Source organism: Lissotriton helveticus, chromosome 8, assembly GCF_964261635.1.
Source record: "Lissotriton helveticus chromosome 8, aLisHel1.1, whole genome shotgun sequence".
Taxonomy (NCBI): domain Eukaryota; kingdom Metazoa; phylum Chordata; class Amphibia; order Caudata; family Salamandridae; genus Lissotriton; species Lissotriton helveticus.
In genome coordinates, this window is record NC_136069.1 from 908,042,406 (window position 1) to 908,186,584 (window position 144,179).

Below are 144,179 nucleotides of genomic sequence, written 5' to 3' on the forward strand. Positions count from 1 at the left end.
GAGGGGGACAAGCAGTCGACCACAACATAGACCGGTACAGCTGCATCCTCCTCCGCGCTCCTTGGGTCAGCTAGTCAGCGCAGGTCTCCAGCGGTACGGAGCAGGGGTACCGCAGCCACCCGCCACCGCTGAGCAGCAAAAAAATCAGCTGCCCCCCACAGCAGTACCAAAAAAAGGTTGCACCGCCTTTCACTGAGGGTGTCCTACCTCGAGCAGGAGCTGCTCAACACCAAAACCCTGCTCGAGACCCTCCGCAAGGAGCATGCCGACCTGGCCCGAAAAGTCAACAGCAGCCAGCAGTAGGAGGAGACTGTCCCTTGCCCCTTTTTTAAAGACTTCTGGGGGGTTGGAATTAGGAGTTGGGTTTTCTACTTTTTTGGACTTCGTTTTCACGGACATTCGTTGGGGTTCGGGAGGGGGGGTGGGTTGGGTCTTGCGGGAGATTATTTATGTTAGGGATATAAATATACTTTAAACTTTATCTTAGCATACATGTTTTTTACTGCTTTTGAGGCTGGTGAGTGGGGGGGGTTAACAGTAAGTTTGTTTTCCTGAAACTTAAGTGGCATCTTGATTCAAGTTGTGTAAGTAATTGCCCAAATGTTTTCAAAACTAAGTGCCTGTCACAGAGTAAGTAAATTCAATAGTCCTAGGACCGTCAGTCTCTCGTCTCTCCTAATACTCCATTATACTACCTCCCCCCCCAAAGGCTTATCTTACCTGTAATTTGTGTTTGGAAATAGGGCTAGGCACAGGGCTGGCTGCACGGGAAATGGCGATTAAGGTTGGCAATCCTGGGCGGATGAAATGTCATCATTGCAGTGGTACTAGTGGTGTTACACATTGGCAGTTGCAGCATCTGAAAAAAAAGAAAATGAAACCTTGTTTGTCCTTACCGTAGCATTAGAACGGTACGATAGAGAATATAGCAGGTGACAGTACACTAGAACAGTGCCACAATGTAGCCTAACAAATGGTAAAGTATTGAAAGTATAACTACTACTTGCGTTGATTTTCTTTGACATTGGCTACTACTACAAGAAATAGTACTGAAGGTGAAGGACACAGCAGCGTAATCATTTGCCACGCCTAGGAGGAGGATGTTCTTGATGAGCAACCAAGTTGATGGCGCACATGAAAATCTGCTTTCATTTGCCAATAGTCATGGGTCTGTGTCAAGCTGAGTAAGATATATCCTCGGATTCCTTCACCAGCCTGTTGCTATGACCTTATACTCCCCAGCAAGTGTGTGGAATTATTGCTGTCATTTAGTCACACATCAATCAAAACCACACAGCCCGGGGGAAGAGGGTTAGGGTTTGGAAAATGGATGGGAATGGGGGTTTTTGGGAAAGTTTTGTTGAGAGAAGAAAAAAAAGCACAGCATGTACAAACAATAATTGAAGATAAACAAATCTTTGGGTACAAAGCTATCCATAAATCTTTTAAGTGACATAAAGGAAGTGCATGCACTACTGCATGCATGGTTACTGAAAAGTAAGTAGTACTTTAGACAACCGTGAATGAAAGAATGCAACAGTACAGGGCTGCAGTAATTATGCGTTTTCACTTGCCTATCTCTGCACTCAGAGTAACACTTCGTACATTAAATTAGGTTTGAAAAATAGCAGAAGTAAAACCCTTACAATGGCTGAAGGGATGAATTTAGAAGCAGAGATCAAAGAAATGCAGAGTCACACTCATAGAAGTTCACAGCAATAACATTACTTAAAAGATAATTAGAAAAGAATGGATACTGTATCTGTATATTGTTGTAGTTGTCCTGTTGAATTTGGGAAGTTGCATGCATCCAACCATTCCTCTTATTAGCGGGACTCCTCCATTCCATCTGACGCTCCGTCCATCAATGTTGGTGACCAGAAGACACCCTGTCCACTGCCTGCCTGGCGGATGCTGAATTGCGGCTCGCTAATGTGAAGCCTGACTTCATCCTTTTTTTCCCATTGCACAGGCTGAAACCCGGCCTGTAATTATTGATGGAAAAGCAGGAAGTTATATTAGAACACCACTGACAAATAAATATAAGGTATGTACGCTGTGTAGTGCAAAAAGTCACACTTTGAGTTTCCTAATAGACAGTACAATATTTTTGAAAGTGCGTACTCTGTCTGAGTCGCCTTTTGAAGGCTAAATAAGTATGGGTGAATTAATTTAGCGGATCTTTCCCCTCAAGCTAGGTGTACTGTAAACTGTTTTAGAACAAAATTAGACCTTCCCAGCAGTGCTCCCAGACCCTTACTAAACCCAGTCGCAAAAATGTAGAAGACCCCCAATCAGATCTCAAAAACGTGCGATACTGCTACCTGTCAGAGGCCTAGTAGAAAATGGTGACCAAACGTACTTTGAAAGTAAAGTAGGCCCAAATCCCCCCTTACCCACCATGGATTGCATTCAAACCACTTGCAAGCAAGCAAAAGTATCCATACCCAGCATTGATCCAAGACTCGCAAACCCCCCCACAAACAGCCCCCCGAAAACAGTAGAGTGCGCGAAATCACAGAAAATGCAAAAACTTTTTCCCCAGGGATTGTCTGCAAAACACTTTCTTTCGGGTATAAGACCTTCCCAGCAATGGCCCCAGAACTGTCAACCCGGGCGAAAACAAGTGTAACACCCCCAACAAGCCAAAAGGCAAAACCCGGGAAAAGCCACACTTAGAAAACTTTGGGCCTACCTGGAATTCAGGCCAAATGCGCTCTGCAGCTAGGCCCTAACTCCCCTTTTCCACCATGGATTTCCTGTAAAACAAATGCAATCAACATTAGAATGTGCCAACAGTGCTCACAGACCACAATCCACCCCCAACAACCTAAAAGCCCCAAAAACAGCACCCCAAAGACAGGCAAGTGATCAAAAGCGCAAAAACTTTTTCTGCTCCGATTTTCTCCAAACCACTTTTAGCCGGTATTACACCTTCCAAGCAAGGCCCCCAGACCCGTGAACCCGGGCAAAAACAAGTTTCACCCCCCCAAAAAGCCAAAAAGCAAAACCGGGAAAAGCCACACTTAGGAAACTGTGGGCCTACCTGGAATGCAGTCCAAATGAGCTCTGCTGCTAGGCCCTAACTCCCCTTTTCCATCATGTATTTCCTGTAAAACAAATGCAATCAACATTAGAATGTGCCAGCAGTGCTCACAGAGCCCAAAACCCACCCCCAACAACCTAAAAGGCCCCCAAACAGCACCTCAAAGACAGGCAAGTGATCAAAAGCGCAAAAACTTTTTCTGCTCTGATTTTCTCCAAACCACTTTTAGCCGGTATTAGACCTTCACAGCAATGCCCCAGACCCGTCAACTCACCCGCAAAGAAGTAGAACACCCCCACAAGTGCAGAGTCTTTCTTCATTGGGCGTAATCCAGCCATCTGCTTTGAGGGAAATAGGAGTCTGGAGGAGGAGGATAGAGGAGCATGTTCTTGTGAACTTGTGAACCTGAGGAATGCAGACTGCGGCACCTTCAAATCAATAAGAAAATAAGTGAAGACAGTTCTGCTGATGGACTTGTTTTCGTGATTAGGTGATTAAAGTTTTCTATTATATAGATTTTGCAAAACAAAGAAAGACAGACACACAGGAATAAAAGTGAATAAGGACGAAAAAGAAAGTTAGTGATTCATTGACTCATTTTCAGGGCTCGGTGTCAGGGAAGGAGAGCTCGTCCTCAAACTCTGCTAATTCAGACGGGAGTAGGTCAGTTAACAGGGAAGAACTTCCCTCATCTAAGTTGGTGTCCTCCTCGTCTTCTTCCTGCGTGCATTCTCGTATTTTGTAATCTGGTGGTATGAAGTGCTGATTCATCTTGATCATTGTTAACCTCTCCACATTTTTGGGCGAGAGGCGGGTCCTTTTGGAAGTTACAATGCCACCAGCAGCACTGAAAACACGTTCAGAAGACACGCTTGCGAGTGGGCAAGACAAGTAATTCATAGCCAGGTTGGTGATCTCTGGCCACACATCTCTTTTCCCATGCCAATACGCCAATGGGTCATGAGGAACATGGACCTCTGTTGAGTCATTCAGATAGGCCTGCACCATCAACTCATGGTTCTCCAGGGTTCCTCCACTTTGCTTACTTTTTTCTGGGACCATTTGAGAAGCAAACCCAAGCTGGGTTAGCCAATCCTCTTCTTCACACAATATTACTGTTGTGTCTGGTGCAGATGATACGGTTGCTGGTGTCGTTAACGGCTGAGAGGGAAAATCACTCACTTCTGCCACAACCACAGATGCAGAAGTGGATTTTTCTGACTGCGGATGGCCTGCTGATGTACTGCCTTTTCCTTCAATTTCCTGCCGTTCTCTTTCAAACCGAGTGGCTGACACAGCTAGCCAATGTTTGTACTTTGTAACATCTGCGTCATCAAAAGGAAAGAATACTCTGCCTGCCACTGCCTTTTTGTACTGTGGATCCAGAATAGTAGCAGAAATGTAATGCTGTTCTGTGTGGATCATTTCAAGACGATCATCGCGAAGTAGGTGCTGTAATAACTTCTCCGCCAACTCAAATGCTTCTTCCTTTCCATCTTTTTCAAACGTAGAAGACACCGCCTTCAGTTGGTGTTCAAGCATGCGCAACAATGGGATAGCTTTTCCCAAATTACAGTCCTCCCTGCTGACTGCACGCGTGAAGACCTCAAAAGGACAAAGCATGTCTGTCAGGCTTTTAACTAGCTCCCATTGCACCACCTGTATCCTCATATCTATCGTAGGTGTACCCAGTTTAAAGAAATACTGATCGACTACCGCATACTGCTCATACAGACGCTCAAGCATGTAGAAGGTTGAGTTCCAACGTGCTGCCACCTGCTGGATGAATGCTTTCACTGGCACTTTACGTTCATGTTGCAGGCACCTCAGCTGCTTCCGGGCCTTAAAAGAATGGTTGAAATGTGTGCACATTCTTCGGCAGGTGGTCAGTAACTCGGAGACTGGACTTTCTTCACCCAGGTTTATACAGTGCGCCAAACACGGCACTCTGAAATAGTTACCCTTATCCATGGCCTTAACTACATTGGCGCCATTATCCATGGAAACATAACCAATCATGCGTTTTCATGGGGACAGCCATTCAAAGACCTTTGTGTTAAACTCATGCAAAATGTTTTCTCCTGTATAAGTTTTCTCCATGGCAAACATGGCTATTGTTGCATGTTTCCGAGCAGCTTTATAAACTTTGTCCGTGTCAACACCTGCGTTTAGCTTTGCTTTAACCCCTGAAAAAGAGACCCAGTGTGCAGTGATGCACATGTAATCAGTGGCTGCGCAACTGGTCCACATGTCTGTTGTCAGATGTATAGTGTGAACAGCACTCTTCTGCAAAGCTGCCCCAATCACCTCCAGCTCATCTTCATGTAGTGCTGGAACCGCAACTCTGGCAAAAAAGAACCGGCTAGGAACCTTCCATTTAGGGCAGAGCGTTGCCACCATTTCAAGAAAACCCATCCCTTCCACAAAAGAAAAAGGGAGAAGGTCCAGCGCTAGCATTTTAGCCAGCTTAGTGTTATACAGACGCGCCGTTGGGTGGTTGAGTTCAAATGGCGCATCTGAAAGCAACATGCTTCTAATGGTGGGCTGGACCATTTTACGGGATGATGATGAATTGTTCGACCCAGTTAGGCTCAGTGATGATGAACTTTTTTGCATTGGTGTCTCACTCTCTTCCACACTCTTAGTTTGGCTCATATATCTTACAGGGGGTGTGCTGCTGACAGGGGTACTGGGTGTAACTGAAGAAATGTTTGACGCTTCTTCCTCCTCGTCATCAGCAGATGAAACATCAACATATACAATTTGTTGACTTGCAATTCGGGCTGCCTTGATCTCCCTTACGTGCGCATACCATTTGACAATGTGCTGTCTCTCAAGATGACCTCTCTGGACTCCGGTACCATAGTTGGTACCAAGCTTACCTCGACTAACTCGAACCTTACAAATGGTACAAATGGCTATGTTTTCCCTTGTTGGGCTAACCCTAAAGAAGTCCCAAACTGCGGACTTCAAATGTCTGTGGGGGCGGAGGAGGCGATACTGGGAATGCTGCTGATGCCAGATGAAGTGGAGGTTGTGTGTGGCTGAAATTTAGTACGTTGTGCACTTAGAGCACCACTAATTGAGGAAATGGAGGTCGAGGTGGATGGAGATCCCTTCTGGCGAGAAAATATGGAAGCTGTAGGTGGTGGTGTACTAGTTAACTGCATTGGTGGTGGTCCCATTGACACGTCGCCAACATCACGCTCAGCAGCATTTCGAGATAGGGTATAAATGTCTGTTTGCTGCATGCCTGCTGAGGCTGGAGTGACGTCTATGATGACTGCGTCGTCGTCGTGAGAGTCTTCATCAGCCGGAGTATACGCCACGTCTTGTTCAGCGTCATCATCACACTCCATAACTATGAGACTTTCGGGGACCTTCCTTTTACGCTTAGCTACCTTTGTCAGATCATGGTGTGCCTCACTCTCAGACAGGCCTGTTGGTTCCCAATTTTCATCCATATCATCAGAAGGAAGGGGGCTTGAAGAAGATATAGACACCACCCTTGATCTTTTCCTTTTTAGGGATCTGGAAGACAATGAATCATCAGGAGGAGTGGCTTCCTCATATGATACCTCGGCTTGAATGTCGATTTCCTGATGTGCCCCTACTTCGGGAGGAACAACTATTGTGGGCACTTGTGCCGCTCCATGCACCTCTGCTTGCGCCGCCTCTCCTTTCACATGTACTTGGGCTTGTACTTGCACATGTGGTTGTTGTTGCGGCTGTGGTTGTTGAACACTCGTCAGATGAGTTACAACAACCTGTGTTGATTGAGGGATGCTGCTACTTTCTTGCGATGAGCCAACATCACTGGTCAATGGTGATTGAACAACTATACTAGCTGCCTCTGCAGCACTCAAGGGCTTGGACCTAAGTTGGCGTGGTGGTGTTGGCACTGAGCCCAATGGAGCAGAGGTACTGCTTCCATCTTGGTCCCCAGCAGACCCCGCTGCTGCTGCAGGCGTACTTTTTTTTCTCCAAATAATGTGGCGGTCATCACACCAGTCTCCTTGGTAAGTGGCGCCACTTGCTTCTACTGCTCCTTACTGGCAACTTTCTTGCGAGAGGAGCTACGAGCAACTTTTTTTGGGGCCATCTTCTTCAGATGTCAGAATAGCAGGCCGCAGTTGCACAAGTTGCAGAGTTGTCTGTGGCCACACGTGACGTTGTGCTGCACACACCGCAGCAGGACTTCTTCCTGGCACTGATGAGGAACGATGAGGCTGATGATTCGTCTTTCTGCACCTAAAAGCAAACGAAGCCAGAGGAACATCAGTTAAATAAATGTTGCATATGTAGCGCTTCAATTAATAGTTTGCAAGTAAGCATTGTTATTATACCCACCCCCCAAAATGGAAAGACCAATAAAATGCACCACTGACAGAGTACCCCTGGGCCCTGGGCATAATGGATGAAAGTATGGCAGACTGGGTACAGGCCTATGACACAACAAAGCACACTGCCTGGCTTCAAAATGGCCCCTAGACCCCCACCCACATGGCCAGGCCCTGCCTGGACCAGGCCTCAAAATGGCCCCCACCCACATGGCCATGCCCCATCAACACCCCAAAAAATCGAAAAACACACAAAAATCACCACAATCCAATGCCATCCATGCCCTCAATGATGTTTACATTCAAGACACCCCACAGAAAGACTAGGCCCATGCACCACTGAGTGAGTACCCCTGGGCAAAAGGCCCCAACAACAGCCAAAAAATCGAAAAACACATAAAAATCACCACAATCCAATGCCATCCATGCCCTCCATGATGTTCACATTAAAGAGACCCCACAGAAAGACTAGGCCCATGCACCACTGAGTACCCCTGGGCATAATGGATGAAAACAAGGCACATTGGATGCAGTCCTATGGCACAAAGCACACTGCCTGGATTCAAAATGGCCCCCTGACCCCCACCACATGGCCAGGCCCTGCTGGTACCAGTCCTCAAAATGGCCTCCACCCACATAGCCATGCCCCATCAACACCCCAAAAAAATCGAAAAACACACAAAAATCACCACAATCCAATGCCACCCATGCCCTCAATGATGTTTACATTCAAGACACCCCACAGAAAGACTAGGCCCAAGCACCACTGAGTGAGTACCCCTGGGCAAAAGGCCCCAACAACAGCCAAAAAATCAAAAAACACATAAAAATCACCACAATCCAATGCCATCCATGCCCTCCATAATGTGTACATTAAAGAGACCCCACAGAAAGACTAGGCCCATGCACCACTGAGTACCCCTGGGCAAAATGGATGAAAGCAAGGCACATTGGATGCAGGCCTATGGCACAAAGTACACTGCCTGGATTCAAAATGGCCCCTTGACCCCCACCACATGGCCAGGCCCTGCCTGTACCAGTCCTCAAAATGGCCCCCACCCACATGGCCATGCCCCATCAACACCCCAAAATATTGATAAACACACAAAAATCACCACAATCCAATGCCATCCATGCCCTCCATGATGTTTACATTCAAGATACCCCACAGAAAGACTAGGCCCAAGCACCACTGAGTGAGTACCCCTGGGCAAAAGGCCCCAACAACAGCCAAAAAATCGAAAAACACATAAAAATCACCACAATCCAATGCCATCCATGCCCTCCATGATGTTTACATTAACGAGACCCCACAGAAAGACTCAGTCCATGCACCACTGAGTACCCCTGGGCAAAAGGCCCCAACAACAGCCAAAAAATCGAAAAACACACAAAAATCACCACAATCCAATGCCATCCATGCCCTAAATGATGTTGAAATTCAATAAAACAGTTGCATCATGCATCCATAACTAACCCTGGTCCTACTGGATACTGTGGCTACCCACAATATATTTTATTTAATGTTCTGAAAAAGTTCCACAATTATAGTTTTCCAACTTTACCCGTCTCCGGTTGACTTTTTCGAGCAGCGCCGAACCACTAGAGAACGAATTGTACTACAAATTCCAGCTAAGACGTCTGGCTGTTCAACTCACATAGCACAGCGTTTTTCAATACGTCATTACCCAGATTCATTCCCTGGCTTTATTATCTTTATTCACATACGAAGCTCTGAAGCATTTTCAGGGGGTATTTTCACCAACAATGATTAGTTTGGTCCTGATGATGGTCTACATGACGGCAGCATCATAGACCGAAACGTCGACATCTACATCATCTCCATCAACGTTGCTTATGCACGAGCATACAACCATCGCTAATTAATTTTGTTGGTTGTCTGTCTTATTCTTTAGGAGCTTGATGTTTAGTATTGAACTGAAGTGTTTATGTTGTTTATACCTCTGTTCTTTACTTTTTTGCACAAAATTCGTTGGTTCATATGTCTCCCCATATGTCTACTTGTAAAGTTTATTACCAAAATCCATAAACCTCTTATGAATATAATTTTCCTTGTTCCGTGTATCTTCTTCCTTCCAGTGATTTATTCCATTGTTATAATTTTCTTTGATATGTGATATTCTTTTGATACACTGGAGTGCGATTATCCTAATACGACTCCAAACTGAGCAAATCTGGTCCTAGAATCAAGTCCCTTGTAGCACCTTTTGACTTGAATTACCTTGCGCCCAAGCCTACAAGGGTAAATTGGGTTTCCCCTGTTTCCATTACAATTATAGTTGCAGCAACTGTAATGCCCCAAACAAACAACATCAACTTACTTGTGAAATTTCTAATCCAAAAGTGATCCAAAGAACGTCAAAAAGGCCTCAAATCCAAATATCCAGCAGCATCCACAAAAAGTAATCCTTCCAGGTCAAGATCCAAATCAAAGTGACCAGGACATGAACAAAGCACTGGGAGGAGCCTGCTGGACAGGAACAGGGAGTTGGAGACTGTGAGGCACTTCCTTCCTCCCACCCCCCCCCCCCCAAAATGGACTCCTTGCAAAAAAAAGTGCAGGCAAATGTCAACCTGAGGAGTTATTCTGATAAAAATCATCATTTTCAGAAGGTTTATGCTGCCTGCTGGTGGATTTCTTGTGCAGAATTGCAAATTTTGCTATTTCGCAAACGCGAGATTGTCGCTGCCTGCCGCATCTACGTGTTCGCAAGTGTTTACTCGCGTTGACAAGCTCTCGCTGTGCAAGGTGGCAAGCCGTGATGACGTAATCGCGGTCGACAAACTCCCGCGGGATCCCGCAGCAAGATCCAAAATGGCGCAGCACACGCAAACATGGAGAAAAACAACTCTTCAAACGCTGAATGACGGTAAGTGAACGCCGCGCGCCGCAATATTGTATTTGTCAAGCGCGACCCCAAGCAAAAAAATCCGCTTTGTGCGAATTTGTGAATTTTCGACAAATTCGCGAGAGTTCGCGGATTGCGAATTTGCCGAAAATCCGCGAATTCCGCGAGCAGAACGGATTTTACGCCCATGCTTAAAAATTACGGACAAGTTCACTAAAATTTGAACGGCATGTCTGCCATTCTGGAACTCACAAAGGAAGGTGCCGCTTTGTGATCGGATTCAAGATCACTTCGAAATTAAGTTCTAGTCTTCAACCCATAGATGGAAAAATAGATGAGTTGAACCAAAAAATGGACCACATGTTTGCAAAACTGGAGAAACAAAACAGTAGAATAGAGGAGGTTGAGCAGAGGGTCTCCACCACTGAGGGCGGTCTTAGCAAGGTCTCTGGCAAAGCCTTAAATATGGAGAAAGTATTGGCGCTCATATAGGCAAAGAATGAGGACTTAGAGGCTAGGTCTAGGAGGAACAACCTTAGAATTACTGGCCTCCCTGAGTCGACCAAAACAGGCAAAATGGAAATTTATGTAGAAACATTGATCAGAGACATCTTTGGCATAGAGCACTTATCTCTGATACTGATCGTTGAGTGTGCACACCGCTTCTTGGCTCCAAACCTGTCCCTGGTGCGATGCCACGCCCCATCATTGCCAGATTCCTAAATTATAGGGACTGAGATGCCATATTGCGAATGTCAAGAGAAAAAGGCACAATTGAATTTCAGGGGAACACACTTGCATTCTTCCCAGACTTTACGGTTGCAGTGCAGGCAGCGTGCAGGGAATTCGATACAGTGAAGAAACTACTGCAATCAGAGGGCATTCCAAACGCCATGCTGTAGCCGGCCCGTCTGAGAATCAGCCAGGAGTGGGACTTTAAAATCTTCACCAACTCAAAGGCAGCACTTGAGCATGCTAAAAAACAGAAAAGGAGAAGGCGTGAACCCTTCAGCGACCCAGAAGAAGTGAACTAGCAGCGTTTGTGCTTTAGGCCTGATATGCGCTGTGACCAATACTTATAAGAGGGCATAGGTTTGGATGGTTGAAAAATGTGTAGGTTTTTCCCGCTGCAGCTCTGAGATGTTTGATTGCAAGTGGAATGAAAAAACTAGCTAGATGTTTCAAAACGGACCAATAAGTTTGTGATATTATTGCATTGTAGTAGATCTGATCAGCCACCTCCTACTTCTGTGGGAGGCTAGTAGCCCTCTGGTGCTCCCCTCATGGGATTACCCCATATGACTCCATTGTTTTTCTATGTTCAGGAGGGGTTGTTTACTCTAAATAGGGCTGGCTTTAGCAAGTTGAGGGCGCTGAAGTGGGTGGGTGGATGGGTGGGTGGTAAGGGGACGGGGCGCTTGGAACTGTGCAAAGGCATAGCCTCAGAAACAGTGCAGCTCACTTACTTTGAAGGGCCTTTACCATGTAAACGTTGTCATGATTTACAGCAAGTATGGGTAGTAATATGAAATTCCTTTCCTGGAATGTCAGTGGCTTAAATAGCCCCAAGAAAATTCGCTCAGTTTTAGCTTATCTGGACAGGTTTGACGTCCAGGTTGCTTACCTACATGAAACCCACCTAACTATGGGGCCCATTAGGATCGCGGACGGACTTGAGTCCGTCCGCGACCCCTGAGGAGGAGGGAACGTCCGCATGGGCTGCGGCGTTCCCTCCGAGCAGATTAGGATGTGACCGCCAGGGTGGCGGTCACATCCTTTATCTTTAACATTGCGGCGGGTGCAGCTTCAAGCTGCACCCGCCACAAGGTTAAAAATGCATGCATCGCATTTGCATGCACAAAGCGGCAGGCACCGCGCAGTGCCTGCTGCTTTGTGTACGCAAATGCAGGGGGTACCATAGGTACCCTCCATGTGCACCCCCCACCTCCCTTCACCCAGGGGGCCCACAACGGGCCCCCGAAGTGAAAGTCCGTATGCCTTTACACGGCGGAAATGCCGCCGTGGAAAGGCATAGGACCACCAACATCCTAATATGCCTGGTGGTGTCTGATAGACACCGCCAGACATGTTAGAGCTTTTCCGCCGCGGTCGGAAGGCGACCGCGGCGGAAAAGCTGCGGACGGTCTTCCTGACCAACCAGCCATCCTAATCTGGCGGGGGGGGGGGTCTTTGAAGGCTCCGCTGCAGTTTTTCCGCATCCGCCGCGCCGGCGGACACTTCCGCTGGCCCAGAGGATGCGGAAAAACCGCAATCCTAATCGGCCCCTAAGATTTCGGAGAAGAATGTGGGAGCATTCTGGGCTGGGGTGTGTGTAGTTGCATCCTACTCTTCCTACTCAAGGGGCGTTATGGTTCTTGTAAAGAAAAGTGTGCCATTTACTACGATCAGCTCAGAGACGGATGAGAAGGGCAGGATAGCGATTAACCTGGGCAAAATAGGAGGTGCAATAGTACTGTTGGTAAACATATACGGCCCCAATCTAGATGACCCTGCATTTTTCACTGACGTTTGGTGTCAAATCTCAATGTATCCTCTTGTGGAAATATTGTGGGGGGGATTTTAACATCTGTTTAGATATGCACATGGATAGGTCGGACTGTGCAGTAGCAAGAGGCAAGCAGGCATCAGACACACTGCTAGGATTGATGGAAGCAGGGGGCATTCGGGATATATGGAGACTGCAACATCCAGGGTCACGGGAAAGCACCTTTATTTCCTCAGTGCATGGTTAATGGTCCAGATTGGACTATTGACTTGCGACCGAGATGTCATGCACTAGGGCAGGTCATGTAGGTCACTTGGCCAAAATGCTTTCGGATCATTCCCTAGTGCTCCTTGAGCTACAAATCCCAGACTGTGCACGACCACCATTTATGTGGAGGTTACAGCAGGCTTCCCTTGCAGACCCTGTCTTTAAGAGCACTATAGGAAATGCGTTAAGAAACTACTTCATAGAAAATGAGGGCTCAGTAGACAGTGCTGGGCTGTTATGGGATTCAAAGTTATAATAAGGGGAGAATGCATAAGTGCACAGGCAGGTGTCTTGAAGGACTTAAGGCGCAGAATCAGCAAGCTGGCAACGGAGATCTCCGCGTTGGAATGGGAGTACAAGCAGAACCCTGAATCAGAAATACTTGCCAAAATAAGGGGCCTTTTGACTGAGCACAACCAAACAGTAGATCAGGAATTGGTGCACAGATCTAGACAAAGCATAGCGAGGTATTATGGAGAGGGATGCAGGCCCAGCCGTTCATTGGCCCTGAAGATAGCTATGCCAAGGTGCTAGGAAAACACCACTGAAATGCTAGACAGGGATGGGATGGCGCAACACACTACACCAGAGATTGGCAGGATGGCGCTAGACTTTTACGCTGCACTGTATGGCGACAAGGCACATGTGTCTGAAGCTGATATATGTGCATACCTAGACAATGTCGCACTTGAGTGGCTCTCAGAAGGCCAAAGGGAGTACCTTAAGCAACCCTTTGACGTTGAAGATGTAAAAATTGCCATAATGTCCCTCCCCACATGTGAACCAGCGGGCCTTGATGGACTTCCGAACGAGTTCTATAAGGCAGATATAGAAGAACTGGCGTCTCGAATTTTGGATGTTTTACGGAAGTGTACGAGACTGGGAGACTGCCTCTTCCCTTAAGGAAGCCCTTATTGTTACGTAGCTGAAACCTGATAAGGTGGCAAACAGGAGTGAATCATATAGACCGATCTCCCTCATTAATATACACGCCAAGATTTTAGCAAAAATGATCGCCAATAGACTACAGCCTTTGGTACCCAAATGAATCCTCCCAGATCAGTCAGAGTTTATGCCCAAGAGATCAACAACACACAACCTGCGTACTATCTTTGCAGCGTTGCACTACTTCGAGACGGATTTTCAGGCAGCGGCTGTGCTGCTTGATGCAGCAAAGGCATTTGACTCCCTGCGGTAGCAGTATATGTTTGCTGTTTTACTTCGAATGGGTATGCCACAGTTTTTCCTTAAATGGGTCAAATTACTCTATACTGAACTGGAGGCCCGAGTGCGAGTGAACGGCTGGGTCTCAAATGCATTCTCGATTAGGAGAGGCACAAGGCAGGGATTCCCCTTCTTGCCGATGCTCTTTTCACTTGCACTGGAGCCCTTAGCTTGTAAAATGTGTCAAAAACATGCTCATGCAGCGTTGCGCTTCCGGAAGAGACCTCTTGGGGTCTCGCTCTACGCAGATGATATGATGCTCTATGTACGTGAACCTACCAAAAACTCCTAGCATCACTGAGGGAATATGTGAAATTTGAGAGATATTCCGGATTAGGTATAAATTGGGAGAATTCAACAGTCTTTCTGCTGACGGCCCAAACCAAAGAGATCGAGCTGGATTTCCTCCTGTCGGTGTCTACTGACCCAGTGAAATATTTAGAGATATGGCTGCATAGAGACCCTGATACGGTTCTCTCCATGAATTATGGCTGGGTCATTACCCAAATCACTGAGCAAAAAGCACAATGGGCTAAGCTGCCTCTTTCGCTGGCGGACAGGATCGCAGTCACAAAACTGACAATATTGCCCAAACTCCTCTATTTGTTTGTGAATATCCCCATCAGGCTCATATTGCACTATTCAATACGCTTCAGACGGCTCTACTGACCCTTGTGTGGGGCAGTAAGAAACCGAGATGCAGCTGGCACTTGCTTACGCAGCCATTTGATCTGGGAGGATTTGAATCCCCTGACATGCAACTATACTATCGATGCGCCCAGGCACAATTTGTACACTATTGGTACTTCCCGCAGCGGTTCCTGTCACATGTTGCGATTGAAGCAGATACTGTGCACCCGATCCCCCTGGTGGCGGCGGCACTGTCAGGAGGGGGGGGAGCCTCGAGATCAGAGATCAATTCTGTCAAATGCACTGCTTGGGCATGGACGACTATGGCTAAGCGGCACAAGTGGATTACTTATATGCCCCGACGCTACTGATTGCTACGCATCTGGATATTATTGCGACCCAAGAACAAGCAGGTTTGAGGGCACTAAGGGCTGCAGGAGTCATGCAGCTGGGGGACCTTTATAAGAATGGCCAGTTCCGGTGACTTCCAGACTTGCAGACCGGACGTGACCATAGCATATTTATGGGATCTACATATATTAGGGTGCGGCAAGCGATCAGATCCATATTTCCTGACTTTCCTGCAGAACTGAAAACATTGACAGCGCTGCAGGCGGTGCTGGCTGGGAAAGACAGTAGGGGTCTGGTAACAAAATTGTACAACACGTCTATGAGAGAGACTAAAATGATTGAGCCCCCTTCATTTATCAAATGGAATGCGTGATAGAGTCCCAAATGTCACTGGAGCAATGGCAGTTCTGCTGCGAACTAACTGGCAGACTGACAGCAAACAGCAATATCTGCATTATTCATTTCAAATACCTGCATCAGCTGTATTACACACCATGCCAATTGCGGAAGTTTGGCTTGCGGGATAATGCGAGATGTATGAGATGTGGGCAGGATGATGCGGACTTTATGCATCTTGCATGGAGCTACTCTAAAATATATGCGTTTTGGAATCAAGTTACAAGATTGCTAACTGAGGTTGTGTTAGAAAAAGTAGCACGTATTCCTGAAGTGTGTCTGCTGGGGACGGTTAAGAAGCTTAAACTGTGCAACAGGCGAATTGTTGCTGTCTCAACCCTGTTCGTCAAGCAGGCAGTGGCTCAATGCTGGGGTGCTAGAGCTACTCCAACTGTTAAAAAGTTGGTCCGAGATTTAATTTACTGTAGGGAGCAGCTGGTGGTATATGCAGAAGAATTGCCTAAGACTTCTAGGCCGGCAGACTTCTGGGCTCCATTGACAATGTACCTACTTAGGAACCCTAACTTGCAGCAGGTATAATGCATAACTGCAACGTTGCTGTATAAGCCTGTTTTTACTTGTGTAAGGTGCGAAAATCATGGCGTGTAAGCTGCTATGTGTGGGAGGGTGGGGGGTGGTGTTGCAGTTATGTTTGATGTTGTACTTCTAAGAAATGGAAATGCTTGTATTAATGTACAGATGCTAAATATCTGGAAGGGTTTACTTGTGGAACCATACACTCATGTGTTGCAAGCTGGTCAATAAAAAAAAATAAAAAAATGAAACCTTAGTTCTCACCTTAAATCAAAAATGCTCTCAGCCTAGTGATAAATATGTAATAGGTAATTAACAAGATAGAAGGATCCAGCGGGGAGCAGCAAAGTCCAATAGGGACTACAACTCTCCTGGTCCAACCCATTGACGCTCACAATGAGTTAAATGAGGTGTAGGTTTGCGCACCGACAGATCGGGTAACAGCTGATGGTTCTGTCTGGACCATCTTGCACTGGTTGGTCCTAATTGGATGTTGGTTGATTGACTATAGACCTGACTACTGTGCCTTCATGGTTCAGGTAGTTTTGCCCAAGGGATTCAAATTGACCCAGTCCTGGCTCAGTCCTGGTTCCCAACGACTGGGGGGAGACCAGGTGACTGATTTGGTAACCCGAAAAAGAATGACGTGATCATTGTGTGTACGAAGAGAGTTGGGGGAAGGTAGACAGTGGGATTTGTAGTCCGGAACTGCATGGTGAGATGCAGTCGATACAGTATGAATTTAATTACTGTGCAGCATGTATTCTTGGACTTGTGGGGTTCAGCAGTTATTTTACCCTATGACAATGTTTTTCGACGTCTGAGGACAATAGTGCATAATTTGTGTTTTGCTTACAGATGCTTGCAGTAAAAATAGTGCAGAGATGTACCTCCAGTTAGTTTCAGATTGAGAATATGGAATTGTCAAACTTGTCTGCTAAATTGAGGTGTACTGTGAGGCGCTATCTGTTGCACTAAGATAGTGTGGTTCCCAAAATCCGGACCCTGTGGTTTTCCCGATATCGAGGTCCAATACCCGTGTCACAAAATCTCAACGTACCAAGACGATTTTGGTGTCTACGAACCGATAATGATTAGGACATCATTCCTATGTATTTGCGTTACAATCGAGGGTTGCCAACACCCCTAAATCACAGTTTCCGTCCCATCCCTTAAACTCCATTTTGTGAACGGCATCCATCTTGCATCTTGCCCTCATGATAAGTCAATTAAAGGTCGAGCTTGATCCAAATAGACACGTCCACCTTTCGTGACTTTCCCCTGACCTGTCCCAACTGACTCCACTGTCTTCGGCCAATCCTGTTTAGGCAGCTCCTCGCCCAGTGGCCGAATACGATAGCATCTACGCATAACATTCCACGAACCATTCACTACATACAGCCCATGTTTCCTTCAAACACGCACCTGTCCCCGTATCTTGTTTATGGCCCTTTTTATGGCTGGGTTGTATCTTCCTTTATTGGTGGTTCATCTATATCTGATGGGAGTTCCCGGTCCAACTGGGTAATCTATCAGCAAACTGGACATCTAAAATATGGGCTTGCTTACATGACTTCGCTCTTTGTATTGTTGTAGAAATATGTGTGTTGCCATACCATAAAACTCAAGAATTCTTGCTTGAAGCCATATATTTGATATATAAGGAGACGGCTGGTTCTGTAAAAACGAACAGTCTCCCAAGAACCTACTCTCTGTGTGGTGTACTTCTGGGACACGTGTTACTTGGTAGCTACCAATAAAACTTGATCTTTGACTGCGACTAGAAGACTACGTGTTTCTGTGGTCCGGAACAAGGGAACTCAGAGGTCTTCGGGTGTTATCCCCTGACACCAGCGGGTTCCTAAAAACCCGTTACCTCAGTTGGCGCCCAACATGGGGCGATATCAAGCGGTGACGGTCCAAGCCAGATGTTCGTGAGGAGCTTCGTGTGAAAATTCCGGAGGACGGCCAGCCACTTCAGCGACCCCTGTATGTCGACGTGGTTCCGAAGGTCTTTGCTGCGAGGTTCCCCGCGTCCCGACGGCTACGAAGGACTGCTGCCCTGACTATCGCCTTGTTTTGGACCCAGTGATCCTTGGTAGAGCGAAACGATAGACGAGTCTTCTAGCGACGTCATCGATCTTCAAATACTTCAGTTAAGTATAAGTGGAGCGTCTCCTAGTCCTTAGTTTGTTCTTAGTTTTTGGTATCCTTGAGATACGACTTGATTTGGAACTTGCAAGCCCCAAAGCCGAAGGACTCGTGTATTCACGAGAAATATCGTAACAGATAATCCTTTGAAGTTTGAAGCTAGACTAGTGAGCGAAGATGCCTGGTTTTAGCAAACTTGGAAACTTGTTTTGTCTTGGTTGTAGTAAGGACTCCCGATTGGAGGATTCCTGTCCGGTCCCTCCAATTGGAACTCCAACGTATGAGCTCTATGTAAAGCACGGCGTAGGTCCTATAACATATAACGAAGTATGGATAAAATACACCCGCAAGGATGGTGTTTTAAAATGGCCCCAATATGGTAGTTTCGACCAAGAAATATTAGATAACTTAGAGGTCAAATTGTTCAAGAAGAAAGCCCGGCCGGCGATGTTTGACTCTTTCCGCTTATGGCGCAAGGAAGCCAAACAGAAAGAAATAAGATTAGCAAAAAAGAATAAAAGAGGTATGTCAATGGTGCAAGCTGCCGTTGCATACAGAGATAACGAGGAAGAGCAGGAGAGCGAACAGATGCTTAGGAGCAAGAAACTAGCGATAGATAAATGTTACCCGATGTTGCCAAATAAGGGACAAGGTCAAAAGGAAGGATCCGAGAAGGATCCATTAATGTCCCACCTATTAAATTCTCCGCCACCATATGCACAAAATGCCACAGCACCTCCGCAACCTTTAGTTGCACCTTTGGTAGCTGTAATACAGGCTCCTTTACCGCACTCACCGGCTACTCTTCAGCTGGCTCCTGTTTCTTTGGCACAGCCTCCTCAAGGCTCACCGATCACATCTATTTCTCCTACCGTCCCTTCTAAAATTTCGCCTAGCGCACCTTCTAGTCTCTCTGATACTCGTTCTACGAACATTTCTGTTTCTGCTTTGCGTGACTCTGTTCTACTACCAGCTATTCCTCCACTTTCACCTTCCGTCTGGCATAAAATGGCCAGCATTGTTACTAACTTTCCTTCACCACTTTTTCGGTCGCCTAAAACGACCCCTAACACGGAACGAAGACAATTACGAAGCCAAATGCCTGATTATCAAGAAAGGGAAACATTGAATAAGTTAGCACGAAATTGGGCTATGGATACAGCGAGATATGATGTAGAGTCTGTCATGAACGTTTTCCGTCAATGGGATGAACCAACGCAAAGATACGTCTTTGAGCAGATGTGTGTTTTCCTGTGTGAGGATTTGGAAGATAATGGTCAGAAGAGCAACCTGCAGGAGTTGTGTAGGTTACGATTTAAATTTGGGGAGGGTATGATAGTTGGTCCCGACGTTGAAAGAGCAGTAGAGATATTATTATCACATCGAAGTACAGGTGGTAATTCTGGGTCATCCTCTGACAGTGGTACGTATAGTAGGAAAAGAGCGAGACAGTACCCTATGAGAGAGGTTCCTCCGGTTTGGAGGGAAGGTGATGCAAACGCCGTTCCACCGGTTCTGCCTCATTTCCAGCGTGTATGGGTACATGTCCCCTGGAAAAGATCAGAAGTTTTAGCGCTCAAGCAGACACTACCCGATCCCCGTAAAAACCCGACTGGGTATTATAAGGAGTTGTCCCAAACTGCAAGCTCATGTATAATGAATCTAGCGGATATAGACATGTTGTTTGGGAACATTGTTCCACATCCTTTATGGAGTAAGATACGTCATACGGATCATGACCAAGAATTAGGTGACTCATGGGCAAACATTGCGACTACAGATGCTAGACAAGTCGGTGGTTTCAAGCCTGAGCCGTTGATAGCTGAACTTCCTGGTAGAATTATTGCATACATGAAGACAATTATGCCTGAAGTACGTGTAAACTGGGACAAGCTATCCGCGTGCAAGCAGAAGAAAGACGAGAATGTGTCTGACTTCTTCACGAGATTTGAGGAAACCTTCACTGACCATAGTGGTCAGGATATGGCTACCGAGGGTGGCCAAAGACTGTTTGTAGACAAGTTTGTACACAATTTGCTTCCTGAATTGTGTGCTAAACTAAAAGACTCAGAAAGTGCTTGGGCTGTCTCTACGTCAGCGCAGATTCTAGCAACAGCCCAGTACTATGAAAATAGGCGTAAAGACGAATTAGACAAGGCAGACAAAAAGACGAAAGATTTGAAAACTAAAGTTCTTCTCCAACAGGCCTATCAGCCTCGTATGGCTAGCCAGCCTAATTATCAACAGAACCAGCAGTACTCTAGAGACGCGCAAGGAAACGAGCTTTCTCATCAGCGTCCTACGTATGGCCCGAATCAATGTGCGTATTGCAAAGAAGAGGGTCATTTTAGGAATAATTGTCCGGCTCTTGCATGACGTTTAAACGGTGCACAAGGTGTAAGGGGAAGAGGTGTTCAGCATGCCTCTAGAGGTAGAGGCCGTGGAAATTTCACTCAGAATATAACTTCTTTTCCACCTCAGAAATCCATGAATAGCTTTGATCAACAGGGTAATTCATCGTCCAAGTCAGCTCAGTACTATGCTGACGACTATTACACCGAACACGACAATGAGGGTAACGATCGCTAGGACAGCCACGGACAAAGAGAGGGAGTTGTTTCAGTTCCAGTAGATCAGGATGGACCTTATGTCGAGGTAATTACCTCAGGAGTGTCAGAGCCATTTCTGCTGGATACTGGTGCTACAAAAAGTTCTATTATGCACTCAAAACTTCCTGGCGCACCTTTGTCTGGCGAAATGAATGTCTCAGTAGGCTTCTCTGGCGCCCCTGTTAGAAACCCGATCTCTAGTCCAGTTTCCCTTTTTGTTGGCCCCTGTGAATTAGAAGCACCCCTCATTCTTACAACAGGTTGCGGTGAAAATTTGTTAGGATTGGATTTGCTAAAGAGGTTGTACGCGACTTTGTACTGTTCTCCCTCGGGAGTACAGCTTACTTTAGGGAAAAAAGTCATTTCTCCAATGTACTTGTCAAAAGAAGGTATCCCAACCGAATTGTCATCACTTCCAGATATACTATGGGCTAATGGTTGCAACGATGTAGGTCGTTTAGAGATAGCACCGTATGTCATAACTTTGAAAGCAAACGTCAGATTGCCACGTATTCCCCAATACAAAATTTCTAACGACTGCGAACAGGCATTGTTAACGATCGTTTATGATTTGATCGATAAAGATGTTATCGAGGAAACAACAGGAAACATTTGTAACAGTCCAGTTTTACCGGTCTTGAAACGTACTGATCCTTCACAGCCCCCTGTGTATAGGTTTGTGATTGACCTCCGAGAAGTAAATAAGGTAGTTATACCGCAGTTTCCAGTCGTCCCCGACATTACTGCTTTATTGACAATGGTTCCAGCTTCAGCAGCTTGGTTCTCGGTGATTGACCTAAAGAACGCTTTCTTCAGCATCCCGATCGCCGAAGAGAGTAGAGACCTTTTCGGCTTCAATTTAGGAGGACGAAGCTTCCGCTTCAAATGCGCTCCTCAAGGCTACTGCGAAAGTCCATCAATATTCAGTCAGGCTCTGAAAACACAACTAGACACAATTGTACTGCCAGATGGGTCAACATTGATTCAGTACGTAGACGATCTACTGATCGCTGCAGACACTGAAGAGATTTGCAAGGAAGCTACGTTGTGGCTATTACGTCACCTATGTGACATGAAGCACAAAGTCTCCCTTTCAAAACTGCAATTTTGTCGACAAGAAGTAACCTACCTAGGTCACATCTTATCGAAGGAGGGAAGGAGACTGACACCAGAAAGAATACAGGCAATCACAGAACTAAGTGCCCCAAGGACACAGAGAGGTGTTCGAGCTTTTTTGGGCATTACATCGTACTGTAGACAATGGATACCGAATTTCTCACTACTAGCCAAACCATTACTGTCACTACTCCGCAAAGACACGCCTAAACCTATGCCTTGGTCTGAAGATTGTCAGACGAGTTTCCGCGAGTTGCGCAATGCATTGTGTTCGGCTCCTGTGTTGGGAAACCCCAACTACAGTAAGCCTTTTACATTGTATGTCCACTAAAAAGAAGGTTGTGCGTTATCAGTCTTAATGCAACTCTTTGGGGACAAACAGCGCCCATGCGCGTATTTTTCGGCAACTCTGGATCCAGTGGCTAAGGCACTGCCAAGTTGTCTAAGAGCAACAGCCGCAGCAGCTGTCTGCATTCGACAGTCTGCTGGATTAGTCATGAATAACACTTTGATCGTTATGGTTCCGCATGCAGTAGACATTTTGCTAAATAGGACAAAGACACAACACCTTACTAGCGCTCGACTATCCAGTTACGAACTTACCCTGCTAGCAAGTCACATCCATATAAAGAGGTGTGATACACTCAATCCCGCTACGTTATTACCCATCCCGACAGAAACAGACAAGATTGACAAGCATGACTGCTGTTTCAGGACAGAGGAAGAGACAAAAGGGAGAGTAGACTTACAGGACACTCCCCTTCCCGAATGCAATGATACTCTATGGGTTGATGGTTCATGTTTCAAGTTGCCGAATGGTGATACGACTACAGCATATGCCGTAACGACGTTACACACCATTGTAGAGACTGCACGCATTCCCCACAGTTCTGCACAAGCTGCAGAGTTGATAGCGCTTACTAGAGCATGTGTGCTGGCGAAAGGAAAGCAAGTGAATGTGTACACTATCAGCCAATATGCCTTTGGCGTGGCTCACAGTTTTGGGAGATTATGGCGTGAACGTGGGTTCCTTACGTCCCATGGTGCAAAGATACAACATGGCCAGCTAGTCAATGAGCTCCTTGAGTCACTCACCTTGCCCCTACAAGTCGCCATTATAAAATGTAGTGCACACAGAAAGATTCAGGATGATGTTGGCCGCGGAAATGCATTTGCAGATGAGGTTGCGAAAGGAACTGCAAGGAACACAATGAGTCGGATGTATGTCATGGGTCCCGCTAGATGGATTGCTGATGTAGGAATGTGTGAGGACACCATTGAAAGCGTAAAATCAATACAAGCCGAGGCCACTGAGAACGAGATGAACGAATGGAGAGAAAGCACAGGTAGATTGGATGCGAATGGTTGTTGGGTCGAACTATCGGAACACCAGCGATGGTTACTACCTAATGCATACGTACTTGCAGTGGTAACGATGGCTCACGGAATGGCACACATCAATTCGAGAGGAATATGTAAACTATTGGCCCCAGTATGGCAGAATAGCAATATCCCAAAGTACGCAGAAAACGTGGTCAGAAAGTGTATGGTATGTTTGAAGTACAATCCCGGTAGGGGAACGCCAACTCCAGCTGGTCATTTTGCGCCTCCAACGTACCCGTTCGAGGTTTTGCAGCTAGATTTCATCCACATGGAGAGGTGCAACAACCTGAAATACGTTCTCGTTGTTGTTTGCGCCTTTTCAAGGTGGGTGGAAGCGTACCCCCTTAAGGACAACCCCGCCTTATCGACTGCCAAAGCCCTTGTCAAAGAGTTCTTCCCTAGATTCGGTATGCCTAGAATTGTCTGGAGTGATAACGGAAGTGAATTCGTAGGATGCGTGATGAAGAGAGTGTGTGAGTGTCTAGGCATACACCAAAAATTCCACGCTGCAAATCACCCCCAATCAGCTGGATTAGTAGAGTGCTACAATGGCACTCTAAAACTCAAACTAGCCAAAATCCAAGCCAGTACAGGTCTTAAATGGCCTGATGCCTTGCCTCTAGCACTTTTGTCAACCAGGACGACTGTCCACTCCAGGTTAGGACTTAGCCCCCATGAAATCGTGTTTGGCCGCCCAGCCAACGTCTGGGGCGTGCCAAGACCCAAGAAACTGAGCGAGATAGAGCACCCCGTACTGCTTGACTATTTGTGCGAATTGACAACTAAATTGCGTGTTTTACACCAACAGGTTCACAGTTCTTCTCCACCAGCCTCTGACGATCCAGGTCACCTCATCGAACCCGGTTCGTGGGTTTTGTTGCCGAATTTTCAGCGCACCAACAACGGACAACCGAGGTGGACCGGACCGCACCTGGTACTACTTTCAACAAGATCTGCTGTTCGGGTTGAAGGCAAGAAAAACTGGGTACATGGGACCCTCTGCAAACGGGTCCCTCTACCCCTTCCATACGACCGGTGGGTCAACAAAGGACTTGCTGACTCTGAGACAGAATCCGCACCTCGCTTCATCCCTTTCAGCGATGCCCGTTTGAAAGAAACTAGTACCGAAAAGGAGAGTGATCATATTTTGCAAGGACTTGTGTCACCATCTATGCAATTGGAGACTACTGAACCTGAAACGCTGTTTGAAGATCACACCGTACCTGGGAAACGACGATACAACCTGCGGTCTAAACAAAAGAACTAATAAAGTGTGATCTAATGTAATTTCCTTTTCCCCCTAAGAACTATTTTTGAATTTTCAGCTCTCTCGTCCCAAGGGAACTAGCTCATTTTTGATTTTTCGAACCGCCATCCGGTTCTGCTGCTAGGGTCGCGGTTGAAGTCTGGGGAGTGCAACTGGGAAGTTCTAGGTCCACGGTTCTGATTGGTCCACGGGAGTTACCCCGGACTGAGCAGAGCGCGCTCCCTGGGAGAATCAATCAACCACCGCGGGCAGCAACTAGAGGATGGAGTTTCCAAGGGTAGAGAGACCTGTCAGACTCACGAACTTTGAAAAACAATTATGCACGATACTGTCCAGAAGAAGATTCCTGATATTATGTGTTTTAATGTTATGTAGCACACTTGTGTTTTTTACTAGTTATATGCTATTCGTATTTAAAGTTACCTTTTCGAATGACACCCAGACACCACCTCCTCCCACTATTTCTCCACACTACTTTCACCCTTTACCTGAACACGAGTCTGCCCGAAGACTCGAATTTGTAAACAACTCTTTCATCCAGCTTCTACACCAACACCAGTCCATAATGAACACGTCAAACTGTTGGATATGCGGACTTATGCCACACACAACCGATAAGGGGATCCCATACTTCATTTTGCCCTTTAGCTACTATGGTTCTCTGTGGGCTTTCCAGACCCTGTTCTTATTCGCCCTAGAACCATACCCGACCCGTTCCGCTGCGAGCGATTCCAGTAACAAGGCGCTAATCGCAGGGATAAGGAACATGAGTAGGGATATCGACACCTATCTGACAATGCCCAAGGATGAACTGAGTCCCTACTCCCGTTGGAATGTGACCAAACATGGGGTTTACCTGGTCAAGAGCCAGGCAGCACAGAAATCTCGCCCAGTTTGGATAGTTCCCCACCGAGGTCACTTATGCTTACAGGGTATTGGTAGGAACCCCACAGCACAGTTAGGAAAGATCATTTGCACGGAAACATATGTATTTGCTTCCCGAACTTCCCCGATACTCTTGGCAGCTAAAGGCACGTATTTCGTTTGCCACGACCAAGCCTACACGTGGTTGCCCCCTGATTTCTCAGGTACATGTTTTATTTCATTTCTGCTGCCTCCTACCTACACGGCCCGAGCAGATTACCACCGGACAAGGACAGCTAGAGGTGTCGTGAGTAAAGACGACACCGCGGGTCAGGAATTCGCTGACTTCGCAAAGGGTTTTCTGCCATTTTGGGGGCCTATGGTGAACAGCAGGAATATTCGCCAGTTAGCGAGGGTAGTTGAATCCGCCGTGACTACAACGGCCGGAGCACTTGGCAATTTGACAACAGAGCTTCAGTCGGATCGACTTATGACCCTTCAGAACCGAATTGCCTTAGACATTGTACTCGCCGATCGTGGTGGTGTGTGTAGAGTCATCCAATCCAGTTGCTGCATTTTCATCCCTGATAACGCACCAACAGTATACCAGGCCATCTCCAAACTACACGAAATATCTGGTTCCCTTCACATTGAGAAAGGGGATTGGTCCCTGCTGGGGTGGTTCTGGGAACTGATCACTGCCTGGGGATGGAAAACTTTGATTTTCATTGGGATGATCTTGGCACTTCTGTTCATGTTTTGCTTGTGTATACAGTGTGCTCCTGCACTATGTGGCCTCTGTGCTACCTCTGTGTACGGAAGCCTGTGTCACAGGACGAGCTGAGTAACAGAATGATGCTCCAGCAACATCTCCACGAATTTCTTCATACCGATTTGGACTCAGATTAGCATGAGTTATTGCCTTATATGAGGGCAAAAGGAGGGTCTGTGGTTCCCAAAATCCGGACCCTGTGGTTTTCCCGATATCGAGGTCCAATACCCGTGTCACAAAATCTCAACGTACCAAGACGATTTTGGTGTCTACGAACCGATAATGATTAGGACATCATTCCTATGTATTTGCGTTACAATCGAGGGTTGCCAACACCCCTAAATCACAGTTTCCGTCCCATCCCTTAAACTCCATTTTGTGAACGGCATCCATCTTGCATCTTGCCCTCATGATAAGTCAATTAAAGGTCGAACTTGATCCAAATAGACACGTCCACCTTTCGTGACTTTCCCCTGACCTGTCCCAACTGACTCCACTGTCTTCGGCCAATCCTGTTTAGGCAGCTCCTCGCCCAGTGGCCGAATACGATAGCATCTACGCATAACATTCCACGAACCATTCACTACATACAGCCCATGTTTCCTTCAAACACGCACCTGTACCCGTATCTTGTTTATGGCCCTTTTTATGGCTGGGTTGTACCTTCCTTTATTGGTGGTTCATCTATATCTGATGGGAGTTCCCGGTCCAACTGGGTAATCTATCAGCAAACTGGACATCTAAAATATGGGCTTGCTTACATGACTTCGCTCTTTGTATTGTTGTAGAAATATGTGTGTTGCCATACCATAAAACTCAAGAATTCTTGCTTGAAGCCATATATTTGATATATAAGGAGACGGCTGGTTCTGTAAAAACGAACAGTCTCCCAAGAACCTACTCTCTGTGTGGTGTACTTCTGGGACACGTGTTACTTGGTAGCTACCAATAAAACTTGATCTTTGACTGCGACTAGAAGACTACGTGTTTCTGTGGTCCGGAACAAGGGAACTCAGAGGTCTTCGGGTGTTATCCCCTGACACCAGCGGGTTCCTAAAAACCCGTTACCTCAATAGGGCCATAATTCTCCGGTTGTATAATTGCACCAAACGGAGTTGGCACCTGTTCATTCCATAGTGCACAGGAGTGAATGCACCAGTCACAGCAAGCTTCTGCGGGTCAAAAGTCTGCCGCCGCATGAAAGTGGGTAACGTTCTCTCTATTCTAGAAACATATTTGTTTAGAGGAGGCAGGCAATGGTAATAATAAGAAGTATAGAGAGAGTCTAAGGGGGGTTGGCAGTATACGATTGCTTATGTCATAGAGTACTGATGAACGCTGTGAGCCATGGTGAGATTGGTTGACCTTTGACTGAGACTTGCTGGTATTGGGGGATGAACTGTGAGCTTGGCATGAGAGAGAAGGAAGGGAGTTTGAAAGTGAAGTAAGGAGTGATTGTTGATCCTGACAAAATTGGGAATCCCTTTCAAAAACACAGAAGAATTCAAATAAGGAAGATAAATTGTCACCCGAAAGAACACTAGCTAGAAAGATGGCAGCAAAGAAAGGGTTACACATATGCATGGTTCAATTACAGTGCAAAAGATGGGGAATTACGATTTTCTTTAAGTGGAACATTTCATATACCTGGTGTTCAAAGCCTAATAAGGAGAATGTACGACTTAAAAGTCCCAGATTAGGCCCTCACAAGTCGAGGACCTACATCTTTGGGAACAGGTGGTAAACAAGCAAAAGAGAAATAAGTTTCCACTGAAGTCCCTAATAAGGCATAATCCTGGATCAGCGCACAGGACTATAAGAGCCAGAAGTGTGGCGGGAGGAGGTGATTGAGACAGCTGAAACTTACACTTTCATAGAGAATGAGGACATAGAGGGTGAAAAGCCCAATACCCCCAAAAAACCTCAAAGATGGTGCTGAGGCAGAAAGTGAGGAGCAGGATGCCTTCATAGAGGGGCTCCTAAACATATGGTGACCTCCATATCATGTAGCACCCACAACCACAGCCCAGACACCAGTAGAAAATAAATCTACTTCTGTGCCCTCACTGGAGGCTAGCGCACCCACAAGTTACACTGAGACTACCATCACAATCATCGCTCCAACGTCTACTCTACTGCTTCAATTAAGTCTCAAATCCTGCTAGTATAGGTACCGCTGCCACCCTGAAGATTACTAGCACACCTCAAATTTACCAACATCCAAGCTTTCCCACATACACAGTGGATACATCCGGTATATTAGGCTTCAAACTGAGACAAATTTTAGGAACCCCTTGTCACGCGAAAAAGAACGACATCCATAACTCAAGAGGTCGCTGCATAGCCAACCGGACAAACCCCACAGAAACCAAATATAACTCAATTGAAGATTGTGTTTGAGGAGATCGTGAAGGTTAATGTGGGATTGTATTTTTTACAACAATGAGAACGAACTGCTTTATATGAGCAAATAGGCTGCAAGAGTAGTATGAGAGGCTTATGCAAGGATGGAAAAGGTGGCTGATGAACATGGGTCTGACCTGGCACAAAGGAAACATCTGTGGAAGAATATCCAGAGAATGATGAATGGCAAAGATTTGAGATCATTGAAGCAAAAGGGACTGACAATGCACACCAGGGAACTGATTGAGTGCATCTGGGAATGGAGTAATGAAGAAAAATTCAGGGAACTGTGGTCCAAGAAGGAATGGTCAGAAGCAAAACAGAAAAAAGGAGACCCCAGAGGAAAGTAAGAGAGATACCTCAGGGGAAGTATTGAAAGAGTACTCTCTGATGAATTACAAGAAGAAGCATACATGCATGTCCCTTGCTCCCGAACAGACCTCTTCCACTTCACTCACACTCTCTCGAAGATTAAGGAAAAACCTAACAAATGGTCCACCCAAATAGATCAGACAGTGACCATCTAAAAGGTTTATGGGCGGATTTGAATTTGCTTTTCAAGGTGTCACTCCCACAAGTTCTGGGGGGGCGGAATGCAAGGGAGCTGTAGACTAGCCAACACAAGAGCACCCTGGAGTAGCAAACACACATGCCCCATCATTCTTCCCTTCAAGACCAAGTATGAAGCAGTTACTGTCCACCTTAAAATCAAGCTACCCCAAAGGTAAATTAATCGTCCAAAGATCTTCCAAATGTCTCAAGAGCCCAAAGAATCAGTACCTGCTTATTTCAAGAGATTAATGCAGGTGTATACACAGCACTGTGAACAATCCCCTTGGAGACAACATGGGGGGATTTCTTGCTTCCTTTCTGTATGGGCTACATCCAGATTTTAGCACACAGATAATACAGGGTGCCCTCTGCTTACTAAGCAAGCCCCTAGACGAAATACTGCAGTGTGCGAACTATTACAGCGATACAATAAATGCCAAGCAGAGGGGACTGAAAGAGAAGTTCATGGTTGGACAGGCAAGTTGGTACAGACTGCAGGCGTGAGGGGCAAAAACATGCCTGGTTCATGACTAGACTTCGATTTAAGTATGAGATTAAACATGCAGGTATTTGTTATGCCCTTTAGAGGGAATGCTCAAGAATGGGAAGAGAATGAGTTGGTGTACCTAGAGCCAGGATAAGCACGCTGAAGAAAGCTACAAGCCAATCACATTTGCACTAAGGTTAGCCATTGGAATCGGAAGTGTTGATACAATCCCAACCAGGTAATGATTGATGCTTGAGTACCCAACTCCATGACGCAAGCAGAACTTCCCTCTACAATGAGACCTCCAGTGATAAACCTGAAAACCCAAATGCCAGGATGTCCATACAGATGCAAGAAGCGAACCTTCACTTCCAACCCAGTGTCAGAGCTAAGCAGAATCCATTTTTAACGCAAGCTTCCCTATTTCTTATCATGTTTGGAAACTCTGTGGTTTCTGAACTGGCTCAATGATGGTGCCTGAGGGGCGGGGAAAGGAGTGCATGCTTTTCACAGTCCTGAAGTGGATCAGAGTAGCCCTTAAGTGGAAGGTGAAGTCAATGGACATCCCATATCTTTCGTTATAGATACTAAAGCCACTCATTTGACCATTACAACAGTTGAGTTCCCAAACCTACTCCACTCAGGGAAAAAAGCCCAAGTTGTTAGAATCTTGAATCAGCAGTGTACTCATCAGATTTCAGCCCCAGTCCCCATAAAAATAGGGACCACCAAAGAGCGTCACCAATTCATTATATGTGGTTCAAATCCTGTAAAGCTATTAGGAAGAGATCTACTCTGTAAACATAACTGTGTGATATATTGCACACCAGATGGAGAAGAGCTGGAGACCAGTGCAGCAAATGCTGAGTTTAAACTGCATGCACTAGAGGCTCTAGTTAGCCTATACCCTGTATATAGCAATGAAGATTTACGCTTGGATCTAAAAGAGTCAGTTATTGAAGAGTATTAGGATTTCACAGCAAAGGAGATTGGATTAGTTAAAGGTGCTAAACCCCCAACTCTGTCCTAATGCAGTTTACCTTCAATATCATCCTACAAATTGACCCCCGAACCATTTCAGGAATTACGCCCATCATTAAGAAAATGACAGAACAGGGAATTCTAAGTAGGTCATCAAGAGACATGCAATTCTACTATTATTGCCTTGCAAAAATCAAATAAAAAGTGGAGGATAGTGCAGGATCTAAGGAAAATCAACCAAATTGTTATTCCATGCTGTCCCGTGGTACTGAACCCTGCCGTAATCCTATTCCAAATTGCCCAGAAGCTGCGTGGTTCATGGTCATTAACTTAATCCAGACATTCTATTCCATTCTATCACAAGAGAGAGCTCTCCTTTGTTCATTTCCTCCCCAGGGGATTCACGTGGTGGGCGACGGAGCTCCTGGAATCTCTTATGTTATAAAAAAGTATTCTCAGCCACTAGTACCGCCAGTGATGTACTACATCATTGGGTCCTCAGCCACTACACCTAATATGAGTGGGTGGGCTCGACACAATTTCAAAGCATAGCTCCTATTATTGCGGGATCTAAATTAAAATTGCATGCAGGTTTCTTCAATTCCAGTTAGGATAATAGTTTATTATAGATACCTTTGCCAAGGTTAAAAACACTTATGAGAGGATTTTGGTAGAGTATATTATGGCCGAAACACCTAAGATCGACATGTTTCAGCCTTTTCAACTGCCCGGAAAGGTCAATAGGCTTCCTTCAGGACTGAGTTTCCTCTAGAGCTCTAGATTCTGAGAGATGACTTATCACTACTGGAATGTATTATAGTTTGTGACAATCTTACCTGGAGAATAGCATGCATATAAGTACAAACTATTACACAGGAATTGCTTTATTTTTATACTGCCCATACATAGTTCATGGCTTCTTAGGGCCTCGGGCGTAGGCAAACTCTGTAGTCAAACATTCATGAAGAGTTCTGGCCAGACTCCACCAATCGCCTCATGGAGCATTTTTATGTTGTGCACGACTCCATTTAGCCTTCGGGGTAGGCGAATTCTGTACTCAAACATTCGTCAAGCGTTCCGGCCAAATTCAGCCAATCGCCGTGTGGCAGAATTTTTTGTTGCGCACAGCTCCAATAGGTAAGTTGACGAGCAAGATTCATCATTTACACTGACAGCATGAATATGGCACTGACATGACTTCAGCCAGTTGTGGTCTTTAGAGGGGATTTTTTACTTTTGCTGGCTCCCCTATCAAGAATAGTTTGTATGTCCTGAATTTATTGTTTGCTCTTCAGCTGCTAAGGGAAATAGCTATAGTGAAATGTTCTGCACACAAGAGTGGTACAGACTTTGTCACGAGAGGCAACCAGTATGTGGATGAGATTGCTCAATACTGCGCTCTTGAGTGCAGCATATTCCACATGGATGAGCCATTCAGTGCTGAGGGAGAGAAGATTTCAAACATGCTCTTGAACACTGTACAAACATTTAATGAATTGAGGGAAGTACAACATGAGGCTCCAGAAATAGAAAAGGAGAAATGGGAAAGGGCATGATGTGTGAAGGATGCTAGTGACAACTGGGTATCTAGTGATGGAATACTTGTCGTACCTGACTCTATGTTACTAACCATGGTAAGACACATGCGTGGTCCAACACATGTGGGACGATATGGGATGGTGAAGACCTGCAGGCATCACTGGTATAACCCACTGAAAATTTCTGCCATTGTTGCACGGTTTGTAAAAAAAAAAAACATGGGCAAGAAAGTTGCGGCGACAATGAGCCACAAAAGAAAGTCAGATGTCCCCTTCAATTGTCTCTATATTGACTTTGTGGAGATGGTCTGATGTAACCAATTAAGGTACATATTGATTATCGTCTGTCTATTTTCTCATTGAGTTGAAGCATATCCCACCAGGAGACGTGGCAATCTGACTGTTGCCAACTACTGATGCAGGAATTGATACCACGATTTGGCATGCTAAGCTATCACGAATAAGATCAAGGGAGTCACTTAAAAAATGAAATGATGCAGTCGTTCTGTGTGATGCTAGGGATCAAACAAAGATTTCACTGTAGTTCAAGATCAGGAGCATCAGGTGTGGTAGAAAGGGTCAAAGGCACGATCAAGGCAAAATTGGCCAAAGCCCGTGCCTTCAACATCCCTCAAATGGCCCTATGCAGTTCCCTTGGTAAAAATGAGCATTCTAAGCACTTCATGCAAGAGAACAGGATTGTCTCCTCAGGAGGTGCAGATGGGAAGAGACATGAGAATTTCTTCTCTCCAGCTGCTGTTCTTGTGAGCATCACAGAGGATCTGGTTCTTCAGTACTGCAAAGAGAGGGTTGATGTGGTGCGTTCTATATCTCACCAGTTTGGCTTTGCAACTCCATCTGTGTGAGAAGCTCAGTTCTATGATTTGAGCCCTGGTTACTTGATTAACGTAATGAAACACGTTTGCAAGTCATGACTCTGAGAATACTGGAGAGGCCCTTACCAGGTTATCTTAACAACTAACACCACTTTGAGGTGTGCCAGATTGCTGCACTGGATACATGCCTCCCATGCCAAGAGGGTGAGACGAGCAGAGTAAAAAGCAAAGCCAATATCCACTTACTCCCCATGTTCACCCACAAATTAGGTTTCTGAGGTGTCTGGAAAGGAAGAGAAGGGCCAGTCTGATATGCCCCAGCCTTTCATAGTTGAGCATCAACAGCCACTGCAGCACACCAATCATACATATTCCTCTGTTGCAGCTAATGCAGGAGACTCCAGACTGAGATTACACATTCACATAGAGAGCAAGCACTCGTGGAAAGCAGAGACAATCCTGCCTGGGACAAGTGTTCCAGATCAGACAGCGGAGTTGACAAGGAAATTTCTATATCAAAAAATGATACGCCTTTACTGAGCCAGAAATGACAAGTACCTCAAGGAAACAAGTGCAACCTCATGAAGAATTGCAAAGGACTAACACTAGTTTGAAGAGGCTGTTGACAAAGGTTAAAAGACCAACAAATATTAGGGCAGTAAGTAAGGTACAGGTACTAGAAAGTCCTGAACTCCAAAGCATCAATGTCGAGGACCTAGAGTCAGCTACCGCTAAAAGCCAAAAAGGGAGATAAAAGCAAATCACAAGCATTCAGGTCCCAACTGGACATACTTCTTAAAGGTTGACATTGAATCTGATGACTGACTAATATTAACAAGCCTACATGAGTCAAGACTTTAAGACCTGGGGGAGGGGTGTTGCATCTCATTGGTGGAGCTGCCAATTCTCCCACGACAAATAATTCCTATCAGAGGAATGCAGGCATACATCAGGCTCTTCTGAATGCTGCAATAGTTTATTTCAAACAGCTCACAACATGCTTCACCCAACAACTTTGTCTTGCTCACAATATATAATTTATATACAAATACATATATATGGTGTGTGTGTTTGTGCTTGTATAAGCTGAAAAGGCAATACAGAGAGCACTCAGACACTGATGCACCTGCTCACAGACCCATTGAGACACTCACTCACAGTCCCACGGCTGCCCCTCCCCTTTTGATTATAAATATATTAAGGTCATGCCCTGGGGGAATGAGGTCCCCAGGGCCGAAATTGGCCAAGGGATGGGGGCCGCATGGCCCCACACCTCTGTGTTAATGATAGAAGAAAACCAAGCAGAAAAGGCAAAAGCAAGGTCAGAAAAAGGAGCACAAAGGGCAAAACTGAAGGCAGACAAAAGAGCAGTAAAGCCAAAACAGAGGGTAGAAAAAGGAAGAGAAAAAAGCAAAATGGGGAGCAGAAAAAGGAGCAGAAAATGCAAAACAGAAGGCAAAAAAAGCAAGTAGGAAAGGCAAAACAGCGCAGAAGAGAGCCAAACAGAGGGCAGAAATACATGCAGGAAATGCAAAACAGAGGCAGAAAAACAAGTAGGAAAGGTAAAACAGAGGCAGGAAAACAATCAGAAAATGCAAAACAGAGCACACTTAGACACTCATACAACCACTCACAGACCCACTTAAAGAATCACGTACCCACTCACAGACCTACTGAGACACTTATACACTCACTCGCAGACCCATTAATAGACCTACGGCCCTCCTCCTCTTTTGATTGTAAATATATTAAGGCCGGCCCCTTTGGGAATGGGGTCCCCATGGCCGAAATTGGCCTGGAGAGGGGGGCCTGCAACACCCCCTCCCCTGTGCAGAGGAGGGAAGAAGGAAGAGTAGAAAAGGCAAAAGGAAGGGTAGAAAAAGAGCTGAAAGGGCAAAACAGAAGACAGAAAAAGAGCAGGAAATGCAAAACAGAGGGTAGAAAAACGAGCAAAAAAAGGCAAAACTGATGGCAAAAAAAACAAATGCAAAACAGAGTAGAAGAGGGCAAAACAGATGGCAGAAATACGAGCAGGAAAGGCAAAACAGAGGTGGAAAAATAAGCAAGAAAGGTAAAACAGAGAGCAGAAAAAAAGCAGGAAAGGCAAAACAGAGTACTCAGACACTCATGCACACTCACAGACCCACTCAGAGAATTACGCACCTACTGACAGACCCACTGAGACACTCACTCAGACACATGCATCCAGTCACAGACCTTCTCAGAAATTCTTGTACCTACTCACAGACCCACATAGACACTCATGCATCCACTCACAGTCCGACTTACACTCATGCACCCACTCACAGACCCACTCAGACTCATGCACCCACTCACAGACCCACTGAGAGACTCATGCACTCACTCACGGATCCACTCAGAGACTCATGCACTCATTCACAGACCTACTGAGAGACTCATGCCCTCACTCACAGACCCATTCAGAGGCTCATGCACTCATTCACAGACCTACTAAGAGACTCATGCACCCTCTCCCAGACCCACTTAGACACTCACACATCCCCTAACAGACCCACTCAGACTCATGCACCCACTTGCAGATCCCACTCAGAGACTCACACACCCACTGACAGACCCACTCAAAGACTCATACACTCAATCACAGACTCACTCAGACCCACTCACACACCCAAACAGAGACTTATGCACTCACTCACAGACCCACTCAGAGACTCATGCACTCATTCACAGACCCACTGAGGCTCATGCACTCAAGGACCAACTCAGAGGATCATGCACCTACTCCCAGGCCCTCTCAGACACTCACACACCCACTCAGAGACCCACTTAGACACTCACACATCCACTCACAGACCCACACAGACACTTGTGCACCTACTCAGACACCCACTATGACAGGAACTCAGACACTCATGCACCTACTCACAGACTGACTCAGATACTCACGCACCCACTCACATACCCAGTGAGACACTTACGTAGCCACTCACAGACCCACTCAGACACCCACTGACAGACCCACTCAGACACTCTCACACCCACTCACAGACCTACTGAGATACACATGCACTCACTCACACACTCACTGTCAAAGGGTGCTGGTTGCAGTTAGGATACAAAATATAAAAAACCTTATAAATTCACTGAAAAAACAAAGGTTACAGGGATGTTATAGGCTCAGATTTCCCTCATACAGAACCATAGACATTCAGCAGTTATAGTTACCTGAGCTAACTATATCTTACCCCCACAATACATTGCTTATGACCTCATATATTACATCACTCATTACATGGACAGTGCCACCACTGATGACATCATTCACAGAACCACTCGCACACCCACTCATACCCCTATATAACCTCTCATACACCCACTCACACACCCACTCACATGCCCATTCACAGATCCATGCAAGTACTCACACAACCTCTCACTCATCCATAAAGTCACTCACACACCCACTCAATCACCCATACAGCCTCTCAACACATCCACTCACTCACCCATACAAGTACACACACACCCACACAAATGCTTACATACCTATTCACACATCCATACAGGCACTTATACAACTGCTCACTCACCCAACAGCCAATCACATAAATACTTACTCTCCAATACAGCCACTCACACACCAACTCACATAACCAAACACCCACTCAATCAGCCACTCACTGACCCATACAGCCGCTTACAAACCCAGTCAGTCACTCATACAGCCATTCAGACACCCACTCACTAACCCATCCAGTCAGTCACACACCCACTTACCAACCCATAGAGCCACTGACACAACCGCTCATTCACCCATACAGCCACTAAGAAATGGAAGCAAGCTATAGTACTCCCTTTACAGAAAAAACCTTCAGCGGATCCATTGTTGTTAGAAAATTTACATCCTATCTCGTTGCTATCATTCTTCATTCTATTAATTTGAATGATCTGTTTCACGCCTCACAATCTGGTTTCAGAGCCTCCCACTCCACAGAGTCAGCCCTACTCCTTGCAACAGAAACCCTAAGGAAATATGCTGATGCAGGACAGCCTACTGTGCTGCTCCTACTGGACCTTAGTGCAGCATTTGCTACAGTATCTCATGACCTACTCCTCAATAGATTAAGTAACTGCTTTACGCTGGATGACCTCCTTCCTCACATCTTTGAGTTTTCAAGTTACTCATCACCCGTACATTTCAAAGAGGATCTCGCTTCTGCAGGGAGTCCCACAGGACTTGATATTAAGCCCCAGTCTCTTTAATCACTATATAGGCCCCCTTGCAGTATTAATGGAAAAATACAGTTTAACAGTTGTATCATACGCCAATGATACGCAACTTATTGTCACCCTATCTCAGGACTTGGCAAAGGCTGCAAATCAGTTCTCTCTATGCACCTTATGGGTATCTAACTACTGCTCAAAACTAAATGGCAACACAACTGAAATAATGATAGTTGGGAAAGCCCCTTCCATATGGTCATCAGCATGGTGGCCTGAGGCTCTGGGGCAAATTCCTGCACCGAAAGCATAAGTAAAAAATCTTGGGATTTGGCTGGATTCCAAACTAACGTTTGAAAGCCAAATCAGGAAGGTTGCAGGGAAATGTTTCGGGACTCCTAAAGTCCTGAAGAAACTCTTAGATCTATTACCAATTGCTGCCAGAAAAACTATTGTTCATGCCTTGGTTACTTTCCTGATAGATTATAATATCCCATATATGGGAGCATCAAAAAAAGGTCTAACAAAGATTCAATATATTCAAAATACGGCTGCACACCTAGACCTGAACATTCCTAAAAGGGCATCTGCCACAATGGACCTGGCTACCCTCCACTGGCTCCCTGTGGAGAAAAGGATCACTTTTAAGGTCATGTGCTACTGTCACAGAATTCTATGGAAAAAAGGTCCGAAATACCTTTGCTTCATGATAACCTCTTGCACACCGGCACTTCATTTAAGATCTAAAGGAACTTCCTTGGTCACAGTGCCAAGAATTCAAAAAGTCAGGATGGGAGCTTGATCTTTTGGATACCTTGCAGCCAAGAGCTGGAATACTTTGCCAGTGACTTTGAGAACTGAACCTTGCAAAACTACTTTTCGCAGGGGATTAAAGACTTGGGTGTTCCCATCTTCAAACTAGTACACTTACAGCCTTTTATGTTCTGGGTACTTATAGCTAGCATAGCTGCTCACCTTCTCTGCTTAGAAGTCCATAGTAGTGAAGGGACACACTGGTATTGTAACCATGTGCTTTATAAATTAAAAAAACTAAAACTGACACACCCACTCACTCACCAATACAGCCACTCTCGTAGTAACTCACTCAACCATAAAGCTACTCACACACCCACTTATACAGCTACTCACACACCCATACACCCACTCAGACACGCACTCACACACGGATACATACAGTCACATAGCCACTCACATAATATATGTAGAAGTAGTATCACTCATTAGAAGTGCACCTAGTATACTAATTTATCTTTTGTAGTAGGTCAGTATATATGTTTAACCATCAAAAACTCTTACAAAATACTTAAACTCCCTAAATGATGGCATCAGTATTGTCATTTGAGATGTCATCAGTGATGCCACTGGCCATGTCATGAGTGATATAATATTAGAGGTCATAAACAGTGCATTGCGGAGCAATAATTTATAGTTAGATCAGATAACTATAACTGTTGAATTTCCATGGTTTTATGTGAATGAAATCTGAGCCTAACTATAACTTCCCTGTAACCCTTGTTTTTTCCAGTGAATTTTTAAGTTTTTTAAAAGTTCTATTTCCTAACTATACCATATATACACACAAATATATATGATATATATGTGTATGTATATGTATATATTTTTTAACATTGAAATCATTTTATGTATTTAATATTATTTCCTATATGGAGTGTTATTTTAAACCCCTGCCTCAGTTATTTTCTATGGGACCGTGGTGCAGTACAAGTGAGTGCCCATGAACGGTGTGTGACATATTTTAAAGCTGGGCTGAAGTACATGCACAACTATTCTCTCACCATTAGGTAACTAGTAACTTCAGAAATATAGTTTGTTAATAGCAATGGGCTTACTTGTTCGCGGGCAGATGTTTTTAGTAGCCTGTCCCTTCCTAAGCTTCTACTTACTTTTCCCTAAAACCATCCTATTTTGTAGTAGGAATGAAAACAATTCCAGTCACTCCCCCTTGTCACTCCTTGTGACTAAAACTGGACCTCATCTTTGTAGACTCAAAGTCTGCATTTGACCTCGTCCCACGAGGAAAGTTGTGGGCGTTCCTTAAAAACAAAGGGGTTCCTCATAACCTTCTGGATGTTTTAGTTTTCCTTCACAAGAATACATATGCCTTAGTTAGATGCGGAAGAAGTGGGGAACTCACCGAATGTATACCCATTCAAAATAGAGTGTGCCAGGGATGCGTCCTTGCCCCAACCCCTTACTCTCTATATCTAAATGATGTGGCGCTTTACTTAGAGGACTCTCAAAGTGATGCTCCTCGATCAGCTGGTTGCAAGATTCCCCTTTTGTTATTCCCTGATGATACCCTTTTGATATCAAAGACCCTGAGTGGCAGTGAATGTCTGGTGGACACATTTGCGGCTTTTTCCAACGAGGGAGGGTTAGTAATTAATCATTCCAAGACATAGTTTATGGTCATCAGCACGCATGAGTCTTTCAGGGGTTCGATAACGCTGGAAAACCCATTTACCTGGGTAGCAAGCTAACTAAATCAATCTCTTGGTTGTCCCAGTTCGAAAAAAGTAGTTTGAATCTCATCCAGGGCACTGCTGCCATTTTAAAAGTGCATCAGACTTCCCAAGCAAGGCAGATATCTCCTGTCTTGAAGGTAAATAGAGCCAAGGATGAGGACGGTACATTGTATGGGGCTGCAGTATGGAGCACTACTGACTTGGACCCTCTGGGGGTGCCTGAGAATTGTTTTTAAGAGCCTTAACCAGCCTCCCCAAAATACCCCATTGATTTCACTTAGACAAGACTTGGCCCTTGAGCCCATGACTCATAAGGGCCTTCTTAGACCACTCCTGTTTTGGCGACGCTCAAATACTCCCCAGCCCTGGCTCCTTTCAGCACATAGTTCCTCATGGCATGGCCTGAAAAATTAAATGAGTCTTTAATATTAAAAATGTGTTACCTAGTCTTGGTATAGTTGAATTTTGGCCATCTTATCCTACCATAAAACATCTCTATAAGGCCACTCTCAAGAAAGCTTTCTGGGAGTATATGTATGTTGTTGAAATTAGCAGTGTTTCAGAGAGGTCTCTTGTTGATAACTTTCTAGATTTTAAGATTGATATGGCTTTTGAGCCTTTCTTAGACTATATAACTTCGACAGCTTCTAGGAGTACTTGTCTTAAATGTAGATATGGTATTCTTCCACTACTGTCGCTTCAAGCTAAATGGAATTCCCAATGCCCCTGGAACCCTGAACCTCCTGAGGCGAAAAGCCGGGAGATAGAGACTTTTGCTTTTAACCTTTGTGTGTAACTTTTGATATTTTCTGTTTTTAAAAAAAACATTCCTCACCTGGCTGCACAGGACTCGCCCCTGTAATTCCTCCGCTCAGCTGCCCTGCGCTGACAGCGGGTCTCTCCTAACAAACACGGCGCCATTGCCGGCGTGCGACTAGGCCACGCCCCCTTGGAGGCCACGCCCCCTTCCGAGCAGATACATAAGCTGATTCACAAGCGCTGCCTGCCAGAACCCTGAACCTCCTGAGGCGAAAAGCCGGGAGATAGAGACTTTTGCTTTTAAACTTTGTGTGTAACTTTTGATATTTTCTGTTTTAAAAAAAAAACATTCCTCACCTGGCTGCACAGGACTCGCCCCTGTAATTCCACCGCTCAGCTGCCCTGCGCTGACAGCGGGTCTCTCCTAACAAACACGGCGCCATTGCCGGCGTGTGACTAGGCCACGCCCCCTTGGAGGCCACGCCCCCTTCCGAGCAGGTACATAAGCTGATTCACAAGCGCTGCCGGCCAGAACCCTGAACCTCCTGAGGCGAAAAGCCGGGAGATAGAGACTTTTGCTTTTAACCTTTGTGTGTAACTTTTGATATTTTCTGTTTTAAAAAAAAAACATTCCTCACCTGGCTGCACAGGACTCGCCCCTGTAATTCCACCGCTCAGCTGCCCTGCGCTGACAGCGGATCTCTCCTAACAAACACGGCGCCATTGCCGGCGTGCGACTAGGCCACGCCGCCTTGGAGGCCACGCCCCCTTCCGAGCAGGTACATAAGCTGATTCACAAGCGCTGCCTGCCAGAACCCTGAACCTCCTGAGGCGAAAAGCCGGGAGATAGAGACTTTTGCTTTTAACCTTTGTGTGTAACTTTTGATATTTTCTGTTTTAAAAAAAAAACATTCCTCACCTGGCTGCACAGGACTCGCCCCTGTAATTCCACCGCTCAGCTGCCCTGCGCTGACAGCGGGTCTCTCCTAACAAACACGGCGCCATTGCTGGCGTGCGACTAGGCCACGCCCCCTTGGAGGCCAAGCCCCCTTCCGAGCAGGTACATACGCTGATTCACAAGCGCTGCCTGCCAGAACCCTGAACCTCCTGAGGCGAAAAGCCGGGAGATAGAGACTTTTGCTTTTAACCTTTGTGTGTAACTTTTGATATTTTCTGTTTTTAAAAAAAACATTCCTCACATGGCTGCACAGGACTCGCCCCTGTAATTCCACCGCTCAGCTGCCCTGCGCTGACAGCGGGTCTCTCCTAACAAACACGGCGCCATTGCCGGCGTGCGACTAGGCCACGCCCCCTTGGAGGCCACGCCCCCCACCTACATACAATTATGTGTCACTTCCGTACGCGCAGCGGACGGGCGCAGCGGGCGGGCGCAGCAGGCGTGCCGTTTGCGCGCCAAAGGCGCGCCTAAGGCAAGCCCGTCTGCGCCCGTCCGCGCCTGGCCCGTGCCTAGGGCCAGTCCCCTTGCCCGTCCGGCTATCATTGACCGCACGTGCTGGACCAAATCCCAACTTCTCTTCCTAAAACCCACTACCTGCCCGGCCACTACACGATTTAGTCCTGATCACTTGGAAGATGCCTCTTTCAACTGCCCTCGATGTAATTTCACGCTCCTGCCTTGGAGCCGTCGCCCCTCTCCCTGCCCTAACCTGCCTATCCGCCAGTCCCTCCCCCTGACGCTGAAAGCTGGCCTGGTTAACTGCCGGTCTTTGCCCCGCCATACCAACGAGATTTGGATGTCAATTATCTCCGACGCTTGGGACATCTTATTCCTTACCGAGTCGTGGCTCACAGATTCTTCCACCCCTGATATCCACCTTGACACCCCGCCAGGTTACACCTTAAAGGGCATCAATCGTGCAGGGGGTAAATCAGGAGGCGGTCTAGCCATCATCCTCAAATCCCATCTTAATTTGTCTACTACCAAACTAACAAACATTGGGATGATTGAAGCTATGTACTTCACTGTCTCGGACACCGCGGCAGTTATACTGGCGGATACATTAGTATACAACCCTCCTACCGCCTCCACTCTCTCACTAACTGCGCTTACCCACCAGTTGGCTGACCTCTCCCTCAAACACCAATACTTTTTGGCGCTAGGAGACTTCAACCTCCCTGTGGACAATCCTTTCTGCTCGAAAGCGAACAATCTGTTAGAAACTATGCAGAGTCTAAACCTACTACAATTAGTCAAAGGCCCTACACACACAGCTGGACATACCCTTGATCTAATCTTTGCTAACTTCTCTAACATCACAGTCTTCCCTTCTCTCCCTCTCACCTGGTCTGACCATTTTCTTATCCCTTTCAACCTTGCGCTAAGCTCGAAACCCGCCCTCGCGGCCCCCAGGAAAGAGCCGGGGAGAAAATGGCATAAAGTCACCTCTGCCACCTTTGACCCAGTATTCCATTTTCAACCGGACCCTCATTCCAGTGACATTGATGGAAATGTCTCCAGACTTAATTCTGCATTGTTCCAGGCCATCGACTCCATTGCCCCCCTTAAATCCATCTCCTCCGTCAGATCCCGCCCTTCTGCCCCTTGGTTCTCTACCACCCTCCGTGAGGAAAAAAGCAGATGCAAAACACTTGAACGCAAGTGGCGACAGAACTACGACCCTGAAGCCAAAGTTATTTACAAAACCGCGCTAAAAAAAATTCTTAAACAAAAAAAAACAACTATGAGAGACTACTTCTCATTACAAATTGCCAACGCCAAAAACTCCTCAAAAATCCTTTTCAATATTGTCAAAGATTTCATTAACCCCCCCGCTAGGGCCATGCAGAACTCCTCTAGCCAGGCACTATGCGATGGACTCTCTGACTTTTTCCTTGAAAAAATAAATAAACTACGTGCCTCATTCCCTACTGTGGTATCCCCACCGTTTCCCCATATAAGGGCCCCGGAAGCCGCCTCCCTTAAGTCCTATAACGAACTGACTCTTGAGATCGCACTCAGGCTATTCACCCAATGCAGATCTGGTGCCCCCTCCGACCCTATCCCTGCCAAAATCATGGGTGATCTGGCCCCCTCACTGGCCAGCTCCTTTCTCTCCATCTGGAATGCCTCCCTCCATCATGGCATCTTCCCAACTACGTGGAAGGAAGCACTGGTGGTCCCCATCTTGAAAAAGCCCGATGCCGACCCTACTAAATTCACTAACTACCGTCCCATTTCCCTCCTCCCCAAACCCGCAAAAATCCTGGAGAAAGCAGTGCAACTGCAACTAACAGATTATTTGGAGGAGAACTCTCTGTTGCACGATTCTCAGTCCGGATTTAGAGCGGGCTTCAGCACTGAGACGGCTCTATTGGAAGTGGCTGAGACTATTCGTGAGTGTGTAGACAGGGGCGAGGAGGCCATGCTGGTCCTCCTCGACCTATCCGCCGCTTTTGATACGGTCTCCCACAAAATCCTTCTAAACCGTCTCAAGCAGGTCGGAATCGGCGGCATCGCTCTTACCTGGATTGAATCCTTCCTCACTGGCAGAAGTCAGAGGGTGATGCTTGGGCCTTTTAAATCAGAGGGTAAACCCCTGCTGTGCGGTGTTCCGCAGGGTTCTGCCCTCAGCCCTCTGTTTTTTAACGTCTATCTTGCACCCTTGGCTGCCGTGGTGGAGTCTTGTGGAGTCAGAGTGGTCTCGTACGCTGATGACACTCAGTTGATATTCTCCTTCACAGACCACTCGGACTCCACGTTTGCCAACTTCCGCCAATGCCTAGACAACATCAGTGTCTGGATGACTAACAATCACCTAAGACTTAATTCTGATAAAACAGAAGTTCTGTTTTTTAACCAGAAAAACACTATTCCCCCTTCCCTATGGTGGCCCACAGCACTTGATCCTGCACCCACCCCTGTCCATTCAGTACGCAACCTGGGTTACCAGTTCGACGACTCACTTTCATGCAAAGCACAAGTCAATAAGGTCACCTCTGCCTGCTTCATGAAGCTGCGCATGATTAAGAAGATCCTTCCCTACCTCCCCTTGGATGCCCGCCGTACAGTCACTCAGGCCCTCATCACCTCTCACCTGGACTATGCGAACAGCCTTTACGCTGGCGCTCCTCAATATCTGATCGATCGGCTCCAGATCGTTCAGAACGCGGCGGCTAGACTGATCGGAAACATCCCCTACCGTCAGTCAGTTGCCGCCTATCGCAAAGAGCTCCACTGGCTTCCTATTGCAAGCCGCATCCAATTCAAAATCCTCACCCTCGCCTTCCGAGCTATCAACGGCCTTGGTCCTAGCTACCTTAAAAAGCGAGTGTCAATATCTCATTCCGTTAGATCACTGAGATCTAACAACTTACGCCTCATGACTTCTCCTCGCTTTCGACGCGCCAGAATGGGGGGCAGAGGGTTCAGCGTAATCACTGCTAAACTGTGGAACTGCCTCCCAACCGACCTCAGGTTCTGCCCGTCCGAATCCATCTTCCGTGCTAGATTAAAAACCTGGCTGTTCTCCGGACTGTGATCCCTATCTTGCGGACTACCTTTTTCCCCCCTTTCTCCCTTGAGGCTCTGGTTCTAGCGCCGGGACACCCCTTCGGGGGTAGCTGCGCGCTGTATAAACTACATAAATAAATAAATAAATAAATAAATAAATGCTGTTTGAGTACTATATGTCCAGCATGTCAGTAGGCTGGGGATTCCCTGGCACATTTTGTTTTCTTCAGTTCTTTCTATGCACACCCCAGAAAAGTCTGGATTATTCCTGTATGTAAACAACTGGGTTGAAGACAGCATCGGGACGCCTTACGGCTCCTGTGCACGGAGTCAAAATAGATGATTGTCTGTGCAGTGTCTAAATCCCTTAATTGGAGCTGGTTTATTAGATCTAAAGCAATGGCCTGAATCTTCTCCCACAAAATTGTGAAGTGTTTAAAGCTTTGATTTTAATTAGATAGTGCTGAAGACTGCTTATACGTTTCATTAAGTTATTGCTTTTTATTGCTCCACTGATTACATGGACTGTATATTTATCAAGGGTCTCTCTTTCTCTTCTGATACAGGGTTAGTCTGTTTTGTGATAATTTATGACTTGGAAACAGGGCCCTCTTTTTACCTTAGCTCTGAGATGCAGTAGTTTTAGTTTATCACTTCAGATATTCTCTCATATAGCTGAATCCGTCATTTGTGATGTGGCTGGATGGCAAAGTAGTTTATGTGCTATTATTGTATTTCCATCTCTATTAATTGCATATATATTTATTTATGTGTCTTGTACTTTTATGTTTGACAAAATACTGAATAAAGTATTTGATGATGATGATTCAAAGTAGGCCTATGAGTGCATAGTGTGGGAAACAAACCATACCTCAAAGATTGGACATCCCAAAATTTACCTCAATTGGTTCTTTCACAGTTACCTGATCGGAAACGATGTTAAGTTCAGAAAGAAATTATTAGGGAAGATAAATCAATAACATACAATATATAGAGGCAGTAAGGATAAACAAGGAATATGCAATCTCTATCAATTAGGTAAAGTTATACATAAAATAGAAACTAAAGAAAACAAGATAGGTCTATTAAAAAAGTCAAAACATCAAAGGCATTCAATATCGTGCGATATAGAGTGAAAATAAGTAACAATACATGAAATATTATAGCAGTTAAAAATATAGATCAAACTGTGTAGTAACATGAAGGAAGTCACGGAAACGATGTTAAACCTTGTCACGAGTCAATGTGTCACGGCATTAAGGCACCATCTCAAACATCAATTAACAGAGTAAAAACAATTCTTTAAAGTTCAGAAACTATTCTAAGTCTCAATGGGAAGAAAATCATGTTAAAAAATCGGGCGCCATCCTTTGCAGCACATGAGAGCTCAAGAAAATCTCTGTCTCACCCCCAATACACTATTTTTGTATAGTAAATTACGAAAGCAGTTTAATTATCATGGTTGAGCAAAAGACTAATTTCTTTAGCAAACAGAACACAAGAATAATGCACATAATTTATTACCTTAACACATAAGCACCATCCTATTTCTGAAAAAATGTATACAACACCCAGTATACTAATCTCATCTGGAGATGATTGAACACATATGAAACATTTAGACTATAAGAGTTTCTCCCACTGAATGGACCCAGTGAAGAAATTGAATGAGATAGACACTTGTTGCAAGCTCACATTCGCACTATAGCAAGTTCAACACTAGCAAGGCAACTACTGCAGTGGAAATTACCATTATGTCATCATATTACTGTGTGCTGCGAAGCTTGTGGGAAGAGGGTGTGTGCAGGGAAGCAGGAATGAGTGACAGAGATGGCATTCATCTGATTCAAACTGAATATTTACACAGAGATGAGGCTTAACGAAGGTACATTAATAACTTCACATCTAAACATCGTATGTAATTTGTTTCAATTGCAACTATATGAACCCAGTCTTTATATCCAGGATCATATGTAAAATTGCATACTGTACATCATTATTAGAGCACAAAAATATCAACTTAAAACAATCCCACAGTGATCTCAGCACAGAAGAAGATATGAGAGTCAGAGCTCTCGACCTGCAAATTAATGAATAGCATTTCAGAAGACACAAGTAGTCCTACTGTTGTAATATTTCATGTACCACAAAATGCAGCTGGTGAATAGATCCAAAGTAATTGAAGAACAACTCATTCTTAAACCAATAAATAATATTACATTCTTAGTCGCCTGTTTCATAGTGTAATGGGATATGTCATCTCACCACTATTTATTTTTTGTAATTGAAACTGTTGCATCAAGAGTGAGGCACTGAGCATTGCATTTGGGATGCAAGTTATGGTTTGCATGGTTGTTTTGCAAGTGATGGGTTGTGATTCCCACCATAATGAGCTAGTTTAGGTGATTTCTATTTCATAACCATAACTGCAATTTAATTGTGTTTTTACGCAAGCTTTTTTAGGTTTCCTTTTTGACTATAAGCATGTTAAAGAGACAAAAAAATGTCTAATTTATCTGATACCTGTTTCATGGTGGGAACAGCTATGCAGATGAATAGGTCTTCCGAGAAAAAGTGCTTACCAGACTTTGCATCCAAGTTCACATTCAACCAATAAGATACTGACCATCTCCGAAGTCACCCTCCAGGGTGATGACTATGACTTTTTTCCAAGAGGGCCAGGAGAATGCTGGGGGAAGGGAGGGGGAAAGAAACCCCACACAATCTACTCTAAACCGATACAAAACACTTTTCGGTTGGAAATTAATATATTGATCCCATGGATCAGTCCCAGTCTAAAGTGGTGCAGCGAAACATTGCCCCAAGGTGCCCAGGCACCACATCCACTCTTCTTATTCCACTTGATACTCAGCCCCATGGTTCTGCTCATATTCTGCTTTCAGTCTTTCCAGGTGCCAGTGTGAAGCTTCTGCCTTGAGTGATATCAGTTTCTTCTTACTCCTTTGCGACTCCTGACATCCATAGTCTGGAGATAACAAAAGGCATTATCCCTCTAGTTGTAATTTTCCTCACTTGTGAAACATCTCTCTTTGTGTAGGGTTTATCAGTCCAGCAATCACAGTGCCTCTCAGTGGAGGGTAGAACTCGCCTCTCTTGTTTGGGTGGCCGAAGAACTTGAAAATTGTATCATAGCAGCACATATCTGGTGGTAGAACACCTGCATCATGAAAACTGTGTATCATTGTGTGAACAGATGTGCATTATGTTTGACATGTGTATCCAAGGATTCAGAGAGGGGGATTAGGACTGTGCACACCAAAAGGTGTATCAATGGTCAAGTTGTAGCGATTCAGACACAAGCTGCCCTTAAGGCATTTATAATGTGCTCTATCCAATTTTCTTTTTGTATTAAGAACCACACAACATAGGCTTTGAATTCACACTGGTCGGCTCTCTGACTGGCTGTAATCCCAACAATCTGCAGAACCCCCTCCCCCCAGTAGAGAAGTATAATTGTAAGATACAAGAGTGCACTTTGAAAGCATTGAAATGGCCTCTAATAAGGGGTGGAAGAACCAGTCATTCGAGTTTTGCTTCTTATGCCCACTATCCATAACACGGCACTCAAAAAGGAGAGTAAGGGATCCAGTTTGCCTGTTTTGAGAAACATATCAAGGAATCCATACACACTGAAGTACCAATCACTAGAAAAATGAGAGAAGACCTATTTCAAGTTTTGTTAGACAACCTAGAAAGATCATGGGAAGATGTGAAGCAGGAGCTGTAGAAAGTGAAGATGGATCGAAATGATTCAAGGAATATAGTGTTTGCTCAGAAAGAATGAGAGGGTGTGAAAGAAGAACATTAATTCTTACAGCAAGAAACCCTTACATGGCAGGAATGGAATGTCATTTCGTAGAGCTATTTTGAGGATCCTGAGAAGTTGTCTAAGTATAACAACAGAAGGATTAGTGGCATTCTCAGGGGAGCAAATGTTTAAATCACTGCTCCAACCAAACAAAAATCTAATTTTATAATATTGAACAGAACTTATTGAACAGCGAATTTTCCCTCCCAAAACATTAGGCCACCAGACATGCTGGCCATTTTGATGCATTTTTTTCTCAAAAAAGAAAAATCAAAAAAGCAGCACAGAAGTAAAGTGGCTACTTCAAAGGGCATCCATTTCTCACTTTTCAAGACCTCTTGTCAGTGACTGTTTTGCCCAGTAATTGACTTTCAATGGACCCACAACACTTACCTCAGATGTGCTCCTCCTTTCTGCCTAATCTTCGAGTTGCAAGGTCACCAATAACGGATGAAATCCTGGTCAGAGGAGAAAAACATCCGGCAGATGGCAGAAGATTCCCAGGAAACAATTGAAAAGGTAAGAGGATCCTCTCCAAATCAGCATTAGAAATCACACCAAGAATATATATAGGAAATATCAAGGGCCTTCTCTAAGAAGAGTGGAGCTGTTAACTAATAATAGTGGATATGAACAGGGAACAGACGGTGGTCAAAAAACAATTGCACATTGTATTCACACATGTAGAGGATGATTATCGAAGCTTCTATCCTGGCCTGATTGGACTATTGTAATGTGCTACTCTTCGGAATTTCTTGTGCTGTTACCTGTGCCTCCTTGCCGCGATACTCCGGCTCTGTTGCAATCTTTGGTGGAGCCTTTCATTTTCTCTGTCCACTGCGCTACATCACGCGGCCCCCGCTTCGCAGGTGCCGCTCGTCCCCTGATTGGTGAAGGGTCGTGGACACTGCTGCATATCGTGTTGTGGACTTTGTGCTCAAGCTGATAGCTAACCATCACCAGCCTAAGGCGGGACTGCAAGGTCCAGGCTCCTGTGCGTGGCGCTGATCGCCTGCAGCTGCTCCTCTTCCGCCCCTCCCTTGGATTATAAACTTGGTGGAAATCGTTGCACTGGTGAATTTCTTGTGCTGTTACCTGTGCCTCCTTGCCGCGATACTCCGGCTCTGTTGCAATCTTTGGTGGAGCCTTTCATTTTCTCTGTCCACTGCGCTACATCTCGCGGCCCCCGCTTCGCGGGAGCCGCTCGTCCCCTGATTGGTGAGGGGTCGTGGACACTGCTGCATATCGTGTTGTGGACTTTGTGCTCAAGCTGACAGCTAACCATCACCAGCCTAAGGCGGGACTGCGAGGTCCAGGCTCCTGTGCGCGGCGCTGATCACCCGCAGCTGCTCCTCTTCCTGCCCCTCCCTTGGATTATAAACTTGGTGGAAATCGTTGCACTGGTGAATTTCTTGTGCTGTTACCTGTGCCTCCTTGCCGCGATACTCCGGCTCTGTTGCAATCTTTGGTGGAGCCTTTCATTTTCTCTGTCCACTGCGCTACATCTCGCGGCCCCCGCTTCGCGGGGGCCGCTCGTCCCCTGATTGGTGAGGGGTCTTGGACACTGCTGCATATCATGTTGTGGACTTTGTGCTCAAGCTGACAGCTAACCATCACCAGCCTAAGGCGGGACTGCGAGGTCCAGGCTCCTGTGCGCGGCGCTGATCGCCCGCAGCTGCTCCTCTTCCCGCCCCTCCCTTCAGCTCAGACTATTAAATTAGTGGTTATTACTCACGCATAGTGGGACACGGGCGGGACGAGGGCCGGACGAAGCCCGGGCAACGGGCGGGCCCTCTGAGGCCCTCAGAGGCTGAAAAGGCTGAAAAGGCTGGTGCTGGGTTTATTCTGTTTAATTTTTAAGTATACTCTTATATCAATACTCTTTCACCGTATTTATTTTAAAATTTGTATGTTGGTCTGCCTATGGTATTACAGTTATTGATTATTGACTGTTTTTTCCCATAAAATCCTCTCTTTGGGACTACAAGCCACTTTTTCTGATAAACTAAAATACGCTATGACTACTAAGAAATTGAGGTCTGGGAGACTTTTGGTAGGCAGGTCTTGTTCCAAAACTAAATCTAATCCATTACGAAACAAGGATGGCCAGGCTTCTCTATTAAAGGGGAAATCTCAGTTATTCAGCCAATGGGAAAGGGGCAAGGATAAAGTCCTTACAGGGGGGCCTATGTTAATTGATAATCTAAAGGTTGGAGACGATGAGGATCAACTCTCAGAAAATAAGTATAATAAACTTCCTATTGCTGTGACTATGGGGGAAGAGAAGGCTGGCCCCCCCTTAGAAGGGTTAGGGAGTGTGTTTGTACCATCTAAAATCTGTACTCCATCTCCGCTAATTGTTGACATCACAAATCAACTTGGTCTTTTGCCCCCTCATGGATATTCTGCACCTAGTCATAAAACAGTAGATGTTATGGTACATAACCAAATGCCTAACTCTGGCGATTCCCCAATTCCCTTAAAAGATGCTTCTGGCACCTCATCGCAGGGGGCAGCGCAAAATATTGATTCCCTTTTTCCTGATATAGACATGGATCTCTGTAAAAGGTATATAGAGGATGAAATTGGTAGGACGTTAGATCCAATAAAGACCCCGGCAGTATCTGCTCCAACAGGGCTTTTATTATATAGCAGTACGCCTTCTAACAATTGCCATCTCATCTTGTCCCAGTCAAATATTTCTTAGAGTCCGCAGCTTAATATATCTAATATTGATCTTAATAGGTCTGCTAGGCATGATAAACCTGTTTCCGACACATTGCTATCTCTTGAGCACTTGCTCTCCTCTATTCTTACTCTTTTAGAAAAATTTGTTGGCGTTTCCGATTGTGTTTTGGAAACCGTGACCCAAATATTGAAGGTTCTTCTGAATAGTAAGCGGGGGAAGGATCTTAGTTCTTATTTGGCGACTGCCCAATCTGGGTCTGACGCTCTGAAAGTTACGTCGGAAGAGAATGAGATTGTTGACTCGGACCAAATCGGCCTAGTGGAGAATCTTTTATCTACAGATAAAAAGAAGGTAGTAGTATCTCAGAAGAATTCTCCTATAATTCTTCTGAAAGCTCCTAGAACTAATTGTGTTGCGGAACTCGAATTAGAAATTGAATCTATGGCTGACCTGGGAAAAGGAACAGGTCAAGATTTATTCCCTATTTTTAATCCTTTGGTAAAAGATGGAAAAGACGAGGTACCGGCGTCATCCGATAAGGGAAAGATAGGGAATTCAAAAAAGAATGGTGGGAAAAGGAGGAAACCGTCACGCAGATTTGCGAAAAAGAGGCGGAGGAAAATTATTTTTGAAGACCAACAGAATATTACAGTTAATAATACTCATGAGGACATTCGGGAGGATAAATCTCCTCATGAGACGCATGTCTTACTAGATAAGGAAGTTGCATCCCCACGCCTCCAAAATGCCTTTCCTTCTACTCCTCCTCAGTCCACATTAGGTTCTATTTGTCCAGCACTTGGGGGGTTTGCTAATATCGTTCCCTCTGTGGAGTTGATGAAACCTGTTGGCCAAGTGTTGACCGTTCTTAACCCTCTCGCAGAGTCATTTCCTGTCCTTGCGGGAGGGGAAATGGACGCAATAAGGCCAACTGAGTTAACTGAGGAGGAAAATATCGATACTCTTATCTTAGATTTGTTTCCGCTGTTTGATTCTGATTTTATTTTAAATAGATCCATGCTTCTTAAATGTTTTCAGGAGATGGAAAGCTTGAAATTGTTGCAATCAAATCATATAGACTTAGTAAAAATTTTGAAAACTGACTTTGGGACTTTTACTAGAGTAAGACTTTACTCAAAAGTTATTGTTAATCTCATTCTTCAAAAATCTGAAAGCTTTCAGTGTAGAGGGATTGATGTTATGCCTTTCTTGGTAAAACCTCAATCTGATAGATTAATTGGCAAGCCTTTGTCTTCACAGGCAGCCGTTGGAAATAAGTTCTATCCCTCTGAATTTGAAGACCTAAAAATCAGTATTGCTAAAAATGTGCGGCATGTGACGTATTTAAATCCCCCTCACTCCTATTCTCAAAGTGTTGTAGCAGAGGAGTGGCGTCAATGGAATTGGTTGCCTGGCGTCCTCTCGAGTAAACCTACCAATAATTCCCAGCCTCAACCTTACTTTTAACAAAGATCTCAGGATCTTATCCTGGAATGCTGCAGGAATAGGAAATAGCCCTGAAAAATTACAATTCCTACTCACATTAGAGGTTAGTGTAATATGTCTCCAAGAAACTTGGTGCGTTGAGAAATTACCCGTGGGAAAGGATTATTTCGCTTTGGAAGGTAGAGCTACTCCTTCAAGGAGAGGTCATGCGAAGGGGGGAATAGCATGCCTCTTGTCTACTAAGATAAAATGGAATTTTACCCATTTTTTAGATTCTAGTAACCTTTTTCAGGCAGTTACGTTGTTTAACTGTGTCAACTCTGAAAGCAAACCTATTGTTCTGATAAACGTTTATATCCCTCCGGATGCCTGTATAATGAAACTTTAAAAAGGGTTTTTTCTTACAGTAAGAAAATTTTGGATAACGATTTCCCCCCCATATAATTTTATTAGGGGATTTTAACTGTAAAATCTCTAAGTCTAGTTTGGAGATTTTGCGAAATAAACATAAATAGGAATCTTTACAGATTCCCCAAACCCTGTTTCCTGGGAATATTAAGACAACTAAGAGAGGGAAAATGCTTCTTGAAGAACTGTTTGAAATTGATGGAATCATTGTAAATGGAAGGCTTTCCTCCGATACTCCAGCAAATTTTACGCATAAGTCTAATAACAGCGATTCAATTTTAGATTACGTGGTGGTAGATATTTCCTCCTTTTCCATTCTGAAAGACCTTATGGTCACTCATACAGCTTATAGTGACCATGAAATAATAACACTCTCCATAGATGTAAATCCACCTCCCACGGATCACTGGTCCTTGGACAGTAAGCTGATCAGCCTTGGAGTTCAAACCGGAAGATGTTTTTGGAATATTAAGGCAATTAGGGCATTGAGAGCCTCCTAGAGGTCACAGTGAACAATCTGACCAATTGGAAGGGTTCTGAGTCAATATGCTTTGCTGATTTTTTGAGCAAGGGGTTATTGGTTGCAAAAAAAACTTTAAAAAAAGAACAAACTAAAAAACTTCCTAGTTCCCTTCGGTTGCTTAATTTAGAAATAAATAAACTTGTAAGGGAACAGTATTTTGAGTCATTGTCCTTTAAGATATCATAGATTGCCTTTATTAAAAAGGAGGAGGAGAAGGGTGAAAATCAAATTAAAAAAGGAAAGTGAGGACATAGTATGGATTAAACTGCGGGAGGCTGCCTTTAATGGCCAAGCTAGATTATTCTGGTCGCTCATCGGGGAAGGTTGTGGTGTAAAATCTAGATCCTTACCAGTCCCGATTGAAGAACGCATTTGGGTAGATTACATCTTGAATTTGTATGCCGGAAATGGAATGGTAGTCGTTCGCGATAGAACGAAAGAGAATAATTCCGGCCTTGACCCGCCTTCCGAAAGGGTTATTGAATTGGCTATTAAAGGTATGCGTTCCTCGGGAGCTATGGGCCCGGACGAGCTACCTATTTCTGTTTTAAAACAAAATAGTGTCCTCTGTAGTAAGATTCTCTTCCCTGTGTTTAAGTTTTGTTTTTTGCACAAAATAATTCTTCCCTCCGGGAAGGGGAGCATACTGGTCCCCCTGTTTAAGAAGGGAGACAGAAATGCTCCTCAAAATTACTGTCAAATTGCCCTCTTGGACGCTATTGGCAAAGTTTTTGCTAAATGCCTTTTGCAGTTGATTAATGATTGGGTAGTGGAGAATAATATATTGTCCCTCGAGCAGACGGGGTTTCGGCAAAGGCATGGCACCATGGACAATTTGACCGCTCTGCAAGTTTTATCAGAGAAATACATCAGGATCCGGGGAGGGAGAATTTATGCTGCCTTTATAGACTTCTCCACAGCGTTTGACAAAGTTGATCGTCCTCTGCTGTGGAGAAAACTATCGGCCCTTGGCATGCCAGCTGAGCTCTTGGACTTGGTCCTGGAGCTTCATTCCGATACATGGTGTAGAGTGCTCTTGGGAGGGGAAAGAGGCCTCTCTCAAGCTATCCCGTCCGTCAATGGGTTGAAACAAGGCTGCCTGTTGGCCCCACTACTATTTTCCTTATATCTATCAGATCTTCCCCAGACCTTATCGTCAAGTGATGGTATTGCCCCAGTACTGGGGGGCAAACCAATTGTATGTCTGTTATACGCAGATGATATATTAATTTTAGACTTGACGCCTAGTGGTTTGAATAATCGCCTGCAAGCACTCCATGGATTTGCAGAGACACACCATTTGAGGATAAATGTGTCTAAGAGCAAAGTTATGTGTATTGTAGGAAGGCAAAAGCCAAAATATGGGAGTTTCTCCTGGAATATAGGGGGTCACAGGTTAGAAGTGGTTCAATCCTATGTTTTCCTGGGGAAAATAATTTCCAGTACGTTAAGTGACAAGGCCCATATAGCAAACAATATTCGGAAGGCAATGGCTCATGGGAAGGGTTTAAACACCCTTTATAGATCTACTGGCCAGAGATATTTTGCTTATCTGTTGGAGGTCTTTAGAGCTTAAGTCCCGGCCTCCCTACTATATGGTATTGAACTACTCGAAATGGGGAACTGGGGTTTTCTGAACACCACGGAAGGAAAAATCTTACGGAATTTGTGCACGGTTAATACCGCTTGTAGTATAGCAGCTCTTAGACTGGAATTTGGCCTACGTATTGCCTGGGTCCAGGGCCTTGCTGGGGTAGTACGGTGGGTTTCCAGTCTGGCAAAGGGAGAACCGGGAACTTTAAGATATTTGATTCAAAAAGAACTTCATGGAACTCTAAAAGAGTACTCCTTAATTAGAAAGAATTTTAGATTAGCAGCTGATCTCTTGAAATTAGATGAATCAACTCTTTTTTCTTTATCGGCATACCAGTTAAAATCCACCCTAAAACTGGCTTCATGGAAACTAAGTTTTGTAATGGATAGGGAGGCTCTCATTGCAAAGAGAGGTCCCCTACCAGTCATTAATTCCTGTCAAATTAGGACTATCCAACCTTATGGGGTACGTCGTTTTCTGTTCCTTTTGAGGCAGGACCTACTCCCTTTAAATAATCTATTGTCAAGATGGTATGGCTCATCAGTAATGTGCAATTTTTGTAATAACCCAAATCAGGATGTTAAGCATGTATTATTTGTATGTCCGGCTCTAAAACAACATCGTCATAATGGTTGAGACCTATTTGTTTAAGACTAAGTATCTTGTCTGCCCCTGCTTTCTTAGATGCTATTTGTAATCCGCCTAAAGAGAGGTTTTGTTGTAAAATCTTTAACTTTTTATAAAAGTTTTGTAGATATATATTAGTTGGTTCTCTCAAAATGCTCATTTGTTATAATTGTATAAATTCTATTGTTTGGTGTTTTTATGTGGACCTTTGTTATGAGTTCCAAAACATAAATAAATAAAAACTTGAAAACTTGCTACTCTTCGGGTCCAATAAGTCTGTGATAATTAGACTGCAGCGTGTCCAGAATACTACGGCACGGGCTATTTTTGCCCTCCCCAAATACTGTCATGTCTGCAACCTCCTTTATTGCTTGCATTAGTTACCCCTTGAACAAAGAGTTTGTTTTAAAGCGCTATGTATCTCACATAAGATTCTCACAGTCATCAGCCCAGGAATCCTGAGTGATCTGTGCTCTCACTATGTACCCACACAAGCGTTGCACTCTGCAGATTTGTCTCTTGCTAGAATTCTACGAATACGGAGAGCTAGGTCTAGTGGTAGATCTTTAGAAGGCTGGTTAAGACCTGGATTTTCCTTCAATGTTAATTTCTCTGCTTGCCACCTTACTCCGGGCTCTGCGTTAGCGATGGGATGCCTCGTTGCTGGGCAGCCATGCGCTATATAAATATTTTTAACTCAGCACTTCTAAAGCATCCAGAGTGTAGGCAAAAGACAGAAAGTGAAACCCCCGCCCACCTAGGGCCTCCATTGTTGATTTAAGCTAGAAATGGTATTTGATATGAACAGGAGCAGTGGTAGTAAGGAGAGTAGGCAAGTGGCAAGGTAGAATGTTTGGTAGGTCACAAGTATTTCCGGAAGGTTGTTTAAATTCAGTTTTGAAGGGAGTGGGGGGAGTTAGGGCTTTTTATTTGGTGGTTGTATGTGAGGCATCTGTTTCGGGTGTGATAGCCTTGTATTAACAGAAAGACAGAAGGGAGGAAGATAAAGGCAATTTTGATGTCCAATGTGGCACAATGGACCTTAATGGACAACTAGCTAGCTGAGGCTCATTCTAACAATGGTAGGCTAATGCCTCTCATTGAACATCCATGGGTTAGAGATTAATTGGTACTCAAAGCCATCAAACAAGTTTGTGGGAATGTAATATTGATTGGCAAGGTAAAAACGGGGGAATCTGTGAAGAAGGACTCTACCGTGGCTCTGCAAGGTTTACACCTCACTGCCATTACCCAGTGCTGTCACCATTCCACTTGATTCTCAGCCCCAAGAGCATCCAGGAACGCAGTTTTAGGACAAACAGAATTTAAGAACAAGCTTTACAGTGGTACAGAGATCAATAAACATTTACTACATCAAAGAAAAGTTTGTAAAGAAAGAGTATTAGATGGTTCACAATTCTAGATACTCAAAGTGTTACACTCAGATCCAAAATTCAAAAATAGCCTCAGAGGGAAAGGTTATCCTTTGATCATTTCACTAAGTGGTTTGAGTTTATATTCAATCATAGAGATGAATCAACGTCCATGGTTCATGATCCGACACGTATAAAGCACTTGCAGTTTTCCCATGAGGAGTGCTGTTTAATTTAAATGACTCATACGTATTCTGTGGCCTGTTCGGTCAACAGGAAGTTAACTTCAAGTGGTTCCTCAAAAGACCGAGATTACAACCAAGCAGCATGTGTTTCGCGGGATGATGAAACAGAACACGAAAAGAGAGAAGTAAAGAAAAACAACTCTGTTTTGTACATAGGGTCTAAACTAACAACATCAAATAGCAAGTTAAATACAAATATCTTAAAGTAGCGCTAAATCATGTCAATAAATCTCAGGATTTAGTGATATTCAATTCATGCATCTGATGTTTAGATCTAGTGGTTACTACATTTTATAATCACAAAAGCAGAGACATGAACAGATCCTACAAAAGTAAGTTAGACGCTAATAAAGATGTTTATCATGTAGAGTAATAATGTCGGATACTGTGTTACTGGCTGAGGAGGGGGAAACCCTACATAAGCAATAACCTCAATCTTGCCAGGTGAAATACAAGCAAAGCCCAAATTAACCTATGCTCAACCATCTGTTATCTTGGCACAGAGCAGTCAGGCTTAACTTAGAGACAATGTATAATGTATTTATGCAGCACTTCAAACAGTAATAAGGTGAAAACATAACACAATAAAAATTCCACACCAATTTATAAAAATAAAGTAAATGTAATAAATTGTTTGAAATCAAAATGACAAAAATCCAATTAGTAGAACAGAAAATATGCAATTTTAAACATTTAAGTATAAATACTGTCTATCAACACAAACAAAGCGCCAACTGTGGGTATCTAGTCGCATCAGACTGGGACATAGTGATAAATCCAGGCTGACCGCAATGGCATAGAGTCCAGCTATAAAGACCAGGGTAGGCCCATTGAACAACGTACTGTAAAGCCGGGTTGTGGAGCAGTGTCATATCCAGCGTGGAGGATGAGTCATGTAGCTGTGGTTCTGATGGGTTACAGGCTGTAATGAAGGGCCTGCATGGAGGATGCACCATGCAGTGGCAATTCCAGGGAGCTGTGTGGCTGCGATGCGAGGTCCTGAGGCATGTTGCAGTGGCGGTTCCAAAGAGCTGAGGTGTCCTGTTTCTGGGATGCGTCACGCAACAGCGGTTCCGATGCAGAAATGGAAGGCAATGCATCACCCTGCATTGGTTCTGCTTGGGCCATATCTGGCTTGAAGAGTAACTTCAGACTCACTTCCAAGGGTCCAGGATAGGGGTGGCACCAATTGGGGCATGACTCACAGCACGTAGTGTCCAGGTGCTGGGCAAGGGTGGTGGAGCATTTTTTGTCCCAGTGGCTCTGATCAGGAGGCCAGCCAATAAGCTCTTGGAGTCACTCTGGTGGTCTTGGGCTCAAGATTGAGGCCCGGTCCTTTTCACTCAGGCAGCAGAGCAGCAAGGCAGCAGAGTAGAAGTCCTTCTTGCAGCAAAGTAGTCCTTCTGAGTATTCCACAGGTGCAGAGGTGCACTGAAGAGTTGGGCCTGAGGGTGTAATATTTATACCTGGTGCAAGTTTTGAAGTAGGAGGTTTCCACCCCTAAAGGTGATTGGAATATCCTGCCTCTATGCCCTGGTCCCAGCTTAACCCTTTGTGAGTGTGCTCTGGTAGAGTCTTTGTGATATGCAAGTGTGGGAGGCAGGGACTTATCTTCCGGGGGGGGGGGGTGTTTGAGGTGTAACACCCCCTAATAAATATATTCTGTATTTGGGTCCAGTTGCTTTCAGTCAGGTATGGTGAGGTGGCTGTCGAATTTGACCTAGGCTTTTTACATGCACACACAGACAAAAGCATACACACACACTTAATCCTCTCTGTTTTAAATTTCTTAAACTGTTTGGTATTTTACAACATAATGTCTTTTAAATAATCCTAACAATCCGCACTGCTATCCCTTCCCACTGCCCCTTAAATCTCCTCATGCTCAGCTTCTCAAATAAGGTATTTTACTATGATATGCCAGTGTGATTCTTGGAAAATGTGAAACTCACACCCTCCAATCTTACGGAGCAAAATACGCCCCTAGTGGTAGGTGACACCTCTGCCAATCAAGTCAGAGATGGCCCATCCTGCCAACACCAGTTCCCCCTTTGCCTCACTGTCTGGGAGCAATGCACAAAGGCCAGCTGCCAGCTACACCTAGTCATGTGACCCAGGATACATGCTGCAGACACCAAATGGTTAGGACAAGAAATTGTAAACTTTCTAAAAGGGGCATTTTCAGAATCGCGACAGAAAATCCAACTTTACCATTAAAGAGTGTTTTAAATTACAATCTTTAGGCACCAAACTCGACAATCCCATGTGCTCCCAATTGAAGGTTATCTATTATTAAATGTAATAAGGAAACATAATGTTTTCCTTTGGGAGAGGTAGGCCTTGCAGTAGTGAAAAATAAATGTAAGAGTTTTTTACTAACAGGACATTTGAAACTTAAAAGTACTTATCCAATGGTTTAGGTATTACCCTGGGGTGAAGTGACTTATGTGTATTAAAAAGGAAGGTTTAGGCCTTGCAAAAAGTTTGTTTTGCCAGGTCGAAACAACAATTTTAAACTGCATGCACAGGCTGCAATAAACGACCTGAGACATGTTTAAAAAGCTACTTAAATGGGTGTCACAATAACTGCTGTGTAATAATGTACAGTCCCTGGGTACATATAGTACCACTACACTAGGGACTTACAAGTAAATGAAAGGTGCCAATTGGATGTAAGCCAACATTCCCATGCTTAAAGGAGAGAGCACAAGCACTTTAGCACTGGTTAGCAGTGGTACCGTGTGCAGAGTACTGATGTACGCAAAAACGAAATCAGCAAAAACAGGATAATGAAAGGGAAAAAATTGGGGGGAAATCACACCAAGGATGTTGGGTCCAACAAATTGGAAATAGTTTCAACAAAGATATATAAGCCGTTAACAATTACTGTTTGAAACGTATTTCACTCAAAATATGCACTCTGGTATTACACCCCCGACCGCCTCCACTCGATGGACCCCCGACAAAGTGCTGACTGCTGGAGGGGTTGTGGACAACGGGGCACACTGGTACATCTCCTGTGGGACTGTGTGCAGCTGCATGACTACAGGACACAGGTCATTGAGGAAATAGATAAACACTTCGAGACTCAGCTCCCACGCTTCCCAAGCTATATCCTCTTGGCCCTTCCCAACCCTCTCACTTATCCTCTCTGCTCCCAGTGTGGTTGCCAGATTGCGATCACATTGGGCTCTGCCATGAAAAACATTCTACTTGACTGGCAGACTACACGCGCTCCCACATTCACTGGCTGGCTACAACGCCTTGGCAGGTCCTGGGGATGGAAAAGATCACTCTTACACTGGCTGGGAAGGGCTCCACCTTTGTGGATCTCTGGCAACCATTTTTCGCCCTCCTTAACTCTGAGTTTAGGGAACTCACCTGTCCACGATATCTCCACTTATTGCGTATAACAACGCCGCCGGAAGGGGTATCTCAGGGAACCACACGGACTGTGGAGCAGTAAGCCTATATTACTTGTGGATGGTTAACTCATGGTCAGTGGCCGGGGTGGGGGGTGGGGGGAGAGGGTAGGGTTATTTTTCCACTATTTCTTTTGCCCATTAGCAGTAATAATACGTTTGGTATCCTTCATGAACAGCAATGTACCATTACATGACTTGACTAACGCTGGTAATCATATGTGAATCTTATTGTTGGCCTTTCCTACAAAATGCAAATAAAAAAGATTTAAACCTAAAATATGCACTCCTCTATTTGAATTTGATCCATAATTCAAGAAATGGGAAACATCCTTTACAACGCAACTTTTACCACGCAGTGCCTTTACGACGCAACTTTTACAACGCAAACCATTACAACGCATTGCGCTGGGGGGCGCTCTAGGATAGGGAATAGGTTTAATTTACTATCCAACACCTTCCCTACTATCCACGGGGACTGGAGTTGGAATAGTAAATTAAACTATTCACTATCCAGCGCCCCAAAGCACTATGTGTTGTAAAGGTATTCGTTGTAAATACCGCGTTGTAAAGGCATGCGATGTAAAAGCATGCGTTGTAATGTCATACATCCTCAAGAAATAGACGTTGCTCATATGATTAATGTAAGATCACAGAAAGTTGAAAATTTAACATCATCAAGAAAGATCATGTACCTGATAAGAAATGAGGCGCTAGGGATTCCAATGCAATGCTATTAGTCCTCAAATTCAAAAATAGGGAAATGGTTGTCTACAAAAAAAAAGAATTTTGATTGAATACGTGATAGTAAATATTTAGAAGTTGATGGTTAGAACGAGAATAGTTTTTGAGGGCCATCAGCTACCAACCTTCAGTTACAATGTTTGCAGTCCCATTGAGTTTTGATTTTACGCAGCATTATTTTCATTGCCTCAGTAATAAAACCACTCCATGATAAGAGAATAAACACAAAAGAGGCAAAAGAGTATGGACCTGATTCACAAAGGTAAACTTTCACTTTTCTGTAAGTTTATGTTTTTTTTGTGTATTTACAAACTACGATTTGATAGTAAGTTTACATCTATGGAGCATCCTCAGTCGGGGTGGAGAACTCCGCACAAAAAAAAGATAGGCGTTTTATGCGCGGAGTACTCCGCCCGACTTCAGAGTCACAGAAGCTGTAAGCTTACTGTTAAATTGTAGTTTGGGAATACCAAAAAAACTAAACTTTGACAAATGTTTAAGTTTTCCTTTGTGAATCAGGCCCTATATGTATAAAGCTAAATATGGTGGCTGTGGTTATAGACCACATAACTCTGTATGATGAGAAATGATAGTGCAAGAGGCTGAAGGCATCAATAGGAAGCATCCAGTACTTAATTTTAACAGAATCAATAAAGAGACTAACTATTCATGATTACCACAGGTATATTGAGAAAAGAAAAAGTGGCCTCTCATGCACTGAACATAGTATCAGGAGGGGAAAATTAATAAACAATGTCATAAGGAAATTAATTTTGAAGGACTACCTCAAGTGTAATCTTTCCATGATATGGGTCTATGGGTGCAGTGGGACTTTTGATTCGAAAAAGGGTGTTCCTCAAGGGTGCATCTTGGTTCTTTTTTATTCATTATGTATATAAACCGACTGGAGGGCGCGTTAACAAATATTGGTACAAATTTTCCTACGGTCGGCGGAAGACTCATACCAGTTCTTGTCTATGCCAATGATGTTGTTTTATTCGCCCGCACAACCAAGAGTTTGCAACTCCATTTAAATTATTTTATTGCTTTTATTAATAGTTTGGACCTCTCTACTAATTTTAAACAATCCTGGCTGTCCTAAGAATACAAAATCATGCAGCTTTTTTGCACAGGGCAAGGATTTATCAAGGGTGGAGAACTTTTCATATTTAGGACTGTTACTGAATGCAGGTCTTAGTTGGACATCACTTATAAAGAAGAATGGAAGAACTTTGAAAAGGACCATCTCTGGGTTATATGATTTTGCCAAAGGTATTGGGCATAAGCCCCCAAAGCTTATGCTGGATATATATAAAGCCAAATGTTTGCCGATGGATACTTTTTGCTGTGAGATTTGGGGGCACGCATCAATAGATTCCCTTCAGGTGATTGAAAATATGTTTATGAGGAACGTGATGGTCGTGGGACAGGGCACACCCCAGAAATAATCCATGAGGAATTTGGTAGGCTTTTTTTTTATCTCTTAATTTATTAATCTTTGCCCACTTCTATTGTGGTGCTCTGTTTTGTATAAGGAGGATCGACATTTAAACTAACTCATTTTACAGGATTGACTGTCACTAGATTAAGCAGCCCAGATTCCATGGCTTCAATCCATCAAAAAGTATTTTATTGAACTGGTGTTTCTTTGAGCCCCTGTGTATTGTGAAAAATGATCTTTGTGGGTTAAGCAGCCTTTCTCTCAAAGGGTGGCAGCTGGACGGGAGAATTTCACCTTGGCCAAGAAGATGTACCTTGGATATGTCCAGGTGAAAACGGGTTATGGGGTTGGAGCCTTATCTCCAAATGGATGGGAAACACCTGTACAATGAAGGTGTTTCCACGCGGTGCAATCGCAACGCGACTTTTTTACATCCCGGCCAGCTTTACAACCCATGCTTTCATAACGCATGCTACAATGGCGCAGTGACATTTACATCGCAAGCGATGACAACGCGGGCACGGCGGCTCATCTATCTGCATAATCGGAATCCGTGACAACGCGGGCACGGCGGCTAAGGCAGCTCACCTATCTGCATAATCGGAATTGGAATAAAGTGCTAAAAGCTAGGGAAATATAATATATATGTAATAAATGTTTTATGCCGCATTGCAATATGAAAATATAATATATATATATATAACAAATGTTCCTTGTTGGGGATGAATTATTAACAGTTAAAAGAAATAGTAGGCAACGTTGCCCTAAAGTCCAGTTTTTGGGCGCATTGCAATATGTTCAAGAACCCAGGAAGGCCATGGGTGGATGCATGATGGATGGATGGATGGGTGTATGGATGGATGGATGGCGACAATTGGTGATGGATGCATGATGGATGGGTGGATGGATGGATGACCAAAATTGTGGATAGATGCATGATGGGTGGTGCATGATGGATGGGTGGATGGATAGGTGGATGGATGCATGGATGGGTGGGTGGATGGCGACAATTGGTGAGGGATGCATGATGGATGGGTGGGTGGATGCTTTGTTGACCAAAATTGTGGATGGATGCATGATGGGTGATGCATGATGGATGGGTGGATGGATGGGTGGATGGATGCATGGATGACCCAAATTGTGGATGGATGGATGCATGATGGGTGGATGGGTGATGGATGGGTGGATGGGTGGATGGATGGATGTGTGGATGGATGGGTGGGTGGATGGCGACAATTGGTGATGGATGCATGATGGATGGGTGGATGGATGCATGGATGACCAAAATTGTGGTTGGATGCATGATGGGTGATGCATGATGGATGGGTGGATGGATGGATGGATGCATGGATGACCCAAATTGTGGATGGATGGATGCATGATGGATGCATGATGGGTGGATGGGTGATGGATGGGTGGATGGATGGATGAATGGATGGATGGATGGATGGGTGGATGGCGACAATTGGTGATGGATGCATGATGGATGGGTGGATGGATGCATGGATGACCAAAACTGTGGATGGATGCATGATGGGTGATGCATGATGGATGGGTGGATGGATGGGTGGATGGATACATGGATGACCCAAATTGTGGATGGATGGATGCATGATGGATCCATGATGGGTGGATGGGTGATGGATGGGTGAATGGATGCATGGATGGGTGGGTGGATGGCAACAATTGGTGATGGATGCATGATGGATGGGTGGATGGATGCATCGAATGACTAAAATTGCGGATGGATGCATGGATGACCCAAATTGTGGATGGATGGATGCATGATGGGTGGATGGGTGGATGGGTGATGGATGGGTGGATGGATGGATGGATGGATGCATCGATGGGTGGATGGATGGATGAATCGATGGGTGGGTGGATGGCAACAATTGGTGATGGATGCATGATGGATTGGTGGATGGATGCATGGATGACTCAAATTGTGGATGGATGAATGCATGATGGGTGATGGATGGGTGGATGGGTGGATGGATGGATGCATGGATGGGTGGGTGGATGGCGACAATTGGTGATCGGTGCATGATGGATGGGTGGATGGATGCATGGATAACCAAAATTGTGGATGGATGCATGATGGGTGATGCATGATGGATGGGTGGATGGATGGGTGGATGGATGCATGGATGACCCAAATTGTGGATGGATGGATGCATGATGGATGCATGATGGGTGGATGGGTGATGGATGGGTGGATGGGTGGATGGATGGATGGATGGATGGGTGGGTGGATGGTGACAATTTGTGATGGATGCATGATGGATGGTTGGATGGATGGGTGGATGGATGGATGACCAAAATTGTGGATGGATGTATGATGGGTGGTGCATGATGGATGGGTGGATGGATGCATGAATGACCAAATTTGTGGATGGATGGATGCATGATGGATGCATGATGGGTGGATAGTTGATGGATGGGTGGGTGCCGAGCATTCAGCCCAAGTATTTGCAGAGACTGTGTATATCCTCACTGCTCCCAGTGCTTGCTTCATGTGATGTACTTCATTCAGCCCCTAAGTCTGGGGTAGGTATCTTAACAGGGCTAACTAAGCCTTGCACATTTTCCAGCTTCTGAATTAGAGTGTCTCTCAGTCTGGCAACTGTAAAGTGTAATATTTATATTACTATCATGCAGCAAAATTCTGGTAGGAAGTACTAGATCGATGCAGTTATTATCATATGTCATGGAAGTGCTTTTGTAAAGACAGAACACATATACCTTTAAACAGAACATTCCTTTTTGTGTCTCCTTGAAGCCTGTGCCATAAAATGCTATGGGGCTTGCATCCACGGTGCTATAAGTGGACTTCACAGGTAGGCGATATTACTCAATTTACTGTAGCGTTTCAATTCTTTTGTCCTCTGTGTGCAACTCCGGGCTCTGAAGCTACCCTAGTATAACAAGCAATGCTTTAGAAAACCCTAAAGAAGGAAAGAGGCGAGATGCCTAAGAGGCGAAATAGGCACTTTACATTACCACACCCACCAATGTTGTACCTTGTTAGTCATGCTTATAAAGGAGAGCTTTCTTGGAAGTAGGATTGCATGAAATGGATGCATGATAAAAACGCGTTGTTATGGCGTGCGATTTCGTGGTCTGCGAAGTGATGTACTGCCCAATAGCAATCAACGCATTGGCGTAGTTACAACGTTCGATGTGAAAGGTGATGAGGTAATGTACTTTGCGAGGTAAAATACGTGTGGTAAACGCACGCGATGAAATGGTGCGCAATGTGCCGTCATATATCCCAAATGGATACACGCAAAGTCTTTTGACATTTCTAAGGTTTAAGATTTTTCATCAGCTTTTACTCCATAAGGGGATTTGGTTTACACAATCTAACTTGCTTTTTTGTACATGTGATAATGTCTCCATTTGTACCTCTATGCGCATGGTACTTACATGTCCCAGGTGTTCTGCCCTTTAGTATACATCTTTAACGTCTCTTCTGATTGCTGGATGATTCAAACAGGTTAATCTGGTTTATCTTTACCTTCAGCTTTTAGATGCACCCAATATTTGCTTCAAGGTTGATCATTTTTTGCTTGGGGTTTTACGTGGTTGTTAATATTGGGTTGGTCTGCCTTTATTTTCGAGACTGAATTGTAAACCTTGTGTTTTTAATGATATTCAATTTTTTAATAAGGCTGGTTTGTCTTATACTAAATCCATCATGTAGATGAATCATGGCAATATATTCATGTTGCTTTACTATTTGGTGCCATTTTTATGATGTAAATTGCATGATTTTTACCAAAAATCAAATACAAGTTTTATTAATTAATTGATTGATTCCTCCATGAGTTTTTAGGGAGCATTAAGATAAACGTAAAAATAATCCAGCAAACTCCTTTGGTTGATGATGAATTTTTATATTAAACCAGAAATCCAAATTATGTCACACTGGTTAACAGAGTCATGAGCTAAAATGTTTTGTGTTGAAAGCGTAACAATAAAAATGTTCAACACAAAAGAAACAATGGAAATGTTCTGTATACCATATTAGCATTTATCGTGTTTAAAATGTGATTGAACCAACAGACATGTATTGTTGGCTGTCCACTCAAATGTATATCGACAACCATATTAATTAAAAGAAGTAGCTTATCTAAAATATTCAGTAAAGAAAAGAAATGTTAAGCTTGAGGGGACATAAAGCTTAGGCGTGATTGAGGCAACAGCAGAGTACTATGTGCCTGGCTAACAGACCAAAGAAGCCATTACAAAAACAAAGCTTACCTCTAATTCAAGACTGTCAGCAAAAAAAATATGCACTGGCAATGCAAATAGGTCTCATCAATGCCCGAGCTATTGGCCTTATGTGAATGTCTGTTAGTCTGAAAGTCACTGAACAGAGCACTATGATGCAGCCAATGCATGCCACATCATAACGTTTTTATTGTGTGTGGTGAGGGGCGGGTTCATGCTATGGAAAACTGCAAAGACAATAAGAATGAAAGCAGCATCAGCGAGGGAAGTCATGAGGGGATGGGTCAAGCAGAAAGGCAGGAGGCCTGTTTACAGAAATTCTTGACTGGTGGAAGAATACAGTAAATAGTGTTTGGACAAGGGAAGGGATGAGCTTAAACTGGACAGTCTAAAACAAATAAAGCCAGCAAACAGAAAGCAAGTAAATGTGAGCTATAAACCACAAAGTGAATGGTAAGCAATCGGTAGAATGTATTTCTAGGGAAGCTTTCCGAAGGTCCCCAAGATGTAATTAGCAAAGGAGACAGCTGCGCTATCTCGTAGGCCTTGGTCTAAAAACAAATAGAGACTCTGGGGTAATAGTTGAGTGGGCTGGAAGAAATGGTAAAGATAGGCCACACATAATATGTGGGGTGTTATTGTAGGCTGTAAATGCATTTTTTTACCTCAGTGGGGTAGTCAAGTAGAGATTACATATTCTGAGAATTTAATTTACTCAAATGAATAAAGTACAGAGTAGAACAAAAATGATCCACGCTTCCTGGGTAGAAGGTCGCATGGCATCTGTAGAGTGTGGAAAGTCTAAAATGCTTAGACAAAATGTTAGCCGTGGTGTTGCCTTCTTGTTTAGGAAGAGATAAAGCCAAGACGAGTTCCTCCAAAAGACCCACTAAAGCTCAACTTATTATTACAAATTCATGCAGCGACAATAAACAAAATGACTTGTTATGAATGTACTGTGTTAAAATAGTTTTGGCGCAGCTTGCCTTTCTTTGTCACTGTGTCAATAATTGAGATTGCAAGAGAGACTTGCCAGATACCGATTGCAGCAGCAGTGGACTGATAAAACATTATATTCCAGTAGGGGAGCAATTATTTAGAATGCATAGCAGCCAGTAGCATTCGAACAAAAATGCTACACAGAAGTAAGAGTAACACCTAAGAGTAAGAGTGCATATCTCACTGAGTAACAGGGTAACAGGGTGATGTGGTTACATCAACCACAGCAATTATGCAATGTCTGTTCGAGGGTGTAACGAGGGTGTAAGCTCTACATCTCATCCTGAAAAGCAAGGTATTACATGGATATGCAACATTTCTCTATTTTGTAGCTTCAATATGTTGCTATGATATACAATCAAGTATCATGTGCATATCTTGCTGGAGGAAGCTACTTGGTGACATCAGGGAACAATTTTCTGCAACTCCACCACTCTGACATCTGGAGGAACAAGTTTCAATTGTATGACACATCAAGAGACCACATTCATTGAATTCTTACAAGTTCACATGTTTTCATTATTTTATGGTGCAGAGGAGCAGCAGCTTGCCCCACCCCAGAGGCTGCAAGACGGTTCGTGTAGGGTGAACTCTGATGCCCAACCAGGTGCCTGCTAGCCCACTTCACATTTGTCACACCTAGTATGAGCACATCCAGAAGCCCAGCCCTGGTCCTTCTTACTCGTTCTCCCCCTCCCATGGCTCAATTGTGATGCAGAAACAGCAGCACTGTTGTTTGTTTGTTCCCCTAAAATGTACACGCGGGGTTCCTCATGATCTTTTGGATGTTTTGGTTTTCCTACACAAGAATACATATGCCTTAGTTAGATGGGGAAGGAGTGGGGAACTCACCGAATGGATACCCATTCAAAATAGAGTGTGCCAGGGATGCGTCCTTGCCCCAACCCCCTACTCTCTATATCTAAATGATGTGGCGCTTTACTTAGAGGACTCTCAAAGTGATGCTCCTCGATCAGCTGGTTGCAAGATTCCCCTTTTGTTATTCCCTGATGATACCCTTTTGATATCAAAGACCCTGAGTGGCAGTGAATGTCTGGTGGACATGTTTGCGGCTTTTTGCAGCGAGGGAAGGCCACTCTCAAGAAAGCTTTCTGGGAGTATATGTATGTTGTTGAAATTAGCAGTGTTTCAGAGAGGTCTCTTGTTGATAACTTTCTAGATTTTAAGACTGATATGGGTTTTGAGCCTTTCTTAGACTATATAACTTTGACAGCTGCTAGGATTACTTGTCTTAAATTTAGATATGGTATTCTTCCACTACTGTCGCTTCAAGCGAACTGGAATTTCCAATGCTGTTTGAGTACTATATGTCCAGCATGTCAGCAGGCTGAGGATTACCTGGCACATTTTGTGTTCTTGAGTTCTTTCTATGCACACCCCAGAAAAGTCTGGATTATTCCTGTATGTAAGCAGGGCTGGAGACAGCATCAGAACGCTTTACGGCTCCTATGCAAGAAGTCAAAACAGATGATTGTCTGTGCAGTGTCTATATACCTTCATTGGAGCTGGTGTATTAGATCTAAAGCTTAAAGCTTTGATTTTAATTAGATACTACTGAAGACTGCTTAAAAGTTTCATTAAGATATTGCTTTTTATTGTTCCACTGATTACTTAGACTGTATATTTATCAAGGGTCTCTCTCTCTCTCTCTCTCTCTCTCTCTCTCTCTCTCTCTCTCTCTCTCTCTCTCTCTCTCTCTTCTGGTACAGGGTTAGTCTGTTTTGTGATAATTTATGACTTTAGGTACATTTGTAAACAGGGCCCTCTATTACCTTAGCTCTGAGATGCAGTAGTTTTAGTTTATCATTTCAGATATTCGCTCATATAGCTGAATCTGTTATTTGTGATGTGGCTGGATGGCAAAGTTGTTTATGTGCTATTATTGTATTTCCATCTCTATTAATTGCATATATATTTATTTATGTGTCTTGTACTTTTATGTTTGACAAAATACTGAATAAAGTATTTGATGATGATGATTCAAAGTAGGCCTATGAGTGCAGAGTGTGGGAAACAAACCATACCTCAAAGATTGGACATCCCAAAATTTACCTCAATTGGTTCTTCCACAGTTACTGGATCGGAAACGATGTTAAACCTTGTCACGAGTCAATGTGTCACAGCATTAAGGCACCATCTCAAACATCAATTAACAGAGTAAAAACAATTCTTTAAAAATCAGAAACTATTCTAAGGCTCAATGGGAAGAAAATCATGTTAAAAAATCGGGCGCCATGCTTTGCAGCAGATGAGAGCTCAAGAAAATCTCTGTCTCACCCCCAAAATACGGGGGTCTTGTACACAATTTGTGCATAGTAAATTACGAAAGCAGTTTAATTATCATGGTTGAGCAAAAGTCTAATTTCTTTAGCAAACAGAACACAAGAATAAGGCACATCATTTATTACCTTAACACGTAAGCACCATCCTATTTCTGAAAAAAAGTATTCAACACCCTGTATACTAATGTCATCTGGAGATGATTGAACAAATATGACACATTTAGACTATAAGAGTTTCCCCAGTGAATGGACCCAGTGTAGAAATTGAATGAGATAGACACTTGTTGCAAGCTCACATTCGCACTATAGCAAGTTCAACACTAGCAAGGCAACTACTGCAGTAGAAAGTACCATTATGACATCATCTTACTGTGTGATGTGAAGCTTGTGGTGAGAGGGTGTGTGCGGGGAAACAGGAATGAGTCACAGAGATGACATTCATCTGATTCAAAATGAATAGTTAAGAAGAGATGAGGCTTAACGAAAAGACATTAATAACCACCTCTATACATCATATGTAATTTGTTTAAATTGCAACTATATGAACTCAGTCTTTATGTGCAAGATCATATGTAAAATTGCATGCTATACATCATTATTAGAGCACAAAAATATCAACTTAAAACAATCCCACAGTGATCTCAGCACAGAAAAAGATATGAGAGTCAGAGCTCTCGACCTGCAAATTAATAAATAGCATTTCAGAAGACACAAGTAGTCCTACTGTAGTAATATTTCATGTACCACAAAATGCAGTTGGTGAATAGATCCAAAGTAATTGAAGAACAACTCATTCTTAAACCAATAAATAATATTACATTCTTAGTCGCCTGTTTTATAGTGTAATGGGATATGTCATCTCACCACTATTTATTTTTTGTAATTGAATCTGTTGCATAGAGAGTGAGGCACTGAGCATTGGATTTGGGAAGCAAGTTATGGTTTGCATGGTTGTTATGCAAGTGATGGGTTGTGATTCCCACCATAATGAGCTAGTTTAGGTAATTTCTAATTCATAACCATAACTGCAATTTAATTGTGTTTTTACGCAAGCTTTTTTTAGGTTTCCTTTTTGACTATAAGCATGTTAAAGAGACAAAAAAATGTCTAATTTATCTGATACCTGTTTCAAGGTGGGAACAGCTATGCACATGAATAGGTACTTCCTAAGAAAAGTGTTTACCAGACTTTGCATCCAAGTTCACATTCAATCAATAAGATACTGACCATCTCCGAAGTCACCCTCCAAGGTGATGACTATGGCTTTTTTCCAAGAGGACAAAACAAAAATTCAGGAAGGTCTAAGGGAAAATTTTAAAGACCAGCAAGGTGTAATTCCCCTAAAACTACTAATCAATCACGAAACACCTCAGGTCTAGGACAGAGATCAAGAAGAGAGAGGCAGATCTTTTGTGAGTGATTTAAGTGTGGACAGAAATATTCCCAAGTGTATATATACTTTGTTTTTCTGTTTTAGGTCCCCGGTAATGATTTCCACTCCTACCAAGCTGGATAATACCGGTGGAGTATATGTTATGTTTCATGTGATTTTTCACAGTATATATATTGTTTTCACATTGTTTGTAGCAGCAGCAGTATTAGTTTTGCTTGGTCCTGAGGAATGCCCCGATACTAGTAGATCTCACGAGGGCAGAAACATGTCGACCTATCACCGTGTTTGACAGCTTGAGAATCACAAGTGTCTACACACTGCTTTTTAAGTATGACAAGGGCACTCTGAGAATAAAATTAGTATAGATTTCCGTTAGTCATTTTTAAGACACCTTTTTGTATTATTATTTTGCGCTGCACTTTTTTGTTCTTATAACCCTCTTCACGTAACATTCAGATATGTCTGTGGCTTTGAGAGTGTTACATGCAGAGTCATCAGCCATCCTTTAGGCTATCCCGGTGAAATGTCCAGACTGGGTTGCCGTACAAGGGAAGACCGGACCCAAATGATGATAAGTCACTCACTGTGAATGATGGGTTTTGGCAGGAGAGGTATTCTTCTCTGATCTAGGAGGCTGTAGGCTTAGCGTTACACTTGCTTTGTCTTTCACTCTTCTCACTTCTTGATCTCTGTCCTAGACCCGAGGTGTTTCGTGATTTATTTATTCCAAGAGGACAAGGAGAATGCTGGGGGAAGGGAGGGGGAAAGAAATCCCACACAATCTACTCTAAACAGATACAAAACACTTTTCGGTTGGAAATTAATATATTGATCCCATGGATCAGTCCCAGTCTAAAGTGGTGCAGCGAAACATTGCGCCAAGGTGCTCAGGCACCACATCCACTCTTCTTATTCCACTTGATACTCAGCCCCATGGTTCTGCTCATATTCTGCTTCAGTCTTTCCATGTGCCAGTGTGAAGCTTCTGTCTTGAGTGATATCAGCTTCTTCCCACTCCTTTGCGACACCTGACATCTCCTCATGGTTAATCAGCCATAGCCTGGAGATATCAAAAGGCATTATCCCTCTAATTGTAATTTTCCTCACTTGTAAAACATCTCTCTTTGTATAGGGTTTATCAGTCCAGCAATCACAGTGCCTCTCAGTGGAGGGTAGAACTCGCCTCTCTTGTTTTGGTGGCTATAGAACTTGAAAATGGTATCATAGCAGCACATATCTGGTGGTAGAACACCTGCATCATGAAAACTGTGTATCATTGTGTGAACAGATGTGCATTATGTTGGACATGGGTATCCAAGGATGCAGAGAGGGGGATTAGGACTGTGCACACCAAAAGGTGTATCAATGGTCAAGTTGTAGCGAATCAGACACTAGCTGCCCTTAAGGCATTTATAATGTGCTCTATCCAATTTTCTTTTTGTATTAAGAACCACACAACATAGGCTTTGAATTCACACTGGGAGGCTCTATGACTGGCTGTAGTCCCAACAATCTGCAGAACCCCCCCCCCCCAGTAGAGAAGTATAATTGTAAGATACAAGAGTGCACTTTGAAAGCATTGAAATGGCCTCTAATAAGGGGTGGAAGAACCAGTCATTCAAGTTTTGCTTCTTATGCCCACTATCCATAACACGACACTCCAAAAGGAGAGTAAGGGATCCAGTTTGCCTGTTTTGAGAAACATATCAAGGAATCCATAAACACTTAAGTACCAATCACTAGAAAAATCAGAGAAGACCTATTTCAAGTTTTGGTAGACAACCTGGAAAGATCATGGGAAGATGTGAAGCAGGAGCTGTAGAAAGTGAAGAAGGATCGAAATTATTTAAGGAATATAGATTTTGCTCAGAAAGAATGAGAGGGTGTGAAAGAAGAACATTAATTCTTACAGCAAGAAACCCTTACATGGCAGGAATGGAATGTCATTTCGTAGAGCTATGTTGAGGATCCTGAGAAGTTATCTAAGTATAACAAAGGAAGGATTAGTGGCATTCTCAGGAGAGCAAATGTTTAAATCACTGATCCAACTAAACAAAAATCAAATTTTATAATATTGAACAGAACTTATTGAACAGCGAATTTTCCCTCCCAAAACATCAGGCCACCTGACATGCTGGCCATTTTGATGCACTTTTTCCTAAAAAAGGAAAAATCAAAAAAGCAGCACAGCAGAAAAGTGACTACTTCAAAGATCATCCATTTCTCACTTTTCAAGACCTCTTGTCAGTGACTGTTTTGCCCAGTAATTGACTTTCAATGGACCCACAACACTGACCTCAGATGTGGTCCTCCCTTCTGCCTAATCTTCGAGGTGCAAGGTCACCAATAACGGATGAAATCCTAGTCAGAGGAGAAAACGATCCGGCAGATGGCAGAAGATTCCCTGGAAACAATCGAAAAGGTAAGAGGATCCTCTCCAAATCAGCATTAGAAATCACACCAAGAATATATATAGGAAATATCAAGGGCATTCTCTAAGAAGAGTGGAGCTGTTAACTAATAATAGTGGATATAAACAGGGAACAGACGGTGGTCAACAAACAATTGCAGATTGTATTCACACGTGTAGAGGATGATCATCCAAGCTTCTATCCTGGCCTGATTGGACTATTGTAATGTGCTACTCTTCGGGTCCAATAATTCTGTGATAATTAGACTGCAGCGTGTCTAGAAAGCTACGGCACGGGCTATTTTTGCCCTCCCCAAATACTGTGATGCCTCCAACCTCCTCTATTGCTTGCATTAGTTACCCCTTGAACAAAGAGTTTGTTTTAAAGCGCTATGTATCACGCATAAGATTCTCACAGTCATCAACCCAGGAATCCTGAGTGATCTGTGCTGTCACTATATACCCACACAAGCGTTGCACTCTGCAGATTTGTCTCTCGCTAGAATTCTACAAATACGGAGAGCTAGATCTGGTGGTAGATCTTTAGAAGGCTGGTTAAGACCTGGCTTTTCCCCCAATGGTAATTTCTCTGCTTGCCACCTCACTCCGGGCTCTGCTTTAGCGATTGGACACCTCGTTGCTGGGCAGCCATGCGCTATATAAATATTTTTAACTCAACACTTCTAAAGCATCCAGAGTGTAGGAGAAAGACAGAAAGTGAAACCCCCACCCACCTAGGGCCTCCATTGTTGATTTGAGCTAGAAATGGTCTTTGATATGAACAGGAGCAGGGGTAGTAAGGAGAGTAGGCAAGTGCCAAGGTAGAATGTTTGGTAGGTCACAAGTATTTCCGGAAGGTTCTTTAAATTCAGTTTTGAAGGGGAGCGGGGGGAGTTGGGGCTTTTTATTTGGTGGTTGTATGTGAGGAATCTGTTTCGGGTGTGATAGCCTCATATTAACAGAAAGACAGAAGGGAGGAAGAAAAGGCAATTTTGATGTCCAATGTGGCACAATGGACCTCAATGGACAACTAGCTAGCCGAGGCTTATACTAACAATGGTAGGCTAATGCCTCTCATTGAACATCCATGGGTTAGAGATTAATTGGTACTCAGTGGGTGCCGCTCGAAGTTGGGAGCAAGCTGTTCTGACCCCTATTGACCAGGACTACACCCACTGAGGAGGCTGCGGGGCTTTGGCAGGCGGAATCTCACCACCGGCGCACCAGCGGGACTGCGAGTCCCAGGAATTCAAGCGGCTCCTAACACGCCGCACCTGGTGGCTCTTCCCGGCTGGCCGCGCCTCCTGCCTGGGAGGCTAAAACCGCAACTCGCGGCCCCCGCTCCGCGGGAGCCGCTCGAAGTTGGGAGCAAGCTGTTCTGACCCCTATTGACCAGGACTACACCCACTGAGGAGGCTGCGGGGCTTTGGCAGGCGGAATCTCACCACCGGCGCACCAGCGGGACTGCGAGTCCCAGGAATCCAAGCGGCTCCTAACACGCCGCACCTGGTGGCTCTTCCCGGCTGGCCACGCCTCCATAGACTTTTGGCTATAGAACCACGCCCCTAGACGCGCAACGCGGGACGCGCGCGGGCGGGCGCCGGGCTAAGCCCGGGCAAAGGGCGGGCCGTTTTAGGCCGTTAGAGGCCGGAAGAGACCGGACCGGGCCATCCCTCTGACTCCTGGCCTCTTCCGATACCTGCCCTTGCTTTGCTAAGTTTGCCCTTCCTGCTTGAATCCCCTCCATGGCTTTCAGAGGATCCCGGAGTAAGTCTGCCCAACAGCATGCTAACACTCTTGAAAATTTCTTCCCCAAGGCTAGCGCTGCGGCCAAGAAAAGTTCCACAGTGCCAGATACACTGCTTGAGGCGAATACCGAAAATCTGTCTCAGGAAATCCTGGTTTCTCCGTTAAATGATGCCAGTACTCCAATAATCCTCCATAACACCCATCTATCACTACTGGATAGCATTGATGAGACAATTGAGTCAGTGCTCCAACAACTGAGGACCCCGACAACTCAACCAAGGGACAGTCAGCCCTTGTGTCCTTCCGGGGTAGTGGAAACCACTCCGTATGTGAACTGTGTGGAATCAATTGAGTCAATGGAGGAGGGCCAGGCCTTACTGGCAGCAGACTCTGTAGGTCGTGGAAGGTCTCACCCACCGAAAAGGAAAAGGTCAAGAGAGATAACAGGGTCAAAAAGGGCTAAAGTGGATACGATTACTCCAATACTGGATGCCAGCACGGACATGTCGGCATCTTCTGATAGTATTGGTTTGGGCTTTGAGTCTGACCAACCAGATTCACCTCATGTCACAGCTGAACCAGGGTGCTTGGGGCCATTCATATTTGGAGGGCCCCCACCCAACCCTTCAGATGCTCTAATTAGTTCACTTACGGTCATTTTTAAGAACTTGTTGGAACCGTTATCTATAAAATTAGACTCTATAGACGCGAGACTCACAGCTATAGAAAATGCGCATATGCGAAACACTTCTGGTGGGGGGTTGGGTGCAAGCGTACAGCTGGCTCCTCGAGAATCTGGGGGGAATGGTCCTCTTACTGTTGAAACATGCACACAGGCCCAGACTGGGGTACTACATAGCACTACAGTCAACCATGCCCCCCCACTTCCTCCTTCACAAACCCGTAGGCCCCCTATCCCCGCACCAAGAAGATCTAAGCCACCAGTAGCACCTGAACCAAGGAGTGTGGGGCGCGACACTAATGTACTTTCTGGTCACACTACCAGTCCTAATACCAGGCGTAGGGTGGTTAATCTGCCCCCGGAGGCAGTGCCCTATACGGCAATAATGGTGGGAGTTCCTGAGCTCACTGGTGGCACCAGAGAGCCACAGGACTCACTTCGTAATAAGGTAATTAGTTGGCTCAATATTAACAGACCCCTCCCCCCCAATATCAAAGGAGATGTTCTAATGGTTAGAAGGATTCCATGGATTGGAGTCACTCCCAAGAATAGGGCTGGGGACTGTGTTATAATTAGCTTTAAAAGCCCACTAGTTGCTCCCTACATCTGCAACTGGCTGGCAAGGTCGGATAAGTCCAATATAGATCTAGTGCCCCTCTCAGATTTCTATCCACATGTGACCAACTTACCCATGGGGAGGGAGCAGAGCTGGACTAGAGTGGGCTTCGCAATTGACGGCTCACGGTACAGACCCAAGTATAACTCAATCCCCGCTCTTGGTAACTTTGTTCACCAGAACAGATTTTCTTGCCTGGACCATGTAGATTGGCCACAATGGGGAGCTATACCAAAACACTCTGTAAAATCTCCCCATGCGGTCTCAGTTAGAGGGGCGGACTTTCCCCACCCTGCAGCTGAGGTAAAGACCCAGGCTCTTCCCAATGAGGGGGGGATCTCTGAGGGATGTACCCAAGTGCAAGTACAGGAACCATTCTACTCAAGCTCTGTCCCCATATCGCAACAGGAGGAGCGTGCTGTACTATCCATCTTGCAGCCCACCACACCCGGGTTGGGCGATTTGGCAATGCACATATGCGATACTGTGCCCGCACTAAGCGAAGTTTCCCTCCAACCCCAAGGCTTAGCACTAAGTGAAGTCTCCCCGCAACCCCGAGGCTCAGGGCTGGTTATTCTGTCATGGAACGTGGCGGGCATTATGAATAAGGTGGGTACTCCGGAGTGGGAGACCCTGGTCGATGGGAGCGACATTCTTCTCCTACAGGAGACGTGGGCAAGGGAACCGCATGTTATGAGGGGGTACGATATTTATGAAATCCCGGCAAAGTGGAATGGCAGGGGGAGACCTTCGGGCGGTTTGGCAATCTGGGTGGCGAGCCACATTGGGTGTCAGGTGGAAAGTATGGATACTCTCTCCCAGGACATCCAGTGTGTTCTCCTCAACTGGCCTGGTAAAGGGTCCTGGGCAATTGTAAATGTCTACTCTCGACCAGTTGCTGTGGGCAATGAATCTTCCACCTTAGTCGAACTCTCATCCTTTCTAGGTCAACTACCAGCTGACCTGAAATTAGTGATGGGAGGGGACTTCAATTGCCACTTTGAACCACTCGAGGGTCTAATGGAGGGACCATTCACAGCTGAGGATGATTATTGGGGAGTTCCCCCCTCCTCCTCACCTCACCCCAAAGCATGGTCCCCGTTGGCAATACAACTCACCTCCCTCACTTTGAACTTCGCACTGAGGGCGTGTAATGGGCGCACTCCCTCCGATACTCCATCGGTGTGCATATTTAATAGAAAGGGGCACGAGTCCAGGCTGGATTATATTTTTATTGATATATCCTTATGGCCTAAAGTGCAAGACTTCAAAGTGGTATCAAGAACAGAGAGCGATCATAATTCTCTTTTCTTGGAAATTCAGCACCCAACCTCCGTTGTAGGGCTGGCAACCATTGATGCCGGAGGTGACCAGGGGGACATACTCCTCACTACAAGTAGGCGACGGGTGAAATGGGGGAAGCTGGTCAATAATGAAAATGCCATGAATAAGTTATATGGTATAGCACTCCCCATGTTTCAGGAGGTGGATGCTCTCATTAGTCAACCCAGAGTCTCTGACTACAATGAGAGACTTTCCGGCATCCATCAGACTTTGGTCAGGGACCTTGCAGATGTTTTCAACCCGGTGGTGCCCTTAAGAAGGAAAGTTACCCGTATTGCGACTTGGTACACTCCTACCTGTAGGAAAATCAAATCCGATCTACTTTCAGCCATCAAAGAAGGTAGTGATAGGGAGAGGGTTACAACCCTGAGGAGGGAGTACAAGTCAGCAGTGGCCAGCGCTAGGGCTGAGTGGGATTGGAACCACTGGCAGGAACTGTTTGAAGCCCTGAAGTGCAGAGACTCTAGGAAGTTCTGGGCTCTGGTTAATAACGGTACAGGGGTGCTCACGTCTGCTGTAGAGCCTAATATTGCCCCCTCTGTTTGGGAGGCCCACTTCGGAGCATTATACCATGCAACCACACTATGGCCCGATGGGTTGGCGGCGGAGTTTCCCTGTCCCTCAGATTCGACCCTGGAGTTTTCTCTAGGTGAGGTGAAGACAGCACTGAAGTGTCTGGCCTTGGGGAAGGCACCGGGGTTGGACAAGCTACCCGGTGATCTGTTTAGGCACCATCCCGATATCTGGGCCCCGTACCTTCTCATTTTATTTAACGCTATACTAGGAGGTATGGTGGTTCCTCCCTCTTGGTTAGGGGCCGAAATTGTGCCAATCCACAAGAAAGGCTCCCCTCTGAACCCAATAAATTATAGGCCAATCAGCCTTATAGACGTCCCCCAAAAGCTCTTTGCGCGTCTTATTTTGAACCATTTATTAGACTGGGTAGAGGACAATGACATCCTGAGTCCTCTGCAGGCTGGCTTCAGGAAGAACACGTCGACCATGGACCAGATCTTCCGCCTCGTCCTCCTTTACTGGAAGACCGTGATCATCGAGGGGGGAAGACTGTACATGGTCTTCGTGGACCTGAGGTCAGCCTTTGACCTAGTCCCGCGCAGAAAGCTGTGGGAGGTGCTGGAAAAGCTAGGAGTTCCCCCCCAGCTACTTAACATTTTAGTCAGGCTGCATGAGAACAACTATGCGCAGGTCAGGTGTGGGAAAGATGGCAAATTGTCATCTAGGTTCCCCGTTTCTCGAGGGGTGAGGCAGGGTTGTGTCCTGGCACCAACCCTGTTTTGTTTGTACATCAACCATGTCATCTCCCACCTGGAAAATGTCAATAACAACGACGCCCCTTGCCTGGCAGGAAGGAGGGTACCGGCAATTATGTTTGCCGACGATACCCTCCTTCTTTCCAAATCCCCCATGGGGATTCAGAGGATCCTGGATGGATTTGGACTTTTCTGTGCTCAGCACGGGTTGGAGATAAACACAGAGAAGACAAAGTACATGATTTTTAATCCACCCACTAAAACAAGGCCTAATCCTACCCTGGGGACGGTCAGCCTCGAGAGGGTGTCCACCTTCATATATCTGGGGGTAACATTACAGGAACACTTATCTTGGGACCACCAGATAGCACGCTCAAGGGTAAAACTGTCTCAACTGACCGGTGCAATTCTGAAGGTGGCCAATTCTTCGTCCTTTAAGCCTGTGAGCCCGGCCCTCGAAACCTACAGGTCCCAGGCCAAGGCAGCGGCCATTTATGGCAGTGAACTTTGGGGGCATAAAGCGGCGAAGGACTTGTCTACAGTTGAAAACAGTTTTTTAAGGTGCTTATTGGCTCTTCCACGTGCAACGCCACTTTTGCCCTTGAGAATGGACCTGGGGCTCCCCCCTATTGCAGAGGAGCTTGTGTCCAAACCAGTGAAGTTCTGGCACAGGCTCTGGTCTACGAATGAACTGCACCATTATAGGGAGGACCTTACCCACGTCATGAGCCTTAATTGTGGTGGAAAAATTCCTTGGCTTGTCTCTGTGAAAAACGAACTGATTGCAATGAATCTCCGTGACCTTTGGGAGGACCCAGCGCGAGGCTGCCAAGCAATCTCGCGCAAAGCCCTGTCAAAAATTTTTAAGGACAGGTCTCTTGCACTTTTGGTAAACGCTCAACACAGTGGCACTCTTACTTTGCGATTTTTAGAATCCAAAAATTCATACACTTTTGAACCTTTTATGGATCTTATTTTTCCCATCCTGGCGAGAAAACTCTTTGTCCAATGGAGGCTTGGCACACTGCCTACTAAAACTTTCACATCCAAGTGGTCTAACACGGCTGATAAATCTTGTCCCTGCTGTAAAACCCACTTGGAAGACGACCTTCACATCTTGTTTGTGTGCCTCGCCTACCAAAGGCCCAGGAAACGCTGGATAGCACCACTTTGTAAAAACCTAGGGTTTAGAGAGTATGCACAGGCATACAGGATTCTGAAAACCAGTACCTTGGGTCACATTGTGTTTGCCGTCTCGAAATTTCTTATGGCTATATGGTTGATCAGGAAAAAAATATCTGCTGAACCCTCTTGAACTTTTAGTGTCTTAATTATTCCCACGCCGGGATGGAGTATTTTATAATATGTATTTCTCTTAAATATAATGTGTATTTTATTGTATGTGTTGTTTTTTACTGTCTCTTTTATGGTCTATATGACCGAAATAAAGAATTTTTGGATTGGATTGGTACTCAAAGCCATCAAACAATTTGGTGGGAATGTAATATTGATTGGCAAGGTAAAAAGGGAGAATCTGTGAAGAAGGACTCTACCGTGGCTCTGCAAGGTTTAAACCTCACTGTCATTACCCAATGCTGTCACCATTCCACTTGATTCTCAGCCCCAAGTGCATCCAGGAACGCAGTTTTAGGACAAACAGAATTTAAGAACAAGCTTTAAAGTGGTACAAAGATCAATAAACATTTATTACATCAAAGAAAAGTTTGTAAACAAAGAGTATTAGATGGTTCACAATTCTAGATACTCAAAGTGTTACACTCAGATCCAAAATTCAAAAATAGCCCCAGAGGGAAAGGTTATCCTTTGATCATTTCACAAAGTGGTTTGAGTTTATATTCAATCATAGAGATGAATCAAAGTCCATGGCTCATGATCCGACACTTATAAAGCACTTGCAGTCTTCCCATGAGAAGTGCTGTTTAATTTAAATGACTCATACGTATTCTGTGGCCTGTTCGGTCAACAGGAAGTTAACTACAAGTGATTCCTCAAAAGACTGAGATTACAACCAAGCAGCATGTATTTCGAGGGATGATGAAACAGAACATGAAAACAGAGAAGTAAAGAAAAACAACTCTGTTTTGTACATAGGGTCTAAACCAACAACATCAGATAGCAAGTTAAATACAAACATCTTACAGTAGCGCTAAATCATGTCAATAAATCTCAGGATTTAGTGATATTCAATTCATGCATCTGATGTTTAGATCTAGTGGTTACTACATTGTATAATCACAAAAGCAGAGACATGAACATATGCTACAAAAGTAAGTTAGATGCTAATAAAGATGTTTATCATGTAGAGTAATAATATAGGATACTGTGTTACTGGCTGAGAAGGGGGAAACCCTACATAAGCAATAACCACAATTCTTGCCAGGGTGAAATACAAGCAAACCCTAAATTAACCTATGTTCAACCATCTGTTATCTTGGCACAAAGCAGTCAGGCTTAACTTAGAGACAATGTATAATGTATTTATGCAGCACTTCAGACAGTAATAAGGTGAAAACGTAACACAATAAAAATTCCACACCAATTTATAAAAATAAAGTAAATGTAATAAATTGGTTGAAATCAAAATGACAATAATCCAATTAGTAGAACAGAAAATATGCAATTTTAAACATTTAAGTATAAATAGTGTCTATCAACACAAACAAAGCGCCAACTGTCGCTTCAGACTGGGACAAAGTGATAAATCCAGGTTGACCGCAATGGCATACAGTCCAGATATAAAGACCAAGCCCATTGAACAACGTACCGTAAAACCGGGTTGTGGAGCAGTGTGATATCCAGCATGGAGGATGAGACATGTAGCTGTGGTTCTGATGGGTTACAGGCTGTAATGTGAGGGCCTGCGTGGAGGATGCACCATGCAGTGGCAATTCCAGGGAGCTGTGTGGCTGCGATGCGAGGTCCTGTGTCAAGGAGGCATGTTGCAGTGGCGGTTCCAAAGAGCTGAGTTGTCCTGTTTCGGGGATGCGTAACGCATCAGTGGTTCCGTTGCAGAAATGGAAGGCAGTGCATCACCCAGCATTGGTTCTGCTTGGACCATATCTGGCTTGAAGAGTACCTTCTGACTCACTTCCAAGGGTCCAGGATAGGGGTGGCACTAATTGGGGCATGACTCACAGCACGTAGTGTCCAGGTGCTGGGCAAGGGTGGTGGAGCCTTTTTTGTCCCAGAGGCTCTGATCAGGAGGCCAGCCAATAAGCTCTTGGAGTCACTCTGGTGGTCTTGGGCTCAAGATGGAGGCCCGGTCCTTTTCACCCAGGCAGCAGAGCAGCAAGGCAGCAGAGTAGAAGTCCTTCTTGCAGCAAAGTAGTCCTTCTGAGCATTCCACATGTGCAGAGGTGCACTGAAGAGTTGGGTCTGAGGGTGTAATATTTATACCTGGTGCCAGTTTTGAAGTAGGAGGTTTCCACCCCTAAAGGTAATTGGAATATCCTGCCTCTCTGCCCTGGTCCCAGCTTAACCCTTTGCGAGTGTGCTCTGGTAGAGTCTTTGTGATATGCAAGTGTAGGAGGCAGGGAAGTATCTTCCGGGGGGGGGGGGGGGGTTTGAGGTGTAACACCCCCCTAATAAATATATTCTGTATTTGGGTCCAGTTGCTTTCAGTCAGGTATGGTGAGGTGGCTGTGGAATTTGACCTAGGCTTTTTACATGCACACACAGAAAAAAGCATACAGACACACTCAATCCTCTCCGTTTTAAATTTCTTAAACTGTTTGGTATTTTACAACATAATGTCTTTTAAGTAATCCTAACAATCCGCACTGCTATCACTTCCCACTGCCCCTTAAGCCTCCTCATGCTCAGCTTCACAAATAAGGTATTTTACTATGATATGCCAGTGTGATTTTTGGGAAATATGAAACTCAAACCCTCCAATCTTACTGAGCAAAATACGCCCCTGGTTGTAGGTGACAACTCCGCCAATCAAGTCAGAGATGGCCCATCCTGCCAACACCAGTTCCCCCTTTGTCTCACTGTCTGGGAGCAATGCACAAAGGCCAGCTGCCAGCTACACCTAGTCCTGTGACCCAGGATACATGCTACAGACACCAAATGGTTAGGACAAGAAAATGTAAACTTTCTAAAAGGGGCATTTTCAGAACTGCGACATGAAATCCAACTTTACCATTAAAGAGTGTTTTAAATTACAATCTTTAGGCACCAAACTCGACAATCCCATGTGCTCCCAATTGAAGGTTATCTCTTATTAAATGTAATAAGGGAACCCAATGTTATCCTTTGGGAGAGGTAGGCCTTGCAGTAGTGAAAAATAAATGTAAGAGTTTTTTACTACCAGGACATGTAAAACTTAAAAGTACTTATCCAACGGTTTAGGTACTACCCTAGGGGTGACGTGGATTGTGTGTATTAAAAACGAAGGTTTAGGCCTGGCAAAAAGTTAATTTTGCCAGGTCGAAACGACAATTTTAAACTGCATACACAGGCTGCAATAGACGACCTGAGACATGCTTAAAAAGCTACTTAAATGGGTGGCACAAGAACTGCTGTGTAATAATGTACAGTCCCTGGGTACATATAGTACCACTGTACTAGGGACTTACAAGTAAATGAAAGGTGCAATTGGATGTAAGCCAACATTCCCATGCTTAAAGGAGAGAGCACAAGCACTTTAGCACTGGTTAGCAGTGGTACCGTGTGCAGAGTACTGAAGTACGCAAAAACAAAATCAGCAAAAACAGGAGAATGAAAGGTAAAAAATTGGGGGGAAATCACACCAAGGATGTCAGGTCCTACAAATTGGAAATAGTTTCAACAAAGATATATATATTTGTTTAAATATTTTTATTAGTGCTGCAACATTACACCAACATTTACTGTATTTGTTACATAGTATCCATATCACATTACCGGCCATACGCATATATATTTGTATTGTATACATTTCATTGCAGCTTTTCTATTTTTCGTAGTTCCCTTATAACTCAAGATCCCCCCTCCCTCAACTTCCCTAGCACTTTTAAGGTTGTACATACGTGTTGCATTGTACCTTGTTCGCAGTACCCAATTCAGTAATATTTGCTATACCTCCTGCTAACGTTACTCCCATCCCAGTATTGACTGTCTCAATGGTATCGACTTCTGCACCCTTCCATGTGCGTCCGGTAGAGATACGTGCGGGCAGGTTGGTTTTAGGGAAATGGTAAACACAATAGAGACTGTTCCCAGAATAAGACCAAGTCATAAAGAGTGAGGTGCCCAGTAATTGTTGGGCATCTCACAAAAAGTGAAAGACTGGCATCACACTCCACCCGGAGTCATGCTTCATCATCTGCCAGTCCTCGCCCTCCAAAAACCACGTTTGGTGGAGGGCGGGCATTCACCTGGAGACAGGGATGCACTTCTAAGTGAGTGGGGCCGCAGTGGGAAACGTGATTTAAAAAGCCATCACAGTGCACCCATGAATCCTTTATTCAACGGGAGACTGTGTGGATTTAAAATAAGGTCTGCGGTGAATAAGGACACTATTATCCCATCACCGCTGTGAGGTTTTTAAGAGGTGGTCAACATGTTTCTGCCAATTTGTCCTTATGGGTACATGGCATTCGTCAGGACCAAGTACAATAGGGGCTCCAATCTTACCAAACGTTTTGGCAGTGCCACTCCGTGGGAATGATCACTATCATTTTTCCACTAGGTGGGTCCATGGACCTGGATGTGATATCCTTAAAGAGGGTTGACTTGCCCCATGGGAGGGGGAGCGGTTTCCTCAGGAAGTCCCTGTGATTACACTGAGTCAATGGTTAGTGCTGCTCCCGTAGATTCACCTACAGTGTCGTGACGGGGAGGCGGAGAGACGCACACTGTAGGTGAATCTACGGGAGCAGTACTAACCATTGACTCAGTGTAATCACAGGGACTTCCTGAGGAAACCGCTCCCCCCTCCCATGGGGCAAGTCAACCCTCTTTAAGGATATCACATACAGGTCCATGGACCCACCTTGTGGAAAAATGATAGTGATCATTCCCATGGAGTGGCACTGCCAAAACGTTTGGTAAGATTGGAGCCCCTATTGTACTTGGTCCTGACGAATGCCATGTACCCATAAGGACAAATTGGCAGAAACATGTTGACCACCTCTTAAAAACCTCATAGCGGTGATGGAATAATAGTGTCCTTATTCACCGCAGACCTTATTTTAAATCCACACAGTCTCCAGTTGAATAAAGGATGTATGGGTGCACTGTGATGGCTTTTTAAATCACTTTTCCCTCTGGGCCCCCACTCACTTAGAAGTGCATCCATGTCTCCAGGTGCATGCCCGCCCTCCATCAAACGCGGTTTTTGGAGGGCGAGGACTGGCAGATGATGAAGCATGACTCCGGGTGGAGTGTAATGCCAGTCTATCACTTTTTGTGAGATGCCCAATAATTACTGGGCACCTCACTCTTTATGACTTGGTCTTATTCTGGGAACGGTGTCTATTGTGTTTACCAGATTTGATTGGAGGCTGACCGTTTTCCAGTACCCTACTGCCTCTCGTTCCCTCCTCAGGCTATTGCCTGAGAAATTTTGTGATTTCTTCTGGTTTTAGGGAAAACCATTAGGGGGGGAAGGGGGGAAGAAGGTACAGGGTGAGTAGGGCGGGAGAAAAAGGGGAGAGGGGGTGATACATTAGGGCCTTAGTCTCACCAGCAGTCGTTTAACCCAGTCCAGCTTCAGTGCCCATTTCAAATTCTAAGAGTATGGCATTCCATTCCAACGAGATGTGGGTTTTGCGGATACCCCTGCGCTCCTCCCTCTGCTGCTCTGCTCCCTCTGCCCTCCCCCATCGCAGCACCTCCCTGTGCCATTCCTCAGGGTCCAGTGGCCTAGCTGATTTCCACCTCATCGGAAGGGTCCTTTTTGCCAAGAGAAGGGCCAGATCTATGAAGCGAGTGGCTGTGCTTTTCCTCTTTTCGGTGGGCCCAGTCCTAATATGCTATATGCCGGAGAGGAGTAGGGCCTTGTAGGTGCAACCGTTGTCAGAATCTTGTGTACCGTTCCCCAGTAATAACCCAGTTTGGGGCAGTCCCACAACATGTGTAGGAGACCAGCGTCTTCAGCCCAGCATCGGGGCATGTGTCTGCCGTTTCGGGGAACATGGCATGTAGCCAGTGAGGGGTTAGGTATGCTCTGTGTACAATCCTTAATTGGATAAATTTAAATTTGGGATTCCGTGACACCTTTTTAGGGAACTTCAGGAACTTATCCTATTCCTTGTCTCTAAGTGCCCGGCCTATGTCTCTCTCCCAGCGGTCACGGGTGGGTTGTAGTGATATTGTCCTGCCAGTTCTAATGCCACTCGTTAGCCATTTCCTCAAGTGACTGCCTGTCCCCATTAAATATTGCATTGTAAGCAGTGAGTTTGTGGGCGGCTCTGCGCCGGCTAGTGCCCAAGTCGTGGTAATATAGTGTGCGACTCGTGCATGTAATAAGAATAACGTTCCGGGGATCTGATGTGTACATGCAAAGTCCGCATGCGTCATGAGGGTACCATCTGTAAAAAAGTCTCCCATTTGCAGAACGCCTGCGTCATGCCATTTTCTGAGTTCGCGTTCTGATAGCGTACCCGTCCCGAGTGGGAGCCCCAATAAATGTATAGTGGGCGCATAAGAGGTTGCCTCAGTCATGTATTTGACAGCTTTCTTCCAGCATCTGATTGCAAGTTTAAGTAGGTGTGGCGCTGAGCTGGGAACCTTAACCTTTGGTAACAATAGTCTGTGTATAAGACCACTATCTCTTTCTGTCGCTGACATATCCAGCTCATGGAGGTTACAACCCGCCATCGACAGCTACTGGAATTGGCAAGCGTACCCATACGCAGCCATATCTGGGACCCCCATACCGCCCTGGGCGGTTGGCAACTGTAACTTGACGAGGCTGATACGCCGTCTTCCCGACCCCCATATCAGGTCTGTCAATAATGTGTTCAGTGATTTGAAAAAACGCATCGGGACTAGGAGTGGTAGATTCGTAAAGTAATATATCATCCGGGGCAGTACCACCATTTTTGAGATTGCCACCCTCCCTGCTACAGCCAGTGGTAGTGTATTACAGAACTGCACTTGTGTCCTAAGGGTAGTGAGCGCCTTCCCCAAATTACCATCCAGGAGATCCTGGGCATCCCGGTAAATTTGTATCCCTAGATATTTAAATGTTATGGTTGACATCTGGAACCCATACGGAGGGAACTGTAGTTGAGTGTCCCTCAAAGTGGTGTTAAAACAGTAGCCGTACGATTTAGTTTCATTGATCGTAAGGCCCGATATTACTCGGAAGTCGTTGAATATCTCCGGCAGGGGGTCAAGGCAGCCCGACATATCCTTTATGTATAGTATTATGTCGTCTGCATAGGCCGACACTATGTGCGTCACCGAGTTTCTCCGTATCCCTCTCAGTACTGCGAGAGTCCGGAGCTTATGTGGTAGAGGTTCTAAAGCCAATATGAACAGCAGTGGCGAAAGTGGACAGCCCTGGCGTGTGCCCTTAGCTATCCTAAATTGTCCGGAGACACATTTATTAGTGCGAACACGTGCCGTTGGGTATAGATATAGTAGGTTTGCCCAAGCTATATATTCAGGCGGTATTCCAAATTTAGTCAAGGCTGCAAACATATAATCCCACCGCAGTGAGTCAAAAGCCTGCTTTAGATCTAGAGATATACATCCCTCTGCACTGCTCTTCGCTTCCTCATGTATCATTATCTGACTTAATCTCCTCAGATTCAGCGCCGTACTCCGGCCGGGTACGAAGCCACATTGGTCCGAGTGTATAAGGGTTGGTATATATTGGGCAAGTCGTGTCGCTAATATCTTACTAAGGATTTTGTAGTCCGTGTTCAGCAGTGACAACGGTCTGTTATTCGCCAGTCGTAGTCCGTCCCTACCGGGCTTCAAAAGGAAAACTATCAGTGCCTGTAGTGTCGTGGGTGGCAAAGTACTGGACCCTATCGATTCCCGGTATAGAACTTGTAAATTGTGGGGCAAGTATATCGATATATGCCACATAGAACTCGGCTGGTAAGCCGTCAGTCCCGGGGGTCTTGTTTCGTGGCAATGCTCTAATGGCCTGTCTAATTTCAGCGGTCGTGATGGGTCGCGCTAGGTCTTCTTGTTGCACTGTCGTTAGCTGTGGGATAGGTAGGTCAGTCATGAAGGACTCGAAGTTCGTGTCCAACAGCGGTGTGTGTGGTCCGTACAGTTCCGTGTAATAATCTTTGAATGTGGCGTTTATGTCTAGTTGTGTCCGAACCGTCGTCCCATGCCGATCATTCACTTCTACTATAGGAGTGCCCACAGGTGCGTTGCGCACTAAACATGCCAGTAAAGGTCCCGACCTATCAGCCTGAGTGTGTTGCCTGCTCGTATATTCTCTATAGTCGATTACCCTCAGTTCCTCTAGCAGTTCTGTGTGTTGGATATGGGCCTCTTGAAGTTGTGTAAGGTGGTCATTCGTACCCGCTGCCTCAATTTCCAGCATCACCATTCTACCCTCTACGTCCTTAAGCTCCTGCACCACTGAGTTTTTGATACCCACCTTCGTACCCATCGCCGCTCCGCGTATGGTCACCTTAAAAGCGTCCCACTCTATCTGCCTGGAGCTAGCTGTGTTTGCGTTATCAGCGAAGAACTTTGTGATTGAGTCTGACAGTGTGGACCTAAAAACTGTATCCTCCAGCAATCCCGGCGGTAGACGCCACGTCGGTATCGGAGTTGGAATCCTTCCCCATTGCATTGTTAGTTCTACCGGGTTATGATCAGATAACGTCTTCCCCATGTGAGTGGCAGATTCAATTGACCCCAACAGAGTGTTGGAGCAGAAGATGCGATCTATCCTGGTGTGTAATTTGAGGGGTGGGGAGTAAAACGTGTATTCTCTGTGGTGTGTATGCTTGATTCTCCAAACATCCGACATGTCCCAGCTGTCCGCCCAGTGTGCTAGCGCTTGCGCTTGTTTTCTGCTATCTGTTGCGTGCAGGGGAGGATGGGATCTGTCAAGAGAGAGATCCAGTACCGCGTTGTAGTCCCCTCCTATTATCCAGTCGTGTTCCGACCAGTCTGATAGCACTCCGCTAAGAGTAGCAATGAACTTCAACTGTTCTGTGTTAGGTGCATATATACAGCCTAGTACTATAATGGAACCATCCAAAATTCCTCGTACAAACACATATCTCCCCTCTTTATCTATCCGTTGTTCTATCATTTTGAAGCGGACAGAATTTTTGATCCAGATAGCTGCTCCCCGGGAAAACTCCAAATAGGTGGTGGCGAACAATTGGCCCTTCCACTTCCTAAGCAGTGCCCTCTGCCCCATTTAGATGGGTCTCCTGTAAGTATGCTATAGTCACCTGCCTTCTATTCAATTGCGCTAAAATTCTGTCGCTTATGCACTGATCCCATACCCCTCACATTCCAAGTGCAGATCTTGTATGTGTTAGGAGTCGTCATGGAGATGAGGAACTGTAGTGTGTGGCGAACCCAGTACAACCAGTATGCTATTAATTTCTATACGTGTTTCAAGTGCCCCATTTGTGCTAAACTTCCCAACCTTAAGGTCCCCACCTAGAAACAGTTGAAGACCAAACATCAGTATACCCAATGTGGGTAACAAATAAACTTAATTGTGCCTTCGCCTGGGGTGGGGGGGTGAGCCCGGTTACTCACACTCAAGAGCTGTTCGCTGAAGGTCTATACATTTCACCCTGTTAACAACATGAACCCTGTCTCACCCGTATCCACCTCCTCATTTAAATCATACATCCATATACATTACCAATCGACATCTTCAACATAAGCAATCAAAATTCGTTTGCCATTTTTGCCGTTATTCATGGAAACAATTGCAAGCTAGCGTCCGAGTATGATACTTCCGTGTGTGATTCAGATCGGTTGTCCGTGTCTGGCTTGTCTCAAGCATCATGGGCTGCCAGTGCGGTTGTTGTCAACAGCGCTGTTTCCGTGATCGTCCGGGCCTTGGTCGGCGTCTTCTCCCCGCTCGTGCTGGACATCTCACCTGCAGGGCCCTTCGGGTCCGGCAACAGTTCTGTTCGGTGGAGGGGGTGTTCCCCCAGTTTGCCCATCGTGGGTTCCTGTGAGGGGTTTGGCGTGAGTGTCACTTCCATCCATTCGGATGCTTCCTCAGGGGTGTCGAAAAAATAGGTTTTGTGTCCGTGTATAATTTTTAGACGTGCCGGGAAAAGGAGTGCGTATTTCAGGTTACGCTCCCTCAGCATTCGTTTCACTACTAGAAAGGTCGATCTGGCTTTCTGTACCACCGGGGTGTTATCCGGGTATATCGATATCGTCTTATTTTTGTATTTCAGTGGAGCGTTCTCTCTAGCTGCCTTTATGATTGAGTCTCTGTCCTTATAATGTAGTAGACGTGCAATCAGGGGGCGTGGAGGTGCTCCCGGTCTAGGTGGTCTTGGGGGCACCCTGTGTGCGCGTTCCACACTGTAGAGCGGGGTGAGTGCCGTTGGTGCCACTACTGTCTTGAGTCAATCTTCCACAAACTGTGTGGGGTTCGACCCCTTGCTGCGTTCGGGAATGCCCAGGATGCGGACATTATTGCGTTGCGAGCGTCCTTCCGCGTCGTCCACTCTGTCTCTCAGACCTCAGAATTGACGCTCCAGTTCCTCCAGTCGCGTGGAGTGTTCCGTCTGTTGGGGTATCAGGTCATCCAGTGCAAGCTTGTGTTCAGTGACTTTCTCCGCCAGCTTGTTGTGGTCGGCCTTCAGAATGGACAACCCCGTTGACATCGCATCCATACTAGTTTCCAGTGTTTCTCTAGAGGCCCTGATTTCTGTCAAGATTAAGTCAAACTTGGCCTCCTGGGAGTTCATGCCTGTCGGCGGTACCATTTCGCTATTTGAGGAAGCCAGAGGGTACTCAGAGCCAGTAGATTGCATCGTGGTATTCACCACTGGATCCGGCTGTTTGAGTCTACGCCCCATGCCTCAACCCCCGTTCTTGTGGTCCGGCCGTCCTCCAATGGCGCGTGCTTACCCCCTCATTTTCGTCACTGCTCTCCGCCCGCCGTCTCCAGGAGTCCAAGGGCGTATTTCGCTGTCCCAAGGCTAGAGCCCCGGTCGGCTGCCGCTGGTGATTGGTTGAAGTGCTCCCCTGCGTATGTCTCGGCACGCTCCTTGTCGCACGAGTAGTGCCCAGATACCGCTCATGTGCCACACCGACTGAAGGTGCCTCTCTGTAGGAGGAGGGGGGGGAAACCTGTGTGTATCCCCAAGTGTCGCTAACAAACGTGCCTCCACTATTGTTCGTCGCACTACAGTACGTGGGTATCATTTTAGGTTTCCCTTATCTGTTCAGTGTATAGCCCTTCCGCGTTCTGTGCCAGGCGTGTATCCCCCTAGTCGCTCCAGATGGGTCCTTTCGGCGCCCTGAGGCTGTGTTTGGCTCCTCTGCTCCCACCGCAGCCGTTTGTGACCTACGTTTCGGCTACCGCATTTAAGGTACTTGTTTGCGGGTGGGGGGAGGGCGCTTCCCCAGTGAATCCCTGGTAACCCTCAATTCGCAGTCTGGCGGCACCCCAGGTCAGCAGCACTCGTCGAGGAGGTCATTTCACCCTGTGCACCCCATGTCTCCATTCTACGCCTGTCAGCAGCGTACAAAATGGCGCCCATATGTACTCATATAGGTCGCGGCTTCCAATACTCAATCAGGGCACCCTCTCGGTGGGCAACAGCTTCTGGTCCGCGATATGTTGCGTCGTCCGTTTCGGTTCTCGCCCGGATAGTTCACTCACTCGGCGCCATTCTCGCCTCTACCTCGTTCTGGGGTTTCGCCCACCTCACGTATTCGGGGCTCCGACTTTCCTGTCTGAAGTGTTCCCTCGCTGCTTATTCATTGGGCCGTGCTGACTTGTGTGGGGGTATAGGGGGATCCGCTCTGCAGCTCCGGTGTGCACCGCTGTTGTCGGGCCTCTCACAGCCGGGCACAGCCCTGGCGCCGCTCTGCTTTGCAGTTCACGTTCAGCTCCTCCTCCCACTGTGGGCTGCGGCGTCTCTCTCGCAGCAAGGCCTTACCGCTGCATCGTCCGTATGCTATGTTCCTGAGCCTCGACAGCCACCCAACCCAGCCACACTTCACGCAGACTCGTCCTGGTTCATTACATCGGAGGTGGGGGTCCGGCAGAATCAGGGATTACAGCATAATTAGCTTATGTGCAGGGTGTTGGACGGAGCGATCTCAATCCACGTCCGCCATGCTCGGCCGGTAGCCACGCCCCCCTCAACAAAGATACATAAGCCGTTAAGAATTACTGTTTGAAACGTATTCCACTCAAAATATGCACTCCTGGTATTACACCCCCAACCGCCTTCACTCGATGACCCCCGACAAAGTGCTGACTGTTGGAGGGGTTGTGGAAAACGGGGCACACATGTACATCTCCTATGGGACTGTGAGCAGCTGCATGACTACAGGACACAGGTCATTGACGAAATAGATAAACACTTCGAGACTCAGCTTCCACGCTTCCCAAGCTATATCCTCCTGGCCCTTCCCAACCCTCTCACTTATTCTCTCTGCTCCCAGTGCAGTTGCCAGATTGCGATCACATTGGGCTCCGCCAGGCAAAACATTCTACTTCACTGACAGACTACATACACTCCCACATTCACTGGCTGGCTACAACGCCTTGGCAGGTCCTGGGGATGGAAATGATCACTCTTACACTGACTGGGAAGGGCTCCACCTTTGTGGATCTCTGGCAACCATTTTTCACCCTCCTTGACTCTGAGTTTTGGGAGCTCACCTGTCCGCGATAACTCCGCTTATTGCGCATAACAACGCCGCTGGAAGGGGTATCTCAGGGAACCACACGGACTGTGGAGCAGTAAGCCTATATTACTTGTGGATGGTTAACTCGTGGTCGGTGGTGGGGTGGGGGTGGGGGGAGAGGGTAGGGTTAGTTTTCCACTTTTTTTGCCCAGTTAGCAGTGATAATACGATTGGTATCCTTCATGAACAACAATGTACCATTACATGACTTGACTAACGCTGGTAATCATATGTGAAGCTTATTGTTGGCCTTTCTTACGAAATGCAAATAAAAAAGATTTAAACCTAAAATATGCACTCCTCTATTTGAACTTGATCCATAATTCAAGAAATAGACGTTGCTCATATGATTCCTGTAGGATCACAGAAAGTTGAAAATTTAACATCATTAAGAAAGATCATGTACCTGATAAAAAATGAGGGGCTAGGGATTCCAATGCAATGATATTAGTCCTCAAATTCAAAAATAGGGAAATGGTTGTCTACAAAAAAAATAGAATTTTGATTGAATACATAATAGTAAATATTTAGAAGTTGATGGTTAGAACGAGAATAGTTTTTGAGGGCCATCAGCTACCAACCTTCAGTTACAATGTTTGCAGTCCCATTGAGTTTTGATTTTACGTAGCATTATTTTCATTGCCTCAGTAATAAAACCACTCCATGATAAGAGAATAAACACAAAAGAGGCAAAAGAGTATGGACCTGATTCACAAAGATAAACTTACACTTTTCAGTAAGTTTATGTTTTTTTTGTGTATTTACAAACTAAGATTTGATAGTAAGTTTACTTCTATGGAGCATCCTCAGTCGGGGCGGAGAACTCCGCACAAAAAAAGATAGGCGTTTTATGCGCGGAGTACTCCGCCCGACTTCAGAGTCACATAAACTGTAAGCTTACTGTTAAATTGTAGCTTGGGAATACAAAAAAAACGAAACTTAGACAAATGTTTAAGTTTTCCTTTGTGAATCAGGCCCTATATGTATAAAGCTAAAAATGGTGGCTGTGGTTATAGACCACATAACTCTGTATGATGAGAAATGATAGTGCAAGAGGCTGAAGGCATCAATAGGAAGCATCCAGTATTTAATTTTAACAGAATCAATAAAGAGACTAACTATTCATGATTACCACAGACATATTGAGAAAAGAAAAAGTGGCCTCTCATGCACTGAACATAGTATCAGGAGGGGAAAATTAATAAACAATGTCATATTAAAATAATTTTGAAGGACTACCTCAAATTTAATCCCTCCATGATATGGGTCTATGGGTGCAGTGGGACTTTTGATTCGAAAAAGGGTGTTCCTCAAGGGTGCATCTTGGTTCTTTTTTATTCATTATGTATATAAACCGACTGGAGGGCGCGTTAACAAATATTGGTACAAATGTTTCTAGGGTCGGCGGAAGACTGATACCAGTTCTTGTCTATGCCAATGATGCCGTTTTATTCGCCCGCAAAACCAAGAGTTTGCAATGCCATTTAAATTATTTTATTGCTCTTATTAATAGTTTGGACCTCTCTATTAATTTTAAACAATCCTGGCTGTCCTAAGAATACAAAATCATGCAGCTTTTTTGCGCAAGGCAAGGATTTATCAAGGGTGGAGAACTTTTCATATTTGGGACTGTTACTGAATGCAGGTCTTAGTTGGACATCACTTATAAAGTAGAATGCAAGAACTTCGAAAAGGACCATCTCTGGGTTATATGATTTTGCCAAAGGTATAGGGCATAAGCCCCCAAAGCTTATGCTGGATATATATAAAGCCAAATGTTTGCCGATGGATACTTTTTGCTGTGAGATTTGGGGGCACGCATCAATAGATTCCCTTCAGGTGATTGAAAACATGTTTATGAGGAACGTTATGGTCGTGGGACAGGACACACCCCAGAAATAATCCATGAGGAATTGGGTAGGCTTTTTTTATCTCTTAATTTATTAATCTTTGCCCACTTCTATTGTGGTGCTCTGTTTTGTATAAGGAGGATCGACATTTAAACTAACTCATTTTACAGGATTGACTGTCACTAGATTAAGCAGCCCAGATTCCATGGCTTCAATCCATCAAAAAGTATTTTATTGAACTGGTTCGAACAGGTGTTTCTTTGAGCCCCTGTGTATTGTGAAAAATGATCTTTGTGGGTTAAGCAGCCTTTCTCTCAAAGGGTGGCAGCTGGACGGGAGAATTTCACCTTGGCCAAGAAGATGTACCTTGGATATGTCCAGGTGAAAACGGGTTATGGGGTGGGAGCCTTATCTCCAAATGGACGGGAAACACCTTGTTACAATGAAGGTGTTTCCACGCGGTGCAATCGCAACGTGACTTTCACATCGCGTCCGGCTTTACAAGCCATGCTTTCATAACGCATGCTACAATGGCGCAGTGACATTTACATCGCAAGCGATGACAACGCGGGCACGGCGGCTCATCTATCTGCATAATCGGAATCGGTGACAACAAGGCACGGCGGCTAAGGCAGCTCATCTATCTGCATAATCGGAATCGGAATAAAGTGCTAAAAGCTAGGGAAATATAATTTATATGTAATAAATGTTTTATGCCACATTGCAATATGAAAATATAATATATATATATATAACAAATGTTCCTTGTTGGAGATTAATTATTAACAGTTAAAAGAAATAGTAGGCAATGTTGCCCTAAAGTCCAGTTTGTGAGCGCATTGCAATATGTTCAAGAACCCAGGAAGGCAGTGGGTGGATGCATGATGGATGGATGGGTGTATGGATGGATGGATGGCGACAATTGGTGATGGATGCATGATGAATGGGTGGATGGATGGATGACCAAAATTGTGGATGGATGCATGATGGGTGGTGAATGATGGGTGGATGGATGGGTGGATGGATGCATGGATGGATGGGTGGGTGGATGGCGACAATTGGTGATGGATGCATGATGGATGGGTGGATGGATGCTTTGATGACCAAAATTGTGGATGGATGCATGATGGGTGATGCATGATGGATGGATGGGTGGATGGATGCATGGATGACCCAAATTGTGGATGGATGGATGCATGATAGGTGGATGGGTGATGGATGGGTGGATGGATGGATGGATGGATGGATGGATGTGTGGATGGATGCATGGATGGATGGGTGGATGGCGACAATTAGTGATGGGTGCATGATGGATGGGTGGATGGATGCATGGATGACCAAAATTGTGGATGGATGCATGATGGGTGATGCATGATGGATGGGTGGATGGATGGATGCATGGATGACCCAAATTGTGGATGGATGGATGGATGTATGATGGATGCATGATGGGTGGATGGGTGATGGATGGGTGGATGGATGGGTGGATGGATGGATGGGTGGGTGGATGGCGACAATTGGTGATGGATGCATGATGGATGGGTGGATGGATGCATGATGGATGGGTGGATGGATGCATGGATAACCAAAACTGTGGATGGATGCATGATGGGTGATGCATGATGGATGGGTGGATGGATACATGGATGACCCAAATTGTGGATGGATGGATGCGTGATGGATGCATGATGGGTGGATGGGTGATGGATGGGTGGATGGATGCATGGATGGGTGGGTGGATGGCAACAATTGTTGATGGATGCATGATGGATGGGTGGATGGATGCATCGAATGACCAAAATAGTGGATGGATGCATGATGGGTGATGCATGATGGATGGGTGGATGGATGCATGGATGACCCAAATTGTGGATGGATGCATGATGGATGCATGATGGGTGGATGGGTGATGGATGGGTGGATGGATGGATGGATGAATGAATGGGTGGGTGGATGGCAACAATTGGTGATGGATGCATGATGGATGGGTGGATGGATGCATGGATAACCAAAATTTTGGATGGATGCATGATGGGTGATGCATGATGGATGGGTGGATGGATGGGTGGATGGATGTATGGATGGCCCAAATTGTGGATGGATGGATGCATGATGGATGCATGATGGATGGATGGGTGATGGATGGGTGGATGGATGGATGGATGGGTGGATGGATGGTGACAATTGGTGATGGATGCATGATGGATGGGTGGATGGATGAATGACCAAAATTGTGGATGGATGTATGATGGGTGGTGCATGATGGATGGGTGGATGGATGGATGAAATACCAAAATTGTGGATGGATGGATGCATGATGGATGCATGATGGGTGGATGGGTGATGGATGGATGGATGGGTGATGGATGGGTGGATGCTCACCATTCAGCCCAAGTATTTGCAGAGACTGTGTATATCCTCACTGCTCCCAGTGCTTGCTTCATGTGATGTACTTCATTCAGCCCCTAGGTCTTGGGTAGGTATCTTAACAGGGCTAACTAAGCCTTGCACATTTTCCAGCTTCTGAATTAGAGTGTCTCTCAGTCTGGCGACTGTAAAGTGTAATATTTATATTACTATCATGCAGCAAAATTCTGGTAGGAAGTACTAGATCGAAGTGATGCACTGCCCAATAGCAATCAACGCATTGGCGTTGCTACAACGTTCAATGTGAAAGGTGACGAGGTAATGTACTTTGCGGGGTAAAATACGTGTGGTAAACGCACGCGATGAAATGGTGCGCAATGTGCCGTCATACATCACAAATGGGTACACGCAAAGTCTTTTGACATTTCTGAGGTTTAAGATTTTTTATTAGCTTTTACTCCATAAGGGGATTTGGTTTACACAATCTAACTTGCTTTTTTGTACATATGATAATGTCTCCATTTGTACCTCTATGCGCATGGTACTTACATGTCCCAGGTGTTCTGCCCTTTAGTATACATTTTTAACGTCTCTTCTGATTGCTGGATGTTTCAAACAGGTTAATCTGGTTTATCTTTACCTTCAGCTTTTAGATACTCCCAATATTTGCTTCAAGGTTGCTCATTTTTTGCTTGGAGTTTTACGTGGTTGTTAATATTGGGTTGGTCTGCCTTTATTTTCGAGACTGAATTGTAAACCTTGTGTATTTAATGATATTCAATTTTTTAATAAGGCTGGTTTGTCTTATACTAAATCCATCATGTAGATGAATCATGACAATATATTCATGTTGCTTTACTATTTGGTGCCATTTTTATTATGTAAACTTGCATGATTTTTACCAAAAATCAAATACAAGTTTTATTAATTAATTGATTGATTCCTCCATGAGTTTTTAGGGAGCATTAAGATAAACGTAAAAATAATCCAGCAAACTCCTTTGGTTGATGATGAATTTGTATATTAAACCAGAAATTCAAATTATGTCACACTGGTTAACAGAGTCATGAGCTAAAATGTTTTGTGTTGAAAGCACAACAATAAAAAGGTTCAACAAAAAAGAAACAATGGAAATGTGCTATATCCCATATTGGCATTTATCGTGTTTAAAATGTAATTAAACCAACAGACATGTATTGTTGGCTGTCCACTCAAATGTATATCGACAACTATATTAATTAAAAGAAGTAGCTTATCTAAATTAATCAGTAAAGAAAAGAAATGTTAAGCTTGAGGGGACATACAGCTTAGGCGTGATTGAGGCAACAGCAGAGTACTATGTGCCTGGCTAACAGACCAAAGAAGCCATTACAAAAACAAAGCTTACCTCTAATTCAAGACTGTCAGCAAAAAAACTAAGCACTGGCAATGCCAATAGGTCTCGTAAATGCCCGAGCTATTGGCCTTATGTGAATGTCTGTTAGTCTGAAAGTCACTGAACAGAGCACTATGATGCAGCCAATGCAGGCCACATCATAACGTTTTTATTGTGTGTGGTGAGGGGCGGGTTCATGCTATGGAAAACTGCAAAGACAATAAGAATAAAAGCAGCATCAGCGAGGGAAGTCATGAGGGGATGGGTCAAGCAGAAAGGCAGGAGGCCTGTTTACAGAAATTCTTGACTGGTGGAAGAATACAGTAAATAGTGTTTGGACAAGGGAAGGGATGAGCTCAAACTTAACAGCCTAAAACAAATAAAGCTAGCAAATAGAAAGCAAGTAAATGTGAGCTACAAAATACAAAGTGAATGGTAAGCAATCGGTAAAATGTATTTCTAGGGAAGCTTTCCGAAGGTCCCCAAGATGTAATTAGCAAAGGAGACAGCTGCGCTATCTCGTAGGCCTTGGTCTAAAAACAAATAGAGACTCTGGGGTAATAGTTGAGTGGGCTGTAAGAAATGGTAAAGATAGGCCTCACATAATATGTGGGGTGTTATTGTAGGCTGTAAATGCAATTTTTGACCTCAGTGGGGTAGTCAAGTAGAGATTACATATCCTGAGAATTTAAATTACTCAAATGAATAAAGTACAGAGTGGAACACAAATTATCCACGCTTCCTGGGTAGAAGGTCGCATGGCATCTGTAGAGTGTGGAAAGTCTAAAATGCTTAGACAAAATGTTAGCCGTGGTGTTGCCTTCTTGTTTAGGAAGAGATAAAGCCAAGACGAGTTCCTCCAAAAGACCCACTAAAGCTCAACTTATTATTACAAATTCATGCAGCGACAATAAACAAAATGACTTGTTATGAATGTACAGTGTTAAAATAGTTTTGGCGCAGCTTGCCTTTCTTTGTCACTGTGTCAATAATTGAGATTGCAAGAGAGACTTGCCAGATACCGATTTCAGCAGCAGTGGACTGATAAGACATTACATTCTAGTAGGGGAGCAATTATTTAGAATGCATAGCAGCCAGTAGCATTCGAACAAAAATGCTACACAGAAGTAAGAGTAACACGTAAGAGTAAGAGTGCATATCTCACTGAGTAACAGGGTAACAGGGTGAGGTGGGTACATCAACCACAGCAATTATGCAATGTCTGTTCGAGGGTGTAACGAGGGTGTAAGCTCTACATCTCATCCTGAAAAGCAAGGTATTACATGGATATGCAACATTTCTCTATTTTGTAGCTTCAATATGTTGCGGTGATTTACAATCAAGTATCATGTGCATATCTTGCTGGAGGGAGCTACTTGGTGACATCAGGGAACAATTTTCTGCAACTCCACCACTCTGACATCTGGAGGAACAAGTTTCAATTGTATGACACATCAAGAGACCACATTCATTGAATTCTTACAAGTTCACATGTTTTCATTATTGTATGGTGCAGAGAAGCAGCAGCTTGCCCCACCCCAGAGGCTGCAAGACGGTTCGTGTAGGGTGAACTCTGATGCCCAACCAGGTGCACATTTATCACACCTAGCCCGAGCACATCCAGAAGCCCAGCCCTGGTCCTTCTTACTCGTTCTCCCCCTCCCATGGCTCAATTGTGATGCAGAAACAGCAGCACTGTTGTTTGTTTGTTCCCCTAAGATGTACACGCGGGGTTCCTCATGATCTTTTGGATGTTTTGGTTTTCCTACACAAGAATACATATGCCTTAGTTAGATGGGGAAGGAGTGGGGAACTCACTGAACGGATACCCATTCAAAATAGAGTGCGCCAGGGATGCGTCCTTGCCCCAACCCCTTACTCTCTATATCTAAATGATGTGGCGCTTTACTTAGAGGACTCTCAAAGTGATGCTCCTCGATCAGCTGGTTGAAAGATTCCCCTTTTGTTATTCCCTGATGATACCATTTTGATATCAAAGACCCTGAGTGGCAGTGAATGTCTGGTGGGCACATTTGCTGCTTTTTGCAGCGAGGGAATGTTGGTTATTAATCATTCCAAGGCATAGTTTATGGTCATCAGCACGCATGAGTCTTTCAGGGGTTCGATAACGCTAGAAAACCCATTTACCTGGGTAGCAAGGTAACTAAATCAATCTCTTGGTTGCCCCAGGTCGAAAGAAGTAGTTTGAATCTCATCCAGGGCTCTGCTGCCATTTTAAAAGTGCCTCAGACTTCCCAAGCAAGGCAGATATCTCCTGTCTTGAAGGTAAATAGAGCCTAGGATGAGGACGGTACATTGTATGGGGCTGAAGTATGGAGCAATACTGACTTGGACCCTCTGAGAGTGCCTGAGAATTCTTTTTAAGAGCCTTAACCAGCCTCCCCAAAATACCCCATTGATTTCTCTTAGACAAGACCTGGCTCTTGAGCCCATTACTTATAAGGGCCTTCTTAGACCACTCCTGTTGTGGCAAAGGCTCAAATACTCCCCAGCCCTGGCTCCTTTCAGCACATAGTTCCTCATGGCATGGCCGGCAAAATTAAATGGGTCTTTAAGATTAAAAATGTGTTACCTAGTCTCGGTATAGTTGAATTTTGGCCATCTTATCCTACCATAAAACATCTCTTTAAGGCCACTCTCAAGAAAGCTTTCTGGGAGTATATGTAAGTTGTTGAAATTAGCAGTGTTTCAGAGAGGTCTCTTGTTGATAACTTTCTAGATTTTAAGATTGCTATGGCTTTTGAGCCTTTCTTAGACTATATAACTTGGACAGCTGCTAGGAGTACTTGTCTTAAATTTAGATATGGTATTCTTCCACTACTGTCGCTTTTTCAATGCTGTTTGAGTACTACATGTCCAGCATGTCAGTAGGCTGAGGATTCCCTGGCACATTTTGTTTTCTTCAGTTCTTTCTATGCACACCCCAGAAAAGTCTGGATTATTCCTGTATGTAAACTGGTCTGGAGACAGCATCAGGACGCCTTATGGCTCCTGTGCACGGAGTCAAAACAGATGATTGTCTGTGCAGTGTCTATATACCTTCATTGGAGCTGGTTTATTAAATCTAAAGCTTAAAGCTTTGATTTTAATTAGATACTACTGAAGACTGCTTAAATGTTTCATTAAGATATTGCTTTTTATTGCTCCACTGATTACATAGACTGTATATTTATCAAGGGTCTCTCTCTCTCTCTCTCTTTCTCTTCTGATACAGGGTTAAGTCTGTTTTGTGATAATTTATGACTTTAGGTACATTTGGAAACAGGACCCTCTTTTTACCTTAGCTCTGAGATGCAGTAGTTTTAGTTTATAATTTCAGATATCCTCTCATATAGCTGAATTTGTTATTTGTGATGTGGCTGGATGGCAAAGTTGTTTATGTGCTAATATTTTATTTCCATCTCTATAAATTGCATATATATTTATTTATGTGTCTTGTACTTTTATGTTTGACAAAATATTGAATAAAGTATTTGATGATGATGATTCAAAGTAGGCCTATGAGTGCAGAGTGTGGGAAACAACCATACCTCAAAGATTGGACATCCCAAAATGTACCTCAATTGGTTCTTCCGCAGTTACTGGATCGGAAACGATGTTAAACCTTGTCACGAGTCAATGTGTCACAGCATTAAGGCACCATCTCAAACATCAATTAACAGAGTAAAAACAATTCTTTAAAAATCAGAAACTATTCTAAGGCTCAATGGGAAGAAAATCATTTTAAAAAATTGGGCGCCATCCTTTGCAGCACATGAGAGCTCAAGGAAATCTCTGTCTCACCCCCAAAATACGGGGGTCTTATACATAATTTGTGCATAGTAAATTACGAAAGCAGTTTAGTTATCATGGTTGAGCAAAAGTCGAATTTCTTTAGCAAACAGAACACACGAATAATGCACATCATTTATTACCTTAACACATAAGTACCATCCTATTTCTGAAAAAAATTATTACACACCCTGTATACTAATCTCATCTGGAGATGATTGAACAAATATGAAACATTTAGACTATAAGACTTTCTCCCACTGAATGGACCCAGTGAAGAAATTGAATGAGATAGACACTTGTTGCAAGCTCACATTTCCACCATAGCAATTTCAACACTAGCAAGGCAACTACTGCAGTGGAAAATACCATTATGTCATCATCTTACTGTGTGCTGCGAAGCTTGTGGTGAGAGGGTGTGTGCGGGGAAACAGGAGTGAATGACAGAGATGGCATTCATCTGATTCAAACTGAATATTTACACACAGAGATGAGGCTTAAAGAAGGGACATTAATAACTTCACTTCTAAACATCGTATGTAATTTGTTTCAATTGCAACTATATTAACTCAGTCTTTATATACAGGATCATATGTAAAATTGCATACTCTACATCATTATTAGAGCACAAAAATATCAACTTAAAACAATCCCACAGTGGTCTCAGCACAGAAAAAGATATGAGAGTCAGAGCTCGCGACCTGCAAATTAATGAATAGCATTTCAGAGGACACAAGTAGTCCTACTGTAGTAATATTTCATGTACCACAAAATGCAGTTGGTGAATAGATCCAAAGTAATTGAACAACAACTCATTCTTAAACCAATAAATAATATTACATTCTTAGTCGCCTGTTTCATAGTGTAATGGGATATGTCATCTCACCACTATTTATTTCTTATAATTGAATCTGTTGCATCAAGAGTGAGGCACTGAGCATTGGATTTGGGATGCAAGTTATGGTTTGCATGGTTGTTATGCAAGTGATGGGTTGTGATTCCCACCATAATGAGCTAGTTTAGGTAATTTCTAATTCATAACCATAACTGCAATTTAATTGTGTTTTTACGCAAGCTTTTTTAGGCTTCTTTTTTGACTATAAGCATGTTAAAGAGACAAAAAAAGTCGAATTTATCTGATACCTGTTTCAAGGTGGGAACTGCTATGCAGATGAATAGGTTCTTCCGAGGAAAAGTGCTTACCAGCCTTTGCATCCAAGTTCACATTCAATAACTAAGATACTGACCATCTCCAAAGTAACCCTCCAGGGTGATGACTATGGCTTTTTTCCAAGAGGACCAGGAAAATGCTCGGGGAAGGGAGGGGAAAGAAATCCCACACAGTCTACTCTAAACAGATACAAAACACTTTTCGCTTGGAAATTAATATATTGATCCCATGGATCAGTCCCAGTCTAAAGGGGTGCAGCAAAACATTGCGCCAAGGTGTCCAGGCACCACATCCACTCTTCTTATTCCACTTGATACTCAGCCCCATGGTTCTGCTCATATTCTGCTTTCAGTCTTTCCAGGTGCCAGTGTGAAGCTTCTGTCTTGAGTGATATCAGTTTCTTCTTACTCCTTTGAGACTCCTGACATCCAGAGTCTGGAGATAACAAAAGGCATTATCCCTCTAGTTGTAATTTTCCTCACTTGTGAAACATCTCTCTTTGTATAGGGTTTATCAGTCCAGCAATCACAGTGCCTCTCAGTGGAGGGTAGAACTCGCCTCTCTTGTTTGGGTGGCCGAAGATATTGAAAATTGTATCATAGCAGCACATATCTGGTGGTAGAACACCTGCATCATGAAAACTGTGTATCATTGTGTGAACAGATGTGCATTATGTTGGACATGTGTATCCAAGGATTCAGAGAGGGGGAGTAGGACTGTGCACACCAAAAGGTGTATCAATGGTCAAGTTGTAGCGATTCAGACACTAGCTACCCTTAAGGCATTTATAATGTGCTCTATCTAATTTTCTTTTTGTATTAAGAACCACACAACATAGGCTTTGAATTCACACTGGCTGTAGTCCCAACAATCTGCCGAACCCCCTCCCCCCAGTAGAGAAGTATCATTGTAAGATACAAGAGTGCACTTTGAAAGCATTGAAATGGCCTCTAATAAGGGGTGGAAGAACCAGTCATTCGAGTTTTGCTTCTTATGCCCACTATCCATAACACAGCACTGAAAAAGGAGAGTAAGGGATCCAGTTTGCGTGCTTTGAGAAACATATCAAGGAATCCATACACACTTAAGTACCAATCACTAGAAAAATCAAAGAAGACATTTTTCAAGTTTTGATAGACAACATGGAAAGATCATGGGAAGATGTGAAGCAGGAGCTGTAGAAAGTGAAGAAGGATCGAAATGATTTAAGGAATATAGTGTTTGCTCAGAAAGAATGAGAGGGTGTGAAAGAAGAACATTAATTCTTACAGCAAGAAACCCTTACATGTCAGGAATGGAATGTCATTTCGTAGAGCTATGTTGAGGATCCTGAGAAGTTGTCTAAGTATAACAGAAGGATTAGTGGCATGCTCAGGGGAGCAAATGTTTAAATCACTGCTCCAACCAAACAAAAATCTAATTTTATAATATTGAACAGAACTTATTGAACAGCGAATTTTCCCTCCCAAAACATCAGGCCACCAGACATGCTGGCCATTTTGATGCACTATTTTCTCGAAAAAAAGAAAAATCAAAAAAGCAGCACAGAAGAAAAGTGACTACTTCAAAGGGCATCCATTTCTCACTTTTCAAGACCTCTTGTCAGTGACTGTTTTGCCAAGTAATTGACTTTCAATGGACCCAAAACACTTACCTCAGATGTGGTCCTCCCTTCTGCCTAATCTTCGAGTTGCAAGGTCACCAATAACTGGATGAAATTCTGCTCAGAGGAGAAAATGATCCGGCAGATGGCAGAAGATTCCCAGGAAACAATAGAAAAGGTAAGAGGATACTCTCCAAATCAGCATTAGAAATCACACCAAGAATATATATAGGAAATATCAAGGGCATTCTCTAAGAAGAGTGGAGCTGTTAAGTAATGATAGTGGATATGAACATGGAACAGACGGTGGTCAACAAACAATTGCACATTGTATTCACACTTGTACAGGATGATCATCCAAGCTTCTATCCTGGCCTGATTGGACTATTGTAATGTGCAATCTTTGGGTCCAATAAGTCTGTGATAATTAGACTGCAGCGTGTCCAGAACGCTACGGCACGGGCTATTTTTGCCCTCCCCAAATACTGTCATGTCTCCAACCTCCTCTATTGCTTGCATTAGTTACCCCTTGAACAAAGAGTTTGTTTTAAAGCACTATGTATCACGTATAAGATTCTCACAGTCATCAGCCCAGGAATCCTGAGTGATCTGTGCTCTCACTATGTACCCACACAAGCGTTGCACTCTGCAGATTTGTCTCTTGCTAGAATTCTACGAATACAGAGAGCTAGATCTGGTGGTAGATCTTTAGAAGGCTGGTTAAGACCTGGCTTTTCCCCCAATGTTAATTTCTCTGCTTGCCACCTCACTCCGGGCTCTGCTTTAGCGATGGGATGCCTTGTTGCTGGGCAGCCATGCGCTATATAAATATTTTTAACTCAACACTTCTAAAGCATCCAGAGTGTAGGCAAAAGACAGAAAGTGAAACCCCCGCCCACCTAGGGCCTCCATTGTTTACTTGAGCTAGTAATGGCCTTTGATATGAACAGGAGCAGTGGCAGTAAGGAGAGTAGGCAAGTGGCAAGGTAGAATGTTTGGTAGGTCACAAGTATTTCCGGAAGGTTGTTTAAATTCAGTTTTGAAGGGAGCGGGGGAGTTAGGGGTTTTTATTTGGTGGTTGTATGTGAGGCATCTGTTTCGGGTGTGATAGCCTCTTATTAACAGAAAGACAGAGGGGAGGAAGATAAAGGCAATTTTGATGTCCCATTTGGCACAATGGACCTCAATGGACAACTAGCTAGCTGAGGCTTATTCTAACACTGGTAGGCTAATGCCTCTCATTGAACATCCATGGGTTAGAGATTAATTGGTACTCAAAGCCATCAAACAAGTTGATGGGAATATAATATTGATTGGCAAGGTAAAAAGGGAGAATCTGTGAAGAAGGACTCTACCGTGGCTCTGCAAGGTTTACGCCTCACTATCATTACCCAATGCTGTCACCATTCCACTTGATTCTCAGCCCCAAGTGCATCAAGGAACTCAGTTTTAGGACAAACAGAATTTAAGAACAAGCTTTAAAGTGGTAAAAAGATCAATAAACATTTATTACAGCAAAGAAAAATTTGTAAACAAAGAGTATTAGATGGTTCACAATTCTAGATACTCAAAGTGTTACACTCAGATACAAAATTCAAAAATAGCCCCAGAGGGAAAGGTTATCCTTTGATCATTTCACAAAGTGGTCTGAGTTTATATTCAATCATAGAGATGAATCAAAGTCCATGGTTCATGATCCAACACGTATAAAGCACTTGCAGTCTTCCCATGAGGAGTGCTGTTTAAATGGCTCATACGTATTCTGTTGCCTGTTCGGTCAACAGGAAGTTAACTTCAAGTGGTTCCTCAAAAGACTGAGATTACAACCAAGCAGCATGTGTTTCGTGGGATGATGAAACAGAACATGAAAACAGAGAAGTAAAGAAAAACAACTCTATTTTGTACACAGGGTCTAAACCAACAACATCAGATAGCAAGTTAAATACAAACATCTTAAAGTAGCGCTAAATCATGTCAATAAATCTCAGGATTTAGTGATATTCAATTCATGCATCTGATGTTTAGATCTAGTGGGTACTACATTTTATAATCACAAAAGTAGAGACATGAACAGATGCTACAAAAGTAAGTTAGATGCTAATAAAGATGTTTATCATGTAGAGTAATAATGTAGGATACGGTGTTACTGGCTGAGGAGGGGGAAACCCTACATAAGCAATAACCACAATTCTTGCCACGGTGAAATACAAGCAAACCCCAAATTAACCTATGCTCAACCATCTGTTATCTTGGCACAAAGCAGTCAGGCTTAACTTAGAGACAATGTATAATGTATTTATGCAGCACTTCAAACAGTAATAAGGTGAAAACATAACACAATAAAAATAAAGTAAATGTAATAAATTGTTTGAAATCAAAATGACAAAAATCCAATTAGTAGAGCAGAAAATATGCAATTTTAAACATTTAAGTATAAATAGTGTCTATCAACACAAACAAAGCGCCAACTGTGGGTATCTAGTCGCATCAGACTGGGACAAAGTGATAAATCCAGGCTGACCGCAATGGCATACAGTCCAGATATAAAGACCAAGGTAGGCCATTGAACAACGTACCGTAAAACCGGGTTGTGGAGCAGTGTGATATCCAGCGTGGAGGATGAATCATGTAGCTGTGGTTCTGATGGGTTACAGGCTGTAATGTGAGGGCCTGCGTGGAGGATGCACCATGCAATGGCAATTCCAGGGAGCTGTGTGGCTGCGATGCAAGGTGCTGTGTCAAGGAGGAATGTTGCAGTGGTGGTTCCAAAGAGCTGAGGTGTCCTGTTTCGGGAATGCGTCACGCATCAGCGGTTCCGATGCAGAAATGGAAGGCAATGCATCACCCTGCATTGGTTCTGCTTGGACCATATCTGGGTTGAAGAGTACCTTCAGACTCACTTCCAAGGGTCCAGGATAGGGGTGGCACCAATTGGGGCATGACTCACTGCACGTAGTGTCCAGGTGCTGGGCAAGGGTGGTGGATCCTTTTTTGTCCCAGAGGCTCTGATCAGGAGGCCAGTCAATAAGCTCTTGGAGTCACTCTGGTGGTCTTGGGCTCCAGATGGAGAACCGGTCCTTTTCACTCAGGCAGCAGAGCAGCAAGACAGCAGAGTAGAAGTCCTTCTTGCAGCAAAGTAGTCCTTCTGAGTATTCCACAGGTGCAGAGGTGCACTGAAGAGTTGGGTCTGAGGGTGTAATATTTATACCTGGTGCCAATTTTGAAGTAGGAGGTTTCCACCCCTAAAGGTGATGGAATATCCTGCCTCTTTGCCCTGGTCCCAGCTTAACCCTTTGTGAGTGTGCTCTGGTAGAGTGTTTGTGATATGCAAGTGTGGGAGGCATGGACGTATCTTCTGGGGGGGGGGGTTTGAGGTGTAACACCCTCCTAATAAATATATTCTGTATTTGGGTCCAGTTGCTTTCAGTCAGGTATGGTGAGGTGGCTGTCGAATTTGACCTAGGCTTTTTACATGCACACACAGGCAACAGCATACACACACACTCAATCCTCTCTGTTTTAAATTTCTTATACTGTTTGGTATTTTACAACATAATGTCTTTTAAGTAATCCTAACAATCCTCACTGCTATCCCTTCCCACTGCCCCTTAAGCCTCCTCATGCTCAGCTTCTCAAATAAAGTATTTTACTATGATATGCCAGTGTGATTCTTGGGAAATGTGAAACTCACATCCTCCAATCTTACTGAGCAAAATACGCCCCTGGTGGTAGGTGACACCTCCGCCAATCAAGTGAGAGATGTCCCATCCTGCCAACACCAATTCCCCCTTTGTCTCACTGTCTGGGAGCAATGCAAAAGGCCAGCTGCCAGCTACACCTAGTCATGAGACCCAGGATACATACTGCAGACACCAAATGGTTAGGACAAGAAAATGTAAACTTTCTAAAAGGGGCATTTTCAGAACTGCGACATGAAATCCAACTTTACCATTAAAGAGTGTTTTAAATTACAATCTTTAGGCACCAAACTCGACAATCCCATGTGCTCCTAATTGAAGGTTATCTCTTATTAAATGTAATAAGGGAACCCAATGTTATCCTTTGGGAGAGGTAGGCCATGCAGTAGTGAAAAGTAAATGTAAGAGTTTTTTACTACCAGGACATGTAAAACTTAAAAGTACTTATCCAAAGGTTTAGGTACTACCCTAGGGGTGACGTGACTTGTGTGTATTAAAAAGGAAGGTTTAGGCCTGGCAAAAAGTTCATTTTGCCAGGTCGAAACGACAATTTTAAACTGCATGCACAGGCTGCAATAGCCGACCTGAGACATGTTTAAAAAGCTACTTAAATGGGTGGCACGATAACTGCTGTGTAATAATGTACATTCCCTGGGTACATATAGTACCACTGTACTAGGGACTTACAAGTAAATGAAAGGTGCAAATTGGATGTAAGACAAAATTCACATGTTTAAAGGAGAGAGCACAAGCACTTTAGCAGTGGTTACCAGTGGTACCGCGTGCAGAGTACTGATGTACGCAAAAACAAAATCAGCAAAAACAGGAGAATGAAAAGTAAGAAATTGGGGTGAAATCACACCAAGGATGTCAGGTCCAACAAATTGGAAATAGTTTCAACAAAGATACATAAGCCGTTAACAATTACTGTTTGAAACGTATTCAACTTAAAATATGCACTCCTGGTATTACACCCCCGGCCGCCTCCACTCGATGGACCCCCGACAAACTGCTGACTGTTGGAGGGGTTGTGGACAATGGGGCACACTGGTACATCTCCTATGAGAATTTGAGCAGCTGCATGACTACAGGACACAGGTCATTGACAAAATAGAGAAACACTTCGAGACCCAGCTCCCACGCTTCACAAGCTATATCCTCTTGGCCCTTCCCAACCCTCGCACTTATCCTCTCTGCTCCCAGTGCAGTTGCCAGATTGCGATCACATTGGGCACCGCCATGCAAAACATTCTACTTCACTGGCAGACTACACGCACTCCCACATTCACTGGCTGGCTACAACGCCTTGGCAGGTCCTGGGGATGGAAAAGATCACTCTTACACTGGCTGGGAAGGGCTCCAACTTTGTGGATCTCTGGCAACCATTTCTCACCCTCCTTGACTCTGAGTTTAGGGAGCTCACCTGTCCGCGATATCTCCGCTTATTGCGTATAACAACGCCGCCGGAAGGGGTATCTCAGGGAACCACACGGACTGTGAAGCAGTAAGCCTATATTACTTGTGGATGGTTAACTCGTGGTTGGTGGCCGGGGTGGGGGGTGGTGGGAGAGGGTAGGGTTAGTTTTCCACTTTTCTTTTGCCCGTTAGCAGTGATAATACGATTGGTATCCTTCATGAACAGCAATGTACCATTACATGACTTGACTAACGCTGGTAATCATATGTGAAGCTTATTGTTGGCCTTTCTTACAAAATGCAAATAAAAAAGATTTAAACCTAAAATATGCACTCCTCTATTTGAACTTGATCCATAATTCAAGAAATAGACGTTGCTCATATGATTCTCGTAGGATCACAGAAAGTTGAAAATTTAACATCATCAAGAAAGATCATGTACCTGATAAAAAATGAGGCGCCAGGGATTCCAATACAATGCTATTATCTTTGACACCGAAGGCTCATTCGTCCGGCAGATGGAGGAAACCAAAAGAAGAGGGGCCTCGATCGCGATCACACTGAAAAATTTAGCAAACCAACTATCGGGGCCGACCCTGACACCATATTTAAAAGTCATCCAGGCTAAATTGCTCCCCTCAATTTCCAACGGCAGCAAGGCACTACGAGGAAGAGACTCCAGGAACCTAGATTACATCCAGGTAAAAGCATACAGAACTCTGTTCTCACTTCCGTCTTACACCTCGCCTGCCCAAATAAGGCTTGAGTTTGGCCTAAAAAAACAAGACCTTGCAAGACAAGGAGCTTTCATTATCTGCTGCCACAAACTCCGCTCTGCCTCCAAAGACACCTTAAATGCGACGTTGTGGCAAGACATACAAAGCAGGGATGAATCTCAGGCACGCTCCTACTTGAAGGCAGCTTTGGAGGCTGTCAAGGCAAACACACTTTGGGACATGCAACTGCGGCACAACCCTTTAAAAAAAAGTGGTTTGGAAAAACGTAAAAACTCTTTCTCTAATAGAGGACAAGGCCGCTTTTGCAAAAAGAAACCATGCGTGGATGACATTAAACACGTATAAATCCCTGACACCACAACCTTACTTCAGCCAGGGCTTTCCAAAAATCACAAAACTGAAGTTTTTGAAATATAGATTAGGGATCCTGCCCAGCAGAGAGAACCAACCACCATGGCTCAGGAGCAATGGTCATGAAGTCTGTCCGCTCTGCAATCCAGCAACCGGAGACATACTCCACATGACCTGTCTCTGTGAAAAGCTCCGACAAGTCCGCCGACAGTTATTAAGGGACCAGTTCAAGCAGATAGGGACCAGCACGCGAAGGCAGGCTGTGCTTGCATGCTTGAACCCTGTAAATACAAAACTGAACTGTAGATACGTCAAGTTTCTGACCACGATAGAACAAAGACTGCAAAACCTACAACTGGCGGCAACTTTTGGCTCTGGCACCTAACGGACGAACCTTGGGCTACAAAAGCCTAGCCCGCCCCGGCTCAGGGAATACTGCTCGACAACTACCCTCGGTCTCTCAACGCATGGTCTCTGATAAGGACGATTATACAGACTATATTCTTTTATCACATTTTAAGAAATTGTTTTAAATGCAGCGATTGTACTGGTTTTAATTAACTATACATAATAAAATTTACTTACTTAATGCAATGCTATTAGTCCTCAAATTCAAAAATAGGGAAAAGGTTGTCTACAAAAAAATAGAATTTTGATTGAATACATAATAGTAAATATTTAGAAGTTGATGGTTAGAATGAGAAAAGTTTTTGAGCGTCATCAGCTACCAACCTTCAGTTACAATGTTTGCAGTCCCATTGAGTTTTGATTTTACGCAGCATTATTTTCATTGCCTCAGTAATAAAACCACTCCATGATAAGAGTATAAACACAAAAGAGGCAAAAGAGTATGGACCTGATTCACAAAGGTAAACTTACACTTTTCTGTAATTTTATGTTTTTTTGGTGTATTTACAAATTACGATTTGATAGTAAGTTTACATCTATGGAGCATCCTTAGTCGGGGTGGAGAACTCCGCACAAAAAAAGATAGGCGTTTTATGCGCGGAGTTCTCCGCCCGATTTCAGAGTCACAGAAGCTGTAAGCTTACTGTTAAATTGTAGTTTGGGAATACAAAAAAAACTAAACTTAGACAAATGTTTAAGTTTGCCTTTGTGAATCAGGCCCTATATGTATAAAGCTAAATATGGTAGCTGTGGTTATAGACCATATAACTCTGTTTGATGAGAAATGATAGTGCAAGAGGCTGAAGGCATCAATAGGAAGCATCCAGTACTTAATTTTAACAGAATCAATAAAGAGACTAACTATTAATGATTACCACAGGCATATTGAGAAAAGAAAAAGTGACCTCTCATGCACTGAACATAGTATCAGGAGGGGAAAATTATTAAACAATGTCATATTAAAATAATTTTGAAGGACTACCTCAAATTTACTCCCTCCATTATATGGGTCCATGGGTGCACTGGGACTTTTGATTCGAAAAAGGGTCTTCCTCAAAGGTGCATCTTGGCCCCTTTTTTATTCATTATGTATATAAACCGACTGGAGGGCGCATTAACAAATATTGGTACAGATGTTCCTAGGGTCGGCGGAAGACTGATACCAGTTCTTGTCTATGCTAATGATGCCGTTTTATTCGCCCGCACAACCAAGAGTTTGCAATGCCATTTAAATTATTTTATTGCTCTTATTAATAGTTTGGACCTCTCTACTAATTTTAAACAATCCTGGCTGTCCTAAGAATACAAAATCATGCAGCTTTTTTGCGCAGGGCAAGGATTTATCAAGGGTGGAGAACTTTTCATATTTAGGACTGTTACTGAATGCAGGTCTTAGTTGGACATCACTTATAAAGAAGAATGGAAGAACTTTGAAAAGGACCATCTCTGGGTTATATGATTTTGCCAGAGGTATTGGGTATAAGCCCTCAAAGCTTATGCTAGATATATATAAAGCCAAATGTTTGCCGATGGATACTTTTTGCCGTGAGATTTGGGGGCATGCATCAATAGATTCCCTTCAGGTGATTGAAAATATGTTTATGAGGAACGTGATGGTCGTGGGACAGGGCACACCCCAGAAATAATCCATGAGGAATTAGGTAGGCTTTTTTTATCTCTTAATTTATTAATCTTTGCCCACTTCTATTGCGGTGCTCTGTTTTGTATAAGGAGGATCGACATTTAAACTAACTCATTTTACAGGATTGACTGTCACTAGATTAAGCAGCCTAGATTCCATTGCTTCAATACATCAAAAAGTATTTTATTGAACTGGTTCGAACAGGTGTGTCTTTGAGCCCCTGTGTATTGTGAAACATGATCTTTGTGGGTTAAGCAGCCTTTCTCTCAAAGGGTGGCAGCTGGACTGGAGAATGTCGCCTTGGTCAAGAAGATGTACCGTGGATATGTCCAGGTGAAAACGGGTTATGGGGTGGGAGCCTTATCTCCAAATGGATGGGAAACACCTGTTACAACGAAGGTGTTTCCACGCGGTGCAATCGCAATGCGACTTTCACATCGCGGCCTGCTTTACAACCCATGCTTTCATAACGCATGCAACAACAGCGCAGTGACATTTACATTGCTAGCGATTACATGGCAAGCGATGACAACGCGGGCACGGCAGCTCATCTATCTGCATAATCGGAATCGGTGACAACCCGGGCACAGCGGCTAAGGCAGCTCATCTATCTGCATAATCGTAATCGGAATAAAGTGCTAAAAGCTAGGGAAATATAATATATAGGTAATAAATGTTTTATGCAGCATTGCAATATGAAAATATAATATATATATAATAAATGTCCCTTGTTGGAGATGAATTATTAACAGTTAAAAGAAATAGTAGGCAATGTTGCCCTAATGTGCAGTTTTTGGGCGCATTGCAATATATTCAAGAACCCAGGAAGGCCGTGGGTGGTTGCATGATGGATGGCTAGGTGGATGGATGGATGGATGGCGACAATTGGTGATGGATGCATGATGGATGGATGGATGGCCAAAATTGTGGATGGATGCAAGAAGGGTGGTGCATTATGGATGGGTGGATGGATGCATGGATGAGTGGGTGGATGGCGACAATTGATGATGGATGCATGATGGATGGGTGGATGGATGCTTTGATGACCAAAATTGTGGATGGATGCATGATGGGTGATGCATGATGGATGGGTGGATGGATGGTTGGATGGATGCATGGATGACCCAAATTGTGGATGGATGGATGCATGATGGGTGGATGGGTGATGGATGGGTGAATGGGTGGATGGATGGATGCATGGATGGATGCATGGATGGGTGGGTGAATGGTGACAATTGGTGATGGATGCATGATGAATGGGTGGATGGAAGCATGGATGACCAAAATTGTGGATGAATGCATGATGGGTGATGCATGATGGATGGGTGGATGGATGCATGGATGACCCAAATTGTGGATGGATGGATGCATGATGGATGCATGATGGGTGGATTGGTGGATGTGTGGATGGATGGATGGATGAATGGATGGGTGGGTGGATGGCGACAATTGGTGATGGATGCATGGTGGATGGGTGGATGGATGCATGGATGACCAAAATTGTGGATAGATGCATGATGGGTGATGCATGATTGATGAGTGGATGGATGGATGCATGGATGACCCAAATTGTGGATGGATAGATGCATGATGGACGCATGATGGGTGGATGGGTGATGGATGGATGGAAGGATGGATAGGTGGGTGGATGGCGACAATTGGTGATGGATGCATGATGGATGGGTGGATGGATGCATGGATGACCAAAATTGTGGATGGATGCATGATGGGTGATGCATGATGGATGGGTGGATGGATGGGTGGATGGATACATGGATGACCCACGTTGTGGATGGATGGATGCATGATGGATGCATGATGGGTGGATGGGTGATGGATGGGTGGATGGGTGCATGGATGGGTGGGTGGATGGCAACAATTGGTGATGGATGCATGATGGATGGGTGGATGGTGCATCGAATGACCAAAATTGTGGATGGATGCATGATGGGTGATGCATGATAAATGGGTCGATGGATGCATGGATGACCAAAATTGTGGATGGATGGATGCATGATGGATGCATGATGGGTGGATGGTTGGATGGGTGGATGGATGGATGCGTGGATGAGTGGGTGGATGGCAACAATTGGTGATGAATGCATGATGGATGGGTGGATGGATGCATGGATGACCCAAGTTGTGGATGGATGGATGCATGATGGATGCATGATGAGTGGATGGGTGATGGATGGGTGGATGGATGGATGCATGGATGGGTGGGTGGATGGCGACAATTTGTGATGGATGCATGATGGATGGGTGGATGGATGCATGGATAACCAAAATTGTGGATGGATGTATGATGGGTGATGCATGATGGATGGGTGGATGGATGGGTGGATGGATGCATGGATGACCCAAATTGTGGATGGATGGATGCATGATGGATGCATGATGGGTGGATGGGTGGTGGATGGGTGGATGGATAGATGGATGGATGGGTGGGTGGATGGCGACAATTGGTGATGGATGCATGATGGATGGGTGGATGGATGGATGACCAAAATTGTGGATGGATGTATGATGGGTGGTGCATGATGGATGGGTGGATGGATGCATGAATGACCAAAATTGTGGATGGATGGATGCATTATGGATGCATGATGGGTGGATGGGTGATGGATGGGTGGATGGGTGGAGGCTCAGCATTCAGCCCAAGTATTTGCAGAGACTGTGTATATCCTCACTGCTTCCAGTGTTTGCTTCATGTGATGCACTTCATTCAGCCCCTAGGTCTTGGGTAGGTATCTTAACAGGGCTAACTAAGCCTTGCACATTTTCCAGCTTCTGAATTGGAGTGTCTCTCAGTTTGGCGACTGTAAAGCGTAATATTTATATTACTATCATGCAGCAAAATTCTGGTGGGAAGTACTAGATCGATGCAGTTATTATCATATGTCATGGAAGTGCTTTTGTAAAGACAGAACACATATACTTTTAAGCGGAACATTCCTTTTTGTGTCTCGTCGAAGCCTGTAGCATAAAATGCTATGGGGCTTGCATCCACGGTGCTAAAAGTGGACTTCACAGGCAGCCGATATTACTCAATTTACTGCAGCGTTTCAAATCTTTTTCCTCTCTCTGCAACTCCAGGCTCTGAAACTTCCCTAGTATAACAAGCAATGCTTTAGAAAACCCTGAAGAAGGAAAGAAGCGAGATACTGAAGAGGCGAAATAGGCACTTTACATTACCGCACCCACCAATTTTGTACCTTGTTAGTCATGCTTATAAAGGAGAGCTTTCTTGGAAGTAGGATTGCATGAAATGGATGCATGATAAAAACGCGTTGTTATGGCGTGCGATTTCGTGGTCTACGAAGTGATGTACTGTCCAATAGCAATCAACGCATTAGCGTTGCTACAACGTTCAATGTGAAAGGTGACGAGGTAATGTACTTTGCTGGGTAAAATACGTGTGGTAAACGCACGTGATGAAATGGTACGCAATGTGCTGTCATACATTCCAAAAGGATACACGCAAAGTCTTTTGACATTTCTGAGGTTTAAGATTTTTCATCAGCTTTTACTCCAAAAGGGGATTTGGTTTATACAATCTAACTTGCTTTTTTGTACAAGTGATAATGTCTCCATTTCTACCTCTATGCGCATGGTACTTACATGTCCCAGGTATTCTGCCCTTTAGTATAAATTTTTAACGTCTCTTCTGATTGCTGGATAATTCAAACAGGTTAATCTGGTTTATCTTTACCTTCAGCTTTTAGATACACCCAATATTTGCTTCAAGGTTGCTCATTTTTTGCTTGGGGTTTTACGTGGTTGTTAATATTGGGTTGGTCTGCCTTTATTTTCGAGAGTGAATTGTAAACCTTGTATTTTTAATGATATTTAATTTTTTAATAACGCTCGTTTGTCTTATACTAAATCCATCATGTAGATGAATCATGGCAATATATTCATGTTGCTTTACTATTTGGTGCAATTTTTATGATGTAAACTTGCATGATTTTGACCAAAAATCAAATACAAGTTTTATTAATTAATTGATTGATTCCTCCATGAGTTTTTAGGGAGCATTAAGATAAACGTAAAAATAATCCAGCAAACTCCTTTGGTTGATGATGAATATTTATATTAAACCAAAAATCCAATTATGTCATACTGGTTAACAGAGTCATGAGCTAAAATGTTTTGTGTTGAAAGCGTAACAATAAAAATGTTCAACATAAAAGAAACAATGGAAATGTGCTGTATCCCATATTAGCATTTATCGTGTTTAAAATGTGATTAACCCCTTCGATGCTGATGACGGCCCCCAGCCGTCATGCATCACGGGGCTCGTGTGCTGATGACGGCTGGGGGCCAACATAAAGCAGCCCACTCCGAAAAACGCCGCACAGGCGCAGAATCGCCGCCGCGCCCAAGGGGTTAAACCAACAGACATGTATTGTTGGCTGTCCACTCAAATGTATATCGACAACCATATTAATTAAAGGAAGTGGGGGGCGTGGCCACGAAGGCGATCGAAATGGCTGCCTCGGCGTGAAGCTCCGCCATGCGGGCTCCCAACGGCGGCATTTAATATGTGATCCGCCGCTACCCTTCCCACATCATCAGCGGATCCGGCAGAGGACGCCACCCCGACCATCTGGGTGGTTCCGGTGGCCTTGGAAACGACATTGGCGGTGTCAACGGCGGAGGGGAATAGAGGCCTCCCAGGCCTCGGAGACATCTTCCCTTGCTGCGCCAGGTCGCCGGGTGAGTGCTGTGCGGGGCTCCCCTTCCGGTTGATTAGTGGCGGCCCCACCTTAGAGCCACCCGAGGGGACCCACGTTCCCCCCCAACCGCTTGAACTGGGCACCTGCCGAGGGGTACTCACCCCATACTGTCAATAGCAGGGGACTATCCTGCGTCATCACCTGCTCCTCAGCATTGCCGTGGTGTGTCAGTTCGAGGTGGCTCACTGGCCGGAACGCCGCTACCCGAAATATCCAGAGCCTGTTCGGCAGAATTGTCTGACGCTACCGTCGCTTTGACGCATGACCGGGGTGCAGTTTATCCTACATTGGCGTCGCCGGGACAAGGATTGACGCTATTCACTCGGTCCAGTCTGTGTATATCTACGCCTGGCAACTCGCATTGATCTGCCTTCGTTGTATCTCACCTCTCTACCTGGTGCCACATCTTGTTTACCCGACGCAGTGGACTCGCCACAGCTTTGGCCATGGGGAAGAGAGATCCCAATCAGAGAAAGCTGAGCTTTGACAAAACCCCCCTCCTCACGACTGACACTCCGCCTGGTTCATCTACCGGGGCTAACGGTACTGCGGACCTGGGGGATGCCACGGCCATGGTCGCTGCTATGTTGGGTGAAATGCGTACGGGATTCAAAGCTCTTGATAACCGCTTTGACAGCCTCGAACAGAAAATAGCGGATATGGGCACCAAAGTGCAGGCCCATGACCGACGCTTGGACGTAGCGGAATCCAGAATATCAGATGTGGAGGATGGTGCCGCAAAATCGCTCAAGAGGTTAGAGCGCGTCGAAAAAATACTCAAAGATGTGGCCATTAAAAATGAGGGCTTGGAAGCGCGTAGTCGACGCAACAATATACACATAATTGGAGTGGCGGAGACGACAGCGACGGGGCGCTTCGACACTTTTGTAGAACATCTCCTCATTAAACTGTTCGGCAGGGACATCTTCACGAGTGGCTTTGTGGTTGAGCGAGCTCATAGATCGCTGGGACCTAGACCTCGCCCTGGACAACCCCCACCACCGATTATTGCCAGAATCATGAACTTCCGCGACCGAAATGCCGCACTGTGAGCTGCGCGAGAGGCGGGGGAGGTGCGGTGGCAGGGCAGCATTCTGTCCTTCTTCCCAGACTTCACGCTGATGGTTCAGGAAGCGCGTCACAAATACTCTGGAGTCAAAGCAAATCTACGCAAAATAGGTTTAAAGTATGGAATGCTGTATCCCGCATCTTTGACTCCCCCACAGAGGCACAAGACTTTTGTCAGAGCTATAAACGAAAGGGTTCACCACCGGCTTCCGACTCCGCGCCACGCTCTCTGCCTCGTGCAGACACGCAGGCCAGTGTTGATCTTTTTGCTGAAACCGGCCAGGGCTGACCTCCATTTACTACTCGTTCCTTGGCACTGCTTATTGTATTGAATAATTGATGTGGGCTCTCCAGCGTATTGTTCACTTGACATCATTTCCGTTGTCGTTCTTAGTTGGGATGCCCGCTAGCCGTGGCGTTGCTACCCCCTATGGCAAATGCCTTTTTGCCTTCCTTCCCTGGGGTTTTATTTTTTGGGATGTTCCATTGTTTCACTATATGGTTATTGTCTTTGGTATATTTCAGTTACAGTATGTGATTTTACAGGGATTGCCTCTTTGGGGGTGCTAGGAGGCTGGGTGGTGGGTGGGGGGCGGGGTATTTTTTGTTTCTATGTTCTTTTTCTTATGTGGGTAATTGCGATGCAGATGAGAGTGGATGGACGGGCGCACAAATAATCACACTTTTTTTTCAGTCCTGAGTTATGGCCAAGGTAGGACTGCAGTCTGGGCCGGCCAGACTAAATTTAATGTCCTGGAATGTTCGTGGTTTGAACACTACCAGAAAGCGTAAACAGGTCCTAAATTATGCATCACGGCACAATGTAGATGTTCTTTTTCTTCAAGAAACACACTTGGCACCGGCGGACTCACCCTCCGTTGCCAGGGGATGGGGTGCACACAGAGTTTTAGCAGGTATGCCAGAGGCATTGCAATTCTTGTACACAGGTGTGTTCCTTTTGTATTATCTAGTAGTAACACAGATAGAGAGGGTAGATATGTGATGGTCATCGGTGTGTTGATGGGGTACAAAATTGCATTTGTGGGAGTCTACGGTCCCAACATAGATGCCCCGGCTTTTTTCCAGGACCTGCAGGTGACACTGCTTCGCTCCGACATAGAATTATTGGTGATAGGCGGAGACTTTAATTTGCTAATGAACCCTGCCAGGGACAGTACTTCTCCTTCCCCGGATTGCAAGGCCCGTTCCCGCTCAGTGCTTGCAGACATTTGTTCTCATTTTTCCTTAATAGACATAGAGGCTCGACTGCACCCACACTCACCCGATTATGCACATCATTACGGGTTCCACAACACTAGCACTAGGATAGATTACTGGCTCCTCTCCCCAGGAGTCGCCGGATGGGTGGATGGCCTTTCCACCCTTCCGCGCAAATTATCAGACCACTCCCCCATTGTGTTAACTTTACAAATTCCCAGACTTGGTGGTTACGAGAGGCAGTGGCGGTTTCCTGGTAGGGCCCTTTCGGACCCGGTCTTCAAAGCGGAGTTCCGCAGCGCTATTGACGACTACTTTGACATTAACACCGGTTCTGTGGATTCCTGGGCCACGTTATGGGAGGGGTTCAAGGCCACCATTCGCGGGGTGTGTATTGATAAACATGTAGGAGCTCTACGGGAGATTCGTTCCACCTTAACCCGTATTGAGGCTTACATCTCAATGATTGAGAAAGACATACTTACTGCCCCGTCTGAGACTAGTGAAGCTAAACGCCTGGAATTACTATTGAATTTCGGGAAACTGCAGACAGGGAGCTAAGGTTTTTGAGCAAGCACCATACGGCGCGCCAGTTTGGAGAGGGTGACAGACCGGGCAAACTGTTAGCGCAACTGCTCCATCCTCCTCGCCAGGCGTCCTACATCTCCGAAATCGTTGACACGCAGAGCACGAGACACCACTCCACTCCTGACGTATGCAACACCTTTTTGTCATACTACAAGACTCTTTACACATCCACACTTTCAGAGGGACAGCGTGACCCCGGCCCTTATTTGAAGGAGATCGCCTTGGTATATCTCGAAAAACACATGCAGGATTTCATTGCCACGCACATCACTCCAGATTATATAATCGAAGCCATTGATGCATTAAGGGGCTCCTCGGCACCAGGCCTTGATGGTTTCTCTGCTGATTTCTATAAAGAATATAAAGAAGAACTTGTTCCACGGCTAGTCGAGGTATACGCCGAGGCACTTGAGTCCGGCCTTCTGCCACCCACGCTCAGGGAAGCGGTTATTGTTCTTCTTCCCAAACCAGGTCGTGATCCCTCCTTATGTGGCTCTTACAGGCCCATGTCACTACTCAACTTAGACTATAAGATTTTGGCTAAAGTTCTCGCGATCCGTCTAATCGCTATTGATGGAGACATTATTTCTCCAGCTCAGTCCGGATTCGTTCCGCACAGGTCCACTTCCTTCAATCTGAGGACATTGTTCTCTGTGTTGCATAGGATTGACCCCTCTACCCCAGCCGCTGCAGTGTTTTTGGAAGCGGAGAAGGCGTTCGACACGCTGGAATGGCCCTTTTTTTTATCGGTCATGAGGCGAATGGGCATGCCCGAAATGTTTGTGGCCACATTCAAATTACTGTATACTGCTCCTGCAGCTCGGCTACGTTTAAATGGCACCATCTCGGAAAGCTTTACACTCTCGCGTGGAACGCGACAGGGATGCCCCCTCTCCCCTCTGCTGTTCATCCTAGCGATGGACCCTCTGGTTCGCCATTTTCAAGAGAACCACCTACACAGAGGGCTCCAGTCTCGCACTGGGCCTCTCCTCATTTCTTTATACGCAGACGACACGATTTTGTATGTACGGACGCCTCAGACAAATCTAGAACCTCTGCTGTTGGAGATAACCCGTTTTGGGGAATATTCAGGCCTTCGCATAAACTGGCACAAATCTGTCATTTTTCCGCTTACCCCCTCCACCTCACAATGGAACTGTGATTTTCCCCTTGAATGGAGCACGGATTCGGTGAGATATCTGGGAATTCATGTCCACCTTGACACGGTGTCCATAATTCGCTTGAACTACGGGCATGCCCTTGACTTCTAAGAAGATCACCTGGAGCGATGGATTTGCCTCCCTTATCCATGGCCGGCCGGATCGCCATAATTAAAATGATCGTACTTCCTCGGTTTTTGTATCTCTTCAATATTCCGATTCCTCTCACCAAGATTTTTTTCTCACAACTTCGTTCCTTGTTGTTGCGTTTAGTGTGGGGTGATAGAAACCCACGAGTGTCCTGGCATACCTTAACGCTTCCTTATGAAAGGGGTGGCGTCAGCGTGCCCGACTTTTTTCTTTACTACTTGGTTGCACAATGCTCGTACGCCTATTCTTGGTTTCATCCGGATGCTAGGATTTTATATTTGAAACCTGAGGCTGACCTGGTGTTGCCTGTACCCCTTAATTCCGTTCTCCCCAGAGGGATTCCTCGGGACCCACAAGACATACAAACAGTTTCCACCACGTGCTGGGCTTGGGAAAAACTGCGCCGGCTACTTCAGATTGAGGTATTATATTCCTCTGCCCTTCCGTTGCCTAATGCCCATTGGCTCCCCATCACTGGTGAGTCTGTGGTACAGCGCATGTTATCCAAATATCAAATGCACACGGTCGGAGACCTGTTTCCGGAAGGACATGTCTTCTCCATGACTGAGGATCGGCGTTTTGCTGACCGATCATTTATGGACTCTTTCATACTGACTAGACTCCAGTCCATGCTTCGTGCTGAGTTTCACACATTTCCACTTCCCCCCGATGACGCTGCAATTCTCACATTCATAATACAGAGTCAGACGGGATCACATGTAGTCTCTAAACTATACAAACTATGCCGAGCCTCGCTTCCCTCCTCTGACACTGCAGTACGCGCCGCATGGGAGAAAGACCTGGGTAACCCAATAACTGACAACCAGTGGGCGACGTGCTGTGCAGCCACTAGGGACGTCTCCATTATTAGTAGACACAAACTCATACACTTTAAGTTTTTGAGACGGATGTATCATACCCCTGCCCCTGCTCACAAGATCGACTCTGGCAGGCCTCACTGCTGCCCTAAATACAAAGCCCCACAAGCTGATTTCTCCCATCTTTCCTGGACATGCCCTCTTTTACATGACTACTGGATTCAGGTACATCGTATTTTGGGTGACATATTGGACATGGTGTTGATACCCACCCCTGAGATAGCACTACTGGGCTATGTCGCAAATTTCTCACGTTCTACCCGCAAGTTGGCAGCCATTGGCTTTCTATTAGCAAAAAGAGAGATTGCATTGCTCTGGTGCTCTAGAAGCGTTCCCAGCTCTCATGCTTGGCTTCGCAGCATGGCTCACTGCAATGTCAATTGTGTAGAATACTCCACACAGATCCCGACTGCATCCCGACCGGTTGATATATGGGGCCCATATCGTACATATGTTGCGAAACTTACTCAGGAAAAACAGTTTCAGTCAATGTGCTCCATTGTTCCGGAAGGGGTGGGCTGGACGCACATACACGGCTGCGCCGTGGACATTCACACCACTACTCATGCATCACACACATTATAATTGAATGACAGACTTCAACAATTGTAGAAACCACAGATTGAATTGGAATTTAGAAGGAGGATCTGGATTACGGTGGTATTCTTTTAGACAGCTCCATTTTCTTACATAAGTGCTCACTGCGAACAGGCTTGACTCAAGATGTAATGTTGCTTGCCCTTAACCAACTAACGAAATAATCTTATGGTATTTGGTCTGCTGGTTGAACTGCTCTCTCTCTTTCACAAGCTTGCACTTATGTTTTGTTCTTTTATTATTTGTCTCTTTGAATTACATTAGCATAATATTGGTTTGTTTTAAAAATACAAAATCGAAATGTATCATATATGATGTCAGAGATCCCTCTGCACGACTGTTTACTTTACATATAGTGCTCCGAATGTTTCCCAACATACACCTGTCTGATTCTTTTATATGTAAGAGTGGATCGATTATCTGTTCAATAAAAAAGATTAAAAAAATTAAAAATTAAAAGAAGTAGCTTATCTAAAATAATCAGTAAAGAAAAGAAATGTTAAGCTTGAGGGGACATAAAGCTTAGGCGTGATCGAGGCAACAGCAGAATACTATGTGCCTGGCTAACAGACCAAAGAAGCCATTACAAAAACAAAGCTTACCTCTAATTCAAGACTGTCAGCAAAAAAAACTAAGCACTGGCAATGCCAATAGGTCTCGTCAATGCCCGAGCTATTGGCCTTATGTGAATGTCTGTTAGTCTGAAAGTCACTGAACAGAGCACTATGATGCAGCCAATGCAGGCCACATGATAACGTTTTTATTGTGTGTGGTATGGGGCGGGTTCATGCTATGGAAAACTGCAAAGACAATAAGAATAAAAGCAGCAGCGACGAGGGAAGTCGTGTGGGGATGGGTCAAGCAGAAAGGCAGGAGGCCTGTTTACAGAAATTCTAGACTGGTGGAAGAATACAGTAAATAGTGTTTGGACAAGGGAAGGGATGAGCTTAAACTGGACAGTCTAAAACAAATAAAGCTAGCAAATAGAAAGCAAGTAAATGTGAGCTATAAACCACAAAGTGAATGGTAAGCAATCGGTAGAATGTATTTCTAGGGAAGCTTTCCGAAGGTCCCCAAGATGTAATTAGCAAAGGAGACAGCTGCGCTATCTCGTAGGCCTTGGTCTAAAAAAAATAGAGACTCTGGGGTAATAGTTGAGTGGGCTGGAAGAAATGGTAAAGATAGGCCACACATAATATGTGGGGTGTTATTGTAGGCTGTAAATGCAATTTTTGACCTCAGTGGGGTAGTCAAGTAGAGATTACATATCCTGAGAATTTAAATTACTCAAATGAATAAAGTACAGAGTGGAACACAAATTATCCACGCTTCCTGGGTAGAAGGTCGCATGGCATCTGTAGAGTGTGGAAAGTCTAAAATGCTTAGACAAAATGTTAGCCGTGGTGTTGCTTTTTTGTTTTAGGAAGAGATAAAGCCAAGACGAGTTCCTCCAAAAGACACTCTAAAGCTCAACTTATTAATAAAAATTCATGCAGCGACAATAAACAAAATGACTTGTTATGAATGTACAGTGTTAAAATAGTTTTGGCGCAGCTTGCCTTTCTTTGTCACTGTGTCAATAATTGAGAATGCAAGAGAGACTTGCCAGATACCGATTGCAGCAGCAGTGGACTGATAAGACATTATATTCTAGTAGGGGAGCAATTATTTAGAATGCATAGCAGCCAGTAGCATTCGAACAAAAATGCTACACAGAAGTAAGAGTAACACCTAAGAGTAAGAGTGCATATCTCACTGAGTAACAAGGTAACAGGGTGAGGTGGGTACATCAACCACAGCAATTATGCAATGACTGTTCGAGGGTGTAACGAGGCTGCAAGCTCTACATCTCATCCCGAAAAGCAAGGTATTACATGGATATGCAACATTTCTCTATTTTGTAGCTTCAATATGTTGCTATGATATACAATCAAGTATCATGTGCATATCTTGCTGGAGGAAGCTACTTGGTGACATCAGGGAACAGTTTTCTGCAACTCCACCACTCTGACATCTGGAGGAACAAGTTTCAATTGTATGACACATCAAGAGACCACATTCATTGAATTCTTACAAGTTCACATGTTTTCATTATTGTATGGTGCAGAGAAGCAGCAGCTTGCCCCACCCCAGAGGCTGCAACACGGTTCGTGTAGGGTGAACTCTGATGCCCAAACAGGTGCACATTTATCACACCTAGCCCGAGCACATCCAGAAGCCCAGCCCTGGTCCTTCTTACTCGTTCTCCCCCTCCCATGGCTCAATTGTGATGCAGAAACAGCAGCACTGTTGTTTGTTTGTTCCCCTAAGATGTACACGCGGGGTTCCTCATTATCTTTTGGTTGTTTTTAGTTTTCCTACACAAGAATACATATGCCTTAGTTAGATGGGGAAGGAGTGGGGAACTCACCGAATGGATACCCATTCAAAATAGAGTGCGCCAGGGATGCGTCCTTGCCCCAACCCCTTACTCTCTATATCTAAATGATGTGGCGCTTTACTTAGAGGACTCTCAAAGTGATGCTCCTCGATCAGCTGGTTGCAAGATTCCCCTCTTGTTATTCCGTTATGATACCATTTTGATATCAAAGACCCTGAGTGGCAGTGAATGTCTGGTGGACATGTTTGCGGCTTTTTGCAGCGAGGGAATGTTGGTTATTAATCATTCCAAGACATAGTTTATGGTCATCAGCACGCATGAGTCTTTCAGGGGTTTGATAACGCTGGAAAACAGATCATTAGATAGGGGCGAGTTCATTTACCTGGGTAGCAAGCTAACTAAATGAATCTCTTGGTTGCACCAGGTCGAAAGAGATAGTTTGCATCTCATCCAGGGCTCTGCTGCCATTTTAAAAGTGCCTCAGACTTCCCAAGCAAGGCAGATATCTCCTGTCTTGAAGGTAAATAGAGCCTAGGATGAGGACGGTACATTGTATGGGGCTGAAGTATGGAGCAATACTGACTTGGACCCTCTGAGAGTGCCTGAGAATTCTTTTTAAGAGCCTTAACCAGCCTCCCCAAAATACCCCATTGATTTCACTTAGACAAGACCTGGCCCTTGAGCCCATGACTCATAAGGGCCTTCTTAGACCACTCCTGTTTTGGCAAAGGCTCAAATACTCCCCAGCCCTGGCTCCTTTCAGCACATAGTTCCTCATGGCATGGCCGGCAAAATTAAATGGGTCTTTAAGATTAAAAATGTGTTACCTAGTCTTGGTTTAGTTGAATTTTTGCCATCTTATCCTACCATAAAACATCTCTTTAAGGCCACTCGCAAGAAAGCTTTCTGGGAGTATATGTATGTTGTTGAAAATAGCAGTGTTTCGGAGAGGTCTCTTGTTGATAACTTTCTAGATTTTAAGACTGATATGGCTTTTGAGCCTTTCTTAGACTATATAACTTTGACAGCTGCTAGGAGTACTTGTCTTAAATTTAGATATGGTATTCTTCCACTACTGTCGCTTCAAGTGAAATGGAATTCCCAATGCTGTTTGAGTACTACATGTCCAGCATGTCAGCATGCTGAGGATTCCCTGGCACATTTTGTTTTCTTCAGTTCTTTCTATGCACACCCCAGAAAAGTCTGGATTATTCCTGTATGTAAACTGGGCTGGAGACAGCATCAGGACGCCTTACAGCTCCTGTGCACGGAGTCAAAACAGATGATTGTCTGTGCAGTGTCTAAATCCCTTAATTGGAGCTGGTGTATTAGATCTAAAGCAATGGCCTGAATCTTCTCCCACAAAATTGTGTACTGTTTAAAGCTTTGATTTAATTAGATAGTGCTGAAGACTGCTTATACGTTTCATTATGATATTGCTTTTTATTGCTCCACAGATTACATAGACTGTATATTTATCAAGGGTCTCTTCTCTTTTGATACAGGGTTAGTTAGTCTTTTTTGTGATAATTTATGACTTACGGTACACTTGGAAACAGGGCCCTCTTTTTAACTTAGCTCTGAGATGCAGTAGTTTTGTTTATAATTTCAGATATTCTCTCATATAGCTGAATCTGTTATTTGTGATGTGGCTGGATGGCAAAGTAGGTTATGTGCTATTATTGTATTTCCATCTCTATTAATTGCATATATATTTATTTATGTGTCTTGTACTTTTATGGTTGAGAAAATACTGAATAAAGTATTTGATGATGATTATTCAAAGCAGGCCTATGAGTGCAGCGTGTGGGAAAAAAACCTTACCTCAAAGATTGGACATCCCAAAATTGACCTCAATTGGTTCTTCCGCAGTTACTGGATCGGAAACGATGTTAAACCTTGTCACGAGTCAATGAGTCACAGCATTAAGGCACCACCTCAAACATCAATTAACAGAGTAAAAACAATTCTTTAAAAATCAGAAACTATTCTAAGGCTCAATGGGATGAAAATCATGTTAAAAAATCGTGCGCCATCCCTTGTAGCACACGAGAGCTCAAGAAAATCTCTGTCTCACCCCCAAAATACGGGGGTCTTATACACAATTTGTGCATAGTAAGTTACGAAAGCAGTTTAATTATCATGGTTAAGCAAAAGTCTAATTTCTTTAGCAAACAGAACACAAGAATAATGCACATCATTTATTACCTTAACACATACGCACCATCCTATTTCTGAAAAAAACTTATTACACACCCTGTATACTAATCTCATCTGGAGATGATTGAACAAATATGAAACATTTAGACTATAAGAGTTTCTCCCACTGAATGGACCCAGTGAAGAAATTGAATGAGATAGACACTTGTTGCAAACTCACATTCGCACTATAGCAAGTTCAACACTAGCAAGGCAACTACTGCAGTGGAAATTACCATTATGTCATCATCTTACTGTGTGCTGCGAAGCTTGTGGGGAGAGGGTGTGTGCGGGGGAGCAGGAGTGAGTGACAGAGATGGCATTCATCTGATTCAAACTGAATATTTACACAGAGATGAGGCTTAAAGAAGGGACATTAATAACTTCACTTCTAAACATCGTATGTAATTTGTTTCAATTGCAACTATATTAACTCAGTCTTTATATACAGGATCATATGTAAAATTGCATACTCTACATCATTATTAGAGCACAAAAATATCAACTTAAAACAATCCCACAGTGGTCTCAGCACAGAAAAAAATATGCGAGTCAGAGCTCTCGACCTGCAAATTAATGAATAGCATTTCAGAGGACACAAGTAGTCCTACTGTAGTAATATTTCATGTACCACAAAATGAAGTTGGTGAATAGATCCAAAGTAATTGAAGAACAACTCATTCTTAAACCAATAAATAATATTACATTCTTAGTCGTCTGTTTCATAGTGTAATGGGATATGTCATCTCACCACTATTTATTTTTTGTAATTGAATCTGTTGCATCAAGAGTGAGGCACTGAGCATTGGATTTGGGATGCAAGTTATGGTTTGCATGGTTGTTATGCAAGTGATGGGTTGTGATTCCCACCATAATGTGCTAGTTTAGGTAATTTCTAATTCATAACCATAACTGCCATTTAATTGTGTTTTTACGCAAGCTTTTTTAGGTTTCTTTTTTGACTATAAGCATGTTAAAGAGACAAAAAAATGTCTAATTTATCTGATACCTGTTTCAAGGTGGGAACAGCTATGCAGATGAATAGGTTCTTCAGAGGAAAAGTGCTTACCAGACTTTGCATCCAAGTTCACATTCAATCACTAAGATACTGACCATCTCCGAAGTCACCCTCCAGGGTGATGACTATGGCTTTTTTCCAAGAGGACCAGGAGAATGCTGGGGGAAGGGAGGGGGAAAGAAGTCCCACACAATCTACTCTAAACAGATACAAAACACTTTTCGGTTGGAAATTAATATATTAATCACATGGATCAGTCCCAGTCTAAAGTGGTGCAGCAAAACATTGCGCCAAGGTGCTCAGGCACCACATCCGCTCTTCTTATTCCACTTGATACTCAGCTCCATGCTTCTGCTCATATTCTGCTTCAGTCTTTCCAGGTGCCAGTGTGAAGCTTCTGTCTTGAGTGATATCAGTTTCTTCCTACTCCTTTGCGACTCCTGACATCTCCTCATGGTTAATCAGCCATAGTCTGGAGATATCAAAAGGCATTATCCTCTAGTTGTAATTTTCCTCACTTGTGAAACATCTCTCTTTGTATAGGGTTTATCAGTCCAGCAATCACAGTGCCTCTCAGTGGAGGGTAGAACTCGCCTCTCTTGTTTGGGTGGCTAAAGAACTTGAAAATTGTATCATAGCAGCACATATCTGGTGGTACAACACCTGCATCATGAAAACTGTGTATCATTGTGTGAACAGATGTGCATTATGTTGGACATGGGTATCCAATGATTCAGAGAGGGGGATTAGGACTGTGCACACCAAAAGGTGTATCAATGGTCAAGATGTAGCGATTCAGACACTAGCTGCCCTTAAGACATTTATAATGTGCTCTATCCAATTTTCTTTTTGTATTAAGAACCACACAACATAGGCTTTGAATTCACACTGGCTGTAGTCCCAACAATCTGCAGAATCCCCTCCCCCCAGTAGAGAAGTATAATTGTAAGATACAAGAGTGCACTTTGAAAGCATTGAAATGGCCTCTAATAAGGGGTGGAAGAACCAGTCATTCAAGTTGTGCTTCTTATGCCCACTATCCATAACACGGCACTCCAAAAAGAGAGTAAGGGATCCAGTTTGCCTGTTTTGAGAAACATATCAAGGAATCCATACACACTGAAGTACCAATCACTAGAAAAATCAGAGAAGACTGTTGTATCTTGATTTTATTGTATCTTATATTCTTGGCTCTGTTCCTTTAACATCTTCTTTATTTTGCTTTTTTTTATTTTCTCTTTTTCGCAACAAGTGAAGGAAAGAGGATATGTTGTATCTTGATTTTATTGTATCTTATATTCTTGGCTCTGTTCCTTTAACATCTGCATTCCTTTTAGATCCTTCATTGCTGATGTGTTCTTTCTCAGTGCCTGGTGCGGCAGTTGCCTGCTAACCTGGAGAGGGACACCAGCCGGTCTCTGTAGCTCTGAATAAATATAGTATATCCCTTTTATAACTCCTTAGTCTACGTTGTATCTTTCCCCTACATCAAAGACCTATTTCAAGTTTTGGTAGACAACCTGGAAAGATCATGGGAAGATGTGAAGCAGGAGCTGTAGAAAGTGAAAAAGGATCGAAATTATTTAAGGAATATAGTTTTTGCTCAGAAAGAATGAGAGGGTGTGAAAGAAGAACATTAATTCTTACAGCAAGAAACCCTTACATGGCAGGAATGGAATGTCATTTCGTAGAGCTATGTTGAGAATCCTGAGAAGTTATCTAAGTATAACAACAGAAGGATTAGTGGCATTCTCAGGGGAGCAACTGTTTAAATCACTGCTCCAACCAAACAAAAATCAAATTTTATAATATTGAACAGAACTTATTGAACAGCGAATTTTCCCTCCCAAAACATCAGGCCACCAAACATGCTGGCCATTTTGATGCACTTTTTCCTCAAAATGGAAAAATCAAAAAAGCAGCACAGCAGAAAAGTGACTACTTCAAAGGGCATCCATTTCTCACTTTTCAAGACCTCTTGTCAGTGACTGTTTTGCCCAGTAATTGACTTTCAATGGACCCACAACACTTACCTCAGATGTGGTCCTCCCTTCTGCCTAATCTTCGAGTTGCAAGGTCACCAATAACGGATGAAATCCTGGTCAGAGGAGAAAACGATCCGGCAGATGGCAGAAGATTCCCTGGAAACAATCGAAAAGGTAAGAGGATCCTCTCCAAATGAGCATTAGAAATCTCACCAAGAATATATATAGGAAATATCAAAGGCATTCTCTAAGAAGAGTGGAGCTGTTAACTAATAATAGTGGATATGAACAGGGAATAGACGGTGGTCAACAAACAATTGCACATTGTATTCACACATGTAGAGGATGATCATCCAAGCTTCTATCCTGGCCTGATTGGACTATTGTAATGTGCTACTCTTCGGGTCCAATAAGTCTGTGATAATTAGACTGCAGCGTGTCCAGAACGCTACGGCATCGGCTATTTTTGCCCTCCCCAAATACTGTGATGTCTCCAACCTCCTCTATTGCTTGCATTAGTTACCTGTTGAACAAAGAGTTTGTTTTAAAGCGCTATGTATCACGCATAAGATTCTGACAGTCATCAGCCCAGGAATCCTGAGTGATCTGTGCTCCCACTATATACCCACAAAAGCCTTGCACTCTGCAGATTTGTCTCTTGCTAGAATTCTACGAATACGGAGAGCTAGATCTTGTGGTAGATCTTTAGAAGGCTGGTTAAGACCTGGCTTTTCCCCCAATGTTAATTTCTCTGTTTGCCACCTCACTCCGGGCTCTGCTTTAGCGATGGGACGCCTCGTTGCTGGGCAGTCATGCGCTATATAAATATTTTTAACTCAACACTTCTAAAGCATCCAGAGTGTAGGAGAAAGACAGAAAGTGAAACCCCCACCCACCTAGGGACTCCATTGTTGATTTGAGCTAGAAATGGTCTTTGATATGAACAGGAGCAGGGGTAGTAAGGAGAGTAGGCAAGTGGCAAGGTAGAATGTTTGGTAGGCCACAAGTGTTTCCGGAAGGTTGTTTAAATTCAGTTTTGAAGGGAGCGGGGGAAGTTAGGGCTTTTTATTTGGTGGTTGTATGTGAGGCATCTGTTTCGGGTGTGATAGCCTCATATTAACAGAAAGACAGAAGGGAGGAAGATAAAGGCAATTTTGATGTCCAATGTGGCACAATGGACCTCAATGGACAACTAGCTAGCTGAGGCTTATTCTAACAATGGTAGGCTAATGCCTCTCATTGAACATCCATGGGTTAGAGATTAATTGGTACTCAAAGCCATCAAACAAGTTGGTGGGAATGTAATATTGATTGGCAAGATAAAAAGGGAGAATCTGTGAAGAAGGATTCTATTGTGGCTCTGCAAGGTTTAAACCTCACTGTCATTACCCAATGCTGTCACCATTCCACTTGATTCTCAGCCCCGAGTGCATCCAGGAACGCAGTTTTAGGACAAACAGAATTTAAGAACAAGCTTTAAAGTGGTACAAAGATCAATAAACATTTATTACATCAAAGAAAATTTTGTAAACAAAGAGTATTAGATGGTTCACAATTCTAGATACTCAAAGTGTTACACTCAGATACAAAATTCAAAAATAGCCTCAGAGGGAAAGGTTATCCTTTGATCATTTCACAAAGTGGTTTGAGTTTATATTCAATAATAGAGATGAATCAAAGTCCATGGTTCATCATCTGATACGTATAAAGCACTTGCAGTCTTCGCATGAGGAGTGCTGTTTAATTTAAATGATACGTATTCTGTGGCCTGTTCGGTCAACAGCAAGTTAACTACAAGTGGTTCCTCAAAAGACTGAGATTACAACCAAGCAGCATGTGGTCCGCTGGATGATGAAACAGAACATGAAAACAAAGAAGTAAAGAAAAACAACTCTGTTTTGTACATAGGGTCTAAACCAACATCAGATAGCAAGTTAAATACAAACATCTTAAAGTAGAGCTAAATCATGTCAATAAATCTCAGGATTTAGTGATATTCAATTCATGCATCTGATGTTTAGATCTAGTGGTTACTACATTTTATAATCACAAAAGCAGAGACATGAACAGATCCTACAAAAGTAAGTTAGATGCTAATAAAAATGTTTATCATGTAGAGTAATAATGTAGGATACTGTGTTACTGGCTGAGGAGGGGGAAACCCTACATAAGCAATAACCACAATTCATGCCAGGGTGAAATACAAGCAAACCCCAAATTAACCTATGCTCAACCATCTGTTATCTTGGCACAAAGAAGTCAGGCTTAACTTAGAGACAATGTATAATGTATTTATGCAGCACTTCAAACAGTAATAAGGTGAAAACATAACACAATAAAAATTCCACAACAATTTATAAAAATAAAGTAAATGTAATAAATTTGTTGAAATCAAAATGACAAAAATCCAATTAGTAGAACAGAAAATCTGCAATTTTAAACATTTAAGTATAAATAGTGTCTATCAACACAAACAAAGCGCCAACTGTCGCTTCAGACTGGGACAAAGTGATAAATCCAGGTTGACCGCAATGGCATACAGTCCAGATATAAAGACCAAGGTAGGCCCATTGAACAACGTACCGTAAAACCGGGTTGTGGAGCAGTGTGATATCCAGCGTGGAGGATGAGTCATGTAGCTGTGGTTCTGATGGGTTACAGGCTGTAATGTGAGGGCCTGCGTGGAGGATGCACCATGCAGTGGCAATTCCAGGGAGCTGTGTGGCTGCGATGCGAGGTCCTGTGTCAAGGAGGCATGTTGCAGTGGCGGTTCCAAAGAGCTGAGGTGTCCTGTTTCGGGGATGCGTAACGCAGCAGCGGTTCCGTTGCAGAAATGGAAGGCAATGCATCACCCTGCATTGGTTCTGCTTGGACCATATCTGGCTTGAAGGGTCCAGGATAGGGGTGGCACTAGTTGGGGCATGACTCACAGCATGTAGTGTCCAGGTGCTGGGCAAGGGTGGTGGAGCCTTTTTTGTCCCAGAGGCTCTGATCAGGAGGCCAGCCAATAAGCTCTTGGAGTCACTCTGGTGGTCTTGGGCTCAAGATGGAGGCCCGGTCCTTTTCACTCTGGCAGCAGAGCAGCAAGGCAGCAAAGTAGAAGTCCTTCTTGCAGCAAAGTATTCCTTCTGAGTATTCCACAGGTGCAGAGGTGCGCTGAAGAGTTGGGTCTGAGGGTGTAATATTTATACCTGGTGCCAGTTTTGAAGTAGGAGGTTTCCACCCCTAAAGGTAATTGGAATATCCTGCCTCTCTGCCCTGGTCCCAGCTTAACCCTTTGTGAGTGTGCTCTGGTAGAGTCTTTGTGATATGCAAGTGTGGAGGCAGGGACGTATCATCCGATTTTTTTTTTTGAGGTGTAACACCCCCCTAATAAATATATTCTGTATTTGGGTCCAGTTGCTTTCAGTCATGTATGGTGAGATGGCTGTCGAATTTGACCTAGGCTTTTTACATACACACACAGACAAAAGCATACACACACACTCAATCCTCTCCGTTTAAAATTTCTTAAACTGTTTGGTATTTTACAACATGTCTTTTAAGTAATCCTAACAATCCGCACTGCTATCCCTTCCCACTGCCCCTTAAGCCTCCTCATGCTCAGCTTCACAAATAAGATATTTTACTATGATATGCCAGTGTGATTCTTGGGAAATGTGAAACTCAAACCCTCCAATCTTACTGAACAAAATACGCCCCTGGTTGTAGGTGACAACTCTGCAAACCAAGTCAGAGATGGCCCATCCTGCCAACACCAGTTCCCCCTTTGTCTCACTGTCTGGGAGCAATGCACAAAGGCCAGCTGCCAGCTACACCTAGTCATGTGACCCAGGATACATGCTGCAGACACCAAATGGTTAGGACAAGAAGATGTAAACTTTCTAAAAGGGGCATTTTCAGAACTGTGACATGAAATCCAATTTTACCATTAAAGAGTGTTTTAAATTACAATCTTTAGGCACCAAACTCGACAATCCCATGTACTCCCAATTGAAGGTTATCTCTTAATAAATGTAATAGGGGAACCCAATGTTATCCTTTGGGAGAGGTAGGCCTTGCAGTAGTGAAAAATAAATGTAAGAGTTTTTTACTACCAGGACATGTAAAACTTAAAAGTACTTATCCAACGGTTTAGGTACTACCCTAGCGGTGATGTGACTTGTGTGCAGTGTTCCCTCTAGGGCGCGCGCGCACCGCTCCTGACCTCAGCGCGCACACGGTCAGGACGTCGCGCCGCCGGACACTTTGAAAGAAGCGAGCGGCGTGAATGAAGCGCGAATGAAGCGGAGCATGTAGGCATGTAGGTAAGGAGGCGGGGGAGGGCTTGTGGTGCTATGAGGGATTGCGGGGCAGACTCTGGCCTTTTTTTAAGTATTGATGTTAATCAGAGCCCCTTCACGGGCTCCGATTAACAGCAATACTTAAACAAAAGGCCAGAGTCTGCCCCGCGCTTTCCTACGCTGTCTACGCTTTTGTTAGGAAAGCGCGGGGCAGACTCTGGCCTTTTGTTTAAGTATTGCTGTTAATCGGAGCCCGTGAAGGGGCTCTGATTAACATCAATACTTAAACAAAAGGCCAGAGTGGCTGGGGAAACAAGCGGAACAGGAGGCAAAAGGGGCACAAAAACAGGGAAAAACGAAGTGGGACAGACGGCAGAAGGGCACCAAAAACAAGAGAAAAACGAGTGGAACACAGGACAGAAAGGGACAAAACGAGTGGGACAGAGGGCAGAAGGGCACCAAAAACGAGAGAAAAACGAGTGGAACACAGGACAGAAAGGGACAAAACGAGTGGGACAGAGGGCAGAAGGGCACCAAAAACGAGTGGGACAGAGGGCAGGAGGGCACCAAAAACGAGTGGGGCAGAGGGCAGGAGGGCACCAAAAACGAGTTGGGCAGAGGGCAGAAGGGCACCAAAAACGAGTGGGACAGAGGGCAGGAGGGCACCAAAAACGAGTGGGACAGAGGGCAGGAGGGCACCAAAAACGAGTGGGGCAGAGGGCAGAAGGGCACCATAAACGAGTGGGGCAGAGGGCAGAAGGGCACCAAAAACGAGTGGGGCAGAGGGCAGAAGGGCACAAAAAACGAGTGGGACAGAGGGCAGGAGGGCATAATGGCACCAAAAACGAGTGGGACAGAGGGCAGGAGGGCACCAAAAACGAGTGGGGCAGAGGGCAGAAGGGCACCAAAAATGAGTGGGGCAGAGGGCCAGAGGGCAGTAGGGCACCAAAAACGAGTGGGGCAGAGGGCAGTAGGGCACCAAAAACGAGTGGGGCAGAGTGCAGAAGGGCAACAAAAACGAGTGGGGCAGAGGGCAGAAGGGCACCAAAGTGAGTGGGACAGAGGGCAGAAAGGCACAAAAAACGAGTGGGACAGAGGGCAGGAGGGCACCAAAAACGAGTTGGGCAGAGGGCAGAAGGGCACCAAAAGTGAGTGGGACAGAGGGCAGAAAGGCACAAAAACGAGTGGGACAGAGTGCAGGAGGGCACCAGAAACGAGTGGCATTTGGCACCGCAGACACGCGAGGTTTGGTTCCTGGCGCACATAGCCATGGTTGTAGTGCACAGAGACCCTCCACTGCCGCACACAGAGGAAAAAATTAGAGGGAACGTTGCTTGTGTGTATTAAAAAGGAAGGTTTAGGCCAAGGCCAGTTCATTTTGCCAGGTCGAAACGACAATTTTAAACTGCATGCACAGGCTTCAATAGCCGACCAGAGACATGTTTAAAAAGCTACTTAAATGGGTGGCACAATAACTGCTGGGTAATAATGTACAGTCCCTGGGTACATATAGTACCACTGTACTAGGGACTTACAAGTAAATGAAAGGTGCCAATTGGATGTAAGCTAACATTCAACATTCCCATGCTTAAAGAAGAGAGCACAAGCACTTTAGCACTGGTTAGCACTGGTACCGTGTGCAGAGTACTGAAGTACGCAAAAACAAAATCAGCAAAAACAGGAGAATGAAGTGTAAAAAATTGGGGGGAAATCACACCAAGGATGTCAGGTCCAACAAATTGGAAATAGTTTCAACAAAGATACATAAACTGTTAACAATTACTGTTTGAAATGTATTCCACTCAAAATATGCACTCCTGGTATTACACCCCGACCGCCTCCACTCGATGGACCCCCGACAAAGTGCTGACTGTTGGAGGGGTTGTGGACAATGGGGCACACTGGTACATCTCCTATGGGACTGTGAGCAGCTGCATGACTACAGGACACAGGTCATTGACGAAATAGATAAACACTTCGAGACTCAGCTTCCACGCTTCCCAAGCTATATCCTCCTGGCCCTTCCCAACCCTCTCACTTATTCTCTCTGCTCCCAGTGCAGTTGCCAGATTGCGATCACATTGGGCTCCACTATGCAAAACATTCTACTTCACTGAATGACTACACGCACTCCCACATTCACTGGCTGGCTACAATGCCTTGGCAGGTCCTGGGGATGGAAAAGATCACTCTTACATTGGCTGGGAAGGGCTCCACCTTTGTGGATCTCTGGCAACCATTTTTCATCCTCCTTGACTCTGAGTTTTGGGAGCTCACCTGTCCGCGATATCTCTGCTTATTGCGTATAACAACGCCGCCGGGAGGGGTATCTCAGGGAACCACACAGACCGTGGAGCAGTAAGCCTATATTACTTGTGGATGGTTAACTCGTGGTCGGTGGCGGGGTGGGGGTGGGGGTGGGGGGAGAGGGTAGGGTTAGTTTTCCACTTTTTTTTTGCCCAGTTAGCAGTGATAATACGATTGGTATCCTTCATGAACAGCAATGTACCATTACATGACTTGACTAACGCTGGTAATCATATGTGAAGCTTATTGTTGGCCTTTCTTACGAAATGCAAATAAAAAAATTGAAACCTAAAATATGCACTCCTCTATTTGAACTTGATCCATAATTCAAGAAATAGACGTTGCTCATATGATTCCTGTAGGATCAAGAAAGATCATGTACCTGATAAAAAATGAGGCGCTAGGGATTCCAATGCAATGCTATTAGTCCTCAAATTCAAAAATAGGGAAATGGTTGTCTACAAAAAAAATTGAATTTTGTTTGAATACATAATAGTAAATATTTAGAAGTTGATGGTTAGAACGAGAATAGTCATCAGCTACCAACCTTCAGTTACAATGTTTGCAGTCCCATTGAGTTTTGATTTTACGCAGCATTATTTTCATTGCCTCAGTAATAAAACCACTCCATGATAAGAGTCTAAACACAAAAGAGTCAAAAGAGTATGGACCTAATTCACAAAGGTAAACTTACACTTTTCTGTAAGTTTATGTTTTTTTGTGTATTTACAAACTACGATTTGATAGTAAGTTTACATCTATGGAGCATCCTCAGTCGGGGTGGAGAACTCCGCACAAAAAAAGATAAGCGTTTTATGCGTGGAGTTCTCTGCCCGACTTCAGAGTCACAGAAGCTGTAAACTTACTGTTAAATTGTAGTTTGGGAATACAAACAAAACTAAACTTAGACAAATGTTTAAGTTTGCCTTTGTGAATCAGGCCCTATATGTATAAAGCTAAATATGGTGGCTGTGGTTATAGACCACATAACTCTGTATGATGAGAAATGATAGTGCAAGAGGCTGAAGGCATCAATAGGAAGCATCCAGTACTTAATTTTAACAGAATCAATAGAGAGACTAACTATTCATGATTACCACAGACATATTGAGAAAAGAAAAAGTGGCCTCTCATGCACTGAACATAGTATCAGGAGGGGAACATGAATAAACAATGTCATATTAAAATAATTTTGAAGGACTACCTCAAATTTAATCCCTCCATGATATGGGTCCCTGGGTGCAGTGGGACTTTTGATTCGAAAAAGGCTGTTCCTCAAAGGTGCATCTTGGCCCCTTTTTTATTAATTATGTATATAAACCGACTGGAGGGCGCGTTAACAAATATTGGTACAGATGTTCCTAGGGTCGGCGGAAGACTGATACCAGTTCTTGTCTATGCCAATGATGCCGTTTTATTCGCCCGCAAAACCAAGAGTTTGCAATGCCATTTAAATTATTTTGTTTTTCTTATTAATAGTTTGGATCTCTCTACTAATTTTAAACAATCCTGGCTGTCCTAAGAATACAAAATCATACAGCCTTTTTGCGCAGGGCAAGGATTTATAAAGGGTGGAGAACTTTACATATTTAGGACTGTTGCTGAATGCAGGTCTTAGTTGGACATCACTTATAAAGAAGAATGGAAGAACTTTGAAAAGGACCATCTCTGGGTTATATGATTTTGCCAAAGGAATTGGGAATAAGCCCCCAAAGCTTATGCTAGATATATATAAAGCTAAATGTTTCCAGATGGATACTATTTGCTGTGAGACTTGGGGGCATGCATCAATAGATTCCCTTCAGGTGATTGAAAACATGTTTATGAGGAACGTTATGGTCGTGGGACAGGGCACACCCCAGAAATAATCCATGAGGAATTGGGTAGGCTTTTATTTGTCTCTGAATTTATTCATCTTTGCCCACTTCTATTGTGGTGCTCTGTTTTGTATAAGGAGGATCGACATTTAAACTAACTCATTTTACAGGATTGATTGTCACTAGATTAAGCAGCCCAGATTCCATGGCTTCAATCCATCAAAAAGTATTTTATTGAACTGGTTCGAACAGGTGTTTCTTTGAGCCCCTGTGTATTGCGAAAAATGATCTTTGTGGGTTAAGCAGCCTTTCTCTCAAAGGGTGGCAGCTGGACGGGAGAATTTCGCCTTGGCCAAGAAGATGTACCGTGGATATGTCCAGGTGAAAACGGATTATGGGGTGGGAGCCTTATCTCCAAATGGATGGGAAACACCTGTTACAATGAAGGTGTTTCCACGCGGTGCAACCGCAACGCGACTTTCACATCGCGGCCGGCTTTACGACCCATGCTTTCATAACGCATGCTACAACAGCGCAGTGACATTTACATCGCTAGCGATTACATCGGAATCGGTGACAACGCGGGCACGGCGGCTAAGGCAGCTCATCTATCTGCATAAGCGGAATCGGAATAAAGTGCTAAAAGCTAGGGAAATATAATATATATGTAATAAATGTTTTATGCCACATTGCAATATGAAAATATAATATATATAACAAATGTTCCTTGTTGGAGATGAATTTTTAACAGTTAAAAGAAATAGTAGGCAATGTTGCCCTAAAGTCCAGTTTTTGGGCGCTTTGCAATATGTTCAAGAACCCAGGAAGGCAGTGGGTGGATACATGATGGATGGATGGGTGTATGGATGGATGGATGGCGACAATTGGTGATGGATGCATGATGGATGGGTGGATGGATGGATGAACAAAATTGTGGATGGATGCATGATGGGTGGTGCATGATGGATAGGTGGATGGATGGGTGGATGGATGCATGGATGGGTGGGTGGATGGCGACAATTGGTGAAGGATGCATGATGGATGGGTGGATGGATGCTTTGATGAGCAAAATTGTGGATGGATGCATGATGGGTGATGCATGATGGATGGGTGGATGGATGGGTGGATGAATGCATGGATGACCCAAATTGTGGATGGATGGATGCATGATGGGTGGATGGGTGATGGATGGGTGGATAGGTGGATGGATGGATGTGTGGATGGATGCATGAAATGGGTGGGTGGATGGCGACAATTGGTGATGGATGCATGATGGATGGGTGGATGGATGTGTGATGGATGGGTGGATGGATGCATGGATGACCAAAACTGTGGATGGATGCATGATGGGTGATGCATGATGGATGGGTGGATGGATGGGTGGATGGATACATGGATGACCCAAATTGTGGATGGATGGATGCATGATGGATGGATGATGGGTGGATGGGTGATGGATGGGTGGATGGATGCATGGATGGGTGGCTGGATGGCAACAATTGGTGATGGATGCATGATGGATGGGTGGATGGATGCATCGAATGACCAAAATTGTGGATGGATGCATGATGGGCGATGCATGATGGATGGGTGGATGGATGCATGGATGACCCAAATTGTGGATGGATAGATGCATGATGGATGCATGATGGGTGGATGGATGGATGCATGGATGGGTGGGTGGATGGCAACAATTGGTGATGGATGCATGATGGATGGGTGGATGGATGCATGGATGACCCAAATTGTGGATGGATGGATGCATGATGGATGCATGATGGGTGATGGATGGGTGGATGGGTGGATGGATGGATGCATGGATGGGTGGGTGGATGGCGACAATTGGTGATGGATGCATGATGGATGGGTGGATGGATGCATGTATAACCAAAATTGTGGATGGATGCATGATGGGTGATGCATGATGGATGGGTGGATGGATGGGTGGATGGATGCATGGATGACCCAAATTGTGGATGGATGGATGCATGATAGGTGGATGGGTGATGGATGGGTGGATGGGTGGATTGATGGATGGATGGGTGGGTGGATAGTGACAATTGGTGATGGATGCATGATGGATGGGTGGATGGATGGGTGGATGGATGGATGACCAAAATTGTGGATGGATGTATGATGGGTGGTGCATGATGGATGAGTTGATGGATGTATGAATGACCAAAATTGTGGATGGATGGATGCATGATGGATGCATGATGGGTGGATGGGTGGTGGATGGGTGGATGCTCAGCATTCAGCCCAAGTATTTGCAGAGACTGTGTATATCCTCACTACTCCCAGTGCTTGCTTCATGTGATGTACTTCATTCAGCCCCTAGGTCTTGGGTAGGTATCTTAGCAGGGCTAACTAAGCCTTGCACATTTTCCAGCTTCTGAATTAGAGTGTCTCTCAGTCTGGCAACTGTAAAGTGTAATATTTATATTACTATCATGCAGCAAAATTCTGGTAGCAAGTACTAGATCGAAGTGATGTACTGCCCAATAGCAATCAGCGCATTGGCGTTGCTACAACGTTCGATGTGAAAGGTGACGAGGTAATGTGCTCTGCGGGGTAAAATACGTGTGGTAAACGCACGCGATGAAATGGTGCGCAATGTGCCGTCATATATCCCAAATGGGTACACGCAAAGTCTTTTGACATTTCTGAGGTTTAAGATTTTTCATCAGCTTTTACTCCATAAGGGGATTTGGTTTACACAATCTAACTTGCTTTTTTGTACATGTGATAATGTCTCCATTTGTACCTCTATGCGCATGGTACATACATGTCCCAGGTGTTCTGCCCTTTAGTATACATTTTTAACGTCTCTTCTGATTGCTGGATGTTTCAAACAGGTTAATCTGGTTTATCTTTACCTTCAGCTTTTAGATACACCCAATATTTGCTTCAAGGTTGCTCATTTTTTGCTTGGGGTTTTACGTGGTTGTTAATATTGGGTTGGTCTGCCTTTATTTTCGAGAGTGAATTGTAAACCTTGTGTTTTTAATGATATTCAATTTTTTAATAAGGCTGGTTTGTCTTATACTATATCCATCATGTAGATGAATCATGACAATATATTCATGTTGCTTTACTATTTGGTGCCATTTTTATTATGTAAACTTGCATGATTTTTACC